This window comes from Artemia franciscana, chromosome 10 (genome assembly GCF_032884065.1).
Source record: "Artemia franciscana chromosome 10, ASM3288406v1, whole genome shotgun sequence".
In the NCBI taxonomy this organism is placed as follows: domain Eukaryota; kingdom Metazoa; phylum Arthropoda; class Branchiopoda; order Anostraca; family Artemiidae; genus Artemia; species Artemia franciscana.
The window spans coordinates 6,492,521-6,636,699 of NC_088872.1; the positions used below are offsets into that span (position 1 = coordinate 6,492,521).

The 144,179-nt window shown below is 34.8% G+C and overlaps 2 protein-coding genes across 4 annotated transcripts in view; one reads left to right on the forward strand and one right to left on the reverse strand.

Moving 5' to 3' along the window:
* Positions 1 to 10,453: 10,453 nt before the first annotated feature.
* LOC136031710 (double-strand-break repair protein rad21 homolog) lies at positions 10,454 to 79,472 on the reverse strand. The gene is made up of 14 exons (XM_065711411.1): positions 79,204 to 79,472; positions 67,902 to 68,131; positions 60,110 to 60,396; positions 51,451 to 51,613; positions 47,871 to 48,184; positions 43,501 to 43,636; positions 39,636 to 39,769; positions 34,561 to 34,694; positions 30,930 to 31,310; positions 27,000 to 27,068; positions 21,110 to 21,301; positions 15,839 to 15,976; positions 13,647 to 13,805; positions 10,454 to 10,730 (listed from the first exon to the last, which is right to left on the reverse strand). The coding sequence occupies exons 1-14, from the start codon at positions 79,345 to 79,347 to the stop codon at positions 10,605 to 10,607; spliced, it is 2,607 nt and encodes an 868-aa protein (XP_065567483.1). The 5' UTR covers positions 79,348 to 79,472; the 3' UTR covers positions 10,454 to 10,604.
* A 7,142-nt stretch (positions 79,473 to 86,614) lies between these two features.
* LOC136031711 (katanin p60 ATPase-containing subunit A-like 1) overlaps positions 86,615 to 144,179 on the forward strand; it is a 63,567-nt gene continuing 6,002 nt past the window's right edge. The window contains exons 1-10 of one of the 3 annotated variants that reach the window (XM_065711413.1): positions 86,615 to 86,674; positions 92,835 to 93,026; positions 97,504 to 97,603; positions 101,772 to 101,877; positions 106,753 to 106,945; positions 107,948 to 108,044; positions 117,606 to 117,727; positions 121,409 to 121,588; positions 138,546 to 138,688; positions 144,109 to 144,179. The exon at positions 144,109 to 144,179 is cut by the window's right edge and continues 169 nt beyond it. In XM_065711413.1, coding sequence (XP_065567485.1) covers positions 92,850 to 93,026; positions 97,504 to 97,603; positions 101,772 to 101,877; positions 106,753 to 106,945; positions 107,948 to 108,044; positions 117,606 to 117,727; positions 121,409 to 121,588; positions 138,546 to 138,688; positions 144,109 to 144,179 — 1,189 coding nt within the window. In that variant the 5' untranslated portion in view covers positions 86,615 to 86,674; positions 92,835 to 92,849. Of the gene's footprint in view, positions 86,788 to 88,030; positions 88,192 to 92,834; positions 93,027 to 97,503; positions 97,604 to 101,771; positions 101,878 to 106,752; positions 106,946 to 107,947; positions 108,045 to 117,605; positions 117,728 to 121,408; positions 121,589 to 138,545; positions 138,689 to 144,108 lie in introns of those variants that run through there. The other 2 variants (XM_065711412.1, XM_065711414.1) reach the window with 2 other exon arrangements.

A 144,179-nucleotide genomic window follows, 5' to 3' on the forward strand; every position in this document is an offset into this window, starting at 1 on the left:
TACTATAAAATACCTTTATATTAGGCTACTTTTAAAGTACTAAATAGTAACTTTATGGTACCAAACAAGTTGTTTTCTTGGTAAAATTCCAGTTAATTGACTTCTTGCTATCTCAGAAATGGTTTAGGTTAGGAAAATGAAACTTTCAGGGATGAATCTACAGACTAAAGTATGTCCCAGGAAGTTATTTTGAAGCAACTACCATCACTCCTTCTCCCTCTAGAGGGCCCTGACCTTTGATGACCTTTAAAAATATGTGTGGTATAAAAGTTAAACCTTGCAAAATAGATCTTCTGCTTAATTGAAGTACAACAAAATTGTTTTCAGCTTCATACTTTGCTCAATCCCATTTTATAAGGTTTTAAAAATATGCAAATACATTTCCTAAATTTTGAAAAAAAACACATTGATATGGCTCAAAATTATATTCAAATAACAGGAATTGTGTTTTCAGAACTAAAGGCAGAGAAAAAGCAAGTAGTAACTGAAAATTTAGGTAAAATGTTGTTTTGTCAAAATTTCAATAGGTATAGACCTGTCATGTAGGCAAATTCAGGGCCCTGTAGAGGGAGAAGGAGTGGAGGTGGGTACTCTAAAATACCTTCCCGGGACATACTTTAGCCTGTACACCCATCCCTGAAAGTTTCATTTTCCTAACCTAAACCCTTTTCAAGATAGGAAGAAGTCAATTAACTAGAATTTTACCGTTTTTTTTTACTTTTTACTGTGATTTTCACTTTATTTGGAAAAATTGGCTTCAACTTTGCCCCCCCCCCCCTAGGGTTTTTACGAGATTACACCCCTGATCTTCGCTTGAAAAAACTAACCCTCCCAAATAGGTGAGGAGGGTGAAGATATGAGTAAGAATAAACCATGTTCGCTTTCAAATTTATTTTAGTTTTTCTTTATCTCTGAATTGGATAGATAAAATTTGAGGGTTGTGGCCCTAAATTGTACAAATACCCCATATTAGATGCCTCATAGATTCATTTTAATTAAAAAAGAAAAAGTAGACATGCTCCACCTAAAGTTACCAAAAGGTTGCATTTTGTGTTGGATTGACATCTTTATGAGAGAAAGGCCTAAAAGAGGGAAGAAGCAAACATTTTAAGTCTTGTCATATATTGTCCAAATTTTTGTCCCTTTGAGCATATATTTCTTCATTGTCTCCTTGAAAAAATAGCACGTTTCAATCATCGTATTCTGATCTGAAAGCTTAATTTAAATCCTTCTCAGTAGGCTGTACTTTGAATAGCCTCCCAAACTTATTTACCAGATAAAATATCAAAGATTATTCTCTTGTTTTGATTTGGAAGGTATCTCCTCAATCCGCAATACCCATTACAAGCTAAGCTTCTTGGGCTTCGTAATTACTTTACGTTTTGTAATTTTTTTTTTAGTATTAATAAATCGATTGATTTACCGTCCGATTCAACAATTAAATTTTTTGGCCCAAAAATGTATCGTAAAGAAAATCAGTTTGACTTAAGGATTTTGACAAAATTATGCAGCAGTTATTTGTATGCATCCACGTATGTAGCATTTACAGTATTTTAGTACTTAGCATTTTATGTTTTTATGTGTGTATACTAAAGTACGTGTTTGCGTGACGTTACATAAGAGAAACTGAGAAAGGCATCTAATACAATGCGACAGTAATCTAATGCGTATTAAAATCTAATGCGACAGTATGTAGTTATTTGAGAGATTCAAAAGCAATTTTGGAGGGTTTGGTAGAGTACGCATGCGTTTAGAGATGTTTGAGCAACCTTCTGCAAGAAAGGGTATAAGTCAGCCATGCGCGACAGAGTAGGTAGCACTCTAACTCCAAAATGTAACCCAGATTGTGGAGGACGGGTGACCTCTCGACTCTATCATTGTTACAGCGTTTCCAAGATTAGTCATTTGGGGGGAAAATCCTTCAAAAGGGCGTTTTTAGCCATTTTGGAGACTAGTCAAATTAGATGAAATGGAACATTCAAAATGTTTCCAGAGCCAAAACCATGTCCTGGAAAGATATAATGACACACCTATCTTTACCAGTGGCGTATTTAGAATTTTTCATGAGGGCGAGATGTGGCACCAGCAAAAAACTACTGCAAGTCCAAAAATTTACCAGCAACTAAGTACGCTACTGTCATATTCCCCTTTTTGAGCTTATTTATTACTATGCTACTAAAAAAGATAAAGCAATCAGTTCAATTAACAAAACTGAAGAGCTTTAATCTTGCTAATCCTTGAATCAGATACAAATCAATATAAACACTGTAAATACTTCTTATGTTTTTGATCCGTCCTGATTTCCATCCGAAGTCACTTAAAACATCGTAAATATCCAGTTTGACATTGCAATTAATAGACATGTATACAAGACCAGTCATGCTGCTCATACCTGTCGGATTTTGGAGGTTTATTTGAAGCTGCTTTAGCGTGCTAAATGAACGATCTACAGTCCTGTGGTGGCGCAGTGGGTTTGACCTTAGCTTGGTAATACGGGACCCAGAGATCAAATCATGCTACAGGAATGCACCGCAGGGCCGACGCAGGGACCCTGGTAGTCAAGAAGCGTCGTTAATCCGATACAATGAACGATCTACAGATACCGTGGTAACAGAATACAATATAAAATGAATGTACAGTTAGAAAAAAGCGGTTATTGTACCCATCAAGAGTTTTAGAAGCTTTATTAGGAAGATGAGACTCACTTATAGACCTCCATTTGGCTAGCCAGTTAGCTCAACTAGGAGGCTAGTCTCAGAGAAACAGAACTGCTTGTATTTTTACATCTTTGACACACCTCGACTAACACTGCATCAACAATACAATTAGGGAGCTGAAGATGAATTTAAAATGTTGTAGCTTGGTGGTTAGGAAATCTCATATCGATTTCTTCACATAGATACTTGAGATATGGGGAAAATACATAAGTTGGCTAGCTGGCATATCTAATAAGTTGGGTAGCTGGCTAATTGGCTTACTAATGCAAATTTTGTAGATAAAAAATGGCTCACATCTGGGTAAAGAACAATATATTCTTCTCCACTAAATGATTTTCACCATCGCTTGAGTCAATAAAAGAAGCTTTTTCTTTCATAAGGCAAAGCTTCAAAAAGTTTTAAAATCATTATTATACAATAAAATATACAACACTATTTATTACCTTTTATCATCACTGGAAAAAAGGTCAGAAGAAAAAAAAAAGAGCAGCTGATATCCAAATTGGAATAATATTAAATACACCTCATATACCTTTACATGAAAGAATCATGTAAGTGCATACCTTTAAGTAACATACCTTACTTACATTTAAAGTAAGATAAGTTGAAATGTAAGGTATAGGCTACTTATACCTTAAGGTATTCTTCAACTTATGCCTATGTTGAAATATAATGTACACCATTAGGATATAATGCAGCCAATCAGCTTACCTAATTCAAATATTTGGCTTACCTATACAAATCTTGTTGGAAATAAAAATCGGCATGAGCAGAACAGGTCAGTGTGCAACGGGACTATAATGCAGCTAGCCTTAGTTTATGCACCTAACCTCATAGTTTACTATGAGGATACAATACAGCCAATTAGCTTACCTAATTCAAATAATTGGCTTACCTTTTCAGATCTTGTTAGAAAAAAATTGACTTACTTGTACAAAGCTTGTTAAAAAAACGACTTCTGCAGATGAAATATGGGCAACCTCCATAACTTACAGCCCTTTCCCCAGGACCAAGGGGTATTGTCAGTCCTAGAAGCTTAGCAATTCAATCTTTGGACTGCATTGAACAAAATTACTATCTCAAAATTTTAATCGAATGGATTTGGGGAAAAAGGGCGTGAGAGGGGCGATGTTGCCCTCCGATCACTTTTAGCTCATAAAAATTCCTCTCCAAAAAAGTATTCTTGGCAATAACCTGAGTTAACAAAAGGACCTTTTCTTTCAAAAGAAAAACCCCAGATAATTTTAAATCATTTATTATACTATAAAATATACAACACTATTTATTACATAAATCGTCACTGGAAAGAGATTAAAAAACAGAATAACTGATATCCAAATTGCGACAATATTAAATACACCAGTCCGCCCAACAAAAAAGTAAAAAACAAAAGCAAAGTATACAAAGGAGGAAATGAGATAATAGTAAACTGACACCTGACTTTAGTAAAAACTCCCAGTATGAAGAGTAGCAAAAAAAGAGAAAAATCTAAAGGGAAACCCCCACAAGATAGAACTGGTATAATAATTGTCAAGTGCTTTTGCAATCAAAGGCACTTATTTTCCAGATACAACCCTAGTCCAAAGAATAGGAATAATATGCAATTGCCCACTCCCTAAGAAAAGAAGATTTCGCTAAAACCTTTAGCCAAGCAAATAATTGAACATAGAGGCCCACTAAGATTAGGAATAACAGAACATTTTCGTTTTTTTTTCATTCCTGTTTATACCTACGTAAAATAAGTGTATCTCTTTCAGGGCCATATCCAGGATTTTTGTTGGGGGGTACAAAAAATTCAAAAACGCATCAGAAATGTGTTTTAATGCATTTTAAATATGTTTTTACGAGTCGGGCAGACATTCCGGCGAAAGGGAGAAGGTTCAATCCCCCTAACCCCTCCGCTAAATACGGCCTTGCTCTCCTTTCATTTAATATTTTTAGTTGTTCCGTCTACACCCTAGCGAGGGGATAATGATTGCTATTATTGTAGGGTTAAAGAAAACTAAATTTTTGTATATTGACTAATGGTCTGCGTAGCGCAGGTACTGATCTCCTGATTGTCCCCTTTTGACTGGGAGCGTTATGTGTGGTTCGGGAGACATCATTCCGACACTTCCCATCTCACCAGATTTCTCCAATTACTCATTTAGAGGTGGGTCGACTCTGGCTGGGCTTGCAGAGCAACACTACCGATTCATGTTCCAAATCAAATAACCAGTGACTCCAGGATTCGAACTCCTGTACTCGCAGACAAAGGATTATAAGTCCAACGCGCTAACCACATGGTTAGGACGGCTTAGGTAGGGGTTTGATGGTTCGATAAAGCGTATTCAAATTATCTATAATCGACATTCTTTTTTATTAATTCATAACTAAATCTTTAAATAATTCTTTTCTGAAAGAACTAGGAAGAATAATTATTTACATTGTAATTAATGAAACAGCAGCAAATTTTAAAACTTCTCATCTGGAAACTCCTCAATATTTAAGCTACTAAATAATAAGGTAGTTATTGCAAATTATAAAATTTATAGCGCTAATCGTGTTCGAATATAAATCATGGATATTCCTTTTAGTTATTATTAATTAAAATTTCCACTACAAGATTTATTTTTTGAACTTGTGACATTTCCACAATTACCTTTAAAATTTAAAAGACTTATTACACCGCTTAGAACCAGACTTTCTCCCGTTTCAATATACTTTGCTCTATGCTCCTATGCCTAGGTCAGCCCCCCTCCCTGCACAAAGACATTCACTGGCTATGCACAGAGGTACTTAACATCTCGTCAGACTCGTGTCTTGATTTCTAAGGCTTAAAGAATATTCAAAATTGACTCTCGAAGTAGAAAAAAGATCATTCATTGGAAGTTCAGTCTGTTGACTTGCAACCATAATTACTTCAAAAATATATAATTAATAAAGTGCTTACTAAAATAGAGAGAAAGAGTTAAACTGAATCTTAGGCACGCACGAAATCCAATTACAAGTTTGTAACAAAAAAAAGAGAAAAAAAGCAAATAGTTCATTATTTCAAAATATACAAAATAATATAAACCAGAAAGGTTGCTTCGTTATATTTTGAAAAAAATCTCCTGCACAACCAATAGGAAGAGTAAAGCCCCAACCATAATTAGATTTTACTAACACTAAGATCTAACAAACGCTAATTTAAGCAACATGAAAAAATCTTCATAGAATTTTCCGACAGGGGAAAAACCCAGCGAAAAAATTTTAATTGACTTAAATTAGCGCTGGCTTAATCTTAGCATTAGTAAAATCTCATTGTGAACGAGCCTTAATTTTTGAAAAATAAACACATGTAAAACTTGGCGAATAATGATTTACGTAGTTACCACACAGCTAGATTTAACCTAATTGTAGCAATACATTATAGGGTTGACACAAGGACCTTAGAAGTCAAGAAGCATCTTTAATCTTATACAATACAAAACTCAAATTATGACTTGATAAGTGTATATTTTACTGCTGCATGCCTTTGATATCATGCTATTTCCAAAGTTTTTTTCTCTTCTGTATATACATTGGCTTTGAGACAAATTTCGAATGAATAGCGTGAGTTCATTCCTTGGGTTCCCATTGGTCGGCAAGGTAGCCAATTGTGTTCATTATGTTCACGAAGAATCATAATTTTTGTGTTTTCATTTACTTGTTGATTAGGGCGGATATTGGTTATACAGTTAGAATTTTCGCATCTTGGTTTGTTTGGCTCTGTTCTGATACCAGCAAAGGGCTCACATTGTTGAAATTATTTTGTTCACGCAGTAAAGACAGGATCAGGAAGTTGGATTGTTTAATACGTAGGGCCTGCGACAAAAGAATCTTAGTAGTATCCCCTGTCGGTAGCCCTGCTCTTAATATCCCAAGCTGAGGAATTTAATCAGTTTTGTTGTCTTTTCAGAATGATTCTATCGCCATCAATTGCTTAGCGATATGCCAATAGTCTGATTTCATCACTTTTCTCTCTGCGAGAACATAAAAGTTTCAAACAACAATACGCTGGTATTTTGAATTCTCGAATAACTTAGCAATTGCCAGAAATTTGAGAAGACGTAAAAAACCCAGGTGTTGGGTTCTTGAACTTTGGCAAGATTAGACTGTTCCAAAATAAAGCTTATTTCTTGTCAGCAATAAAGCTCAAACAGAAATAATAATACAGTACATTTTCTTACATAAAAAAATCTTTCCTCTGAGAAAAGCGACGTTCCCGTTTCTTTTTTACGAATACAAAAATTACTCAGAAGGATACAATGTTAGCAAAAACTCCATTTCATCAATCATAGACCATAATCAACACGTCAAAATAAAATAGCATCTAAGTAAATCATTTTTTTTTAAACAAAAGAAACTTTTCAGACAAACTACCAAAGGAGTCGATTTGATTGTAATTTGCTTTGAAATGTTATTGCGTGTAAGCATGGCCGTATCAAGGGAAAGTAGTTACTCATTTTACCCCCCCCCCCTAATTTTCTCCGACTTGTGCAAAAGTAAGAATAGACGTAAACAAGTTTTTGTGCAGACAAACCTTGATAATCACTATTTTTTTTGTACCCCCCTAAAAAAAAAATCCTGGATATGGCCCTACACCCAAGACACGGCTGGGGTGATAAAACTGCGCTCCAAAATATTTGGAAGGGAATACAGAAATAATTTTTATAGGTTGAATATATATATATATATATATATATATATATATATATATATATATATATATATATATATATATATATATATAATATAATATATATATATATATAATATATATATATATATATATATATATATATATATATATATATATATATATATATATATATATATATATATATATATATATATATATATTTAATTGCTTAACCCGATCTTGTGAATTAGACAAGAAAGTCACATGGCGATAGTAGTCGACTTAATTCCACCTATTTTGCCCCTCCCCAGCGTATAAAAAACAGCCAATCAGAGTCTCTAAAACATTTTTTGCCATCAAAGGAGCGCTGCCTATAATGAAACTACTTACAGAATTTCGATATTTCCTTCGATTAAAACTACGCAATGGAACATTATAAGATATTAATCAAATAGAAATGAAATATATTTGATAGAAAATGGCAAAAAATTAATTATATTGAAATATACAATTACAAAATAGCTATGGCTGTACTTTCCAAATAAGCTTTTTAATAATATAATAAATCGTATTTGCACACTGAGGCGGGGAGTATGCAACTGGTGGGTGATAAGCGGATTAATAATCTCGACTTTAATAATAATTATATCTTTAACTATTTAATTTAATTAAACAAAAGCAAGTAAAATTATTTAAATTTAATTTATTTAATTATTTGTTCAACTTATTTAACTTAGTTATCTAATAATAATCATATCGACTTTAATAATAAGTATCGATTTGACCCTTAGACGCTTCACAAATCTTGGCAACTTATTTACTTATTTAGCATTAAGCACCTGTTTGGACTAACCACTTGAATCGACACATTTCATGTTTTTCACTAAGGTGATAACTCGAGTTATCAGTTTGATAGCTCACAAAAGGAATAAATTTTAAATATTAAAGCAGACTTTAATTGTTTCAGACGTCCATCTTCCAACGGTTGAATAGCATCTTTCGAAAAACTGCTTTAAACTTGTTTAAAGAGGTGAGTGAAATGCGTTCAGAAAGCAAATTGCAACTCGAGTAAAATCCAATTATGTATGCATGTATTTCCTTTGTTTATTTTTATTTATTTATTTTTTTTTACAGGAAGGATGACTCGGTACTACTAATAAATATTTCCTGGTAGTCAAGTAAAATCTGTTAGTTAAAAAATTTCATCAAACCACCTAGAATAAAAAAAAACTAACTGTCTATTGTTCATCGTCTATTTGTAAGTTTATATCAATAATTGATTAAATTCTACCAGTAAGTAATATTTTGTCACTGATTTCGTCTTTGATACTACTTTGATTTTTTGATACTACTAATATATATTTCCTGGTAGTCAAGTAAAATCTATTAGTTAAAAAATTAGGTAAATCTTTCTTTCATCAAACCACCTTAAAAAAAAAAAAATTAACTGTCTATTGTTCATCGTCTATTTGTAAGTTTATGTCAATAATTGATGAAATTCTACCAGTAAGTAATTTTTTGTCACTGATTTCGTCTTTGATACTACTTTGATTTGTTGATACTACTAATATATATTTCCTGGTAGTCAAGTAAAAACTGTTAGTTAAAAAATTTCATCAAACCACCTTGAAAAAAAACTAACTGTCTATTGTTCATCGTCTATTTGTTAAGTTTCTGTCATTAATTGATAAATTCTACCAGTAAGTAATTTTTTAGTCACTGATTTCGTCTACAGTTTTAGTCGTTAATTTAGATTTTCAATTAATCTTTCATTACTTTTTTACTAGTTCTTACATATTATATTAAATTTGAGATATATTTTAATGGGCTAATGCCAAATATATTTTAACCAATATTATTTTAATCAGCAGCAAAAATCTAAATTATATCTGTCTTTCTTAATTTCAACTTTAGCAGCACTAAAAATGTGATTAGCATACTTGAAGATGGGGAAGAAAGGGATAAATATGAAGAAAGGGAAGAGAAAGGACAATCTGTTGAAACGTTTTTTTTTTAATTAAAAATTTTCAGTACAATCGATCCTTAAACTGTACAGCTAAGCGCCGAAACGTTAAAAGGATAAAAATAGGAAAGAAATATCAGTCAAAATTTAACTCGTTATTAATCAATAATCATGGATATATTTCACAAAAAAAGTGGATGAGGTTTTAAAATTATTAGGATTTAAAATAATAAAGATTCAAAAAACGCATTCTTCAAAATGTATGGAGAGGTGTAATTCTTTTTTTTTATTCTTTTTGATTGAAAAAAGAAAAAAGGATTTTCCAAAATATAGGAGAGGGTCTTCTGCTCCCTCCCCATTGTTGCCTCTGTATTTGTGAATGAATTAAGAAGAGTGTTATTTTTGAATTTTGAAATTTCTTTTTTTACGATTACAAACAGGATTTCCCTTTTAAGTTAAAACGTCCATGTAGCATCATAGGCTAACATTTTAGGCTTTTGGGATAATTGCTTCATTTTAAATGAGAGATAAAAATAACCGAGACTTGCCGAATGTATCTTGTACATATCCAGGTGCGCCAATTAGCCCCCACCCCTGATAAAGAAAAACTATTTTTTTTGGTATTTTTAGCGAAAAATCAGATAAAAGCATAGTAAAAAAAAAAAAAAAAAAAAAAAAAAAAAAAAGAACAGTGGCCTCCATCCATGTTTTTGTAAATTGGCACCCCTGTACGCTTCCCCATTTGACCTGTCCGGATGCCAAAAAGATTTGAAAGCAAAGAAAGAAATATATATATATATATATACATATATACATATATATATATATATATATATATATATATATATATATATATATATATATATATATATATATATATATATATATATATATATATATATATATATCAGCCGTGTTCTCATAGGCCACCAGGAATTCTAAAACAGTTGCTAGTAACACTCAGAATTGCGAAGAAATTCCTCGCAATCAATAATCGCCAATTTCACAAAATACATGCTGACAAGGTGCAATTAAACAAAAAGGAAATGGCAGATATAAAAAAATAAAACACTTAGACAAAACAAAGATAACAAAACTCACAAATCCTTCACAACGCCTTAACCACAATCACGAAAGTATTTATACAATTTTGTACATCATTTCTTATAAACAAGTCCAATTACTTCAGCACCCTGGCTCACTTTGTACTAGCTTTCAAATTTTTTTGCCAAGGGTAGGATTTAGTACAAAATATAAATAATTTGAAAATTATCCAGAATTATAACGTTGGATTCTCAAAATTAATGTTTCGACTTAATTCTATGGGTCCACACGATTCATCTTGTTTTATATTGATAATTTTTTGTTTCTTCAGAACAAGGAGAGTGTAGAACTTTTGGGCAACCTGAAACCAAAGAAAAATCGGATTAATAAGTTTTATTACCTCTTCTCGTGAAGTCTACTTTCTCATCTTTGTATGCGCGATATTCAAGGCCGTATCCATGGGGAGGGCTTGGGGGTTTAACCCCCCCCCCCGAAAAAAAAGGAAAAGCTCCGAACCAACATTACAAAAATACATAAACAAATGCGTTTTTTCGGGGGGGGGGGGAATTTGTTTTCTGTGGGGGGGGGAATTTAGATTTTGTTTTAATTTTTTTCTCAGCACCGAAGACGATTTAGCGGAGGTCCTTGTCGATATATCTGCTTATTTTCGGATCAGATTTTTCCACTGGCAAGACATTCCCTCGTTTTTTTCTGCTTATTTATTTTATTTTTCATTTATTATTTTTTCTTCTTCTTTACTTCATACGGTTTAATATCAAATTCATTTGAAAATCTAATTTCTTTGTTATTGTAAACTAGCATTAACACTATTCCATTGGATTTAACTTCACCAGAAATTAACTGGGACTGAAATGCTAACAAAACAAAACACTCTATTTAGCCCTCAAATGAATAGGTATAGAAGGTATTGTGACCTCGAATCACGGCCAAAAATTAAGTTAAAATCTAGATCCAGCAAAAATAGTTTAAATTCCTCTTCACTTTCTTTTTTGCGTAATATTCTCTTGCATAGGTGCAATATACTTCATTTGCTCAAAATTTACTCTTACTAATCATGACCTCACTCACCCTCGACTATTCTGTGGCTGAAGAATTTGATATAAAAGTCAGAGATAGGTCAGAGAGATTAGTCAGAAGATAGATATAAAAAGCGAAAAAAGAGCACTTACTCTTAGCCAGGACAAGAGAAGGTATTTTAACCCCTTACCTCCTATAAACAATTCAAAGCCCCCTTACATCACAAAAAAACATGACCTGTAAGTTTCATCTCGATCCGCCAGTTCTGAGACATAACAGGGTAGATTGGGTAGACCTAAACAAACGAGGTACACCAAATAATAAAACTTGTCACCTTTTAATGAAACCTGGCTCTATGCAAGTTCATTAATAAAATAAAATATCTTGATTTCCCTTAATGGATAAAATTAAATAAAAAAACAAGTTTTTTCAAGTGAAAGTAAGGAGCGACGTTAAAACTTAAAACGAACATAAATTATCCTGTATATCTAAGGGGCTGTCCCCTCCTCGACGCCTCGCTCTTTACGCTAAAGTTTGACTTTCTCACAACTCAAATTTTTAAAACAATAAAAGACTTTAGCGTAAAGAGCGAGGCGTCGAGGAGGGGACAACCCCTTTCATATACGTAATAATTTATGTTCGTTTTAGTTTTAATGCTACTCCATACTTCCAGTTGAAGAAACTTTTTTTATTTATTTTCTCTTTTTTTTGTTTAAATAATGCTAGAAAATCCTGTGTCCCCTTCATGGAAATTCTCTTCCCTCGCGATAAATTCCTCCATGGAAGATCCTCCCATGCAACCCCCTTCCCCGACCCCCCACCACGAAAAAATCCTCCTGAAGACGTCTGTACATTTCCCAATAACCATTAATATATGTAAACAATGGTCCAGTTTGTAACTTGCCTCCCTTCCCTGAGGACTGTGGGGGATTAAGTCGTCCCAAAAGACAAAGTTATTAGGTTTTTTGACTATGCTGAACGAAATGGCTATATCAAAACTTTGATCCGATGACTGGGAAAAATGAGCGAGGGAGAGAGCCTAGGTGCCCTCCAATTTCCTTGGTCACTTAAAAAGGGCACTAGAACTTTTAATTTCCGTTAGAATGAGCCTTCTCGCGACATTCTAGGACAACTGGGTCGATATGATCACCCCTGAAAAAAAAACGCATCCGTGACCTGTCTTCTGGCAAAACATACAAAATTCCACGTTTTTGTAGATAGGAGCTTGAAACTTCTACAATAGGGTTCTCTCATACACTGAATTTGACGGTGTGATTTTAGTTACTATTCTACAATTGCTAAGGGGTGTTTCTCCCTATTTTAAAAAAAGGAAATTTTTTCAGGCTCGTAACTTTTGACGGGTAAAACTAAACTTGATGAAGCTTATTTATTTAAAACCAGTATTAAAATGCTATTCTTTTGATGTGACTTTTAGTATTAAAATTCTGCTTTTTTAGATTTTTGGTTACTATTGAGCCGGGTCGCTCCTTACATCAGTTCGTTACCACGAACTGTTTGAAAAAGGTATACACTCTGGAAATTATCCATAACTTCAAAACGCCATATCATCACAGAAACATCAAACACCTGCATGACATCACGGCATCCAGCCGGACCTTAAAAACATTACCAATCATACGAAAGAGCCAAATATATTATTTAAAAGTTTCTTCACCTGTCAGAAAAATTACCCTTTATTTGCATATTAACATATGCCGATAATTCCAATTCCTATCAGTGAAAACCTTCCCAGAAATTCAAAATACATGCATAGGATGGGAATTCCCTAATTTACTGGTTTGTGCAAACACACATAATCAAAAAGAGTTATATTATATATATACCGGGAGCCCGACGGCTCCCGGTCTCGGTACGCGGCAAGCTTCTATATACGGATTTTCATTGTCGCTTGTCTTCTAACCGCTAACCGCTTTTACTATTGAGCCGCACCGCTCCTTTAAATTTTATTCCTATGTTTAAGGGGTCACTCCAAGCAAGCGAGAGTTCAAGGAGGGTGTTTTGTTATATCATTTTTTTCGTTTTCTTTTTTTTATTACCTTTTTTTAATAGCTTCAATATATAAGTAAAAAAAATAGGTAAGTAAGTAATCTAAATCGTCGTCTATATATATATATATATATATATATATATATATATATATATATATATATATATATATATATATATATATTTATATATATAACATGTATAAGCACTAATCAAGGTCAGCTATGGTTACCTGTTTCTTTGTATTTCGACGGACGAGTTCATTAAATCCGACCGACTCTTTCGTCTCTAATTTCGACTGAATGACATTATACATCATTGCTGCTCTCTTGTTAACCACTCGCTCCTCATACTGCTCATATGTCTCGTCTTCTTGTTGTTCCTCATCAGGCTGATAAAAAAAACGTAGATAAAAAAAAAACGTAGATAAAAAAAAACCAAAGAATATAAAGGTCAAGGAAATAGGGCTCAATTTTTGCTTTGTTTCATATTTAATGTACATTAAGCTGTTAATAGAAAAAGTATTTAATGGCTAGTCCAATTAGCATTAATAAAACCAATGTAAGGGACAATAGGTAGATAAATGAAACAGATAACAATAAAAACGTATGTAAGCCAAAGTATATAAAAAACTCAGAAATAATAAAACAAAACCAATCAAAGATAAGGCTTAAAAAAACATCAGGCTCACTAGGCTAAATGAAATGTATGCAAAGCAAAGTATACACAGAACTAAGAAAAAAATAAAGGGTATAGGCTTAAAAGAAAAATAAATATTTTAATATGTAAAAAAAAACATCAGGCTCACTAGGCTAAATGAAATGTATGCAAAGCAAAGTATACACAGAACTAAGAAAAAAATAAAGGGTATAGGCTTAAAAGAAAAATAAATATTTTAATATGTATTGAGCTGTTAATAGAAAAAGTATTGTATAGTACTTACTTTAAAAAAAAACTATAAAGAAAACACTTACTATAAAGAAAACCAGTGTAAAAAATAATAAAACAAAAGGTAGATAGTTAATCAGTGACTGAAGACCTAGTATTTCCCGCTACTAAATAAGAACACAGACAAAACAAAAAAGAAAATTAACACAGCAAAACAAATGTGAAATGCGCTGTTAAATTTCACTGATATTCCCTATCTCCATACGTTAAATTGCCAAAATCAAAATTTTATGCGCTTCCCGTTCTCTTTAGTTTGATTCAAAGTTAGATTCCACAGTTCTTCTGTTCCGTTTCTGTTCTGCCATTTCATGCAGAAAAGCACTGTAGCACCCTATGTGTGCCATATTTGACCTGACTTATCCCTCTTGCTCAGCAGGGTAGCCACCGTAGAGGGAACTGGTTGATAACGCCGACTGTCTTCTCCCTGCCATATTCCTGCTAAGTTTTTTCTTCCTATACCACAAAAAAGGGACAATTCATTGCTACCAGCGCGAAAAAGTAATTTTTCTTGCTGTTCAACTGGGACTGTGGAACTGAAATTTCCAATGTGGGGTTTTCGGTCTTGGCAATTCCAATGTTATTTTTGTTTCATTGTCACCTTGAAAATACGCAACCAAACCTGATAGTTAAATTAGACCGTGCTTTCCGTTCGCGAAAATTCAAACGCTAACAATATGTTGATTCCTAGAGATAACTACACCTTCAGATGTAAGCTCCATTTCCTTATACTGTTTCGGGTCACATATTTTTAGCCGATTTCTTTAAATTAGGCGTCTGCTACTACCAGAAACTGCCTAACTGCATATGAGCTCTTTTCACTAAAAACTGAATTTCCAACTTTTTCTTTTTCTTAAAACATATGCATATTTGTATAAGTCTCTTCTTAAATACTTCAAATATTCAGATTCGATTCCACTGTCCTTGGCTACGGCTGTAAAATTACCATAAAATAAAATCCGGTCAGTAAAATTGGCAAAATAAGGTCCCTAAGAGATATAAGATAAAATTGCTGTTTGGGAGTTGCCTTGCAGCTAGAAGACAAGTTGAGCAATTGAAAAAAGGTGTGGTTTAAAAACTTTTCATTCTTCTACTAGCTTAAAATTTCCCTCAGAAGAACCAATCAGGTGCAATTTAGCTTTTCGTTATTTACCAGACTTGAACCCCACCCCCATCCGAAGTTTCCGTCCAACTCGTAAAAATGTAACAAAAATGCATATAAACAATTTTTTTTTCACAGCAACTTTTTTTTTGTCATTCGTTTTTCCAGCTTTTAACGAAAATTTTCGAAGATTTTGACTTTCCTAGACTTAAACAGGTAATACCCTCTATATTGAAAACAAAATTCCACTATCACTGGATGATTCGAATCCATTGTCTTGGCACTTCAAAATACAATCCTAATCTCAGATGACTTATCAATTCGTAGGGGGATTTAAAAATCACCAAACACTGAAAGGAATCTTTCAAAAAACTTACAGGACCAACAGAAGGAGGACCGACAGAGGGTGGGCCAACTGAGGGAGGACCAAATTCTGTTTCATGCCAAGGTGTTCCTGGTGTCATAGGCGTCCGAGGTGGGGCACTAGGCGGTCTCACTTCTGGAGCTACCAATGTCTAAAAAGATTTAAATATTAACTTAGTGAAAAATTGACTAATTTAATACAATAAGTCAGATACCTTATTCCAAATCTTTCTAATAATTGCAATGTGTCTTTCAAAACCTTAAAAGAGTTAAGCTCCTTTTTCAATATTAGATGGTGCCCCGGCTGATAGGGTATGCTTATCCACAGACCAGAATGGATGACGATAATCTTGGCGTCATAGCAGTCTTTTCATTCTCAAATAAACTTTGGAACTTGTATTTGCTCCCTTATTGCTAGGGGTTTCAACTTATGAAAATGGAGGGGGGGGGGGAATGTGTCATCCCAAGTCTGGAGGAGGGCAATTTTGTTGTTTTTTATATTTTTAAAACGGATATACAAAGAAAACAATTCAAATGAAAAAACAAAACAAAAGGCATTTCTTAAAATCTAGGTGGAGGAGGGAGGGGACGAAAATCAAAGGGGGAAAATCTACCCAATCGATGCATCACGCCGTAAGATTGATGTGATGTGCAGCGATCTTAGAAACTTATTTTGTCTTTTTTCAACACCAACTCGTACCAACTTTTACTCCATCCACCACTTTCTAAAATTAAACTTGCTATCATTTTTAGCACATTTACAAAAATAAAACACAACTTAAGCATGGATACGGATCTTAAGCACAAAATTAGTTGGTGAAATAATGGTAACACAGATTTTAAACCTTAGGAAGCTTATACACCCTTTGCAGAGGACAGATTTCGCCTTATCCTTATTAATGTATAGGACTATATGTTGAGAAATATTTCGTTGAGAAAATACCACACCTTTCCCTCCTTCCAAACTAATAACCACTTTGAAACTGTAACCGGGAATTGCTTCAATGCCAAGATGAAGGAAAAAAAATAAATAGAAAGGAGTCCTACTTTCAAGCTATTACCCAAAAATTAAGGATTCTTAATACCATTATTTGCCAAATTAAGACACACGACTATACCCATCAAGACGAGACTTTAGTTGGTGGACAAAATAGCTTCGAAAAAAAAAAAAACATCTTTCAAAGGTTAGAGAAAACTATCTGGGCAGTAAAGTACTTCCAGATACTTCAAATGTGTTTGAAAACACCAAATTCAGTTCAGCTTTCAGTTTTGTGAGCGCTACCCAGTTTAGTGAGCACTACTCAGTTTAGTTAGTGCTACTCAGTTTGGTGGGTGCTACTCAGTTTGGTGGGTGCTACTCAGTTTAGTGAGCGCTACTCAGTGCAATGAGTGCTACTTAGTGAGTACTTCTTTCGGTTTCTTTATCAGACATTTGTGTTGAGTTACAGTTTTTGATCTATTCGGTATTTAAGGTAGTTTTGTGTAAATTGCCGCATTTCGGCTTTAAATACACGCCATTTTATTATAACCTAAGTTGAATATGGATATGCGACGGTTTAAACTTGTACAGTAATGGCAAGGGATGATTGCACAAAATCTTTGAGAGGAGAAAGGACTAGGAGTGGGAGGAACAGTGAGAAGGAGAGAGAGAGAATAGGAGGGAGAGAGGGGGGAATCAGAGGGGAAAGCGAAAGAGAGAGAGAGAGAGAGTGAAAGGTTTATTTAGACAACAATCGCAACTCAAATGGCTAATTTGATGTTAAAATATAAAACATGTTATTATGCACTATTATATATTGACGTAAAAAAAGGGACAAAGGAGTTCTGGTAGCGGTTTGTCCGAGCACGCTCAGGATAAAGTTTAAACTGTAAACTGTTAAAGACTGTCAAGGCTTCTGGTGGTATAATATCACGGTGAGTAGGGTTAGACAGCAGCATTTTGCCAAACCTCATTATAAGCTCACCCAAACAGAGTTCCAAACCTTGGAGTTCAAGGGTTGCTAGGGCATCGTGGTAGGAAATGTCTCGTTACTCAGGATGATCCTGGTTGCCCGTTTTTGGACTGACTCCAGTTCCTGCATTAGATAGGTGGTTCTCAATACTGACGGTCCCCAGACGGGACAGGTGTATTCAAGTATGGGGCGTACGTAGCACAGATATGCCCGAAGAAGATTGTGGGCGTTGCACCCGAAGCGACGCATTTTTGAAAGGGTTTGCAGAAATGCGTTTGCTTTACGGGTCACACTATTAATATGGGTAGTAAAGGTGCAATCATGTGAGAAAATAACACCTAGTATTTTCACCTCACTCACAACAGGGAAAGGAACTTCAGGGGGAAGAAGTCTCTCTTTAGCGGGTTCAGTCGCAGTATTTTCTGACTTAAGTATTTTCTGACTTAACAGAGTTAATAGTCATTTTCATATCAGAGCACTGTGAACTTAGTAGATCGAAAGTGGTTTCGGGGAATTGTTTGGTGGGGACATTGTCATGAAGAAGATAGGGGAGTAAGAGCGACAAATCGTCGACGAATTTGTATTTGTCGATATGTTCTACCAGCAAGTAGTTGTTGATGGCAAGAAATGTTATTCCTGCCAGTTTCGTCCCTTGCGGGGCACCACAGGTTATTTTACTCAATTCTGAGTTCGAGTCCTCTTCGTGTAGAGCAAATACTTTTTGCTGCCTTTCAGACAGAACATCGAGTACAATGGCTAGCGTTTGGCATTTAGCACCCATTCGTTTTAGGTTTTGGCAGACCACTAGGTGTGATAGGAGATCAAAAGCTTTGCCAAAGTCGATGGCTGCTAGGTCAAAAAAACAGCCTTGCTTTTCAAGCCATTTCAGGATTTGATCGTACATTCTGACTATGTAGATAGACGTCCAACATTTTGGGAGTCCACCATATTGGTATTTGTCGATAGTCTGTCTTACTTGCTCTAGTAGTCGCCGCAAGATGAACGATTCCGTCACTTTTGCTAGGCATGGCGTTAGGGAGATTGGTCTTAAATCATCACACGACTTGGGTGGATTCACTTTGGGAATTGCACGGATGTGGGCCTTTTTCCACGATCTAGGGAAGGTCCTAGATGCAAAGCACTGGTTTATAAGAACCAAGAGTGGTAGGGCTAGGAACAAAGCAAATTCACGTATAAACTTTGCAGGGATTTCGCCTGGGAAAGGAAATACGTTTGTGTTTACTTTCCTGATTTCACTATACACGTCAAACTCACTGAGCGCTATTGTGCCTTCGTTGGGCCAATCATCAAGAAGCGAGGCTTTCTCCTGGGGGGTAACGGCTGAAAAAGTGGTACAAATGGAAGTGAGATGCATCAACATCACTAGGCCCCAGTATTCGCCCATTATCGTCAGATATTTTGACACTGGTTTTCGAAACATTAACACTCATCGCTTTGACCGAGCAACGCCACTTTGCAGGCTCAATGTTGAGCAGGGGGTCAACTTTTTCACGACCATACTTGCGTTTTGCATTTCTGATCATATTAACTATTAGGTTTCTTTTGGTCGCTCCTTCATTTCCCTTGCCACTCGAGTAAAGGCGGCTGCGTTCACGAATCAGGGTCTTAAGAGTGGGCGTAATCCATGGCTTGTCGTATTCACTTTTAAACATTTTCTTAGTTGGAAATATCTCGAGGTACTTGGAGTACCGTTAAAACTTCTGGGAAGTCATATTCGCTATCCAGCGGCCATATTCACAAATTGCAGAGTCAGTTATTGGTCTAGTAGTGATCCGTGAGAGCTTGGGTTTTCTCACAGAACTTTTGGCTTTGAGAAATAGGGCGTAGTGATCAGACAAGCCAACTGGTCCAAGCGATGTCGGGGGGTGGTATAGGTCCTCAATATTTGTAAGAATCAGATCGAGGGTACTGCCAGACGAGTGAGTGGAAAAGTTCACAATCTGATTACGAGAAAGACTGGAGGCTAGCCAAGCTTTCTTTGTCTGGTTAAAATCACCAGCAATTATAAAAGCAGCACTGCTATATCGGCTTCTAAGTGTATCAATCGTTGTTTGGAGGTAGAAAACTAGGTCACGCCTGTTTTGTGCGCTTTCAGGGTAATATACAGATGCCGCTATCACGCATAAACTCATGATCTGGATTTGTGAGTTCAGATAGGAGTTTACACGAAATGTCTTTCCTCACGTAGATTCCCACATCACCACCGAGCCTGTTGTCACCTCAACTATTTCGAGTACTTAGAAATGAGTTGTATTCAGCAATCCGTCCTGCAGTCTTATCGAGGTTCCAAATTTCCGTCACAGTAGCAACAGCTATGTTGCTGCTACGGAGCTGGACTTCGAAGTCTTCCATCTTTTTAAAAAGGGATCGACAGTTAGCCAAGAGGAAATTAGGCATGGTGGGCCTATGGGACACTATCGGCTGAAGAACAGGCGGGCTGTCCTGGATGAGGCACAGGGGGGTTTGGTCAAATCTCTTCAGACTGGGTATTTTAGATGTTCTGGATATCTTGATTTTCACCAGGTTTCGCTCAAACGCTTGTTTTGAGGAATCACAATTCTCACGGTTTGTCATTAGTACGGAAATAGCACACCATGTACGCCTTCTCCTTTCATTTTTCCCTGCCCGGCATCCACATTTCCTTCGTGTCGGTTTGTTTCCATTGGTGGACGAAGCACCATCTGTGACTTCTCCCAGTGAGTGAAATGCACTTAACGTAGTCAAGATAGATAGCGCCAAAACAGTGGAAAGGAAACGCAACTTTATTAGGTCAGTTTTTGGTACAGCGACGGCTTCAGCAGGAGTGATTCTAGTACTCAAAAATAGAGCGGAAAAAGCTGCATAAGTCAATATCATTTTCACCATGAATAAACAAATTTCGCCCACAAATATAAAGCTAAACTGTGGTAAGATGTTTTGCTAGCCGGACGGCGCAAGTGACTACTACCAATGATCACAGAAAGAAATGATGGAAAGGGAAGAGATAGAGGATACTTCCATCAACAAAATTGTTAAAATAGAATTGATTACAGTTACATTTCTGTTATTTCTAGACAAGACTGTATTTCAATTCAGATGGCGCCTATTTGAGGTGACTGTTAAATAAACATGACTGAAAGGTAAAAAAAAAAAGCTTTTTAGAGGGCAGTATAAGCAATAAAAAAAAAAAAAAAAAAAAAAAAAAATCGACCTTTGATCATGCAAGTCCCGAGCTTGACAGCTCAGTCAAGTGATCATCCAGGCCCCTGTCCATCACCAAAAGCGATTCCAGCCCACCATTTAAATTCTGAATAAGAAAATTTTCTAGCTCACCTGGTCATATCCCATATTTTCCATTCCTTCCACGTAAGGAGGCTCCAGCTCTGGTCCTGGTACTGAAGGTGGTGGCGCCACTTCTGGTATCGGAGGTGGTTCTAGTAAACTTGGTAATTCTTCTTGAGGCACAGGTGAGGCCCGAAAAGGGGTAGGAACACCAGCAGAGGTGGCATAAGTAGTTTCTAGGGCCTGTATTTAGATCAAAAAATTTCATTGATATGGAAAAAATTAAACTTTAATTTGGTACAGTATATCATAAATTCAACAAAGAAGGTACGATATAGAATATATATATATATATATATATATATATATATATATATATATATATATATATATATATATATATATATAAAGAGTATACATAAAACAGAGCACCAAAGGCGCAATTATTGAGAAGGGGAGAAGAGAATGTTATCTCACCCCCTGAGAGATACAAAGTCGTGTCTGCTTCTTTTTAGTTATATTTAAGCATTTCCAAGTTTTGAAAAGAATCTGGATGCCTATTTAAACCAGAGTTTACTTTTATCGTAGGGGGGGAGGGGGGGCTCCATAGAAAGTACTTCACGTCTTGCACGTAAAAGTTCAAAGAATATCAACATTTATTTTATGTTTCACTATTAAAATAAATACTCGTTTTACATTATTTCAGTATTTTGTCAAAGTAGCATTATTGAAATAAAATAGTTGTTTGGTAGCAAAAAACACTACAACCCTCCTAAAAAAAAATCTTGCTAAATTGTTAACTATATAGTCGTAAAAGTTTATAAATAAGACAATATAAATAAAACTATTTAGTGGAAATAATTTTTTTTATTTGAAAAATGGGTAACGTACTTATAATATACTTCTTCAGAAAATGGAAGCTGGAGCAACACAATGACTGGAATAAAACGGAAAATATAGCAATTCAAATCATTCATAGCCTGTCAAAATACTTGTCAAATGAAGGAGTACAACATAAGAAAACAAGAGCCAAGAGCTCATATGGCACTTGTGACGAGGTCGGAACCTACAATTAAACTCGGTACTAGTTATCGACTTTGCTGTTCGTCTAGAAGCACTGAACTCACCAAAGCACTGGAAATCCCCCCCAACTCCCCCGAAGAGATCGGATCCGCTCCGGTTATGTCAATCATGTATCTAGAACTTGTGCTTATTCTTACCATCAAGTTTTATCCCGACCTCCCACTCTAAGCGTTTTCCAAGATTTCAGCTTCCCCCTCAACCCGCCCCCCCCCCCCCAATGTCCCCGGAACCGATCCAAATTGAAAATGAAGCATCTGAAACAAAGATGTTTCTATATATCGAGTTTCATGAAGATCCGATCACCAATTCGTCAGATAAACATACATCAATTTTCACGATTTACCTTCCTCCAGCCCTCCCCAACAGATAGTCAAATAGGGGAAACGACTATTATCAAGTCAATTTATGCAGGTCCCTGAAACGCCTACCAATTTTCAGCGTCCTAGCACGTCCAGAAGCACCAAACTCGCCAAAGCACTGGACCCCCTCAACTCCCCCAAAGAGAGCGGAAACGGACCGGTTATTTCAATCACATATCTAGGACTCGTGCTTATTCTTCCCACCAAGTTTCATCTCAATCTCTCCACTCTAAGTGTTTTCCAAGATTTCCGGTTTCCCCCTCCAATTCCCCAATGTCACCGTATCCGGTCGGGATTTAAATAAGAGCTCTGATACACGAGGTCCTTCCAAATATCAAATTTCATTAAGATCCGATCACCCGTTCGAAAGGTAAAATACCTCATTTTTTCTAATTTTTCCGAATTAATCGTCCCTCCACTACGCTCGCTCGCTCCCCCTCCAGATGGTCGAATCGGGGAAGCGACTATTTCTAATTTAACCTGGTCCCTGATACGTCTGTCAACTTTCATAGTCCTAGCTTATCTGGAAGTGCCCGAACTAGCGAAACCAGGACCGACGGACAGACCGACCGACGGACCGAACGACAGACAGACCGACGGACAGAAATTGCGGTCGCTATATGTCACTTGGTAAATACCAAGTGCCATAAAAACGAAAAAGAAATAAACGAAAAGTTATATACTGAAAACAAAACAAGCAATCTTTACACTCACAGGAACAGAGAAGACCACTCATGTACTAGCAAAAATTTGAAAATTTCCACTCTTTTATCAAAAACTGTAGCTAGAAAATTGAGTCCGAATTTTTGGAAAAAAAGGAACCGATCCAAGGGGATATATACATAAGGTATCTATCAAACCTAAAATAAATCCAATGAACAAGTTGTTTTTTTTTTGTTTTTGAGGCAATAAGATTCTGGCAGAAGCTCTAAAGAAAGGGGTTGACTCCTCAGTTAGTGCCAAACCCTTGCGACATGGGATAGAAAGAGGTGACGAAACATCATTAAAAATTAGAAAAAAAAGTTTAAAAAAATGACAAGCCGTAGCTAAAGATTGATTCCCAGCTAAGAAAAGATTGAGGCAAAAAGATTCTGGCAGAAGCTCTAAAGAAAGGGGTTGACTCCTCAGTTAGTGGTCGGATAACAAGGGAAGTGATCTAACTATGGGCAGTTAAAATAGCACTTTCTCTTCTCTTTTTATTGACAGCGTTACTAGCTTCTGAAAAGCACTCTTCATTTATTTAAGCTGACTTGATTGAACTATACTCAAAACCCCTCAGACTGGAGATAATAATAAAAATAATAGTAATAATATATAATAATAAAATAATCAAAAAGTCTACAAATAATGATTTACCTCAATTGGCTCATTGTGTTGCCTTGATAAATAAATTGAAATCTATCTTTACTTGGATTTACCATTAGCCAAGAGCGTATCCAGGATTTTTGTTCGAGGAAGGGAGGGGGGCTTTATCATAAAATTAAAAAAAAAAACAAGTTTTTTTTAACTGCAAGTAAGGAGCGACATTAGAACTTAAAACGAACAGAAATTGTTCCGTATATGAAAGGGGTTGTCCCCTCCTCAACGCCCCGCTCTCTACGCTGAAGTTTGACTCTTTGTCACAACTCTACTTTTTAAAACAACAAAGAACTTTAGCGTAAAGAGCGAGGCGTTGAGGAAGGGACAACCCCTTTCATATTGACTTGAAATGAAAATTGACTTGAAATGCACCAGTGTCCAAATCTGGCTTCTACAGAAACCGAAGAAATTTCATCAAGAGATTTTTCTGACAATTTGACAAAAAATGAAAAAACAAATATGAAATCAATGGACTGTGCTGATAAGATAACACTTCCCCTCAGTTAGTTCAAAGACCTCAAAGTTAGAAGACCTCAAGTTAGGTGAAGATTAAGATTTACATTTGAAAGAAAAACCATACTATTGTGCTATAAGCTTTATAAAATTTACTTCGGAGACTGCAACGGCTAAACATACAAAAAGTCACAATGACGAGAATCCTTGTCAACACAAATTATGTAAGACTTCAAAGACTGCAACGGCTAAACGTAAAAAGTCACAATGACGAGAATTCTTGTCAACACAAAATATGTAAGAATTCGGAGACTGCAATGGCTAAACATACAAAAAGTCACAATGACAAGAATCCTTGTCAATACAAAATATGTAAGACTTCGGAGACTGCAATGGCTAAACATACAAAAAGTCACAATGACGAGAATCCTTGTCAATGCAAAATATGTAAGACGATTTTTACTCAAAAGTCAAAACTCATTGACGATGCACCTGAAGATACATACTGGTGAAAAACCATTCAATATCATGAGAAGAATCTTCGAGGAAGATTTCCTTATCCTTTTACTTCCCAATAATTTACTTCGGTAATTCTATTGCACGTAAATACATAGATAACATATTAAATCGTCAACATAGCAATAGTAGACTTTAACGAGCCGCCCACACGATTAACGCAGCCATAGTAGACTTTAACGAACCACCCATACGTTTAACGTAGCCACAGTAGACTTTAACGAGCCGCTCATACGTTTAACGTAGCCACAGTAGGCTTTAACGAACCGCCCTATAACTCACAGAAAACCGTCGACTGGGAATTTATTACGAAGCATTGACCAAAAACCTCGAATATGATTACCAGTCACAAAGTTGTATTAATATCATAGGTTATATATTCAATATTATGAGATGCTTCAGAAAAACGGTAGTCTTTTTTTCTTTCTTGAAGCAACTGTTGTAACATCATAAATTAGGTCCTGCCCATTGCTAAATTATGTGAATTTGAATATTTATTTCAATAATTTTATCCAAATGTTATGAACTCAAAAGTAGTTTATGCACCTATTTAGTATTTAATACACTGAGAATGAGTTAATTTTATTTTTATATGATTATATATTATTATTGATTATACATTATACTAGCTGTTGGGGTGGCGCCTTGCGCCACCCCAACATCTAGTTGGTGGGGGCGCTTCGCGCCCCCAAGCCCCCCCCCCCCCGCGCGGGTAAGTCGTTATGCGCCATTGTAGTTGTGTCCCTGTGTCCCACCTGTAAATACAGATAGATATATATATGTTTTTAACTACGTAAAACTTGCGAATATACAACATTCTTCGATGTCCCATTGTCTGTGGATATAAAAAGATTGTCAGGTTTACCGACTCTTGAACATGCAACATGAAATTGTCCATGGGAAAAACAATCCGTATTCAGATCTATACCCCATTATTCTAATGAATGCCCTTTAGCTTTGTTGATGGTGATTGCTAATCGAACATTCTCTGTGTCCCCGTCGTCATTTATATATCCCCCTGTGCCCCCGGCATCCCTGTTGTATTTGTTGTGTCCCTGTGTCCCGGTCGTCATTTATATTCCCTGTGTCCCGGTCGTCATTTGTGTCCTGGTGTCCCGGTCTGTAATTAAAGCCAAGGTTCGAATCTGGAACCTCTCGGACCTAGAACCTGGAACATAACGCTTTACCAACTCAGCTACTTCGGCTTGAATACATTCGTTTTTGAATTGGTATATGATGAAATAATTCAGACGTCATATGCGGACAGACAGACAGACAGACACACAAACAAACAACTTATTTATTTATATATATATATATATATATATATATATATATATATATATATATATATATATATATATATATATATATATATATATATATATATATATATATATATATATATATATATAGGAATACAGAATCCTCAAACAGAATAAGAAGGGAATTTTTGGACTGGTCAGTTGGAAATTCCAAGAATAAAAAGCAGTAGTCCTTTTGGGATCTTCTTGTTAATGGAGCATTTCTAAAATTGTTATGAATCAGCAGCTTGATTACTCCGACAATTTCTGTCAAAAAAATAAAAAAAATAAAAAAATAAGCTTTTGATAAATTTCCTTTTTTAATACAAATTAACTATATTGTCAAACTATTTTTCCGATAATAAAATTAGTTTCAGCATTGAAACATAAATTTCCCCAAATTCATTTACAACAAGCCCATAGCAACAATATCAAATTACGATATATTTCTTTTACAGTCTCCTATTTAGTTAAATTTGCTTATAAGTGTTTACCCTCTAAAATAGATTTTTTCACTTGAAAGCAAAATCAGGGCCGAGGGAAACGAAACCTTAGCCAAACAACTCAAGATAATTCTCTCTAACTTAAACTCCAAACTTCGCTTCAGCTCAAAGTATAGGTTCTGGCTTAAGAACAAGCATACCATCCTTTTAGTCCAAGACAAAAAATTATAAGCTGCTCTTTTTCGTTGCTTCTTTTTGTCATACACATTAATATTGGCCGGGGGTCTACACTCTCCGTAAAAACCGCAGAGGTTAGGCACCCACAACATTCTTGCAATAAACTTAAAAATGTAGCTAAAGAGAAAAAACGAGGTAACTAGTGTGTTGCTCCCGCAACACCATCAAATAAAAGCAATTGACTTACGTGTCCATTCATAAGTGGTGGAGGTATAGCCGAAGGGGGCCTTACAACAGGACCTTCATCACGCAGCGTCTGAAAAATGAAATTAAGTTATGACCTATTCTATTGTTAACAGTGGGACATTTTTCACGATATTCATGCAAAGACTTCTGGATAGTCAGAAACGTCACATGCAAAGAAAAAAAAGACCAACTGAAAGAGGTAATGAATAATTTTTTGCATTTTCTTGATTTTGCAAGAAAACCAATTGCTAAAATTCGGGATCAAAAGAAATACAACTATCCATATTCAGGTCAGCAGCAAAAAATAACATATATACATATAAAAAAAGGTAAAGGATACGGCATTAGACTTTAAAGTCCCTACCAGTGGTGCTGATCTCCGTTTCTTGGCCCTTCAGCCAGGAAGTGCAATGGGGGGTTGGGGCTCAGCCATCCTGTGCTTTCGTACACCCTTCCTGTTTACCTTCCCCAGATTTCTCCAGGTACCCATTTAGAGCTGGGTCGACTCTGGCTAAGCTTACAGAGTCACGCCACTGACCCCCGCCCTCAACTGACGAATTGGGTACACTGGGATTCGAACCGAACCCGCTTCCTCTCAGACAAGGGATCCCGAATCCAGCGCACCAATCCACTAGGCCAGGACGGAAATATATATGTATATATATATATATATATATATATATATATATATATATATATATATAATATATACATATATATATATATATATATATATATATATATATATATATATATATATATATATATATGTATATATATATATATATATATGTATATATATATATATATATATATATATATATATATATATATATATATATATATATATATATATATATATATATATATATATATATATATATATATAAATATATATATGTATATATATATATATATATATATATATATATATATATATATAATATATATATATATATAATATATATATATATATATATATATATATATATATATATATATATATATATATATATATATATATATATATACATATATATATATAAATATATATTATATATATATATATATATATATATATATATATATATATATATATATATATATATATATATATATATATATAAATATATATATATATATATACATATATATATATATATATATATATATATATATATATATATATATATATATATATATATATATATATATATATATATATATATATATATATATATATATATATATATATATATATATATATATATATATATATATATATATATATATATATATATATATATATATATATATATATATATATATATATACTAGCTGTTGGGGCGGGGCTTCGCGCCACCCCAACACCTAGTTGGTGGGGGCGCTTCGCATCCCCCCAAGCCCCCCCGCGCGCGTAAGTCGTTACGCGCCATATTAGTTACGCGCCATTGTAGTTGTGTCCGTGAATATATATATATATATATATATATATATATATATATATATATATATATATATATATATATATATATATATATATATATATATATATATATATATATACATATATATATATATATATATATACATATAACTACGTAAAACATGCAAATATACAACATTCTTTGCTGTCCCATTGTCTGTCCACATAAATAGATTGTCAGGTTTACCAACTCTTGAACATGCAACATAATAATTGTCCATGGGAAAACAATCCGTATTCAGATCTATACCGCATTTTTCTAACGATTGCTCTTGAGCTTTGTTGATGGTGATTGCTAATCGAACATTCCCTGTGTCCCCGTCGTCATTTATATATCCCCCTGCGCCCCCGGCGTCCCCGTTGTAGTTGTGTCCCTGTGTCCTGGTCGTCATTTATATTCCCTGCGTCCCGGTTGTCATTTGTGTCCCGTTATCTCAGTCTGTAATCTCTCTTTGAGTGTCCCGGTCGTCATTTATATTCCCTCTGTCCCGGTCTGTAATTTCTCTTTGAGTGTCCCGGTCGTCATTTATATTCCCTGTGTCCGGTCGTCATTTGTGTCCCGGTGTTCCGGTCTGTAGTGTCATCTTATAATGACGTCATATACAAAGCCTTATATACTTATAATGACGTCAAATGCAAACCCACAAACAAACAAACATGCATATATACAACTTATTTTTATATATATAGATACAGTTTCTTCTTTAGTTTTTTTTTCTTTTTTAGTTTTTTCTTTTTTTTAGTTTCTTTTTTTTATTGATTTGTTTTCTTACATTTGTCAATGTTCATTCTAACATTGACACTTGGAAAAATCTTTACGTGCCAAGCATGCTAAAGCTCCAACAATTTATATTAAACCTCAAAATTTGGGGTATCTGTTTTAAGGTTTTCGAATTACTTTAATCTATTGTCAAAATATATTGAAATATTTGTGCAATCCCCAGTTTTTTTTAGTTTTTTCTTTTTTTTTTTAGTTTTTTTTTCTTTTTAGTTTTTTATCTTTTTTATTTTCTTACGTTTTTTCTTTTTTTAATTTTTAATTTTTTTTTAGTCTTTCCTTTTTAGTTTTTTACCATTTTTCTTTTTTCGAATTACTTTAATCTCTTGTCAAAATATTTCGAAATATTTATGCAATTTCCAGTTTTTACATTCTAGTTTGTTTTCTTTTATATATATAGAAGATATAATCTGGCGTAACAGACAAAGTGTAACAGACAGACAACTTATTTTTATATATATAGATATATATATATATATATATATATATATATATATATATATATATATATATATATATATATATATATATATATATATATATATATATATATATATATATTTTATATATATTATTTTATTTTATATATAAAATAATATATATAAAATATATATATCTATATATATAAAAATAAGCTGTTTGTGTGTCTGTTGACTGACGTCATGTTTGTGTGTCGACTGATGTCATATTTGTCGACTGACGCCATTATAAGGATTGAGCTGTATGTCGTCAAGAAGTTGTTTGTCGACTGACGTCATGTTTGACGAAATTACAGACCGGGACACAAATGACGACCGGGACACTCAAAGAGAAATTACAGACTGGGACACAGGGACACAACTACAACGGGGACGCCGGGGATCCGATTACTACTTTATAAACCCCAAGCAGCAGACTAATAGCAATTCAAAATTAGAAAATAGCATACAAAACTTGCAGAGGAAGTAGAAATCATGAAAAAAAAAATTACAAAATAAATACGAAGAAAACGAAAAAGTTTGTAAAAAAAAGAAAGAAAAAAAAGCTTTGACTAAAAAAAAACTACCCTTTGATTTTCCTGTACCTATGGAAGCTGGTATGGGACAATCAAAGCTGACAAAGAAATTTTAACCACATTGTCAATATCACAGTTCTTCTGAATGTTCACTGTTAGAGTATATGCAAAAAAGCATATGTTAAAGCATGAAGTATGCAACAATTAAATACAAGTTAAAGTTACTCCTTACTTTTAGTTGAAAATCTTTTTTATTTATTTAATTACGTTTCATAAAACGGTATAAGAACAGGATACTTTGGCTAACGCAAAAAAAAAGTCAATATTTCAACGCTTTCTGTCTGGTGTTTCATGGACAGCAAAGCTTTTTAAAGAGACAAACATTTTTTCAAAGGTAGAGAAAAAAAAATCTGTAGAGTAAAGTGAAAGTACATGAAAATGAAACAAATTAAAACAATCACAAAAAAATACATAAAGCAATAGCCTAATTAAGAAAAACAAAATAGGAACTCCTAGCATTCAGCTCTGTCGAGCAATACAGAGTTCGACTGGCATTACTGGTTGGACGGGCATTAATATCGATATTTTAAACACAGTTATCAAAGACAGTAGTGCAAAGAGTAGATTTTTAGTAAATAATCTCTCAGTGACAATAAATAAGCCTATTACTCACTTGTGGAGTTGGAAGAGCTGTAGCCTCCAAATTTCCTTCAGTTTGATACACTGGTGTCGCTGGCGGCATCAATAGTGGTTGTTCTGGTGCCACATAGGCTGGAGTTGAAGAAACAAATGGAGGTACTTCAGACACATGCTGTGGGGTGAGAGGTGGTAAAACTGGCTGCGGAGTGGAAGGAGCTACCAAAGGAGGCTGTGGCGTCAATGGCGCTAGTGGTGGCACTGGTGTCACAGACGGAGGTATAGCTTGAGGCACAGGACTTGGGGCTGGTGGCACCTGTACAGCCTGAGGGCTTGGTGCAAGGAGTCGTTGATATTCTAATTCTCGCCTTGTGTTGAAATCCATTTCTTCCATCGCTTTTGCCTGAGCCTTAGCTTGCTAAACAAAAAGAAAACAAAAGTAGAAAATAGAATCTTCTGGTTCAAGCTTCTGGTTCATATATATATATATATATATATATATATATATATATATATATATATATATATATATATATATATATATATATATATATATATATATATATATATATATATATATATATTAAACAAAGTGATACTAAATTAAAAAAAAAGAATATAACATGAAAACAAGAGCTAACAGCTCATATGGCACTTGTGACGAGGCAAGAAGAGCTAAGAGCCAAGAGCTCATATGGTATGAGCTCTAACAAAATTCTTAGAACCAATAGATTGATTTAAAAGGAAAACCAGAGGCTTAATATCGGTCAGGATTTAAAATAAGAGCTCTGAGTCACGATGTCATTCTAAATATCAAAATTCATTAAGATCCGATCACCAACTCGTAAGTTATAAATACCTATTTTTTTCTAATTTTTCCTCTCCCTTTAGCCCCCCAGATGGTCGAATCTGGGAAAACGACTTTATCAAGTCAATTTGTGCAGCTCCCTGACACGCCTACCAATTTTCATCGTCCTAGCACGTCCAGAAGCAAACTCGCCAAATCACTGAACCCCTCCCTCAAACTCCCACAAAGAGAGCGAATCCAGTACGGTTACGTCAATCACGTATCAAGGACATTTGCTTATTCTATCCACCAAGCTTCATCCCGATTCCTCTACTCCAAGTGTTTCCCAAGATTTCCCCCTCCAACTCCCCCCAATGTCAAAAGCTCTGGTCGGGATTTGAAATAAGAGCTCTGAAACATGAATTCCTTCTAAATACCAAATTTCAAATTTCATCCGGTCACCTATTCGTAAAATAAAAATACCCGAATTTTCACGTTTTCCAAGAATTCCAGTTTCCCCGTCCAACTCCCCCCAATGTCACAGGATCTGGTCAGAATTTAAAATTAGAGCTTTAAAGCACAAGATCCTTCTAAATATCAAATTTCATTAAGATCTGGTCACCCTTTCGTAAGTTACAAATACCTCAATTTTCAAAATTACCCCCCCCCCCCAAATCCACCAAAGAGAGCAGATCTGGTCCGGTTATGTCAGTAACGTATCTTAGACAGGTTTTTATTCTTCCCATCCAGTTTCATCCTGATGTCTCCGCTTTAAGTATTTTCTAAGATTTCTGCCCCCCCCCATGACGCTGGATCCGGTTGAGATTTAAAATAAGAGATCTGAGTTACGAGATCCTTCTAGATATAAAGTTTCATGAAGATCCGATCACTCCTTCGTAAGTTAAAAATACGTCATTTTTTTCTAATTTTTAAGAATTAATAGATTCTTAGATCCCAATAGAGCGGATCCGTTCCAATTATGTAAATCACGTATCTAAGACTTCTGCTTATTTTTCCCACCAAGTTTCATCCCGATTCCTCCAATCTAAGCGTTTTCCATGATTTTAGGTTCCCCCACCCCAAACTCCCCCCAATGTCACCAGATCCGATCGGGATTTAAAATAAGAGCTTTGAGACACGATATTCTTCTAAATATCAAATTTCATTGAGATCCGATCACCCGTTCATAAGTTAAAAGTACCTCATTTTTTCTAATTTTTCAGAATTACCCCCCCCCCAAATACCCCAAAGAGAGCAGATCCGTTCCGGTTATGTCAATTATGTATCTAGGACTTGTGCTTATTTTTCCCACCAAGTTTCATCCCGATCCCTCCACTCTAAGTGTTTTCCGAGATTTCAGGTTTCCCCCTCCCAACTCTCCCCAATGTCACCAGATCCGGTCGGGACGTAAAATAAGAGCTCTGAGACACGATATCCTTCTAAATATCAAATTTCATTGAGATCCGATCACCCGTTCGTAAGTTAAAAATACCTCATTTTTTTCTAATTTTTCAGAATTAACCCCCTCCCCCCAACTACCCCAAAGAGAGCGGATCCGTTCCGGTTATGTCAATCATGTATCTAGGACTTGTGTTTATTTTTCTCACCAAGTTTCATCCCGATCCCTCCACTCTAAGTGTTTTCCAAGATTTTAGGTTTCCCCCTCCCAAATCCCCCCCAATGTCACCAGATCCGGTCGGGATTTAAAATAACAGCTCTGAGACACGATGTCCTTCCAAACATCAAATTTCATTAAGATCTGATCAACCGTTGATAAGTTAAAAACACTTCAATTTTTCTTTTTTTTTTCAAATTAACAGGCCCCCACTCCCCCCCCCCTCCCCCAGATGGTCGAATCGGGAAAACGATTTCTAATTTAATCTGGTCCAGTTCCTGATACGCCTGCCAAATTTCATCGTCCTAGCTTACCTGTAAGTGCCTAAAGTAGCAAAGCCGGAACCGACAGACTGACAGACAGACCGTTAGACCGACAGAATTTGCGATTGCTATATGTCACTTGATTAATACCAAGTGCCATAAAAACACATATAAAATAATGCAATACAACTTTTAACTAGCTTTTCTACCAAAATGATACTTGATGAAATTTTACAAAATTTCAATCAAATAAAAATTGGATTAAAGTGAAATTAAACTGAAAAAGGGAAACATTTTATTTAAACTTCACAACGAATCAGCAATTATGTAGTTCATTATTTTAAAAATGAAGTTAGTTCAAAGATAAACTATAAAATTAATATTAATACCTATGACCGGGCTAAGGCTTTACGAATAATTTTGTCTAGGGTGAGGGCGAAGCTATGAGCGGTATATTTTTGGTATTCCACGGTGGGATTGTTACTCCTACTTCGCCCCTCTTCTGTAGCTGTCCCTGGTCATAGCCAGGAGCAAGGATTTTTATCTGTATCGTCGTCACCTAAACCACCTCATTGTGACTGGTAGCTAGACGAAAAGATAAAAAAAATTACATGCCCGATTCGTACCATTGAGATTTCAGATTCTACAAGTTTGAAATTATATTTTTCTGTGTTTTTTCCGTAATGAGCTTAAAATTCGGTTCTGTCATTCGCTTCGGGGCATAGGGTTATCATCATTTTTAACTATAAAAACTTTCCTAGTTACTGTATATTATTTGATGATTACTTTAAAGGATGAACCAAAACTTTTGTTCAAAAACCTCATTTCTAAAGCTTTGAAAATTATAAGTAAACGAAATGAAAAATAACAAAACCAAATTTCCAGCTTCCATTTTAAAGAAAAAAAGCAAAATAAGACTAAATGAAAAATAACAAGAAAGCAAATAACAGAGAAAGAGAGAACGACGAAAAAAAGAGACAAATAGCATGAAAAAAGAGTCTACCTTTTCCTCGTCCGTTTCTGGAAAAGCACGTTTTCTCCCTCGTTTGCCTTTGATCTTTTCTGGTGGTTCCATTGGCTCCAAAGTAGGCGGAGGTCTGTTTAACCAGTCCAAAACCTCTCTTTCATGCAACTGACCTGAAATTTTGATTATCATTGTTAAATTACCATAAGATAATACACCAGCTACTACGCATTTATAATATTTTTTATCATAGTTATATATAATATTATATTATGCATAATATAAATATAAATATTATAAATAAATATTATGTAATTTTTTATAGTTTATTATTATATATTCTAGTTATTCTATTAAAATATTTTTTTCTTCTTCTTGTTTAATTACCTGAAGCCACTACAGTACCGTCTCCACGAAATTTTGGGGATTGCGGCACCTGTGATCGAATCCCAGGTTCCGTATACTATGCCCACTCTGTCACTGCACTAGAGATGTAGAAAATTCAAAATTTCCATTCTTAAACACCATCGCCATCTATTTTTTATTGTTTTGAAATAGATGTCCCTATATACGACCTGCTACCACCAAAAAACTGGTGGAAACTTAACGTATTTGGTGGTAGCTAATACAAAAATAATAATGCTGGGCCGGTAACAGGTATTATAGTTAAATTACTTTAAAACATATTCTATAGTTAAAAGAAAATAAATAATTTAGTAAGCAAAGATATACTAAACTCGAAACTTAGGTTTCCGCAATAGAAAAATAACAACAAATAACGGAAAAAAGAGCCTTGGGTCCTGGGGATTAACACATTTTAAGTACGTTATATTATCGTTTTACGAATTTTTGTTACGTTACAGACTTTATTTCCTGAAGTTATAATAGACAATGATTTAAAGAAAGGAAAATTAGATTGACAATTTATTAGTTGGACAGCTAACCATTTACATGTTTCACATTAACTTCTCTCTATTTCACGAAATGGCAAAATAACTTGTAAAGATAAAAAGCCCTTTTAGTTTATTTGATGAGTCATGTGAAGATAGGCCAGTAAATCGCACGATTATTAAGATACATCTTCCCGATTTCGTGACAACCCCACAGGTGTAATTTAGACCAAAACGACATGATACTTATATTATTGGATTCACCACTTTGCCATCTACAACTCTCTTCCCCCCCCCCAGATCCAAAATTTCTAGCCACTTATTATTTATATATAGTTTTTCTATTATTATCTCCCTCCCCCAAATTATTTGTATTATTATCCTATCTATCACCGAGCCAGAATTTTGACATTATTTTTCTTTTCCTTTGAATATGATCTAGACTTATTTAAAAATAGGAAAGCTTTCATATTTTCACATTTTTTGGCAATTTTCAACTTATTTTTCAATCTAAAAAAATTGCAATAAAAAACTGTATTTTGGTAGGTAATAAGCTGAATCTCAGCCAGCGAAATATTGCAGACTTATGTTGAAACATTAAAACCGCAGAGGTGTGGAAAAATAGCATAGAAAGAACTGTAAACTTGAAAAGAAGAAAACTACATTTGAAGTATTTCATATATGAACATAAATAAATATTTAATATTATTGAAAATAGGATTATAGAAAATTTTATAAAATCCTATTAAAATATTAAATTTGTATATTGTATAAACTTTATTTTTTATAGAAAGGATTTTTTCATTTTATATTTTTAATCTATTATTATTTACATTTTATATTTTTCATATTTTTATTAATATTTCAATTTTTTTTATTTTACATATTATATTATTTTATATAAGTTTATTCAAGTATTATATTTTTTCTATTACAAAATGTTATAGAAAATACTTCTATATTATAAAATACAGATAATATTATAAACTTGCTTGAAAATTCATATATTTTCGCATGTTTTCAGAGCATCTAAAAAAATTTTAAGAATCTAAGTTTTTTAATCTAAAAGTTTTTTAGTCTAAAACACTCATAATTCTTTTTTCATATCCATAAATAAATAGGAATACAACCCCTGGAGCACGAGGAGGAGGAGGGATTAAAAACTAATTAAAAGATAAAAGAAAAGCACGTGGACCTGGGGCCCTATAGTAGCGTGGAAAGTTTATATACGGATAAGATTAAGGAGCTGGAGAATTTAGCTTAAGTAACTGGGGCCTTAATAGTAGCAGTAACAGAGGGTCATAGGCAAAACCTGGATCTACTCAGTTTGTCCAGTTCTATTAAAATGATAAAGTTACGCCCAGATGACCACAGGCTTGAAAAAAAAATCTTGCAATTTATATTAACAAGAAAATTCTTGCTTTTCAGATAGAGGTACCTGTGTTGAATGATTATGAAGAGATTCTTTGGGTATTTGCAAAACCCAAATGCCTGCCCTCTCATTATAATGGTATTGCTGTTTGTGTTTTTTATTATTCGCCAGGACAAGATGTCAGCTCTCAAAAAGCTTCCCGGGAAAACTTCAATTAAGCGCCGATTATGTACAGGGTAAATACCCCACGGGTGGTATGCTCCTTCTTGATGACGCTAACGAACTACAACTTCAGTCTTTGGAAGCAGGATTAGGTCTAAAGCAGTTAGTTAATTGCCCAACAAAAGAAGGTGATACGGGTCTGGACTGCATAGCTACTTACATGTCTCGATTCTATAGGAAATCCTCCCCAGGCCCCCCAATAGGAGAAAGCTACCACTTGACCCTTGAGCTATACCCTATAAGCAAAGTCCGGGTCACGTACACTTCAGGAAGAACTACAAGTCGGCCAATCACAAATGGTGGATTGTTTGGTTTCGGCAATTGGCTCACGACTGAAAACCAGACGGCACAATTTCTATGGCTAATGCTGATGAAATGGCCACTATTTTTTCAAGAAAAACTACTCGGCAAGTACCATCTCTATTTTCCAGAAAAAGTTAACAAATATTTTTCAGCGGATCGTCCATACGTTACAAAAGAAATCAAAGCACTAAGCAGGAAAACGAGACATTTTTTCGGAAAAAAAAAAACAAAGAAGCGAATACCCTGAAGAATATAATCAGAGGAATGACCCGCCAGGCAGCAGCAGTGTACAACCAAAAGGAAGTATCTCATTTATTGGATTCTAAGCCTGGACAGTGGTACATAGAATAAAGCAAATGACAGATAAAACGCAGACTGGACTGGATTTTGGCTATGATAAGCCGGACAAAGAAACTACAGATCGCCTAAACACTGACCTGGCAGTGATTGTTGTCACTTCCATCACTAAACTCGGAGGATTTTCCACATCCATCTCCAGATTTTACGATTTCCCAGTCATCACATAATCCCTCAAATTGACGTGAAATTGTCACCTCAAATAATCACCTCAAATTGACGAAACTGACGAGGACCAGTATTACACCACTCGATATTCCTGTTGACCTCACTAAGGCCTTTCCTGAATTTTCAAGGGCTCTGCTAACTTTAATATTCAACAAGGTTACAATGTCAGGCCAGCATCCGTAAAGTTGAAAAAAGGGATTCGTAACCTCTATCCCTAAAAAAGGAGCACCCCCACCTATATAAAAGGAGCCGATTCCTCCACTCTAAGCGTTTTCCAAGATTTCTGTTTCCCTCCTCCAACCCCCTTTGTCCCCGGATCCAATTCGAGTCAAAAATGGAGCATCCGAGACATAAGATCCTTCTATATATCAAGTTTCATTAAGATCCGATCACCTATTCGTAAGATAAAAATACCCCAATTTTCACGTTTTCCAAGAATTCCGGTTTTCCCCTCCAACTCCTCCCAATGTCACATGATCTGGTCGGAATTTAAGAGCTTTAAAGCACAAGATCCTTCTAAATATCAAATTTCATTGAGATCTGATCACCCGTTCGTAAGTTACAAATACCTAATTTTTCCGAATTACCCCCCCCCCCCCGACTCCACCAAAGAGAGCAGATCCGGTCTGGTTATGTCAGTCACGTATCTTAGACCTGCTTTTATTCTTCACTTCCTGATCCCTCCGCTTTAAGTAGTATCCTGTTTAAGTTTTATCCTGATCTCTCCGCTTTAAGTATTTTCTAATACTTCCGCCCGCCCCCCAACTGGCCTCCCCAATGACGCTGGATCCGGTTGAGATTTAAAATAAGAGATCTGAGTTACAAGGTCCTTCTAAATATGAAATTTCTTGAAGATCCGATCACTCCTTCATAAGTTAAAAATACGTCATTTTTTCTAATTTTTCAGAATTAACCCCCCCCCCCCCCAATTCCCCCAAATAGAGCGGATTCGTTCCAATTATGTCAATCACGTATCTAAGACTTCTGCTTATTTTTCCCATCAAGTTTCACCAACCCCTCCACTCTAAGCGTTTTCCATGATTTTAGGTTCCTCCCCCCCAAACTCCCCCCAATGTCACCAGATCCGGTCGGGATTTAAAATATAAGAGCTTTGAGACACGATATCCTTCTAAATGTCAAATTTCATTGAGATCCGATCACCCGTTCGTCAGTTAAAAGTACCTCATTTTTTCCTCTTTTTCCGAATTAACCGGCCAGAAGAACCACCTGCAAAGGATCCAATACCGAGCTCTTCTGGTAGTTTATAAATCTCCTTAAGTCCCTTATTGCTACCTTTTGAAACAATTCTCCCTTACAACTCTTTCGACACGCCGTGATGAATTGTGTATTGAATTTGGTGTCGGTATTTTGGCAAATCCGCAGCTTCGTGAAATCCTCCCCCATGAGCATTTCCCTTCGTGCCAGCAGCTCCCGCGAAAAGTAGCTCAACCAGTACCAAAAATTCAGCCTGTACCACCAGCATGGCATATGCGTGACGCAAGTAGTTTAGCTCCCTCGTTCGTCAAGATTTTTAATACTGCGCTCATCCGTCAATTATTGTACATATTTATTTTCTTTGGTTCATTATTCTTTTAATTCGTTTTTTTTTATGGCAGGATTTTCGCAGGCAATTCCCACTCTTCCCTTATATGCAGGTATGCCTAAGACACCATAATGCATGCCTAAAGAATATCTGAGACACCCTAAGGTATGCCTAAGACACAAAAGATTCATCCAGGTTTGGAACACTTGATACATGAAAAATCTATTTGTAAGTATGGAAGACCAATCAAAGGAATTACCAAAATCCTCAATGTCCGCATATTGTGCCGTTAGATGCCTCGAATGAAGTCTAGATAGACGCTTCGCTGGTAGGCTTCTTCCTGGTAAAGCGAACAGTTTTTCAACACCGCCGGTTTCCTTCCAATGCATCAGCCTGAAACATTACAACAAGATTTTTTTTTAATAAAAAGGTTCCACGCCGTGAGTATTACAGATTCGGTGCTATTTGATGAAGTATGAAAATTGGACACAATTTGGAAAAGTAGAACTCGGACATGAAAAAAAAATAGTTCATTAAAACCCTTTCATATCAAAGTGTTCACCTCACGTTCCGAATAAATACTGCCTCTTAAAGTACCAAGAACAGTAAAACAAAATCCGAAGTCGTTGGGAATTAACAGATTGTTAATGTTTGAATCTTTACGCGCTAACGATCTTGTCAAATTTAACTAATTAGTTTCGCTTATTAATTTCCAAAATTCAACATATGATCGTTGACGGAAATGTGGTGCTGCTCTAGAGACTTCACAATTTTGAACAAGAGCCAAGGGCTCATATGGTACTTGTGACGAAGTCGGAACCTAAAATTAGACTCGGTACCAGAGTTATCGACTTTGCTGTTCGTCCAGAAATACTGAACTCACCAACGCAACAGAAATCTCCCCCCAACTCCCCCAAAGAGATTGGATCCGGTCCGATTATGTCAATCACTTATCTAGAACTTGTGTTTATTCTTCCCATCAAATTTCATCCCGATCTCCCCGTTCTAAGTGCTTTCCAAGATTTCTGGTTTCTAAGAATTCCGCTTCCTCGCTTCACCTAAAAGTCCCTGGATCCGATCTGAATTGGAAACGGAGTATCTGAGACATTAGATCTTTCTATATATCAGGTTTCACTGAGATCCAATCACCCAATCGTAAGATAAACATACATCAATTTTCACGGTTCCCCCTCCTCCCAGGCCCCCTCAGGTGGCCTAATCGGAGAAACGACTGTTATCAAGTCAATTTGTGCAGGTCCCTGACACGCCTACCAATTTTCTCGTCCTAGCACGTTCAGAAGCACCGAACTCGCCAAAGCATTGGAAATCCCCACCTCCCACAAAGAGATCGGATACGGGCAGGTTATTCCAATCACGTATCTAGGACTAGTGCTTATTCTTCCCACCCAGTTTCATCCCAATCTCTCCACCCTAAGCGTTTCCCAAGATTTCCGGTTTCTCCCTCCAAGTCCCCTTAAAGTCACCAGATCCGGTCGGATTGAAAATAAGAGCTCTGAGACACGAGGTCCTTCTAAATATCAAATTTCATTAAGATCTGATCACCCGTTCGTAAGTTAAAAATACCTCATTTGTTAAATTTTTCCGAATTAACCGTCCCTCCACTCCCCCTTAGATGGTCGAATCGGGAAGCGACTATTTCATATTTAATGTGGTCCGGTCCCTGATACGCCTACCAACTTTCAGCGATCGCTATATCGATCACGTATCTAGTTTCACATCTTCTTCATGTAAAAACTGAAGAAGTCCAGGATACGAACCGAGAACCTCTCTCACCCAAACCGAGAATCATACCACTAGAACAACGAGACACATAAGAACAACAATAATTTATTTTATCGTAAACAAAAATTCTTCTCAACTATCTCGTTCACTTGCCCCCCCCCCCAGATAGTCGAATCGGAGAAGCGACTATTTCTAATTTAATCTGGTCTGGTCCCTGTTACGCCTGTCAACTTTCATCGTCCTAGCTTATCTGGAAGTGCCCGAACTAGCAAAACCGGGATCGACAGACAGACCTAAGGACAGAAATTGCGATCGCTATGTGTCACTTGGAAAATACCAAGTGCCATAAAAAATTGAAAAAGAAATCTTAAAAAAAAGGTCTAAGATGGATCCAATGAGTCAAAAATGCTTTTATTTTGATGTCCTTGGCACTTTAAGTCAACATTTCACACGTTCAACAAGAGAAAAGAAAATGCTTTTTGCCCAGATTTCTTAAATATTTTTTTCTCGATAAAAAAAAGAAAAGAAATTCGCTATGCAAAAAGAGATCAAACCCAATTCTAGCATCTAAAACCTCGAACGAGCTACAAAAGGAAATATTAATTACAGCTTCATTGTTCTTGAATATGTGGCCTATTTCAAGACTTATTTGGTATACATCTATGAGCAATATAACAAGGGCAATTACTCTGTACTTTTTGCCCCCCCCCCCCACTGGATTTTGAAACAATAATTTTTTGGGAATTTTTAATGGAATAAGATTGACACCTAGATTTTTAATTTTTTGTATCAAAAAATCGGATAAAACCTTTCCCCCTCCCCTATATTTCCACGAATCGGAACCTCAGACTAGGCTGCATGTCAAAATAACACTAAAATTTATCAATGTTATTTCAAGGTGCATTAAAATATTGACTAGTAAATAGAAAATTTACTATCGAGTGACTCCTCTTAAAAATAAAAAGAAGGAAGTCAAGATTACCGCTTAAATTGGTTACTTTAATTTATATTTTATTTCCAAACTTATGTTTTAGAGGGTCTGTTACTTTTTACTGTGTATTCTTCTTCGAAATACTTTTGTCTTTGGTGAATATTATTTTACTGAATAAAAGAAAAAGAAGCGTGCAAAGCTTTGTTAACCTTTGAAGTAAGTGATTTTAAATAACAGTTTTTTCTTGTTTTTTTTTTACAATTGGGTAAAAAAAACATAGAACTCTCCATCTAATATTAACAAAAAAAAACTGCATATAATATTAACAATATCAAAATAGGTCCCGAGGCATACTAGCATGTTTGCGACGACCCAAAAAAAGGGACACTTCAACTACTAATACACTTCCTCGGAAAAACTCTCGACTCCTCCTCCCCTCCCTCACCTCTACAAAACAAATTATTATCATTATCATGATTATTATTGATAATAATAATTATTATTATTATTGATAATAATAAATTATTATTATCAAACCAAGTGAACTAAAGATTCATCTAATCGAGGCAGAATATCAAGAAATATGCTATTTCTAAACGTTATGGTTTGATTTCTTAGTTGTAAAACACTCCAATTTCTGACCCAAGTTTCAAAGTCAGATCAAGCCCGTGTAAACATAACACCCAATTATGCTAATTATGGGATTTAGTTATTTTACAACTAAAAATCAAAACAAAAACAACCTAAATTCTGATTGAAACACCGTATAAATTCACCTTCGAATCTTTATTTACTTTTAGAATAAAAAAAAAATCTTACTGTGTATATCAACACACTGAGAAAATCTTATTCAAGAATATCAATAACTCTATTTTGCTACTGCTAAGAGTTACAAGATAATGAACCTTTACTAAGAATCTTAGAGCTGAAATTTTGAATAGAATTAGAAAAAAAATCTTTTAAAAAACATCACTATAAATTTTGATTGCTTATTTGCAATAGAATGGCTAAGAGTGAAAAAATTCATTTAAAAAAATCACTTAATTTAAATCAAGCTATTAAAAAGGGATCTAAATGAAAGCTTAATTAAAAAATTGGATTTTAATTTTCCCTAGAAAAGATTCGAGTTGTCAAAATAGCAAGTCTACCAATTTTTACCTTTTTGTAGGAGGAGCCAAATCCAGGGTTGTCACTATATCACTAGTATCTGATAGTTGGAAATTTTTATTGTCTTTTGATTTCCGGGAAAAAATCTCATGGAAACGGGGATTTCTGGAGTGATCGAAAAAACTATTCGAGCTTAATCGTTTTTCAAAAATTCACTTTAAAAATCGCTTAATTTAAATCAAGATATAAAAAGGAATTTAAATGATAGCTTAATTAAAACATTGGATTATAATTTTCCCTAGAAAGTTTGAGTTGTCAAAATAGGAAGTCAACCAATATTTACCTTTTTGTAGGAGGAGCCAAATCCAGGGTTGTCACTATATCACTAGTATCTGATAGTTGAGCTTTCATCTCGTCTCCCGATATGTTCTTAACCTCGTCTACAATAAGTTTCCTCTTTCTTTTAGCTCTCTGCATGCCTAAAAACATAAATCTGATGTACATAATCCATATGAAAAAGTGAACATAGAACGAAAGGGTTATTTCTTTTTCTTGAAAATGAGAAAGAATGGTATAGGAGCTATACCCCCTCGCCCTACTTGAACTGGCAGTCCCATTATTTAGTTAGTAGCCCTCAATTAGTTAGAAGTTTCCCTCAACATATTCATTTTCCTATAAATTCTAAAGAATCCCTGTCTTTAAAATTTTTGTGAAAAAATCGATACCTTATTAGTTGGATTTTTTGGCAGGGTGGGAAAAAAAATAAACATTTTATTTGATAATTCGAATAAGAAGTGCCATAAAACCCGGGGAGATTTAGGATTTTGAGGGGGCTGATATTAATTTGACCTCATCTACAGGAGTTTCCTCTTTGGTTTAGTTCTTTGCACGCCTAAAATAGAATTGGTGTATTTAACACTATGAAATGGTGTGCCTAAATCAGAGGGATATATCTCACACTCTTTATTGTGAATAAGAATCTTGTTGTAGGTAAAAGCCCCCCAAAAAACTGGCAGTGTCAGTATTACATAAGAAATACAAGTTCCCCTCTACATTTTCACTTGCCCGCGAATTTCGAACACTCCATATCAGGAAAGTCGTAGGAAAACGGATGCCTAAGTAGTTAAAATTTAGAATTCCATAAAGTATATAATATTCTGTAATAAAAAATAATTAGTAATAACTAAACATTACAATTATTATAAGTAGTCATTAGAATTCCAGTAGCTGATTTTCCTCTTGAAATTGAGACACAATCTTGTAACAGACATCAGGCCCAGCCCCAGTAGAGCTGGCAGTCTCATAACTTAATAGAGCGGCCTAAGATATAGAAGTTACTTACTTACTTGTACTCGTGGTGGGAGTCAGGTGATTCCGCCTCGCTCTGCATCCAGGATCCTTGTGACCTCTTTGGACGAGGTTTCACGATCTGCTGTCAATTGCTCTACGAACGGGAGCCACTGAACCGACCATCTATGTCCAAATATCTTGAAGCCACCAATGGGATCCAAGTCGGACTTGATCAGGGTCCAGTTCTTCTTTTGCCCTCCTTGATGCCTCTTAGGTCTCCGAGAGTGATGATCCTTGATCTCCAAGAGTCGTAGGGCTCAACTAGAAGGGTTCGACGAGGCAGGCATTCTGGTGGCCTCTGCAGGACGTGAACCAGCCATTCTAAGCGGCACTTTTTGACGGTGGTAGCGATATCTTTTCTAATCTTGCAGAGTTGGTGAATATCGGAGTTAGATATACGATCATGCCGGCGAATTCTAAATATTTGGCGTAAGCATCCATGTTCGAAGGTAGCTAGTGCTCTCTCGTGTTGAAGCTTCAAGAACCAGGTTTCGCATCCATAGAGTAGGATAGTCCGGACCATGGCCAAACCATCGTACTCCATGGATGCGAAACTTGGTCGGACCGAACTATCCATGGCCGAAGATATAGGAGTTCCCCTCCAAATAACCATTTTCTGACGAGTTTCAAAAACACCATATCAAAAACAAATTTTTGAGAAAAACGGATGCCTTAGTAGTTAGATCTCGAGTTCCATCACCTTCAGTAGTTGATTTTTCACTGCTCATGAATGTGAGTGTTTTTAGTTGTAGTGTTCGTTTTGTTTATTTTTGTGGACGCGTATGTGTGTCTCCCGCTCAAGTTTTTCATTGTGTTAAATTTTTTTTTCATAATCCTTTTATTGCATTCTGTATGCATAGAGGGTTTGAATAGATAGTTATTATTAAACGAGAGAAAGGTTGAGATGGCAAGGACATGTATTGCGGATAAAGGATGACAGATTGCCAAAGATCGTCTTCTTTGGTCATCCATCTAAGGCCAAACGAAAATCAAATCGTTCCCGAGTGGGATGGGAGAATGTCGTAAGAAATGATTTAAATGAAATTTGAACTTCTTGAGAGTGTGTAAAGAGCGAAGCTTTGAATAGATTAGAAGGAAGGAGGAGCGTGTGCAGTTGCGTTGGCATCGGGTGGCTTGATGTTGCAGCGAGTAGTTTGTAAAAATAGAAGCATTAAATCTCACGTACTCTTTAACAGACCGTATATCAGACAAAAGTCGATCCTTCTTACTAGGCCTATAATGAAAGAAAGGTTTAAGTGGCTAGGCCACATTTCACAGATGAAGGATGACAGACTGTTGAAAATTGTGGTTTTGGCCATTTGTCTGGGGCCAAACGAAAAGAAGGTCGTCTCTCCATGATTAAGTCAGGACAAACCTTCTTAATAATAAAGTTGAAAAGCAAATTTAACCTCACATCACAAGTCTAAAGTTAGAATATGACCCTGGCGAGGTTCCAACTCCTGTGATCTGTGGCAATTTTCCTATAACAAAAATCGGAAGCATTAACCTCCCAATAAAGTCTATTAGATTATTAATCAAGCAATAAAAAAATTATTTTGTGAATTAAAGACAATCTAATAACATTAATTGAAAGAAGAGAATACTACCATGACAAGTTTCCAGCACTTGCGATTTATGCCGAATAAATAAACAGCAAAAACAGAAAGCAAATTAAATTAGCTATTATTACTCACTACTTTTCGTCAAAAACTTGCAATATTCCCCATCCCCATCTGAAAATAAAAAGATAGTGGCTAGAAAATCCAGTTTTATGATTTTAAGATAGATGAAATGCTCGTAGCCCCTCCCCTTCCCCCCTGCGTTTAATCCTATGGAAATCTATGTACCAAACGCAAAAACCTGCCCCATTCATCTTCTTCTTTAGAATAGAGAAATATTCTGTAAGTAATCTACACTAAGATTTACTCGCTTTCCAGCATTTCACAGCCCTCTGATTGCCGTTCTTTAAGCTTACAGATTATGTCTTATTGGAATCCAATCGGATGACGGATACCGGAAGGTCCTGCATCCAGAAGATTCTTTTCTTTTTTATTTAGCTACAACTTGACGTCGGTCAGCCATAAGCATAAACATCTTGAGATGGGGTGAATATGGAAGCTCTTACAGATTGGGATGATGAAGAAGCGTCTACAGCTGTGTTGGCCTCAGGAGGTTTGGTGCTGCATTCAGTAGTTAGCAGTAGTAGTAGTAGCAGTGTTTCTACTTAATACCTCCCCCCTAAAATTGTTTCTTTAGTTTCCCAGCATTTCTTAGCTCTCTGACTGTCTTTTTATTTTGTAAGTTTACATGTTGCATCTTATTGGAAAACTAATCTTCTGCATCAAGTAAGACGTTAACAGTGTTGTTAAATCAGCAACTCAGTATTTTTTTATTTCTGAGAACACACAAAAAAAAGACATTTAATGGAAGATTCTGAGAATAAGGTGGATACTACCAAATGCAACTTTGGATGGATACCATAAATCCAAAAAATCACCTGCAGAGGAATAAGTTGGATTCTGGAAGTCCCTATAGCCAAAAGATTTTTGTTTTTCAGCTACAACTTGACATCAGTCAGTAAGGATATTAAGTGTCAACGTCTTGAATCAAGTGCACAAGCACTAGCAAAATATAAACAAAATGCCCCAATAATTACTTGGTTATTAGAAAACTTCAATGTAGCCCCATCGGTAAAATTATAGCAGTTTATATAACTGGCTTTCCTATAAAGTGAATGCTTTTTTTATGTTCTTTACGAATATAATAGTCGCTTCTACTGTAAATTCAAATTTAAGCACTTTTTAACCTAACCAAATTACAGCAGTTCATATAATTAGCTTTCCTATAAAGTGCATATACCACTTGATGGTTTCTTTTATGTTCTTTACAGATATAACAATCGCTTCTACCGTAAATTCAAATTTAAGCCATTTTAACATTAACTAATCTTATTATAAAATAATTTTAGCACTGAGAAAATGTAGCATTTTTTTCTCTCCAAAATTACAAAAAGATAGCGCTGAGAAAACATAGTATTATTTTATGGAAAACTAGCGATAAGCGATGAGTCATATTTTAATTGAAAATTCCCGATTTTTAAGAGCTCAAAAAGTACTTAAATTTAAATTTACGGTAGAAGCGATTATTATATTCGTAAAGAACATAAAAAGAGGCATCGACTGGTATATTCAATTTATAGGAAAGCCAGTTATATGAACTGCTATAATTTTACCGCCCCATCCCCCAGGTGTTCTGTGCAAGAGTTACTAATCAATAAAAGGAGCTCAGCTTGCAGATCAAAATTTGCGTTTTAATTTTAACATTTTTGGATTTAACTTAAAAAAGAATCAAATTGTTAGTTACCTCTCAAAGCAGAAGCGTCCACTGGTGCCAGAGCAAAACTTTCTTCTTCATTTTGTAGCAACGTTGTCTGCTCAGCTGCAACCAAAATACTTGGAGCTGGGGTTGGTGCTTGTGGAAGAGGTGTGGGTTCTCTCAGCTCAGGAGCAGGTGTTTCTGGTGCTGGCTCAACTTCCATTGGGAGAGGGGCCTCTGGAGCAACGGGTTCTTCAATTGGAACGGAAGGAGGTGGGGGCATTTCTTCTGGAACAGGCTCTGGTGCTGCCAATGCAATAGGCGGCGGGACTGCTGAAGGCGCTCGAGACGACGTTGGAGTGCTAGAACAAATACGTTCTATGTTATGAAAATAAGTGAAGAGCAAATCCCTAAAGCATGGTATGGTATGTTTTATTTGGCAAAAGAAAATACACTGCTACAAAAAAATGACAAAACAACGAAGAACGAAGAAAAAGAATTCAGAAACAAAAACCAAACGAGGGTGATTTTCAACCAGTTAGTAAGACGAAAAGCTAAACCGGATATTTCGACGAATATCTTCGCCAAGCCATCCTCAGTGCAAATTTTTTTTAATTTTTTTAGTTCTTTTTTTTCTTTTACTAAGGACTTTTATTTAGCGGAAATCACCCTCCTTTGATTTTTGTTCCTTAACAATTTTTTTTTTATTCTTCGTTATTTTATCGAATGTCATACTTTGCCGGTGTAGTCTCACCATATTTATTGCTCTACAAATCTAGCAGTTGAATGAAGAAAAACTTAGCTGAATTGAAGATTGTAATTTACCAAATCACTTTTTGTTAATATTCATAAATACTCTGAAAGCTTCAGAAAAAAAAAAGATCTAACTCCTTCCTTAAACAAATCCTAGTTCTAAACATTCCTGTCACGAAGCTGATTTTCTTCTGACAGAGAAGAATAAATTCCAGGAATGCTGCAAGAGGAAGCACCATCAACACCTATAGTAAAGAGCCATGTGTCTCAAATACATTTTTTTTCCCGGCCACTCTGTATGGAAGAGTTTTTTTTTTTTTTTTAACTTAGAAGGGAGCTCATTCATTTCAAAACTGAAATCCCTTATGCCATTTTTACAAGCCGATGGTGATCAAAGGGCAACCGTCATTTTTCCGTGCCCTTTTCTGTATCCCGCCTCCCCTCCGTAGCCCTCATGGCACCAGAGGGGTACATACCTCTTATCGAAAATTTTAGGCAGCTGTTTGTCCAGGAAAGTCAAAAAGTCTATATAGTAGGCGTCTGGGGTCGCCATCATCCATGCAGCCCCAGTAACAATGCCTCCAAATTACTTAAACTACACATTGTTCACAAATGATTCTTAGTAGAAAAGGCCGCCATACTTGGCCTTGGTTGTCCTGTGGTGTGGGGAGGGGACCTCTGACTTAAGGAAAGGCCAAAGAAGAAGAGTCTAAATATTTTGGTCTTCAATCTGTTCAGATATTTGACACTGCAAGTCCCAGTTTTAAGCTTGAATTTTTATGACTTTATTTCACCCGTCTCTTAACTTTTCTTTCAAAAACTCCTTTTTTGAAAAGCCTCGTCTTTTTGTATTTATTTATTTGACAGAATTGAAAAGCTACCATTTAGTTAAGTTGCTAATCTAAAGTAAATTTTAGAGGCCATACAGAACTATCTTGCAAAATTTAAAAGAAATGAAGAAAGTGTTTTTAAGGTCAAACTAATTAATATGCTCAAAAGAAGAAAATAAAAGATTTTTATTGTTTTAATAAATGATTTGATTTTATAATCGTCAATAATTACTACAAAACTGAGTCAACTGTATTTATGGATACAAACGTTAACTCTGCTACAACACCAATGATACTAGATATTGGACACCTTACTCAAGAGAAGCAGTGCCGGGTGTTCAATGACAAGGAGAAAGAGTTAATTAAAATTTTATATCTTTCAGATTCTGCTACTACTACTACTAACAACTCACCGTAGCACCAAGCCGCCCGAGGCCAACACAGCAACACAGGATACTTCTCCATCCCAATCTGTTCAAAGCCTCCTTCTTTACACCCTCCCAGGAAGTTCCCATTTCCTTTAAATCTTTGTTTATGACATCCCCCCACCCCAAAAGAGGACGACCTGCTTTCCATTTAGCCCTAGACGATTGGCCGAAAAGGACGATCTTCGGCAATCTGTCATCTTTCAACCACTGAATGTGCCCTAACCGTGTTAACCCTTCTTTTAAATAGCCCTAGAAACGGGACCAAACAACACTTTTCGTACAGCCTAATGTTTGAAATACGGTCAGTCAGTCGGGTACCCAAAACAAACCATAGGCAATTTCTCTGGAAAATATCTAGCAAATCTTTATCAACTTTTCGGATTGCCCATGCTTCTGAGTCACATTTGACCACTGTCATCACTATAGCTTCCAATATTCTAATCTTGGTTTGAGACTTATCTTCCTATTCTTCCAAACTTTTTTTAACTGTGAAAAAACACCCTGAGCCTTGGCTATTCTACTTTAAACATTTTCATTCCTTCCATCGTCTTTACTAATAATACTACCAAGGCAAGTGAAGCTGTTCACCTGATCAATCTTTTCGTTACCCAACATCACCTTTTAATCTTCACTTATCCCTAGCTTTAGTGACTTAATCTTCTTAACATTAATTTTGACACCTATTTCAGCACCCTGAACTCCCAAAACCTCTAAGAGTTCATTCATTTTGCTCACACTTTCATCTAAAATGCTTAAATCACCAGCATAATTTAAGTCCAGGAGAGTTTTTCCTCCCCATTTGATTCCGTGGTCTCCCATTGCCTTTCCCATGCTCCTTAAGAAGAAACATACCAAAACGATCCACATAAAGGGGGATACAACACAACCCTGCTTAACTCCTGATTTAATATGAAAACAGCTCCATACCTCATTTTCTACCTTAACCGCAGCAGTGTTATTCTCATACATAGCAATGATCACTTTAATGTATTTGTCTGGTATTCCATACAAGGATAAGACCTTCACTAAAGCTCAACAGAATCGAACACTCATGCAATTTATTATCATACAATTTAGATTTTAAAAATAGACTATACATGAAAAAACAATTTATTTAATTTAATTTTAAAATAAATTATCCGGTCTATGATTAATATTTTAACAAAAATAACCTTTATATAATAGCAGTGTTATGCATAAACTAATTAGCTTATCTTTAGATCCAATACTATACATGCAAAAATTAAATCACGTGGCCAGCAACCAATTCACCCTTATGACAATGGCCCTTTCCGAAAAAGGTTCGCCGTGCCTGTCCTAAACGTTTCCTGTGGGAACTAACCCATTTAGCATACTGGAACTGGGCCAAAGCTCAAAATTATAAGTACCCCCCCTCTATAAAAATAATATTATCGAGGGGCGAAAATCATTGACTGTTTCCAAATAATATAATTTGCAATCTTGGAGTCCTCAAAAGTTGCTAAATTTACCCGTAAATCATTTATATTAAAATATATAAGTTCATACAACACAAAATGAGAAGTAGGCCAACATTTTCATGGTCTTTGTACACAAACAAGGGACTATAGTCCCCCAGGATCTGTTGTCTTCACTTACCTAACAGCAGGAGACGGAGGACCGCCAAAATCAAAATCTTCCTCTTCTTCTTCCATAGCCACGGGAGAAGGTCGACGAGGAGAAGGCTCTGGTTCAGCAAGGGGTGGCGGAGCAGGAGCTTCACTGAACAAAGCATCAGGGCCTTCGTCAAATAAACCTCCAGCTGTAATTATATATATTTATTGATAAGAGAAAAAAAAAAGTTTTTTACAAAAAAAATTATTGTAGATTATATTGTGCACTAACAATCTCATACTGTGTTTACACATTATGTAAATCCGAGCAGATTGTAAAAACCGAGCGGATTTTCTGACCAAATTTTTGCTTGAAAATTTTTCTACTCGTCCGCTCGGATTTGCTAAATCTGATTTTGAGCATAGTTTTCAAAAATTAATAATATGAGTGTCAATCAGAAAGTTTTGGATAAACCCAGACCCTGTTTTTCCGTCTTCTACGTCTTATGACAATCAGTGCGATAGCCAAATTCGCAAGTATTTTTCTCCGGGATTCTATTCTCATATTTCGCACTTTTTTTTACAATTTGAATTACGCGCCATAAATGCTGCATTTGATTGATTATAATTTGTCAAATCGTTCGAAAAGGACCAAGCGGAATCCCGGTTGGATTTACGCAATGTGTAGACACCATCAGACTTTCAACCGCAATGGGGTTAACATATTCAAGTTCGAAAATACTGCCATGTTGTGGAGTTTATTTCATGCACTGAAATTGTCAATCAAAATTGATTGTATGCCACTTAAGTTGCACCCTTCTTACAAAAGAAATAAGTTTTTTTGAAAACTATGGATGTTGTAATTATTTTACAAACTAAACATACAATATTACGAAGATGTAACAATATTAATAATTTATTTTTAACCCACATCGCATACAAAGATGCAACTTGTGGGGTATAACAAAAAAAGAAGAAAATACACTGCAAACATAAAAAACTTAAAAAAATTTGAAGAGCAGAGTAAATAAAGAAAACAAACAACATTCAAGACACCGAAACACAAGAAAATGAAACCATTTACGAAGAAAGGTGACTAAGACAGTTGAACGAACCAAGACTTAATGGAGCCTCATTTAATAATTAAGAACATAACAATTGAAATGTTTGAATAATATCTAAATATGTCGAAATTAATATTACTCTTTCCGAAAAATTAAGAAACATACAAGCAGAGATTTAATATACCGTTAATAGATAACATTTATCAAGAATACTGTCTTGTATTATCCGTGAATACTATCCGTGGAGACATGCATTCACAAATAGGGGAATTCCTCCATATTAGTTCTAAGGAACAGTTATCTCAGAGCCAAAGTTATCAGTCACAGTATAACAGTATAGAACCACAGTATAGCAGAGAACAGTTATATGAAAGTTTGAGAGCCTTAAAAGACTCTGAAACTCGCATCCCTATATAAAACTTTGGATATTTACACCTATTCCTTGGAAATTAAAAAGAATAGGAAGAATTTGCTTGAATAGAGCAGAGGCATGGATGATGAACTAAATTATGCTTGTCTGAAACTCCTCAGAACGAGATATTTCGAAGTTTCCTAGTGGATCATGACAGATACGTGAATAGTGACGGGGCGGGCAGTGTGGGGCCTATGGCGGTTTAATATAAGAATATGGGGTACTATAAACCACAAACGCCATTTACAATGTAGCGTGTGGCGATTTTACGAACAAGGTAACGAAATGTTGGATACCTGCTATTATTAATTGGTAATGTAATAGGATTGAAGGTGAGATTTATTAATTAGAAACAATTGATCAACACTTTTTGTTGTCAAAAAATTATTTAGTCAAAATCCAAAGAAAATCTTATCTGGTCCCCCTTCTATATCCTGCTTTATTTGCTCTCATAAGTATTTCCAAATATCTGGAAAGACAAGTATGTGCTAACACAACCATATATCATGTTGGATCGAAAAATCCAAATGGCAGGAATTTACAAAGATAATATACGAATCTTCACCAGGCTCAACAATATTAACGATCTTAAAGCTAGAGCTGTAATGTTCTGTGTAAGGAAAAACATCTATTTTTCCTAATGAAAGAGAACACCCCTTAACAATTTCCAATGAGTGTATAAACCATCACTATTTACAGGCAAGAACGAAGGAATGTTGAAACAAGAAAGCTTCTTTTGTTCCCAAGGTCTGAAGAGGAGGAAAAAAATGACTAGTCACAAGCATCAGTTTGACAGAAAGTAAAAAGTATTTTCTTGAATTTTTCTTGAAGAAAAGTATTTTCTTGCAATGGGAGGTTGGGAGCCAACCATCCCGTGCTTTTGCACGGTGCTTGTTGCCGATAGTACGGCATCACGGAGCAGTGTCATGTAAATAAAAGTTGATGTCTTTGGGGTATCCTTCCTAACGAAATGGGGTAAACAATTTTGTGAAATGTCTCGTAACCAAAGTTTGCTTCTTTTTTTTTCACAGTGATAGCCTTCCGCAGATTTCTCCAGGTACCCATTTAGAGCTTATTCGACTCTGGCTGAGCTTACAGAGTCACGCCACTGACCCCCGTCCCAAACTAAATAATCGGGTACACTAGGATTCGAACCTTCGCCCTCTTAGACATTTATTGGCATCCATGCCGAATTCAAAATTTGTTTTTATTTTATACATTTATTCGGTTTTAACAAAATGCTTCCAAATCTATATATTCTTCTACCCATTTTTATTCTTTCACGCATTTTTAGCAAGCTTTTCTAAATCAAGGATAACTGATAAAACTTTTTTCTCTTTTTTTAAGTGAAAATATAAAAAAGAGGTATTTTTCAAAATCTAAGAGAGGCTCAAACGTATATAAAAGCTTCTTTTCTGCATTTCAAAATCTAGGGGTGAGGGTGTTTGTTTAGTTTTTTCTTCTTCTCTTTTAAATGAGATTATAAAAAGTTAGTTTTCAAAATCTAATGCAGGTTCCAGTATAGACAAAAGCCAATTAGCACCTCTGATGTTTTTCGTTGTTTGTTTTTATGGCACTTGGTATTAACCAAGTGACATATAGCAGTCGCCAATTCTGTCGGTCTGTCTGTCGGTCCCGGTTTTGCTACTTTAGGCACTTCCAGGTAGGCTAGGACGATGAAATTTCGCAAGCGTATCAGGGACCGGACCAGATTAAATTAGAAATAGTCGTTTTCCCGATTTGACCATCTGGGGGGATTGGGGGCCCGGTTAATTCGCAATAAATAGAAAAAATGAAGTATTTTTAACTTATCAGCGGGTGATTGGATCTTAATGAAATTTGATGTTTGGAATGATATTGTGTCTCAAAGCTCTTATTTTAAATCCCGACCGGATCTGATGACATTGGGGGGAGTTGGAGGGGGAAAACCTAAAGTCCCGGTTTTGCTACTTTAGGCACTTCCAGGTAAGCTAGGACGATGAAATTTGGCAAGCGTATCAGGGACCGGACCAGATTAAATTAGAAATAGTCGTTTTCCCGATTTGACTATCTGGGGGGGAGTAGGGGCCGGTTAATTCGGAAAAAATAGAAAAAATGAAGTATTTTTAACTTATGAGCGGGTGATTGGATCTTAATGAAATTTGATGTTTGGAATGATATTGTGTCTCAGAGCTCTTATTTTAAATCCCGACTGGGTCTGATGACATTGGGGGGAGTTGGAGGGGGGAAACCTAAAATCTTGGAAAACACTTAGAGTAGAGGGATCGGGATGAAACTTGATGGGAAAAATAAGCGCAAGTCCCAGATACATGATTGACATAATCGGAACTGATTTGCTCTCTTTGGGGTAGTTGGGGGGGGGAGTAATTCTTAAAAATTAGAAAAATGAGGTATTTTCAACTTACGAACGGGTGATCGGATCTCAATGAAATTTGATGTTTAGAAGGATATCATGTCTTAGAGCTCTTATTTTAAATTCCGACCGGATCTGGTGATGGGGGTGGGGAGTTGGGAGGGGGAAACCTAAAACTTTGAAAACACTTAGAGTGGAGGGATCGGGATGAAACATGGTGGGAAAAATAAACACAAGTCCTAGATAGATGATTGACATAAACGGAACGGATCCGCTCTCTTTTGGGTAGTTGGGGGGGGGGGGGGTATTTCTGAAAAAATAAAAAAATGAGGTATTTTTAACTTACGAACGGGTGATCGGATCTCAATGAAATTTGATATTTAGAAGGATATCGTGGCTCAGAGCTCTTATTTTAAACCCGACCGGATCTGGTGACATTGGGGGGGGGGGGGGTTGGGAGGGAGAAACCTAAAAATTGGAAAACACTTAGAGTGGAGGGATCGGGATGAAACTTGGTGGGGAAAAAACACGAGTCCTAGATACATGATTGACATAACCAGAACGGATCCGCTCTCTTTGGGGTAGTTGGGGGGGTGGGGAGACCTAAAATGATGGGAAACGCTTAGATTGGAGGGATTGGGATGAAACTTGGTTAGAAAAATAAGCAGAAGTCTTGCATACGTGATTTACAAAATTGGAACGGATCCGCTCAATTGCGGGGGGGGGGGGGGGAATTCTGAAAAATAAGAAAAATGACGTATTTTTAACTTACGAAGGAGTGATCGGATCTTCTTCATATTTAGAAGGACCTCGGAACTCCTATATCTTATGTTAAATCTCAACCGGATCAAGCGTAATTGGGGGGGGGGGGGGCAGTTGGGGGGACCGGAAATCTTAGAAAATACTTAAAGCGGTGAGATCAGGATGAAACTGGATGGGAAGAATAGAAACATGTCTAAGATACGTGACTGACATAACTGGACCGGATCTGCTCTCTTTGGTGGAATTGGGGGGGGGGGGGGGGTAATTTTGAAAATTGAGGTATTTGTAACTTACGAAAGGGTGACCAGATCTTAATGAAATTTGATATTTAGAAGGATATTGTGCTTTAAAGTTCTAATTTCAAATTCCGACCAGATCCTGTGACATTCGGGGGAGTTGGAGGGGGAACCGGAATTCTTGGAAAACATGAAAATTGGAGTATTTATATTTTACGAATAGATGATCGGATCGTAATGAAATTTGATTTTTAGAAGGAATTCATGTCTCAGAGCTCTTATTTCAAATCCCGACCAGATCTTTTGACATTGTGGGGATTTGGAGGGGGAAATCTTGGAAAAACACTTGGAGTGTAGGAATCGGGACGAAGCTTGGTGAATAGAATAAACAAATGTCCTTGATACGTGATTGACAGAATCGTACTGGATTCGCTCTCTTTGGGGGAGTTGGGGGGAGGGGTTCAGTGATTTGGCGAGTTCGGCGCTTCTGGACGTACTAGGGGGATGAAAATTGGTAGGCGTGTCAGGGAGCTGCACAATTTGACTTGATAAAGTCGTTTTCCCAGATTCGACCATCTGGGGGGCAAAAGGGAGAGGAGAAATTAGAAAAAATTAGGTATTTATAACTTACGAGTGGGTGATCGGATCTTAATGAATTTTGATATTTAGAAGGACTTTGTGACTCAGAGCTCTTATTTTAAATCTTGACCGGCATTAAGCCTCTTATTTTCCTTTTTAAATCAATCTATTAATTCATAGAATTTTGTTAGAGCTCATACCATATGATCTCTTGGCTCTTAGCTCTTCTCGCCTCGTCACAAGTGCCATATGAGCTCTTAGCTCTTGTTTTTAGGGCAAATCGACTATTTCTAAAGGATATAGCTATTTCTAAATGATAAAATATTCTCATCGGATACAACTTTTGACTGAGGAAACCTTTTGTATAAAAAAGTGAATAAGTCGTTTCCTTTTTTCAAGATGCGCTGTTCATTAAGTCTATGGTAGGTCCTATCCCATTCTTCCTTAGCACCCTGGTCAAAACAGAACGGTATGTTTTTTTGGTTGATTGTTCTTGTAGCCCAAATTTGCTATTTTTAAAGGATGAAAAACTCTCGTTTGATAGAACTTTTGACTAAGGTAACATTTTTAATAAATAAGTGATTAAGTTACTTCCTTTTGTTAAGATACACTGTCGATTAATCTATGGTAGGTCCATATCAAGGACAAGTTTTTACTTGTCCTTGATATGGACAATCAAGGGCAAAGTTTGCCCATATCAAGGGCAAGTTTTACTGAAATAGCTTGACAGTGCGTAAATTTTAAGGAATTTAATCAAATAAATTCGAATTCATTTAAAACATGTTAAAAATAATTTCTTAAATAAAACTGAAAAACTTAATGTAAGATAAAACTGACTAATACAAGTTCCAACTTTCATGCAAAAAATGAGTTTCTTTTCCATATTTTAAGCGATTTTCTTAAAAAAAAACCATTGTCCTTGACACCCCTGATAAAAAAAAAAGAATGGCATGTTTTGTTTTTTTGCCCGAATTGGCTACTTCTGAAGGATGAAAAACTCTCATTTGATACAACTTTTGACAGGAAGCCTTTTGAATAAATACGTGATTATATCGTTTCCTTTTGTTAAGATGCGGTGTCCTTAGGTCTATGGTAGGCCCTACACCTTTCTTCCTTGATATCCCTGATCAAAAACAGAATGACATATTTTTTTTGTTTTTTCTTTTAGTTTTTTAGCCAAAATTGGCCATTTCTAACGGATAAAAAACCTCGTTTGATACAACTCTTGATTAAGGAAGCCTTTTTAATAAATAAGTGATTAAGCTATTTCCTTTTGTCAAGAAAGCCCCATTCTTCCTTGAAACATAATATCAAAAATAGAATGGCTTGTTTTTTTTGTTTTAAGCCCAAATTGGATATTTCTAAAGGATGGAAAATCTCACTTGATAGAACTTTTAACTAAGGAAACATTTTTAATAAATAAGTGATTAAGTCGTTTTCTTTTGTTAAGATGCGCTATCGTTTAAGTCTATGGTAGATCCTATCCCATTTTTCCTTGACATCCCTAATCAAAAACAGAATGGAATGTTTTTTTTTTTTCTTTTTTTTTTGCCGAAATTGGCTATTTCTAAAGGATGAAAAACTCTCATTTGACACAACTTTTGACTAAACCTTTTTAGTAAATAAGTAATTAAGTCATGATTCTTAATGTTAGCCAACTTAATGATTATCAACTTGCTATTTTTGTATTTCAGAGTATTCATATTTTGTCCCCCGAAAGATATCGTCAAATTTTTAAAAAGAATTCTTCGTATCAGAGTTATGAGACTACATATGACTGATTTGGTATACGAGTGTGACAGCTCTCAGAGGGCAAGTTTCAGTTCCAAGTTCGCTGGACCATTAGTATGGAATTCTTTACCAATGAGTATAAGGTTATCAGAAAATGTCAGCCAGTTTAAGAGTAGACTGAAAAACTATAAAAGTAGACTGAAACACCTTCTGAGAAGAGATTAAGTAAATGATTGAAATAGGATGGCTTATTGTGTTGTTTTTTTTTAAGTAGGGTGTTTTCTTTTTCTCTCTTTCTTCTTCTTTATTTTCCTCTTTTTTTCACACTCTTTTGTCTCATTTATTTTTTTTTGTTAATGAAGTTGGTATTGTTGTTCGTTGAATCAGCCACTACTAACAAGTCTTTGACTTTCTAAAGTGAATGATGTTGTTTTGTTTGTGATGTTCTTTTTGTTGTAAGTGGTTGGTTCTTTTGTATACTGATGATATGTATAACAAAAATGTATCTCTCTCAAAAAGTCGTTTCTTTTTGTTAAGATGCGCTGTCCTATAAGTTTATGGTAGGTCCTATCCCATTCTTCCTTGACATCCCTAATCAAAAACAGAATGGCATGTTGTTTTGTTTTTTTTTTTTTTTTTTTTTTTTTTTTTTTTTTTTTTTTTTTTTTTAAGCCCAAATTGACTATTTCTAAAGGATGAATAACTCTCATTTAATACTACTTCTGACAAAGGAAATCTTTTTCATGAATAAGTGATTAAGTCACTTGCTTTTGTCAAGATACGCTGTCATTCAAATCTTTGGTAGGTTCTATCCCATTCTTCCTTGACACCACGATCAAAAACAGAATAGCATGTTTTTTTTTTTTTTTTTTTTTTTTTTTTTTTTTTTTTTTTTTTTTTTTTTTTTTTTTTTAGCACAAATTGGCTATTTCAAAATCTAGGGTATTATCCTGACAAACAGTAATTTTCCAGAAATTGTTCCTACCAAAAATATTTCTTTTCCATCTATTAGTTATTTTTCATAGAAAAGCCAACATTAATTTATTACTTTGGTCACTTTTTACTTGCTTTTGTTTGTTTGTTTTTTTTTTGTTTTTTTTTTTCAACTGCATCGAAAATTTGACAGGCATCAAACACAAATACATTGCTTGTCAAAGAAAATGGCTCCCATGGAGGAATTAACTCTTATCCCCAAGATTAGGATAAGAACTTGGAAAAATCTTTATTTTAATATCCTCTTATTTTTTTTAAACCTTAAAAAAAAAGTTTTTAAAGCAATCTTTTTTGTAGCAACAGAATTTTTTTTCATGTAAGCTTTTTCACCTTTTAATATTTAACTTTTATCTTTTAATTTAACTTTTCAAAGTTCTATCTCTTCATTTAACTTTTTATATCCTCACCCTTTTTTAAATTTCAATTTTGATCGATTCTTTTGGAAAAATTTTTATAGAGGAGCATTTATACATGCAGCATACACTCATGCAATGGAGATATTGAGTCATTAAAACTGTGAGTCCTGGACCTGAAGTTATCACTTTAGCCCCTACGAAGAGATGATAATTACTCACACATTAAATTTTGTCCAAGCTGCCCACCAAAACCATCATCTTTCAAAGGCGCGTCAATTTCCATTGTTGTCGAGTGCCTAACAAATCTGCCATCTCGCGTCATGTCTGAAAAACTTTCCCCAAACATATAACTTCCATTATCTCCATCTCTCATTATTTCGGCAGTATCAAATCCAATATCACCAAAAGCTTCGGGTACAAATCGCATCCCATAATCTTCTCGCATTGTAATGTCCTCAGTTCTGGTTTGATTTAGAGCAAACTGAGCTTGAATGTCAACACCGTCACTAAAAATAGGAGCAATGTTCATATATCACACGGACAGGAACCACTTTAGTTGTGATAATGAAAGTCAGTTTAGTTGTTTTGTCAGGTAATTATCAAATTAAAGAACTTCATGACGCTTCATCAATTACAAAGAAGTTTTTTTCAGCCTTTATTTAGTTGCTTTGTCAGGCAACTTACTGAGTTGAAGAACTTCAACTTAATGACCTTTATGAGGCTTTACCAATTTCTAAGGAATTTTTCCAGCATTTTTTCATATGCAACAGCTTAGATGCCAGTTTATCCAGAAGTTTTTCCTACATTTTTTTTTTCTCAGCAACAGCTTAGTTATCAGTTACCAGTTTAGTTGACAAAATAAAAGTAAGTTTAGTAGCTTTGTCATGCAACTTATTAAGTAGAGTGACTGCAACTAAATGTACTTCAAGAAGCTTTATCTATTATTAAGTAGTTTTTCCAGCTTTTTCTACGAAACATTTTAACTGCCAGTTACCAGTTTAGCTTATCAAGAAGTTTTTCCAGCATGTTTTATCCTAAAGAACAGCTTAGTTAATAGTTACCAGATTAGTTGTCAAAATAAAAGTAAGTTTAGTTGCTTTGTCAAACAACTTATGAAGTTGGAGAATTCTTTATTAAGACGTTTTCCAGCTTTTTTTTCTACACAATGTCTAAGTTGTCAGTTACCAGTTTAGTTTACGAAGACGTCTTTCCAGCATTTCTTTTCCTAAACAACAGCTCAGTTGCCAGTTACCAGTTTAGTTGCCAAAATAAAAGTAAGTTTAATTACTTTATCAGGCAACTTATTAAGTTGAAGAACAGTTTAATGAACTTCTTGACAATTATCTATTATTGAGACGTTTTCCCAACGCTTAGTTGTCAGTTACCAGTTTAGTTTACAAAGAACCAGCATTTTTTTTAAACAACAGCTTAGTTGCCAATTACCAGTTTAGTTGCCAAAATAACAGTAAATTTAGCTGCTTTGTCAGGCACCTTATTAGGTTAAAAAGCTTCAACTTAATAAACTTCATGACGCTTTATCTATTATTAAGAAGTTTTTCCAGTTTTTTTCTACGCAACGCCCTAGTTCACAGTTGAGTTTACAAAGAAGTTTTTCCAGCATTCCCCTCCCCTCCCTAAAAAATAGCTTAGTTGCCAAAATAAACGTAAGTTTAATTGCTTCGTCAGGCAATACCTTGAGTTGCAGAACTTCAACTTAGTGAACTTCATCTTTTATCAAGAAATTTTTTCCAGATGTTTTTTCTCCATACACAACAGCAATAGCCACGTAAATGGAGATAAATTGTCTCAACTTAAGAATCAGAGAAATATTCAACGGAGAATCTAAAATGAGACAAAGTTGCTTAAAATGAATTGTAGAGCTTTTCTTACTATTTAGAGCCATGCCATTTAAGGAGCGTCAATCGCCTGCCTGAAATATATATAATTTTCTAGGTTGGTATATTCAAAGTTTATTCCTGATATTAAAAAGAGCACGAAAAAATTGTGGGCCGAAATTTCCAATCAGATTTTTTTTTTTTTTTTTTTTTTTTATAAACATGTTTTTTTTTTTTACACCGATACTACACGGTATATATAGTTCATAAAAATCGTAAATTCTCATAGTTTCCATAGCATGACCATTTGTGATGAGTTGTGCATTTTTTTTAACTTTAGTGGACCATAAGTGACAATATCTGGGCAGGCCCAAGGACTGCCCTGGGCCCTGGATCATATAAGATCATATAATAAATACTCCAGTGTCGACGCAGCCCCCCATGGCCTGGGGGCAGGCATTGTAAGTTATGTCCTGGGGGCCTTTATGGTTCTTATGGAAGGAATGCTATTATAAACTTCAGAGAGGGCTCATTTGATTGGAAATTGAAAGTTATAGTTCACTTTTTAAGAGTTAACAGAGACCGGAGGGTAGCCAGCTAACCCACGCCCTTTTTTTCCCAAATGCATCCGATGGAAATTTTGAGATAGCCATTTTGTTGAAAATAGCGCCAAAATCTTGTAACAAAACTCTGGGTCAACACAACGCCTGCTCTTGGGCCCTGGGGGGTTGTGTCGACCCCAGGGTTTTCGTTAAATGATTTCTGAACTTTTTTTTTTAATAATGGCTAACTTGAAGTTCTTATCGGAAGAGTTTGAGGGAAAAAGGGCGTGGAGGGTAGGGGACTAGTTGCCCTCCGATCTCTTTTGACTCTTAAAAAGTCAAGTACAAATTTCAATTTCCAATCAAATGAGCCCTATCTGAAGTTTATACGAGCATCCCTTCCATAAGAACCATATTTACCCCCAGGGCATAACTTACGACGACGGCTCCCAGGGTCTGAGGGGCTGTGTCGACATCGGAGTTTTTGTTATATGATTTTTCAACTATTTTTAACAAAAAAGCTATCTCAAAATTTCTATCGGTTGCATTTGGGAAAAAAAGGGCGTGATTTGGCTGGTTACCCTCCGGTCTCTTTTGACACTTAAAAAGTGAATTATAACTTTCAATCTCCAATCAAATGAGCCCTCTCTGAAGTTTATACAAGCATTCCTTCCATAAGAACCATAAAGGCCCCCAGGACATAACTTACAACGCCTGCCCCCAGGCCATGGGGGGCTGCGTCGACACTGGAGGATTTATTATATGATCTTATATGATCCAGGGCCCAGGGCAAGCGTTGCAAGTTATGCTCTGCGGGCATATATGGTTCTTATGGAAGGGATACTCATATAAACTTCGAAGAGGTTGATTGGAAATTGAAAGTTCTAGTTCACTTTTTAAGAGTCAATAGAAATCGGGGGGTAACCAGTCCCCCCTCCTCACGACTTTTCCCCCCAAACCCATCCAATCGGCTTTTTGACATAGCCATTTAAAAAAAAAATAGTTCAAATGTCCGATAACAAAAACCCCAGTGTCAACACTATCCCCCAGGGTCCAGGGGCAGGTGTTATAAGTTATACCCTAGGAGCATATATGGTTCTTATTGAAGGGATGCTTGTATTAACTTCAGAGAGGATTTTCAAACAGTTCGTGGTAACGAGCTGTACTAAGGAGCGACCCGGCTCAATAGTAACCAAAACTCTAAAAAATAGAATTTTGATATCAATAGCTACATCAAAAGACTCGCATTTTAATGCTGATTTTAAATATATAAGTTTCATCAAGTTTAGTCTTGCCAATCAAAAGTTACGAGCCTGAGAGCAATGAGAAAAAATTGCGTTTTTTTAGAAAATAGGAGGAAACACCCCCTAAAAGTCATAGAATCTTAACGAAAATCACACCATCAGATTCAGCGTATCAGAGAACCATACTGTAGAAGTTTCAAGCTCCTATCTACAAAAATATGGAATTTTGTATTTTTTGCCACGCTAATTATTTTCCCAAAGTCAACGGATCAAAATTCTGAGATAGCCATTTTATTCAGCGTAGTCGAAAAACCTTATAACTATGTCTTTGGGGACGACTTACTCCCCCACAGTCCCCGTGGGAGGGGAAACAAGTTACAAACTTTGACCAGTGCTTACATATAGTAATGGTTATTGGTAAGTGTACAGGCGTTTTCAGGAGGATTTTTTTGGTTGGGGGGAGGGGTTGAAAAGAGGGGGATATGCTGGGGGGAACTTTCCATCGAGAATTTGTCATGGGAGAAGACAATTTCCATGAAGGAAGCGCAGGATTTACTAGCATTATTTAAAAAAACATTAAAAAAACAAATATGAAAAAGTTTTTTTCAGCTGGAAGTAAGGAAAAGCATTAAAACTTAAAACAAACAGAAATTATTACCCATATGAGGGGCTCACCTCCTCCTAATACCTCGCTCTTTACGCTAAAGTATTTTTAGTAATTTCAACTGTTTATTCTACGGCTTTTGTGATTCAGGGGTCATTCTTAATGAATTGGGACAAAATTTAAGCTTTAGTGTAAAGAGCAAGGTACTGACGAGGGGGAGAACCCCCTCATATATGTAATAAAAACATGAGAATACAAATGTTCTTTACGTAAGCTAATTTATATGTTACGTAAATCTTTTACTAATAAAAAGATTCGTAAAAAATTAAAAGTTCTAGTTGCCTTTTTAATTAACCAAAAAATCGGAGGGCAACTAGGCTTCCTCCCCCGCTCTTTTTTTTCTCAAAATCATTCGATCAAATTATGAGAAAGCCATTTAGCCAAAAAAAAAAAAAAAATGCAAATTTCGTTTTAATTATTCCTCTGCGGAGAGCCAAAATCAAAACATGCATTGATTCAAAAACGTTCAGAAATTAAATAAAAAAAAACAAGTTTTTTTTAACTGAAAGTAAGGAGCGACATTAAAACTAAAACGAACAGAAATTACTTCGTACATGAAAGAGGCTGCTTCCTCATCAACGCCCCGCTCTTTATGCTAAAGTTTTTTACTGTTTTAAAAAGAAGAATTGAGAGAAAGAGTCAAACTTTAGCGTAAAGAGCGGGGCGTTGATGAGGAAGCAGCCTCTTTCATATACGAAGTAATTTCTGTTCGTTTTAAGTTTTAATGTCGCTCCTTACTTTCAGTTAAAAAAACTTATTTTTTTTTATTTAATTTAATTAAAAATGAAAGTTCTAGTCCACTTTTTAAGATTGAAAAGAGATCCGAAGGCAACTAGCCCCCACGCCCTTTTTCCCCAAACCAATCCAATAAAAATTTTGAGATAGCTATTTTGTTAAAAATAGTTCAACAGTAGTGATCCGATGGGGACTAGCCCCCTTCCACCTAACCTTCTTTTCCCCAAATGCGTCTAATCGATTTTTTTTGTATGGTCATTTTGTTAAGAATAGACCAAAGATAATATAACAAGAACTCCAGGTATAAAACAACCCCTCCCCCAGAATCCAAGGGCAAGTGGTGTGAAATGTGTCCCGGGCGCATATACGGTTTTCATGGAAGGGATGTTCGTATAAATTTCGGAGGGGGCTTATTCAATTCTAAATAAGGATTTCTAGTGCCCTTCTCAAATGTTCTCCAATCAAAATTTGGAGATATTTATTTTGTTCAAAATAGTTTAATGGTCAAATAACAAAACTTCAGGGTCGACACATCCCCTCAGAGCCCAGGGCAAGCACTGTAGTGCAAGGGCTGTAAGTTGTGTTATTGTTATAACACAACTGTTATAACAGTTGTGTTATTGTTATAACACAACTGTTATAACAGTTGTGTTATTGTTATAACACAACTGTTATAACAGTTGTGTTATTGTTATAAGGGCTGTATAGTTGCTTATTGTTAAAGTTGTGCAAGTTGCTTATTGTTACTTTGGCACTTTGTTTACTTTGATACCTTGTTAACTTTGATCCTTTCTTTACTTTGGTACTTTGATATTGTTTATTTGATACTAGTTTTGATTCTTTGATGGAAGTTTGATGAAGCTGAAAAAAATCTTATTTTGAAATAAGGAGGCTTTTAAAAACTTGAAACTTTTTGCAATCAAAAAACGTACAAAAATTAATCAAAAATCTTGCCGAAAGTTGTTTTCCTCAGTTCTTTCCAAAAGGATTGGGGTTATGTACTTCTAATGAATTGTGTCTTCACCATAAACAAGAGTATGGCTACTGCCTGTTTCCCTAACCATAAAAGTATCATTCTCTTACTTAAATAGCCAATTCTCTTACATAAAATGATCATTCTCTTACTTAAGTGGCTACAAAGTTCTACAAAATTAGTTTTTTTTTTTATTATAATAATTGGGAGAACAGAATTCAAACACAAGCGAAAACTGGAGCAAGGATTGGTTGTGAGACCGCGGTTGTTTTAAGGGAGTAGGAGTTATGTACTTCTACTGAGCGGTGTCTTTACTACAAACAAAAGTATGGCTACTGCCCGTTCCTCTAACGGTAAAAGTATATGGCCTACTGCTTATTTGGCGCTTTATTAAAGTAATTATATTACAAATATTTCCTTTTGTTCTTATTACAACATTGAAAATAAAATGCAAATTCCTGTGAAACCAGAGAAGGATTTACCAATAGGCCCACTAGGCCCTGCGGCTTACATTATTCCCAAAGTTTTGTAGATTTTCCCGAAAATTTTGCAAAAACAGAGCGGCTAAAACGCTTGGGCCTAGAGGCGTCAAAGCTTTAAATACGGCCTAGGTGAAACAAAATCTTGAGCTGCTCAGCTTTCAGCAATTAATATTATTATATATCCAATATTCAGTTTGATTTATTAGTTCTTACCAAAACTTATTCCAAAGAATATTTTGAAATAGGGAATTTTGAAAAACTTGAAACTTTGGCAATCAAAAACGAACAGAAATTAATTACCGAAAACGACGGTTTCTAAGAAAAGTAAAGGTCATATTCAACTTAAGTTCAGAAGAAATAAAAACCTGCAATAACTAAAACTCGAAACAACCAGAAATTAAAATTGAAGAATAAATGAAACCCAAAACGAACAGAAATTAAATAAACAATCATAAAAAAAAAACGTATGCAAGCATAAAATAAATGCATAAATAAATCTCAAAGCGAATAATTTTCTTAAGTTGAATTTGCAAATCAAGCTTACGATAGTTGCACTCCCACCTCGTTTGACTCTCAACACCTAAACTTTCAATTTCCAATCAAATGAGCCATATCTGAAGTTTATTCCAGCATCCCTTCCATAAGAACCATATACACCCCCAGGGCATAGCTTACAAAGCCTACCCCAGGCCCTGGGGGGTTTTGTCGACCCCAGAGATTACGTTATATGATTTTTGAACTATTAAAAAAATGTCTATCTCAAAGTTGCTTTTGGATGGGTTTGAGGAAAAAAGAGCAAAGAGGGGGGGATTAGTTGCCCTTAGATCTCTTTTGACTCCTAAAAAGTGAACTAGAACTGTCAATTTCCAATCAAATGAACCATCTCTGAGATATATGAAAGCATTCCTTCCATAAGAACCGTATGTACCCCCAGGTCATAACTTACAATGTCTGTCCAGGGACCCTGAGGGGTTGTGTTGATACCAGAGTTTTTGTCATATGATCTTTGAACTATTTTTAACAAGATGGCTATCCCAAATTTTGTATTGGATGCATTTGGGAAAAAGGGCAGGGGGGCTAGTTGCCCTCTGGTCACTTTTGACTCTTAAAGAGGGGCATTAGAATTTCCGATTTCCAATCGAATGAACTCCATCTGAAGTTTAAGCGGCGACAACTTCCATATGAAGTGCCTCTGGGAGAAATATAATAAATAATAAAACATTTGAGCCATATGGCCTTTACATTAGGCAATGCTAAAGCGTTGCCTTTGATTGTAGCCTAATGGTATTCGAAACATCAAATGAATATTCAGAGAAACCTGTTAGAAGCCAAGGAGTCTATTGTAGATTCCAGGTGCTGTTTTTCAAGAAGGAGAAGTTCTGAAAAAAAATCTATAAAAATAGTGGCTAAACAGAAAAAGATAGGAAACAGGCTAAATAGTCTAGACCAAAATTTGCTGAAATAGAAGAAGAAGAAGGGATAGTATTGAAAAATCTTGGAATAGCAAGTAGAAAAGTAGTATTGAAAGATACATACTTGAAGTCTGTAACAGCTGTGTCAAAGTCTTGGAAAACATCTGGCAGTGTAATAGCATTAATAGCTGCTTCTCTGTTTTCCTCTGGTAGGTCCACCATTCCAGGCCTAAAGGCCATCTTGATTTTAACAAAGGCTTCATTGCAGTCTGCCAAAAGGTATTTGGCTTTCCTTGAATAAATTCTAACAACACCCAAAAGCAGATGTCCTGATGTTCTCAGTGCTATTTTTACCTGAAAAATAAATTCAGCATAAAACACAATTTGAAGCAAGTTACATCATAAAGAACAAATTTTGAAAATAAATTCCTTTTGGACAAAACATGGAATCATATTGCAAGCAGTTGCAAGGTCTCACAGCTAGTTTTGATTTGGTGAATAAACATACTAGTTCCTGCTTAAAATTTGTCTTCTCATGGAAATTACACACTCAACTCCTTGCTCTATGTTCTGTGCACAAGCCTTTTAAAATACATAACAAATGCTTTGGCACCGTCATTAACGTGGTTTCCAATGTTATAAAATGTTAGAATTATTCTTTTTATTTTCGCTGATCATTCTATTTACAAACAAAATGGATTTTATGTGAAGGCACATTACAGTCCAATTTTAGATACACAATGTCATTCCAGGCTGAACACTTCCCCTCAAAACTGTTTTCTTCACGAATGTGTCAGCCTGCAAAGGATTAGCGAATGCTTTGGTAATGTTTTTTCAAGTCCTTAAGGTGGTTTTCATTATTATAAGAAACGGGATCCTTGAATTGTTAGTTTTAATATTGTCAGTCATTCTATTTATAAATGAACAGATTTGATATTATGTTTAATTTCAGAAGCACAAAGTCATTCAAGGCAGAGTACTTTGCTTTCAAAACCGTTTTCTTCACTAATGCTTAAGCCTTCAAGAGCAATAAAAGCTTCTTAGCTCAGATGTCTCTGGAACAAGCTCCTTGCTTTGTAAATATTTAAAACTACTCTTTTGCAGCCTTTACCTAGACTTACAGCTTTACACTCCCAGATTTTGCTAGACTTTTTTGACAAAGAGGGGCACACTCTGTCAAAAAATGACCAGATTGAATTTTCTGCTGCTGGTAAAAGTAGATTGCTTTAATTTCAATATCTTCTTCTAGAATAATAGCTGAGTATACTGTGCCATCTAGTTGGTTTTGAAAAGGGTCCAATTTATTGTCTTGATGATGAATCAATCTCATCATTGGGGGGAACAAGAATGTATTTTCCAGCATTAATTTCAATAAGGGCAGCACTATGGTCAGTCTGAAGATCTAGGTCAGGAGAAATTTAAAATTCAGACTAAGGCAATGTTGGACCGCTCTACAGACCAATTGTTGATGTAGTATTATTCCTAAGTTGACTGAGCTCCCACACATCTGATAAAAATTTCCAATCTTGGGACCCACCTTCTCGCTGTCTTAGAGAAGAGGTAGTAAATGTTATTCTTCACAACTAGATGAGCCCACCAACATGCAAGGCCTATCTTAACTCCTTATTTTTGCGTGTTATATATGGCAAGCCAATAAGTCATGGAACTGCTAAGGTAATTTTCAATACAATTGATTCCCATATAAAAGAAAAGGCTTTAGAGTGGAAGAACTGTGGTGGTTTATACAGATAGTGCAGGGGCTATGTGAGGGGAAAATAGCAGTGTGGTTACAAAATACAATACAAAATGGAAATACAATGCACTTATTCCCTCTCAAAAGGCTCCATGGCCAGGGATACTGACACAATTACATGCATTACAGTAAACACAAGTACTGACACAATTAGTGGGTAGTAAAGTTACAATTTACTTGGAAGAAATAACCGAATATATTAACCATCAACCAGACAATGAATTCATTCTCAAGTTCACTTATTTGGCTGATATGTTTTTCTAAATTAAACAAACTCAATTTGTAATTGGAAGATGCGAATGGATATGACATTTCTGCAGTTCACAATAAAACTTGAGCATTCATGAAAAAAGCTTATGCTATGGAAAAGCTGCATTGATAATTACAAGTATGACCTTTTTAAAGAAACTTAAACTTAAAGAAACTTAAAGAAAATAGCAGTGTGGTTACAAAATACAATACAAAATGGAAATACAGTGCACTTATTCCCCCTCAAAAGGCTCCATGGCCAGGGATACTGACACAATTACATGCATTACAGTAAACACAAGTACTGACACAATTAGTGGGTAGTAAAGTTACAATTTACTTGGAAGAAATAACCGAATATATTCACCATCAACCAGACAATGAATTCATTCTCAAGTTCACTTATTTGGCTGATATGTTTTTCTAAATTAAACAAACTCAATTTGTAATTGGAAGATGCGAATGGATATGACATTTCTGCAGTTCACAATAAAACTTGAGCATTCATGAAAAAAGCTTATGCTATGGAAAAGCTGCATTGATAATTACAAGTATGACCTTTTTAAAGAAACTTAAACTTAAAGAAACTTAAAGAAAATAGCAGTGTGGTTACAAAATACAATACAAAATGGAAATACAGTGCACTTATTCCCCCTCAAAAGGCTCCATGGCCAGGGATACTGACACAATTACATGCATTACAGTAAACACAAGTACTGACACAATTAGTGGATAATAAAGTTACAATTTACTTGGAAGAAATAACCGAATATATTCACCATCTACCAGACAATGAATTCATTCCACTTATTTGGCTAATATTTTTTTTCTAAATTAAACAAACTAAATTTGTAATAGCAACATTCGAATGGATATGACATTTTTGCAGTTCACAATAAAACTTGAGCATTCATGAAAAAAGCTTATGCTATGGAAAAGCTGCATTGATAATTACAAGTATGACTGTTTTGAAGCACTTGAAACTTCATTATTAAAAACCAAGTGTAGCCTAAGATGAAAATACTGTCTGAAATTTCCAGTCATTTATAATTGTTAAAAAAACAATTTTTACAACTACTTCGGGGAAGAGGTAAAGTTTGATTCAGCAATGTTGGATTCCAAAAGTTGATTTTGAATTAAACAAAATTTATGCAATAATTTTATTGAATAAAATAAAATACAATTCTCAGGTCACCTTATGCAACTTAAGAATTATATTTATTCTTATATTATAATTATAAATTAAAATTACATTATAATTATGAATTATACTTATAAATCATAATGTCCAGCCATTTATCAAGTTAAAAATTAATTTTCGCGATTACTTTGGGGAAGAGATGAAAAATTTTTATTCAGTAATGTTGGATTCCAAAAATTGACTTTCAATTAAACAAAATTTATGCAATAATTTTATTGAATAAAATCAAATACAATTCTCAGGTCACATTATGGAAGTTAAGAATTATATTTATTCTTATATTATAATTATAATTTATAATTCTTCCATTATAAATAAATTATAATTTCCAGCCAATTATTTTTGTTAAAAAATAATGTTTACAACTACTTTGGGGAAGAGATGAAAAAGTTTGATTTAGCAATGCTGGATTCCAAAAAGTGAGTTTGAATTAAACAAAATTTATGAAGTAATTGTATTGAATAAAATCAAATACAATTCTCAGGTCACTTTATGCAACTTAAGAATTATATTTACTCTTATATTATAATTAAATAAAAAAAAACAAGTTTTTTTAACTGAAAGTAAGGAGCGACATTAAAACTTAAAACGAACAGAAATTACTCCGTATATGACAGGGGCTGTTCCCTCTTCAACGCCCCGCTCTTTACGCTAAAGTTGGACTATTATTTTCAACTCTACTTTTTAAAACAGTAAAAAAAAACTTTAGCGAAAAAGCGGGGCGTTGAGGAGGTGTAGTTATCTAAGCAATAAAAAATTATTTAGAGTTATGTTTCTTATTTAACAGTCTTTCACTCATACTAGTTGCACTTGTAAGAAAAAAATTTTTCACTTCAATTCAAACAAACAAGTTCAACTGTTCACCACTATGGAATCCAAGCATTACCAATATTAATGCTCACAGCCCACACAATATTCACTTGCAACCCATAGTTTGGGAACCAATGCTGTAGCGAGTGGGGAGAGTGAGGGTTAGAACTATGAAACTGTTCAAGGTGAGAATAAATTCTTCTATGGTTCTCACCAGCAATGTTTGATTCCAAACATTGATTTTCAATTAAACAAAATTTATGCAATAATTTTATTGAATAAAATCAGATACAATTCTCAGTTCATCTTATGCAGCTTAAGAATTATAGTTAGAACTCATATTTTAATTTTTATGTCAAAAGCCTGAAAACTGGGATAATATTTATCTTAAACAATAATAAACTTTAGCACTAAAAAAACATTTTTTCTTTTACTTCCCACAAAGAAGTTCTTTCAAAGAGAAGTAAAGAATAAATGAAACCCAAAACAAACATAAATTAAAATGAATGCTCATGTCAAATTATAAATACCAGTACTCATATATTTTAAACATCTTTTGAAATTTGTAATATTGAAAAATAAAAAATAAAATTGCTGTTAAATAAAACCTTGAACTTCTGAGATTTCCAAGAATTATCCCAATTATTGTAAACATTCAGTCTATTTTCAAAAGTTTTTTCGAGTCATCTTAATTATCATAATGATTATTTATTTTAATTTTTGTTGTTCTGAGTTTCATTTATTGTTCAATATTAATTTCAGGTTTTGTTTTTTAAGTACCAAGGTCATTAAAAAAAATATGATTCCTTAAACTGGTTAAGTGGAAAAGTACAAAGTCATTAAAATATTATTAACTCAAAATACTTTCGAAATTTCAAAATATTACTTTCATGGCTTATTCTTTACATATTCCCACTGGCCTATATTTTTTCAATAGCTCAATTGAACTCATCAGTTATCATTCTATTTATTATCGTATTGCTTGATGGTCAAATGCAAATAAATTTGGTATTACAACTAGAGAGTTTTCACTATTATTGCATATTGCAAAACAAAAAAGTTTTCATTTTAATGAAGTTTTGAATATTGAACTTTTAATATTGAAGTTTACTTTCTTTGAACAACTTTTTTATGGGAAGTTTTTTTTCTAATTAATACAATAGAAAACAACAAGAAAAGTTTCTACTTGTTTCTTTTTATGATTCAAGTCTTAAAACAATGGGGAGATTTTATACAAAAAAAAATCTTAGTAACTACATAACAACCAATAGAAAATCCTGGTTTTCAGGTATGAATAGACTCAAGATAAAGCCAGGTGAAAAGTTTAAATATTAATGACCTTGGTATTTTAAGTTTTAATTATTATAGACTGTTACTTCAGACCACCTGAAGTTTTAATAAGGTTTACTTTCTCTGAAATATTTTTTATGGGAGCTTTTCTTAATCAATACAGTAGAAAAGCATGCCCCAAAATACAAGATGAATGGCTACAAACAAAATGTAAAAACATAGAGTAGATCATAAAACATAGAGTTGTAAAAACAAGTAGATCTGTATTTTAGGAATGAAGAGAATGGTTTCCAAGGTTTTTGTGATTCTAAGTTTGTAGTAGTTCGTTTGTGTACTGAAAACTGGGCCCTTTTCCAGTTAATTGGACATCTACTTTATATGTTCTGAACCAATTTATTAATAGCTGAATTACAATAAAGAAATTTTCCTTTCAGACAAAAATAATTGGAAATGGAAAAGCTTGAAGATCTCATTTTTTTGTGCCATGGGTCTCCAGAACCTTTTGTACTTTAGGGCTCCCTTGACCCAGGTACTACTACCCCCTGGGGATAGGTGGGTCATTTTTACTTGATATCTTAACTATTCCTAGTGAAATAGCAATCTAACAATGTTGGTCTGATGCAGCAAAACTCACAGTGGTGCCCAAGGGAAAATTTTCTACAACCATCTTTTCTACTGAAAGTAATGAGGGGGACAATATTTGGGAGACTTTTTAATACTTACTTAGGTAAGCCTAGTGTATTGTCATTGATCATTTTTGATCTAATAATCTTGAATTTCCCCAACTCTGTCACCAAGGCCTTGGTTTGGGACTAAATCTGATGGGTAAATATTTAGATGATGAAGAGTTGACCTACAATTTATTACAGAACAGAAAACAACAAGTACAAATCTATAGGGATAACGCTACCTCCATTTTAAATGTCAGCAATGTTCAAAGTAGAATCCCTCAGCAAACAGTCTAAAGAGTCTGGCCTTTGTCAAATTGTAGTTGTTCAATATTGAGAAACATAAAACATTACACTTAGGTAAAAGAACAAGATGCAGCAGCACTACATAATATCTTGCCTATTGCTTCACTAAATTTAATTTCTATCAATCTTATAAAACCATATGACCTTGTTAACCACAAGAGAAACTTGTTACTAAGCTCAATATTAAATCTTTCCTGGTAAAATTGGTTGGCTTCTTCTTATCAAATAGATCACAAGTAGTCAAATATTTATTCTAATATCTTGTTGAAATATTGAGTCATTGTTCTAATCCTATCCCTGTCCACAATGTAGTACCCTGAGATACTTGCCTAGGTCCCCTCCTGTTTTCAGTTATGGTTAACAGCCTTGACGAAGAATTTCCTGACAGATGAAAATTTACTCAGTCGTGACTGACCAGTTGCTGAAAACTACAACAGAAATTTAATGAGCAATCCTATCAAAATCCTCAATGACATTGTGCATGGTCCTGTTGACTTAAGACATGAGAGTATATTGTTCTAAATCCATGATAATACCAATTTGTTCTCCAAAAACCCTACCCAGTTCTCTTGATTTTATTCCTCCTGAAATATTTGTATCCTCCTTTAAATTACTTGGCATCACAGCCACTTCTAATTTTAACTACCTTCTTAAGCTCATAAGCAAATTTGGTACCCTTTCCATTCTTCAAGGATTTATACTTCCTTTCTCTGCCATCATCTTGATAGTGTGGCACCATGGCATCTGCCAAGAAGATAAAGATAAAATCAGAGAAAATAAAATTAGATAAAATTCAATCCATCCAAAAAGGGTCCTGCAAATACTTCTCAAATACTTCTCAAAGAAGGTATTTCTTTTGAGAAGGTATTCATGGAACTTCTCAAAGAATTTCCATGCTTCTTCTTTAGAAAAAAGCCTAGGTTAGAAATGCTTGAGTACAAAAAAGTTATAATGTGCCTCTGTTTGTCAAAAAATCCAATGAAAACCCCTTACACAGAAAATTTTTTGCAAAAGACACTCCCCACCCACCCAGATTCTGACTGTCTTGCACTCCTTCTTAGCCCATTCATACATTGACCATGTTTACTACTTTACCCCCAGATATGGCAAAACTTTTGTCCCTTATTTTACAGAACAAATGAACCAAAATCTTAATAGTTTCTCTCTTTGTATCAGAAGCAATGCTATAGCATTGCCTATAATAAAGGCCATATGACTCCAATGTTTTATTTTTTCCCCAGAGGCACTTCATATGGAAGGGGTGGTTGTATAAACTTCAGAGGGGGCTCAGTTGATTGAAAATTTGGGGTTCTAGTGCCCCTTTTAAGAGTCAAAAGTGATCTGAGTACAACTAACCCCAATGTCCTTTTCCCCCAATTTATCTAATAAAAATTTTGAGATAGCCATTTTATTAAAAAGTTCAAGGACCAAATAAAAAAAAAAACTCCAGGGTCAACACAACCCCCCAGGGCCCCAAGGGCAAGTGTTGTAAGTTATTCCCTGGGGGCATACGTGGCTTTTATGGAAGGGATGATTGTATAAACTTTAGCAGGGGCTAATTCAATTGGGAATTGGAAGTACTAGTGTCTTTTACAAGAGTCTAAAGTTATTGGAGGCCAACTAGCCTTCCCCCAAGGCCTGTTTTTACTCAAATGCATCAGCTCAAAAATCTGAAATAGCCATTTCGTTTAAAGATGAAATAACAAAGCCCTGGGATCACCATAGTCCCCCAGAGTCAAGGGGCAAGTGTTGAAAATTATGCCTTCAGGGCAAGTAAGGTTTTTATGTAAAGGGTGGTTGTAAAAACTTTGAAGGGACTCATTTGACTGAAAATTGAAAGCTATAGTTCCTTTTTAAGAGTCAAAAGTCATTGGGAGGGGGGCATCCCCCACACACCTTCTTTTCTCCAAATACATCCAATCAATATTTTGAGATAGTCATTTTGTTCAAAATAGTCTGAAGATCAGATAACAGAAACTTCAGTGTCAACATAACCCCCCAGAGTCAGGGAGAAGAGTTGTAACTTATACCCAAAGGGCATACATGGTTTTTAAGGAAGGAAAAAGTGGTAGTATTAACTTTGGAGGGGACTCAAATGACTGGAAATTGAGCATCCTAGTTCCATTTTTAAGAGCCAAAAGTGATTGGATGGCAACTAGCCTCCCCCCTCCCACTAATCCTGTTTTCCCCAAATGCATCCAATCAAACTGAGAAGGTTTCAGCAATTAATATTATTATATATCTACTATTCAGTTAAATTTTATTGGTCCTTTCCAAGACAGTGCAAGAAAAACACAGTTTCACTACAAACAAGAGTTTGGTTACAAACAAGAATTAGGACAAAATTCAAACTTTAGTAAAAAGAGCAAGGTGTTGAGGGGGAGCAGCCCCCATCATATATGCAATAATTTCTGTTTATTTTAAGTTTCAATACTGCTGCTTACTTCAGTTGAAAAAAACTTGTTTTTTATTTAATTTCTGATTGCTTTTCAAAGTAATGCCAGGAAATCTGGCTCCACCTCCATGGAAAATCCCTCCTCCCCACAGACATATTCTCTAGACAATTCAATCCTGGTGAAAATTTATCATCAAACAGAAAGCAAGACACAAGAAGAATTTTGTATAGGAATTTTGGCAAATTCTCCCTGAAAAATACTCCTAGCAGAAAGTTCCTCCCCCAAACCAAAAAATGAATGTGTACTTCCCAATAATAAATACTATATGTAAACAATGGGCAAATTTTATAACTTAAAAAATTTTTCCCAGGGCCTGTGATGGGGCATCATATTTCCAAAGGCAATGTTATTCAGCCTTTCAACTATGCAGAACAAAATGGCTATCTCAAAATTTTGATCAGATGATTCTGGGAAAACAGGGCATGGGAGCACCCTCCCATGCTCTATTTTAGTTCCATGTCCTAGTTTCCCTCCAATCTTTTTGGTCAGTTAAAAAGGGCACAAGAACTTTTTTATTTCTGTTCAAAAAAGCTCTATTCAGATATTCCGGGACCACTGGGTCAATACAATCCCCCCTGGGAGAAAAAACCAAACAAAGACAAACAAGCATCTATAACCTTTCTTCTGGCAAAAAGTACAAAATTCCATACTTTTGTAGATAGGAGCCAGAAACCTCTACAGTAGGGTTCTTTAATGTGCTGAATCTGACAGTGTTGTTTCATTAAGATTCTGTAACTTTTAGGGGAGATGTGCTCTTAATACTGAAGTTGTTTAGTACTTTTAAAAAAAGCTGTTTATTGTTCTAATGAAACAAACCTTGTGTTTTGACAAAATTCCAACTTTTTTATAAAGAGCAAGGTGTTGAGGGGGAGCAACCCCCCCCCCTGTTATATGTAATAATTTCTGTTCAGTTTAAGTTTTAATATTGTCAGAAATGCACTCTTTTTTTTACCTCAAGGGGGATGTGGAAGAGTGAAAATCACTTTTTTGGGGTCAGTTTTCATTAACTTTAAATATCAGTAGTTGGCAACTTCATCAGAATTACAATTAACCCAAGAAATGGGGTAGTCAATTTGCACTTTTTGTTTCAAGTGCATTCTTTTTTTGTGCCTCAGAGATGTTGTGCAAGTAGCAGCAGCCATGTGTATGCAAAATTAACGACTTCCATTCTTTCTGGATGTTGGCAGTTGGCAACACTGCTGTGACAGGAGGGGGGTTGGCATGAAAAACCATTGTTTAAAAAAAATAAAACACACACACAAAATGACAACTAGACACATGAATGGGATGCTCCTGCTCATCTTACACCAGCCTAGTGGCTAAAGGTTTACCTTGACCACTGAATGGCATGATTAAAAGCAATTTTTTCCTTTAGATGAGCTGTCCAACTGCAATTTTACATATTTTCATAACTCAACAAGGCTTCTTCCTAAGATGGGCTACCATGGGAAGTCTACCATGTAAAATTCTACATAATACACAGGCCTAGCCTAACTTCTAGGCTAAGCCTAGTCTAAAAAATAAGCCTAACTGATATATTCAAAAATTTTAGGACTAGAGAAAGCAATTTCTTTCTGCATAGTACAGATATTTTAAAAATAGGTCAAAAATGCTATCAAATTCTGAAAACAACTCTAGAAATTCTTAAAATACTTACTTAGGCCTATATTATTCCTAATAGCCTAGCACTTCTTTACTTTACCCTTAAGTGTGCAAACATACAGGCTAGCTCAAATTATATTTTACATAAGCCTAAGCATTTTTCTGCTTCTTGATTGTTTCTTTTCTTGTTTCAGTTTCATTTTTTTTGTTTCTTTATTGTTTCAGTTTCATTTTTCTGTTTCTTTATTTAAACAGATTTAACAGTAAAAAAGAAATAGAAAAATGCCTGAAATGTATATATCAGGAATTTAGGCTATACATTTGCACAATGAGGGGGGGGGAGTCAATGACAGTGCTTTTGAGAATGATTTAGGTAACTGTAAGTATTTTATTGAGGCCTAAGTACAAAGTTGTTTTCAAAACATTAGTCTTTTTTTCTCAAAGCCCTAAATGTACGTCATTACCAAACCCAAAAACCAGTCCAAATCAGCTAGACTAGGGCCTAACCATTTTGAGAAATCCATAAGTCACTATATTGATATTTCCTTGAAAATATTGAAGGTAGTCTAGTAAGCAAAGCCTAGTGGTTATGGGGTAATTGTATCATCTACCTTAAGCCTATTCCTTAGGAATTACTCATGAAATGACCAACATAAAATCTGTGGCCATAGGCTTGTACAAATATTTAAACAGGCTATGTAGGCTAATATAATCTGTAAATTGTTTGTTGTTCACATTATTGACTTAAAAATAAAATAAACATATCATCTGATGCTTTTTTAAGCTCATTACAAATATAATAGTTGCTTTTGTTGCAAATTCAAATTTGAGCCCTTTTAAAGTTCTTGAAAATGACCAAAATATTTCTAGTTTTTGGGTAGGCTATAAGAAAGGCTTAACACATTGGTTTCAAACTGAAAACAAACAACCTGACCTAACCTTTGAAACAAACAAAATTTGGGATAGAAGCAATTATTATATTAGTAAAGAGCTTAAAAATGTATGAAGTGGTATGTTCACTTTATTTGTAAGTTGATAATATAAACAAATAAAACTATTCCATATACTGCAATAAAAATAGATGTTTATACCTTGTGTTCCAAAATCCCTTCAACAGATTTTCCAATATCAGTTTCAAAAACATGTGCTTTAGTAAGTTTCCTATCCCAATGGGCTGCCAACCAGATTCTAGCCAAAGGGCCTTTCTTTGCAAGAACAAAATGTGCATAGAACATTGCTTAACAAGTTTTTATTTCACACTTTCACCATCAGGATTAACAAATTTTCTTCACTTCAGATCAAAATCCCCGCCAAAAAATTTGTTTACAAGATTTTGAGCGCCATGTATGTGCTGTTGTGTAGTAATATTTCCATAATACGCAATTATAGACAACTTATGGGTCATCCATAATATAGACAAGGGCCAGGGCCAGCATGCGATCACTTGTTGTAGAAATGTCGTACATTACCTTAAATATGGAGCAGTTCATATAATTGACCTACAAATAATTGGAACATACCACTCAGTGCCTTTTTTGTTCTCTTTCTGAATATAACAATCGCTTTTCTCGCAAATTTAATTTGAAGCTGTATTTGGACCCTTGAAAATGATAATTTAACTTTATGATGTTTATAATACTTATTGTTTGGCTATCTACTTTTTTATTCTTTTGACATGCCTTATTCTAGGTCTTCGTATGTTTCTCGGTTGAATCTGGTCAACAAGACATGCATCGATTATTTTTTGTTTCTTGCATGCCTTGTCCTATAAGATAACTTTGAAGACCACACTGCCTTTCCATGACGAAATTTTTCTTGTCCTATAAAATAAAAATTAAAATACAACTTTTCTTATTTACTCTTTCATAGCTTCATTCCACTAGTTCTGTTCTTAGCGATTCATAGTCTAATCCCAGATTTTCAATGAATTTCACCATTCTGATTGAAATCTGTACCTCAAAATTTTGACACATTGCCCTAATGAGTCCCAGGTTTTGGAAGAATTTCAATGAAATAATTCTTTGATGCGTTAAAGCTGCTAAATATCAATGCATGGAAAGATTTTTAGCCAGAAAAACTTTGCCGTGCTTTTAAAATGCAATATAGTTTCCCCTTAAAATATATCAATTTGAATGAAAATTACACTATCTAATTTTTACATACTATTAAACTTAAAATTAAGATTTTGTTTCAATCATCGGTGATCAAATCAGACCAGTGACCTTACTTTTTGGGGATAGCCTCTTTCGAACTGACATTGCAAGTTTTAGCATTTCTTTATGAGAGAAAAATCGAATAGAAACTAAAGCCGCAGAACTATTTTTATCCCATGGCGTCCATTGTGTCTCAATAGGGCAATGTGCAAAAGATTTGGGATACAGATCTTAATCAGAATGGTGAAATATAGACAAATATGCTTCCAGGAAAAAACGAAGTTCTGAATGGAATTTGTCATTGTTAATAAAAGGAAAGTTATATAACTTGACTAATGTTTTCAAATTAAGCTAGATAAAGAAATTTTTGGATGGACCTTTTGGATGGGTCTGACCATCATATTCAAAACAAACAGAAACTGATTTTAAAAGGTTTTATTTTAAATTAAATTATGAATTAAATAGCTTTGATAAAAGTCAACACAAAAGGGAATAAGCCTTTTTTATTAACCGGACTACTGCTTTTATAAATACTTGCTCTTTGTGCTAAAGTATGGTCAAAACGTTTTTTCTTCCATTCTATCGTAATTTCTGTTAACTGCTAGTTCAATGTAGCGTAAAAAACGCTACGCTGCTTATACGTGATAATACCAATTCATTTGGAATTTTGATGTCACTCTTTAATTTTTAAATTTGGCTCAATCATTTTATTAATTTCACTAAAAGAACGGAGAAGTTGTATTGTTCAAAAAGTCCACATACCACTAGTAAAAATTCAAAAATTAACGGTTATGTTTTTTGCAGTTGGAGGTGCTAAAAAAAATGAACACTTTCTGTCTATGAATAAAATTTAAATTGCCTAGCAACCACATAATACTTTGATTAAAATCCCTCAGTCACAAGCAGGGCTCTAATCTAGCTTAAGTAAAGAGTCATGTGCTTTCAACTTTTTTATGTTATTCTATATTAATTTTCTCTTCGACCAATTTTTGTCGAAGTAAGTGCTTATTTCGTAAGAAATTGAAAGCTCTAGCACCCTTATTAAGAACCAAAAGGAATTGGAGGGCAACCAGTCCCCCCTTGTCTTGTTTAGGTCTTCCCTTGTAACCTCCCATAAATAAGATAAATTCTCAAAAGTTAAATATAGGTTTTATGTTTCCGTGATTGTGGAATCAGGGAAAAATGGATTAGACATTTTAAGATGAAAGTGAGGAGGATCTAGAGGGAGCCAAGAAGTGAACCAAAAAATTCTGTATGCCTAATCGGTTTGAATCTCAAAAAAATAAGTTCATGAGTCAAGAAAAATCTAACGTAGATAAAGAACAGCTCTGGGCCACGTCCTTCCTCAAAAAGAATTAGGGTCCAAAAAGGAGTAAAAAAAAATATTTCCCTGATTGGCTCGCACCTTATATCACTAAGTCTATAGGATATTGGGACCCCAATACATACTGAATAATAGAAAAAAGGGTGGCATCTTTCAAAACTGGGTCTATCAAAGGGCTGGGTAAGGAAAACACAATTCGTTCTTTCCACTTATCATAGAAAAGGGTTGCCTGAAAACTTCGAATGGTGCTCATTTGATTGGGGGATAAAAGTTCTAGCACCTATTTTAAGGGCGAAAATCCACGGGAGGCCTCCCAACCTCCGCCCCTTACTTTTTTGTAGCACCCATGACAAAGGATCAAAATTTTGAGGTATTATTTTTGTACAAAGACGCTGAATGGTGCAAAGTGTATGAATTAGAATACAAAATTACCCCCACAGCTACAAGGACGATTATCCTTAGTTGTGTGAATTATTCATTGTTCACACATATATCTTGGCAAAAGAGATAGCCAAGTTTGATTTCGGTTGTTGGATCAGTTAAAAGCTTTGACAGATAGCTATCTAGGTTAATTTGTCAAACCCACGGGAACGACATTTATACTTAAGTAAATCAAAAGACACTATATACGGTTTTGTTTTCATTTTATTTGTAATATCTCTGAAATTGCTTTGGAGATCAAGTGTAAGCTTTCAGGATGTGTTCGGGGGAAGGCAGAGGCCAAGCGAATCTTTAGTTTCAGTTTGGGGAAGGAGGAAGAGGCAGATCTAAAATACTATGCTTAAAAATGTCAGTAAAGTGTTTATTTTGAAATAGTTTCTGTTTGGTATTTATATCATTATTATTTATGTCATTATAGAGAATAAAGAAAAAGAAACTAGAATGTCATTCAGGTATAAAAAAAATAGAGATTGATTCTTAGAATAGATGAATTTTTTACTTTTACTATTTCATACGATATTTTTGTGCCAACATCTTTTATTCAGACGCTATATTGTTCAAAAGTCTAGAAAACTAATTACTTCACCATAGACCGCTGAAGTTCATTTCTCAGAATTGAGAACCAAGCAATGATTCTCAGAAGGAAAGAAAACTTTTGAAAAAAAAAACAAAAAATAACCCCTCTCTGTCATCAGCGCACATCAACAGTCGAGACTATTCAGCATCTCCTGTTTGAGTACCCAAAGTCAGCAACAATCTCCTCCGAGCTTTAAAGAACCACGAAGAAATTGGGATTCCAGGAAGATATTAAGCTGTTGGAAGAAGCAGACCTCCCAGCCCAGGAAGAGAGATGGATCATTAACTTCTCCCAAAGTCTCAATATTTTCTAAAAGATGTCCTAAAAATGGTGATAAGAAGGTTCGGTAAGCAGAAGAGAGGTTCTGTCACAAGAGCCATAGAGGCCAAGTATTTACTCGGCCTCTATGCCGAGTATTTACTCTTAACTTGCAAGGAAAGGTAGGACTCTATGCTTCCCTTGTTTGGCCCTTATGAAAAAGCCCAATTAGTTTTCTTTCTCCCTTGGAAAAATAAAATTCAATGCCATGGAGGAGAATCAACCAACTTTGAAGCCACAAGAACCCAGAGCGATAGAATCCAAGTTCTTTCTAATGAAGAAGAAGAAGAAATCGTTAAATAGCTACTACGTTGATGATTTAATACACTAATTGTTATTTTGTAAAGCAATTAGTTCAAAGCAATCCGTTTAGCTCGCTCGAGCAAAAATTTTCAGTAGGTAAATCAATGGCCAGGTTACCAACTGATTTTCGAAACGATTGAAAAGAATGAATTTAAAAAAGAGCCTAGATAAAATTACTGGCCAGCAATTGGAAACAACTTTTCTAAGCCATACTATGGATGGAAAGACGGAACAACGGTTTTCCCATGTATAACTAAATATCAGAACAGATACTATAGCACTATACTTGTAATAATACATAGGAATAGAGTAATGTTGACAAATTTTTTGAATCAATTTTTTTCATTCAAATTGACAGATTCTGTTGGACAAGCATGGTGTTAAAATTATTAAAGGCTACAGACCATGTGTAAATATCGACTGTTTTATCTATAGGTCTGACAAGTAGTTTTCCTCTGTCGTCCTTTTTTCAACTAAAAATGCTTGCTAATATTTGTATGTCAACCTTTGAGGACATAAATTGTAAAACAAAAATCGTACGCTATATTATACCTAAAATTGGGTCATTCTGATTCGCTCCTTTGTTGGTCTTTGAATATTGTGCTTCAAATTCCCTAACAATGATTCAGTTTGGTAAAAAAAATAGTTTAGGAGAGTGCGCTGTGCTAACGTTCGGTGTCTACAGAGGTATTAAAAAATAGTTATACCAACAAAACCGCGAGAAAATGATTTTTAACAAACCACGGGAAAACAGGGTTTGTATTTATGAGATTCATTTGGCATTTTGTCCGTAAATTGCCAAATGGGAAAGTTTGTCACGTTCTATGCAGCAGAGACAAAAGGTACATAATACAGTTTTCTTACGGCCTGTGTTACAATGTTAAAGAAAGACATCGAATATTAAGCGTGCCTGGAAGCTATTCATAATGAAGGTAATTTCTTAAGTCACATTGGCCTGCCATAACATAAAGAAAGAAAACGATAAAATAAGGTTTTTAAAGGCCAAATGAAAATACTGAAGAACACACAGAAAGCGAATATTTCGAGAGAACAACCACCTCTCTTCTTCAGCGTGAACAAAGAAATATGATCACGGAAAAAGCAAAAAACCAAACAACAAACAAGGAAAGTACAACAGAACCAAAGAAAAACTCCAAAAATTAGATAACAGACAAAAAATAAAAAGAATTATTATCAAATACCTAACAACAATAAAATCAAATACCAACTAAAAGGTATTTGATTTTAATTCTATTGATTTTTGGTCTTTTATTTAATTTTTTGGCACTTTGTTGTACTTTCCGCGTTTGTTATTTGGTTTTTGCATTTTCCTTGATCATATTATTTTGTTCGCGCTGATGAAGAGAGGTGATTATTCTCTCAAAATATGCGCTTTCTGTACATTTTTTGTATGAACTGCGGATCTTCATGTTAAAACAACTGGCTAGATCCAATAGATAGTACAGCGCTGTCTATTAATTGTTGAGGGGATAGGCCAGAACCAATGCATACTATCCAACCAGAATAAATTAAACTTGAAGAGTAAAATCTCTATTCCCTTTAAGAATGTAGACGGCCAAATATTTGCCAACGATATTGTCTCATGGGCAAAAGGGAGAACCCCAGAAGAAGCTCAGAAAATAATGAAGATTTCCGTCATAGAGGCAGTTAATTGGGCAAAATTAAATAAAATGCTGTTTTCAAATAAAACTGCAGCTACGATTTTTAATGCAAATAGAAGAAATGATCTTCAGTGACTAGAGATTGATGTGGATAGCTTACATATCCCATTGGTGAACCATACCAGATATTAAGGAGTGTCAATTGATCTGAAACTCAACACGAAGCTGCATATCAATAATATTTTAAGGGAAACTAGCAATATTATTAATCTATTGAATGTGTTTAGATGGCAAAAACCGGTGAGCTGACAGATCAATATTGAAACTTTTTTATACAGCTGCAATACGGTCAAAAATAGAGTAAGCGGCTCCATTGATGGCAGAAATGTGTGACAATAATTATTACCAACTAGAAAAAATACAAAACCAAGCCTTAAGAATAATTACAGGCGGAATGAGAACAACACCAATACCAGCCTTGAGGATGGAAACAGGAATAATGTCACTTAAAGGAAGAATTCAACAACTTGCAATAAAATACATTTTGAAAATATCAGACGAAGTTAACCACCCTAACCAAAAAATAATCCAACTACACACTTCGGAAGCTTGGAAGTTTATTCCATGGAATTATGCTAAGCCACTGGTCCCTGCTGTGGCCAATATTATTAGCAAATTAGGAATTGACGAAGATCTCATACACATAAGACTAGAATCTCCAGAAATAAATTTCAAAGATGTTATTATCAATATAAATACTTATCCAGTTTGCAAGAAAGAAGACTCATTGCAGGTTAAAAGAAATTGTTTGCTCAACACATTAAGTGAAAAATATCCATCTTTTCAACAATATTACACAGATGGATCGAAAATAGGAGAGAAAGTGGGATATTCTGTATTATCAAAAGAAAGAGGCATAACAATAACAGGAAGACTTGAAGAAGGAGTGTTGGTTTTTGATGCAGAAATGACAGCATTAGAAAAAGCGTTAAGAATGATTCATGGAGAATGCCCGCAAAATAGCAAAACAGTAGAACTTTCAGATAGCAGGTCGGCGATTGCAGCAATAAAAGGAAATAGTCATAAATCTGTAATGGGAATCTACGAAGAATTTAAAAAATGTCAAGAAAAAGTTATAACAGTTGGATTAATATGGTGTCCAAGCCATTGTGACATAGATGGAAATAAAAAAGCGGACAAACTAGCAAAGGAGGCTACCTTGCTAGGCTCAATAAGTTCAGAGTGCACGAATTTCTATTCAAAATATCGAAGGATTACCTGGCTATTAAAGAAATCAGAAATAACTCGGAACCTTGAAAAATCTAGTAATCGTTATGTAGAATATTTTAAAGGAAAGACTCCAAATAAAAATTATATACCAATTACACGAAAAGCAGCAAACATTATATTTCGATTAAGAACCCAACATGCCGCGACAAAAGAACACTTGAAGAAATTAAATTTAAGTGAAACAAATATGTGTGATTGTGCAAGTGATATACAGTCCATTCGACACCTATTGGAAGAGTGCCATATCACAGGAAACCTAAGGTCTGCAGTGAAACGAATATGCGACTCTTTGAACTTCAGTTATGGTGAAGTCCCTATACTATTTCCCCCACAAAGTACAAGCCACTATGCCACTCTTATTAATAGAATAGGAAATGTACTTTCAGCTTCAAACCTTGGATGAATTTAGTTAGGATTTAAGTGGAATAAATAAAGAAATTGCATGGAGATTATGCACTTACGTCTCCAGAAAACCAATCAAGAAGAAGAAGAAGAAGAAAATCTCTGTTTCCCCGAAGAGTGGATTGTTTCACTGTTAGATTTGCCTATGTTTTCTATAGATGTCAGAAAAGGGGATGGGAGGGGGCTTGTCTTCAAGGATTAATTAATATAGAAGAATACAAATTGCTATTGAAAATTTTATTTAGGTAAAATTCAAGCTTACCTCTTTGATCAGAATCATGGTAAATGTTTGGTTTCATCACAAGGGCTCTAAACTGGAAACTATGCTGCAAAGCAGCTTAGGCCTACTTTCCAGTTTAGAGAACTTAGAAATGCCAATTCTAGACGTGTATCCATTTCTTGTTGACCCTCCTCCTCCATGGGGCAAACTAAAAATGCATAAAGTAGACTTGCTTACAGGTAACATTACCTATAGAGCAAAACATATTAGTCTATGAGCCCTGCAGGTAGTGGGGCAAGGTCTGTATTCTATATTTATTTAATAAATCTTGTTGAGTTTTTTTTTAGTTTTATCACTCTGTTGAATAAATATAGAATACAGACCTTGTCTTCCTGCCCACAGGGCTCATGGACTAATGTGCTTTGGTCTATAGGTAATGTTATGCATAAGCAAGCCCACTTTACACATTTTTAGTCTCATCAGAGAGTGATTTTAAAAGGTAAAATTCTAGTTAATTGACTTCTTGCTATCACAGAAAGGGTTTAGGTTAGGAAAATGAAACTCTCAGGGATGAATCTAAAGACTGAAGTACATCCCAGCAAGGTATTTTAAAGTACCTACCTCCACTCCTTCTCCCTCTTGAGTGCCCTGACCTTTGATGACCTTTAAAAATATGTGTGTTATAAAAGTGAGACCTTGCAAAATAGATCTTCTGCTTAATTGAAGTACAGCAAAATTGTTTTCAGCTTCATAACTTTGCTCAATCCATTTTATAAGGCTTTAAAGATATGCAAATACATTTCCTAAATTAAAAAAAAAAAAAAAACATTGATAGGGCTCAAAATTCTACTAAAATAACAGGAATTGCATTTTCAGAACTAAAGGCAGAGAAAAAGCAATTAGTAACTGAAAATTAAGGTAAAATTTTGTTTTGTGAAAATATCAATAGGTATAGACCTGTCATGTAGGCAAATTTCAGGATCCTCTAGAGGGAGAAGGAGTAGAGATGGGTACTTTAAAATACCTTCCCAGGATGTACTTTAGCCTGTAGATCCATCCCTGAAAGTTTCATTTTCCTAACCTAAACCCTTTCTGAGATAGCAAGAAGTCAATTAACTAGAATTTTACCTTTTAAAAACCTAATAGAATGATGCACTTCTCTAATAATGACAAAGAAACAATATGTGCTCATCAGAATCTTGCTAATGCAGTAATACACACTTTAGACAGCTTTTGGCAAAATTAAACGTTTACCAAGAATCACATCCAAATCCTAATTTAACATTTGTTTGCATCAGAAATAAGCTTTAGTTCCACCTCCCTAATGTGCAAATATATACCCTGAATTGGTATATATAGGGGTAGAGGTAAAGTTTCTGACACAAATGAATGTTAAATTTGGATTCAGGTCATAATTCTGACTTTAGAGGTAAGCTTATTTCTTAGCTAGGCTACCTAAATTAATGTATGTGCCACCTAAGTTAATATAGTGACAAGTTTAAGTTAACATGTATTTATTTCAAATTCAATGCAAATTAACAGCAAACCATTGAGCATTTTATTTACTAGTTCATCAATAGGCTATGTCTTATAATGACTATTAAAAAAAAAGATATTTTCAATGAGTGATGAGTGAAATGTGAAAAATATAAGTGTTAATGCATTAATACTCATTAATTATCATGAATAGAGTCATTTGCCTTCAATTTTCTAAATTTGATGATGATTATTTAGAAGTTATTTTACTAAATATAATAGCTAACCTTATTCACACATATTATATATGAAATTTAACATTTGGTTGATCCAACTGTTAATTTCTATTTATTATGTTTATTGCAACAAACTTGAAAGCTTACCATATTTGGTATTAATAAATAAATAAATAAAATTTGCTCTCATCTGGAGCAAAAAATTAACAGTCCTATTATTAACTTTTTATTGCACCTAGAACACACTCCTGCAGGGAAAAGGTTAGCCCTTGAAAATAATTTTCTAAGCTCCAATTTAGAATGAAGGATCATTCTTGAAGGTTCTATTCACTATTCACCTAGCATTACAACTTTCCATGATAAGAAAAGATGCAGGGAAAAAGTTAGCCCTTGAAAATAATTTTCTAAGCTCTAATTTAGACTGAAGGATCATTCTTGAAGGTTTTTTTTCACTATTCACCCTGCATTATAACTTTCCATGATAAGAGAAAGGCTGCTGTACTAGAATTTTATAGATATACAAATAAATCCACAATTGTTATGACAATACCAAACTTATTGTCAGCTCTAATTCCACCTCAGGGCATGATCCATATTCTTAACAAAATTAAGTATGATCTGTTATTGATATTTTATTTGCATTTTGCAGATGACAGTGATAGGCTCCTTTTAAAAAGTTAAATACTGTTGTTTTGAGTTTAGTCATCTATTCTTAAAACTTCAGACTTTAATTAAAATATGTTTATTTTTCTTGTTTTTATATCAGGAGAAAGTCAGTCTTATACAAATATTTTGCTCAAATTCTGAATTACTCCCTCATATTCAGGTACAGTTTGAATTAATCTGTATGACAAGAGCATTCTCTATTATGCAGATGATTTGCTGGTGTTTAATTTGCAACCTTTTATTTTTGCAAGGAAATATTGAATATATGCTAAAAGGACAAAGAAGTGTTGGCCTCAGTGTTAACTGTCAGAAGATTGAGTTCCTGGAGTCCACTGTCTTGGCATCTAAAGATATAAGCAAATTAAAGTATGTTTTGGTAAAAAAAAATTGGATTGTCCCAGGCATGTGCATACAGAAGGCGGGCAACTGCCTCCCCCCCTAGAACTTCAAGTTTACACTAGAAATGGCTGAAAAGCAGATGGTTGAAAAAACAGTTGAAAAGGTAGATTGTTGAACAAGCTGGCAATAAACTACTGGAATAACAGAATAAAAGTCAAACAAGAAGCAATCACCCATAATGTCTTGGAAAATTTTAGCTGTAATCCAAGAAGTTGTATGCTGAAGATTATTGAGGACTTATGATTTTTGGTGATTACTTGTTACCTTAAATTGCATTATCCAGCAAAATAAGGATTAAATCCTGTAGAATTGCTGGTTAGTGATGATGATGGTTGGATGTCTCAATGGCATCCCACTCAGTTTGTCATTGCTTTGATGACCATTCTCCATCAACGGCTCTTTTGAAGGCAGCAGTGCTGGGGGTAGTGACTGCTTTTTTGGTGAGAGAATTCCACAAACTCACTATTCTGTAAGTGAAGAAGTTATTGCATAGTCTAGTGACAGCTCTCTTCTGATACAGTTTCCAACTATGTCCCCTAATTCTGGCAGACTGGTCAAGTTGAAATAGCTTATTTAGTGGAGGATTATAATTCAGGAGCTTATGCGTCATAATAATATCACCCCTTTTATGTCTGTAGACAAGAGTGGGGAGTTTCAGCCTCTTCAGACATGATGAGTGGTTTAAGTATTTGCATCCCTCAATTGCTTTGGTAGCCTGTCTCTGAACTGTTTCTAACTTCTGCTGGTCACCTTTGTTAAGGTATTCATAAAGATTTCATAAGTATGATTGAACTTGCTTGCAATATAAGGTTTTGTGAACTGCCAATATAACTTCAGCTTCCCCGTTGCCCTTCATCATAGAATCAGCTTCCCCCCTAGACAAGAAGCTATGAAGGCCCATGGTCCCAAGTAATTCATTGGAGTAATTTAAAATATTATTTAGAATATTACATGTACCAATCAGGTTACATTAGAAATTTTTACAATGAGTATACATGTTAGGTATAAATAACCCACATTAAAAAAAATATGCCCTGAATAGAAAGATCTTGGCGAAATTTTATGCAGCTTTAGCCCTTTCCCACCTTCTTTACCTATTACCTTTATGGGTTGGTTAATATAAACTGATAGATCCCAACATCACTCTATTTATTGCAAATACTAAATAAGCCTAAACAAGACTTAGCAGCCTCCTTATTCATCATGAGCCCGACTCCCTGTCTATGTGCCCCATCCTTCCTGACTGAGTAAATAAGTTCTACATCATACAATTTCATGCTTCCTACCAGTGGGATATGAGTTTCTGAAACTCCTAATTAGTCCAGTTTGAATCATCTGAATTTGTCAGTCAAAATGTCAATGTGATAGTCCTTTTTTAATGTTGTAACACTCCAAATTCCAATTTTCATGTTAAATAATTGAAATTATTTTGGCCTCGGGAAACCCCCCTCCCCTAGAACTTCAAGTTTACACTAGAAATGGCTGAAAAGCAGATGGTTGAAAAAACAGTTGAGAAAGGTAGATTGTTGAACAAGCTGGAAATAAACTGCTGGAATAACAGAATAAAAGTCTGTTGACTGAGTAAATAAGTTCTATATCGCATAATTTCATGCTTCCTACCAGTGGGATATGAATTTTTGAAACTCCTAATTAGTCTAGTACAAATCGTCTGAATTTGTCAGTCAAAATTTCAATATGATAGTCCTTTCTTAATGCTGTAACACTCCAAATTCCAATTTTCATGTTAAATAATTGAAGTTATTTTGGCCTCAGGAAAACCAATGATCTTGGATACCAGTACAGGATGTGGATAAACATATATTCTCAAGTCTACACTAAAGTGCTTAAGCCTTATATAAGTTTATTTAGCTTGTATAAAATGTTTATACAAAAACGATTAAAAATTACTATGAATGAAGAATTTAAACAGCAAAGCAGATTTTTTAAAATAAAAGAGGCAACATTTTTTTTAGTAATAAAAATTTAAAGAGAGGTATTTTTCTAGGAGGCAAATGCCCTCTTCTGTTTCCTCCAGTTGAGGCCCCTTGGTATCTGCATTTAAAACCATGCTTTATGTATGTAAGTTCTAGTTTGGACAGTGCTTAATAAGTCCAGTCCAACTGGGGCAAGTTGTAATCCAGGAAGCACTGCTTTTCAACATTTTCTCTTTTTGGAGACCTTCATTTGTCATCATAAAAGTTCTCAATTGTGCTGAAAACATTTGCTTCAGACGTAAGAGGGCAGACAGCACAGATGCTTCTGAACAAGTTGTACCAGCCTGATGCTTCCAATGTTTGAGTTTGGGTTTGTTCTTGTAGCCACCTTTCAGTGTTACTGAGTGCCTCTTGATGTAAGAGTCAATGCTTTTATCTGGGATCCAGGAGACAAGCAAGAACAACTTCTTTGGCTTTACATTTTTGACCTCACAATACATGTCGAACACCTGCAACAGGAGTGTATTAACAGCAAAAAGTCTACCTTGACTTCATTTGACTCACCTCTGCTGCTCTCTCCATCATAGTCAGATGTAGTTGATGGCTTCACCCTGAAGGACTGGACAAGCAAAAATTACCCAAGAAAACTTGGCACAATCTTCTGCATAAGTTGCATATAGAAAATCAGCCCATGTCCAATGTTTTGTTTTTTTTTTGATAAAAACAGACCCCTATATCGGCTGGTCGATAAATCGGTGGAGCCCTGATGTGTATTTATAATATGTCAAACCAATTATCCTTTTCAAATCAGAAAACCCCTTCTCCCAGAAAAGGCAATTTAAATAAGTAAGTAATATGACAGCCCTAGACCCTTAAGGTCCAAACTGCCAGTGCTGATCTCTGTTTCATGGTGCCTCAGCCAGGAAGTGCAATGGGGGGTTGGGGGTCAGCTATACTGTGCTATCTTACCTGTACCTGTAGAATTTTGTGTATGTCCATTTACAAGATATCAAAACCTAATTCTTCTTTAAACATTACCTTATTTTAATATATATTAAATTCTACTAAGATCTGAAGGCTTACTTTCATCTCTTTTCTTTAATTTTGTAGTGATTTTGGAGGACTTTCCGCTAGATTCAGGTTTTGCATCTAGTTTCCATGAAGCTCTAGGTTTAGTACATAGGCACAACCCTTAGAGAGAGGGACATGATAACATTTTTCCCAGCATGGGTGGTTAAAACCGGAAATAGAGCTCTTTTTAATTGTCTTAGGGGAGTGGGTCCTTCAGACCAATCCTGGGAGCAAGATTCCTTTACTTCTTGCATTCGGTTTATGTACCATATACTTTTTATCTTTTCTAGGACACAAGTAATAAAATGAACGATTCAGTTGTATCTTATCGTGAAATCTGTGACAATGTGAAAATGGCCAGAGAAGCGGCAATATTGGGAAGCTATGATAGCTCTACTGCATATTATCAAGGAGTTATTTTACAAATATCCAGACTTATATCTTGTTCAACCGACCCAGTTAAGAGGTCCAAGTGGACTGAAGTAAGTAGATCTTGGAAAATGCAATATGTAAAAATACCAATAATAGATACAAGTCGTTTAAACATGGGCTCTTAGCTCAGAAAACAAAACAACAGTAGACCTATAGTAACAACCATAGTTTGCCTAATGGATAGATAGATAGATAGATACATGTTTATTTACAACAAGTATTAAACCATTTAAACAAACAGCGCAAATGCCTAATGGCATACATGGAGGGTGATAATTGCTCCCTTATTCCAGACTTTTAAAAATGCATAAAATAAGTCTTATTTCTTCTATATAGTTATATAGTATCATTCGTTGAATCTGCTTTCTAGTCTGTCCACTGAGCATGACATTTTTGCTGTTCCTGCTACACCGACTGGTGGACGTCCCTCCGGTGGTTTAGCTACTATTTTACCCAAGTCTCTTGATGCAGCTATTCTAGCAATTGATACAAATTTTTTAGCTTGTAGTTTTTCAAACGTAGTTTTAATTAATTGTTATTTTCCGACTGATTACCATGATGATATTTCTTTTGATGCGTTTACTCAATGCTGTTTTAATCTTAGTCGTTTTGTCTCTAGTTTACAGTCAAATTTGCGTACTTATATTTTAGGTGATTTTAACTGTGATCCAAATATAGCAAATGAAAGGGGTACAATTTTATCTTCTTGTCTTCCTAATTTTTCTGTTTTACCGAAGTCCCAGGATTTTACTTATATTCATTGGAGTGGTAGTACAACTAATATTGATCATGTTTTTTCTTCTAACCCAAGTGATCCTTTGCCTGTGGTTACTGTAATCGAAGATTTCCCCGTTAGTGACCACATGCCGCTTCAGTTCCTTATACCCCCTTTGGATTCTCGTCCTTCCCCAGTTCGTTTTTCTGGTAATAAGCTTCCTAAATTTTTTGATCGGGTTGATTGGAATCCAAATTTTAGACCGCTTTACCAAGAAAGAGTTGGGACTTTAATTGATAAAGTCTATATCCCTGATAGTTTGGATTCAATGGATAGTAATCCCTCTTTGACTATTAATTTTCTTTATTTTGAATTAATCCATTGCTTAAAGTATGGTGCTGCGGCAGTTTTTCCTACTAATAGGATAAGATTGGGCGCGCAGAAACCTTTTTGGAGCCTCAATCCTTTTTTGGTAAATTCTAATAAGGCGGCTAAACAAGCGTATTGGGAATGGCGGGCCCTCGGTAAGCCAAGAGACTCGCATCCAGTTTTTTTGCTAATGAAAAAGAGAAAGGCTGAATTCCAAGCAGAGGTCCGTCGTCATAATAACCTGATCATAGAAGAAGCTTCTTCAAACATTGATAACGACAAGGACAAAAATCTCCTTTGGAATATTCTCCGAGGCAATAGGCGGATTAACATGCCTGATACTAATTCCACACCATCGCTAAAAGAGTGGGAAAATTATTTTTCTAAGTTGTCGACTTCGTACGATTCTAACAGTGTTGTGTTGCAATTAGATGAAAGGTTGAAGAATTTTTCAACTGATTACAGGATTTCTGAGGATATGTTACGTGGAGCAATCAAAACGTTAAAGGCGCAGTCGGCTAAGGATCATGATGGCTTATTTGCTAATCACCTCAAACTTGCTCCTTCTTCATTTCTTATTGCTCTACTGGCATTTTTCAACCTTTTACTTACTACTGGTTTAGTACCATCGTCATTCTATATTGGCATAGTTACGCCTATTCCTAAGAGCGGGAAAAAAGACTTGTCATCTTGTAGCTCCTGGAGGCCAATTACTAGGGGTTCTATGATTGGGAAAGTGTTTGAGTTGTGTTTGAAGGATCTTCTTGAAATTCTTGACACTGGTTCTAATCAAGTTGGTTTCAAGAGAGGTTTGGGATGTGACCATGCCCATGCATCTTTCAGCAAAGTTATTGAAGAAGCGAGGATCTCTGGTCAACCGCTATACGCCCTCTTGATTGATATCAAAGGGGCCTTTGATAACATTTCTCATGCATCCGCTCTGCTCACTTTAATCCATGCTGGATTGCCCCTAGCTGTCATACGAGTCCTTCGCTCTTGGTATTCTGGTTTAAAGATCCGTATCTGTCCGAGTTCGTCTTCATCTCAGTCCAAATTAATTCAAGTGGGTAGAGGAATTAGACAAGGAGGAATTATTTCTCCTTATATATTCAATTCTTGTTTAGCTACTGCCCTTAATTCTCTTTCCTGCTCGTTTGTTTCATTATCTCGAAATCTGTCTTACATTGCATATGCTGATGACATTATCCTTCTAAGCCGGTCCAAGTCTAGTCTTGTTTCTAATTTTAATATTTTAATTAATTGTTTAAAAGGTTTGGGCCTTTCTATCAGTTTTGAAAAATGTCAATTTTTTGTTGTAAATTGTTTAGAGGATAATGTCAGGGCGACTCTCGATTGCGGCAATGGTGTTATTTTTCAGTCGTCGCCAATAGTCACTTATTTGGGATTACCTTATGCTGCTTCGAAAAGAGATTTCAAACCAGTCCTGGTTCAGCATGTTCAGATGAAACTACGCAAGGCATTTGGTCTTTTAATTCGTTTTCGGGGTCTTTACCGTCGGGACGTCCTTGGTCGTATGTATAGCGCTGTTGCTCTGCCTCACGTATTGTTCCCGTCCCTCCTCTTCCGAAATTTCAGACCTTCTGATCTTTCGCCCATTAAAGTTGCTTATTTTAAATTTTGTAAATTTTTACTTGGTTTCCCCCTTTCTTTTAGTAACACTGAGATTGTTTTAAAGCTTAATGTGAAGGATCCTGTAGTCTGTATAAAGAAAAAATATAAAACATTTGAAGATAGGGCGAAAATTAGCCTTTTAGGCCACAATTTATTTCCGTTTTTTAGTAACAGTTCTGGCTCTTCATGATTTATAGGCTAATCTATTTAGCAAGTGTTTTTTTTTTTTTTTTTTTTTTTTTTTTTTTTTTTTTTTTTTTTTTTTTTTTTTTTTTATGTGTTCGATCAATATTTGATACGTTTTGATTGTAAGTGTTATCAGTTGTTTTTTCTTTATATTATATTGTAGCGTACTCCTCATTTTTTGAGGGAAATAAAGAAAATAAAATAAAATAATAATAGGTAATTATAACTAGCAAGCATAAACTTGTCACCTGTGATTTGTTTCCCTGTTTTCAAATATGCAAACTTGCAAAGCCTTTACACAACTATTTTACTAAATTAGGTGTTCTGGCAATCTTAAAATTTAAAGCACATAATGTCAGAGCCGTATAAGTGACATGTCATTTTATGATATGTACTATATATGGCAATTTTTAAAGAAACTTCTGACAATTTTTAGAATTTTTTTTTTTTTTGAAACAGATAATCATTCCTGTTATTGATATATGGACGTCCCCAACAATTCACCCTTTTTATGTCGACAATAAATGTTCCTTTGTTAGATTAATTTCTCTTAATTTTTGCTAGAAACATGACATCTATCAGAAGACACTAGGGTCTTTTTTATTTAATCCTCAGTATGTTTATTTTGGTTCTTGCATGTATTTTTATGAGGACGCCGCAAATAGAATTGCCAGCACATCGAATTTTGGCAAATGTGCCAGTCATTTCCCTGCTATTGGCAATGTTCATATTGTCATACAATATTGAAAGCTATTGACAATATTCATTCTCATTGCACCTCTCATTACTGCAAACAAAATTGCCATCACAGCCAATTTGGCATGTATGCCAGTCGCTTCCCAGCTATTGACAATATTCATGTTGTCATACAATATTGACAGCAGTTGACAATATTCATTATCAATGTACCTCTCATCACCTAGTAATAAAACGCAAAACCTGCCTTGTTTAGGATATAAGAATAACAATTTGTATGCTTTATTTCTGGAAATAGTGAAATCAGCTTTTTTGCCTTAAAGAAATTTTGTTGGCAAGGACATATCTAGCATTTTTTATTCAGGAGGTGGGTGGAGGGTACAAAAACAAAGCATACACGATGCATCAACAATTTGTCTAGATGCGGTTTTCTTACTGTTTTACGAATCAACAAAAAATCGGGGTGGGCTTCATACCCAGTACCCTTCATCCCTCCTGGGTATGTTGCTTGTCGAATTATATGATTAGGAAAGCTTATCAAGGTACCTGAAGACCAGACTAATGACCTCTGTCATTTTTTTGCATTAAAAGTACAGTTTTGTAAATTCATTATGTGCAGCAATTCATAATTAGTTCTATTAAGTATTTCAAAACGTTTTTCTGTCATTAATATGGATAATCCAAACTGTATTGCATCTTTGAAGCTTTAGCTGCTATTGTGAGGTTGTGTAGTATTTTTGGAAAATGGGAACAGGGGACAAACGAAAAACTGAACATACTTATTTAGCCAATACTCTAGTCATTCCTGTACAGTTTGTCCACGAGAAATCCATTCTTGAGCTTCTAAATATAGCTCTGCAAACATTTGGAATCTAGCAATAAGGTTTTTAGGTTTGAACAAACTGGACTAAAGGCTAAAATGATTTCAGGCTCAGCAGAAGCTTGCCATTGAGTTGGATCAAGTCAAACAACTTCAAAATACGTTGAACTCCTTAAGATCTGATTTAGAAAGAGAGACTAATACTTCAGGTAAGACTTTATTGCTTCTAAATTTTAATATTTGAGGGGCATAAAACTATTTTTAAAAGTCGTGAACTGGGCTGGCCTGTTTTAAGGCTCATACAATCTTTAATGGTGTCATGTGGTGTATATTTAAAACCAGGTAAAAAGCTAATCTTCAGCTACTGAAGATATACCTTATACTGAAATTACATAATTTTTTGGAATCAGGAATACATATTAGCTTTTGATAAGCTGGTGAAGGTCTATACATTTGATAGCCAAAATAGATTTTTTTTTTTTTAATTATGAGGTGCAAAGATATGTTTGCCAATTGAGGCATGGAAGGTTCATAATCTGGTCTGTTTTAAACCTAAAAAGCGTATTTTAATTGTGAAAAAATCTATTAGTGAAGACGCGACAATGTATGCCAGATCTTGAGTGAAGCCTTTACCTCAAGGAGGTCTGATGAAGCACAAACATTGAAGACCACACCTGTCAATTTTGACTATGTTTTGTTAAACAATTGCCGCCAGCTGACGAAGAGATTTTGATATTCCTGTCACCCTTCTCCCCCAGAGCTTAGGTCAGGTACAGACTGCAAAAGACACAGCTAAGAGCCTCACTCTTAAGTCGTATCAAGATTTGTTCGGCATCCTACTTCTCGTTCTGGCAGATGAACAAATGGAATATCTTCCTCCTCTTCCATAGAGGGTGAATTGATCCTGGATTAAAAAAAAGTATAACTAGGTATAATAAAGGTATAAATAAGGTATAATAGGGCATTTACTGTTACCCTTGACTAAGCTTGGATGAGACTCACTAACGTTTTTGGTAAGTAACTTGGTAACTGGCACTCACAACTCGTTGTAGTAGATATGATTAATTAGTTTAAGAATTTTTGCCCTAATTACCAGCATAGGTAAGGCTGGCTTTATACCTGGAAAGGCACAAATTGGACACTACATCTTACTACCCAACATGTTTTATTTATGCCTGGTTTTCGTTTCTAGTAGATGTCACGATACAAAGAATGAAACAGCCCCCTCTCCCGCGAAGGTAGGCTTAATTTTGACACCCAAAATAGGAAAACCAGGGCATTTTACCCAGATACCCAGAAAACAACACGTTGTTAGCACTTGAATTTTATAGACGAATAGCATTGTCAAATTCTCTTTAATGTTGCCATGTTGAATCTAGAAATAAATAAGCAAAACTAATTAGTAAAATTTAACAGCACTGTTTGTCAGTAAGAATTCAAGCAATAACAATCTGTTGATTCTCAAAGACAAATACACCTTCAAAGGAAAGCTACGGCATCTTCAGCTGTTTGATGTCAGCTGTTTTTAGCTTAATTTCTACTGTTTTTTTTTTTTCACTTACATTCTTTAGAATTCTGCGCCCGCCGCCACCTGAAGCCACATAGCTGCAGATGGGGATCTTTTCATTAAAATTAAATTTCTGACTTTTTCTTAATTTTTAATGTGTATATTCCTTTGTAAGTCTTTACTTCGCCAAATCAAAAAATAAGATTTCGTTTCACTATCCTTGATAAATTAAAGTTAATGTGGTTGTTATTACAGTATGATAATAACTTAAATTAAAAAAAAACAGCTAAACCTGAAAAATCTGAAGTTAATTATCCTCCAAAAAACTTGCTCTATGCCCCTTTAAGGCTTGGACCCTAAGGATTTCACCCCACTCCCAGCATTCGGTCACGCCTAAAAACTGCGATTTTGTGTGTTTTTTTAGTTGTTTTAAAACTGTGAAGCTGGTAGAACAGCATCAGATTTGTGTCAATGTTGCCACGTTGGACCGTAAAAACAAATAAGCAAAAGTAATTATTTATATTTGATTACGGTTTTTTGTCCGAAAAAGTTAAAAAAAAAGAAAAAAATATGCCCGGTGTACGAAACTGACACAAAGTTCATCGAAATTACTGTAATGAGCATTAACAGCAAAAAATTTGCAGTAAAACACTGCTCGAATTCAGTGTTTACAATTTTTTCTTGCTTTTCATTCATTTAATAAGTTCTGGCAAAAATTGGTACAGATGTTCCTCATCAGGTTGGTGGCAAACCAAAAAGAAATACCGCTGATTAATCTGTATGAGTTTTCGTGTTAGGACTAGTCCTCGAAACCGCGCCGAATTTTAATTCTGCGCTGATTGACATAAATATGCGTGGCAACACGGCGTTGCCGGCACGCCATGATAATGTTTTAATTTCAAAAAGTAAAGCTGTATCAGTTCTTATCGGAATTCCTTCTTCTTTCTAAGCTAGAGTTCTTGGCCTTCACAATTCCTTTTCAGCTTCATTATCATGACCAATTCTCGCACAAAATAAGGACGAAACATCAAGCCTAACTTCTCCCATACATTCTTTCAGTCCGAATGATTGACTCTTGAGACCTTAAACTGTATGAGAATTCAGTTGATCCAACAAAATAGAAATTCAAAATAAAGTTCGTTGCACCATATCTCCATGGCTCTTTTATGAACCGTCAAGGGAATGTGATGGCTATATCTCATTCTATGTCTGGATTTCTTTGTCTTGTAACTGACATCTACCTCTTTGATTACCCAATACCCATGTGGGCAATTCCCTGAGGTCCCTTCCTTCATTTGTCACTATTCGTAACGCTTATTTTTATGTGGAGGATTGCTAGCCCAACCGACCCTAGGCCTGGAAACTGATTAGAGCTTAATTCAGCAAGATACTGAGTAATGAGAAATGATACTGAGTAATGAGTAATGAGAAGCTGCTGCAGCTCACCAAGCAGTCTCAGTTTTTATCCAAGCAGCTGAGCGTACCTTGCGATGGTTCCGAAACCTACTTCGAGTACCCCTGCACTTACCCGTAAAGATGATCTTTGACTTTGACCCTACGCACGGTTGGAAGTGACCCCGCGGCCGACCACCTGTCCGAGTTCCTGGCGATGGCAAACATCAGACCAAGTGAAGCACAAACACTTGCACTGGACCGAAGCGGATGGAGGAGGCAGACGTCACTCTACGCCGAGCAGCGCACGGTAGGAGACCTAAATTAGGTTAAGTCTTCCTTCATTCAAATGTTCGTAAAAACCATGTTTATGTCCACATTACTATTGTTTTTCCTTCAATGACATCGTAAAGAAAACTGGGTGTCACATTTTACAATCCGGCGTACAATTTCTCTCCTTTCTTATTTTTCTGTTGTTTTTGCTTTATTGCGCCAGAATGGAATAATCAAGGCACTTAATTAGAAATAAAAACTCAAACGCTTCCTCTTAAAATTTTGACTAGCTTGTAGTTGCGATTCATAAAAATAAATCGGTTTGAATGGTGTGGATTCAACATTGAACGATTAGCAGTAACTACTTGTCCTGTGCCACTGAAAACTCCTTCTTCTGCCGCACTTGTTGGCAATGACAGAACTTCTCTTGCCAAATCAATCTATCCATGGCAGCTGAGTCGAAGATCTTTTCGAACAGCAATTGTTGGATTGATTGCATCAACCAGGGCAGGAAGATATAAATCTACTTGACGGCGAATCACGTTATTACTCTCATCCTGTTTTGTACCATCGCTGAACTTATCTATCATCTTATACAGCTGCTTTATGTTCTTTGATATGGGATCATGAGGACATATATATTGCTGCTGCTCTTTTCAGAAAATCCACTAGCCACATTCAAATGACTGGTTGGGATAGATGATCCACTAACAGCAACAAAGATTGTAACCACCTTTTTGCCCTCTTTACGGGTGTTTTCCTCCTCGTATGAAAGAATTCCTGTCACATTAGCACGTTCCTTACACCTGAAGTATTGATTGGACAAAGTTGGCCCATGGGCGATAGATTAAAATTATTATGTCTGTCTGCAACTCTAGCATCTTGACCATTTTGAACAAAAGCTCACATTTTGTCATTGGACAATCAAAAACAAAGGAAGTTGTTACCCATTGTTTGTTTTGGGAAGATTTCTCAGGTAGTTACTATGGGAAGTTGATCACAGTTGAAAAACACTTTACTGGGTGGTAGTTTCGCAGCTTCTGTGTATTTCAAAGATTTTTTTTTGAAAATGAGAACAAAATATTCCGCAATGGGGATATAAGGGAGTAAAACACTTAGATCTCAACATAAAAATTATTTTATGTTTGACCATGGTTAATTAAGAAAAATTCAGTTTTCTTAATGCAAATCAACTCTCTTTTTAGCTGTAGCTGGTGCTGGCGGATGTTCTTTTGAAGTCGATGACAGTCCATGGGCAAGTCCTTCTCGAGATCCTGATGTCTGGCCTTCACCGAAATGCGCAGATCATAGGTAAGACCCATTTAGTTCAACAGTAGGGAGGGAGGAGGCTCTTAATATAGTTTTACCAGTATTTCGAGTATTAAGGAGGCTCTTAATATAGTTGTTACCAGCACTGAGGAGGCTCTTAATATAGTTTTACCAGTATTTGGAGTCTTGTTAATAGTAGGTGTATGGGCATATTAAAGATGAATGTAAAGATAGGAAAACACCAATCTCTCTTTATTAATTAAAAAGAAGAAGTAATTTTCTATAGAACAGAAAAAAATGGTAAAAGAAGCAAAATTCGTTAATTATACTATATGATTCTTTGGAATGCTATTTTTTGGTTTTTGAATTAGATACGCAGAGCCACTCAAGGGGGGGGGACCTGGTCGGCTACCTCAAGCTTCGCAGCCCGGGGGCTTCCCACTTTGATTAGGCTTTATGCTTATATTTGAGTCGGGAGGGGGGGGGGGGGCTGTAAATAATTTTCCCCGGGCACCACTAACCCTAGGTAGATAATCGAAGGATGGATACTTAAGGACCATTCGTAGCATACAGGTTAAAGCTCATATTTTATAAGATGAACACCTTTGAGGGTGCTTTATGATGCCATATTACAGGAAGGATACTTTTTAACCATTGTTAGCAGACAGGTTAAAGCTTATATTTAATAAGAGCAGTCTTTGAGGGGGCTTTATAATGGCATATTATAGGAAGGATACTTTTTAACCATTGTTTGCAGACAGGTTAAAGCTCATATTTAATAAGAGCAGTCTTTAAGGGGGCTTTATAATGGCATATTACAGGAAGGATACTTTTAACCATTGGTAGCGAACAGGTTAAAGCGCATATACCACGTTCGAAGTATTATTTGAAAGCAAACGAATACATCCGATTTCTGATTCAGTATGACTTGTTGTTCATGCTGAAAAAATTGACAAATTTTAGCTGCTGTAAGACAAAAAGGGCTGTGTGAAACGAACGATATTTATAGCCCATCCCCTTAAACTCGTATCGATTAGAATCAATTAACCAAATCAATTAGTAAATCAGTTCGATCCCCGCTGTAGCAAGGTTGGGTGACAAGCTTGCTACTTGCCCCTGTAAAAAACACTCAGCAACTGAAGCGTCGACTCGACATCCTATGCGCCAGCAATAGCTCAGGAGGATCTTTATCGGTCTTTTTAACTCTGGGTTGATTGGATCAATCTGATTTGTTTGACCTTATTAATTTTTTAAATACTAGAATAAAAGGGAGAGCAAAAATTTTAATTTTCGTTCAACGGAAGCTTCGACTCGACATCCTATGCACCAGCAATGGTTCAGGAGGATCTTCGTCGGTCTTCTTAACTCTGGGTTGATTGGATCAATCTGCTTTGTTGGACCTTAATAATTTCTTAAATATTTGGAAGTTTCTTTTTCTTTTTTTTTTACGTATTATATTTATTCTAGTCATTTGTAAGGATTGTTTGAAACGGGAGTTCTTGAATGAAATACATTTTCCCTTTTATGTGTCAAAAAGTCTTTCTTGTATAAGGAACTGGTGATCAATATTAGTTGAAAAACTGGAAAAGTACTTTTTTTAACCCTCCCTTATAATTTGTCTTTTTTTAAAATAACCCTTCTTGAATTGCCGCAACTGATTCTGCCTTTAGTTTCTTAAGAAATTGTCTCTATTTACCGCCAAATATGTCTTGTATACTACATTTACTGCTAATAACTCAAAGCAGCACCAAGCCGCCTGAGGCGAACACTCTTCCTCCATGCACATTCTTCCTCCATCCCAACCCGTTTAAACGCTCCCTCTTTACACCCTCAGAAGAAATTCCAAATCCCTTAAATCTTTCCTTACGACATCCGTGAAAGAGTGAATATTGTAGTCGCAAACATTCTACTGATTTTAAATTTGCTTTTAGTTAATAGTGGAGCATAATCATAAATGTATATTTTTAGCTTAAGCCCAAGCTTGGACACAAGGATCTTAAAGTTAGAACCAAGCATCGAAGTTATAGACAGAGGCAATGATGGACAGATTTAAGTGTTGTGAAGGAGAATAATTGTATCTAAATGAACTAGGCCATAAGAGTAACCTTTGCTTAAGTCTTAAATGTCGAAAAAAGAGTTCTTCGAGATTGCAGTCAGCTAATCCCAAGTAGCTGACCTTTATCTAAAACCATCTAAATCGTGTTTAAAACTTGGTTTTTATTAGTGTCTTAAATTGTTCATGTTTACGAAAGATACATTTTAATTAAAATATTTTTCCTATATTAGCTACTATTCGAGTAATGGGGGTTTTACCAATCAAAGATGAGGTAAGACAATATGCTTTATACAGCTCCATCTTTAAGTCTTTTGTAGGAGTAATTATTTCCTTGGTAGCAGCCTTATTTGCATTGCTAGTTTGACCTTACTGTGACTATGACACTTTGGCTAGCTGTCAAAAAAAAAAAAAAAAAAAAAAAAAATGCAGGGCAAAGCCATCTGAGCAGGGTTGCCACCCGGTGAAAAAAAAATTACTAGATTCTTGAAAAAAAATCAGTAAATCAGCATATAAATCGCTAGTTTATTGACTAGAAATGACTAGAATTATAATACTCTTTGTCTTTGCAAATAATAATTGTATTGTTTCTTTACCATGTTCTATACATGCGCATCTGCAGGAAGGGGGTAAAATTACCCCCCTCCCCTAGATGTGGGAAAATGCCTTTAGTTTGATGTTTTATTCTTTCTCAAGCGAAAATTACCCTTGGAATTTGAGAAATGCCTTTTTGCACCTTTATTCGGATAATAGAACAAAGTCCTTGGTTCCTCCCTGTATTTCCCGAATTGGTACCCTTGGCTTATACCTTGATCACTAAATAGGTTATCTGTGATCTAACCGAAATATTTGCTTTTTCTTTTTAATTTTTTTCCTTGTCGATCCAAAACTCCTGTCTTTTCCCGAAAAATATAGAAACCTTTTTTTTTTTTTTTTACTCTAGTTGAGCTAGTATAATTGCTGGGACACCGGCTACAATTTTGAAAATGGCTTTTTATATTTTCATGGAAAGAATGTGTCCCACTCTTTTCCATTCAAATTTCTCTCCACACAAATTTCGATAAGCATCGGTCTTATTGCTTCTTTAAAAAAAGAGTTATTTGATGATTATACGGAACACACCCAAGAAGTAAAGTTATGTTAATCCTAATGATATATGCCAAAATATGATGAAAATATAATAATTTAGTTTATATAATATCATAATTTGGGCTATATATTTGCACATTAAGTGGGTCTGGGGATAAAGTAACCTAAACTAACATTACCCCCCCCCCCCCCCTAATGTGCAAATATGTAGCCCAAGTTATTCAAGTTCGTGCATTCTTTCACCTGTTAGTTGTCATTGTGGCTATGAAACTGGCCATTGGGACTAGTAGCCGTCCGATCCTTTTGTTCGAATGAAAGGGGCACCCAAAATTTTATTTTTTGTTCAAATAAGCCCTCTCCCGATGTTCTAGAACCGTTGGTTGGATGCGGTCGGCCCTGGGAAAAACAAATTAATACGCATCCGGGATTTTTCTTCTGGTAAATAATGCAAAAATCAACACTTTTGCTGATGGAAGCTTTGAACCTCTACAGTAGGATTTTCTAATACGCCAAATCTGGTGGTTTGATTTTAATTAAAATTCTTTGACTTTTAGTGGGTGTTTCCTCCCTCTTTCAAAAATCAGCCAAATTTTAAAAGTTTCTTAGCCTTTTATGGATAAAACTAAGTTTAATGAATACTATATATTGAGAATCAACATAATAAGCCGATTATATATCGACTGATATCAAAATTCAGTTTCTTGAGTTTCGGTTACTATTGAGCCTTGCATCTCAACTATTTGATATTTTAGCACATAAATTCAAAAAATTAAAGAATAGGACGTCATCTGCGCTTATTAGGTTTTTCAATTACAAATAAAATAATTTGGAGAATTATTAGAGTTTTGATTAGATATTAGAAGTAAAAATTAAAATCATTAGACAATTCGCGGAGTAGATACCCCCCCCCCTTCTCCCAACCGACTTCAATCATTAAGCTACAATCGATTCTATCTATCTTGTTATATTACGAATCCTATTAAAAAGCACCAAGTCCTATTTTCTCTTTCAATGATTCCCTTTTTTAATTAGGAAAAAATTATATTTAATGTATACCTATCTTCTTATTTTTCAATTACTCCATTTCTGCTCTATTTGCAGATGTAGATGGTGCATTCATATCCACCATTCACTCTACTTTGAAAGGTTTTAACAGAAGAAAATCTAATTTAGAACTGATAACAGAGAAAAAAAAAACACCTATAAATATGAAGACAAAAATTTTACCTGAGCAAATGTTGTAAAATAAGAAGTATAGAACAATTTCGCAATTTTGCGTTTAACTAGGTTCACCTATTATCTTGATGATAACGCTGTGGGGTCTATATCTGATATGAACATACGGTGGGAAATTGGAAGTTTCAGAGGCGGTATATTTGCATAAATGCTAATCTGGAACATATTAGGAACTGTAGTGAATCACTTTTTTTTTATTAATTAGTTTCTTGTATGATTTGTTTGATTGAATCGTGAGTCTGCGCGCTATATCGTGAAAAATCACTAGATTTAGGAAAAAATCACTAGTTTTAGAACAAAAATCACTATAAATCACTAGCTAGAAGAAAATCACTAGGCCACATAAAAAATTACTAGAAATAGTGAGAATCACTAGGGGTGGCAACCCTGCACCTGAGACGGACCCGGCAGCGCTAAGCTGTGTCTGGTTCTTGGCTATACTGATTTTAATGGATACTACTCCTTGAGTGCCTTGTGACAGACAGGTTTAAACATAAATCCTTGGAGTTTTATGTGGGTTTCGCATTCTTTTTTTTCAGGTCAGGCCCTCCTCCACGTCCTCCTGGACGCCCTGCTAAAAGAGGTGGGGCTAGTTCAAAGCCACCAACAAGAGGGGCTAAATCTGCCAGTAGCAGTAGTTCAAGAAAAGCTCCAACACCTTTAGAAAAGAAGCCAGCTGTCCCCAGTGCAGATGGAAAAGGACCGAAAAGAGAAGTGAAAAAAGACGATAAGGTAAGGAAGATGGAGCTAGTTGAAAGTGGCAAGACGTATAACTAAAAGGACGCACTAAAAAGCTAGACAGCTTGCAAAAATGAGGTAGGGCTAACTTAAAAGAATCCAAAGGAATACGCTAAAACAGCCGCTGGTAATAGTCCAGGGAAAACGCCAAGACTTTCAAAAGTAAGAAATGTTTACAAGTGCAGATGGCTAAAGATCGAAAAGAGAAGCGAAAAAGGACGATAATATAAAATAAACTAGATAGGGGCAATAGTTAAAAAGACAGGCGATGAAGCCCAACGGCTAATAAACATAAAGAGCTAAAAGAGGCTAAGCCAATTCGAAGCCATGAGCAAGAATTTTTAGATATAAAAGGATATAAAATAAGTCCTAAAGTTTTCTTTTAACTTCAGGGTAAAAACGAAAAGAAAAAAGCCCATATACTGCTGCATAGTTGCTCTCTTTCCAGATTAGAAAGATAATTCAATGTTAGTAAAGTGTGTAGGATCATCGAAATGAAGTCCTGAAAGATTCGGAAATTTTGGTCAAAACAAAGAAACAAAAGGCAATATTTTGCGTACTTCGTTGCTCTCTTTCTAATTTAAAAAGACGATTATAAAATAAAATATTTGCAAAGTAAGCACGAAAATATGAATTAAGTCATGTAATTTCTTTTGACTTCACTGTAAGAGACGAAAGAAAAAAGGCATGCTACTCCCATTTAGTTGCTCTCTTTCTAATTTAGAAAGATAATTTAAAGGATATTAAAATGAGCAGAAAGACAGAAATAAGTCCTGCAATTCTCAAAGACTTCCGGCTCACAACTGAAAGAAAAACTGGCAATATGCTTATTTCCAAGCTGCTCCCTTTCTAATTTTTCGAAAGTTTCAAAAAGAAATTAAGTCCCTGAATGAAGTGAATCAGTTTATTAGGATGTTTTATTTTTATTTGGTGATGCTCTAAGTTCTTAGTTGATGTCTTGGCAGTCTAAAATTATTTGACGTTTTTTTTTTTTAGGCACCAAAGGAGGAAAAAACGGAGGAGGAAAACAGTGACTCTGGAGAGAAAAAGTTCGATCCATCAGGCTACGACAGGGAGTTAGTCGATTTAATTGGTGAGTTGTTAGTTTAATTGGTGAGTTTGTGTGGTGGGTTGTATGATACTTAATATACACGATGACTTAAAAGCTGCTATACTCTTGTAACAAACGCTGGATAACATGTTATCTTGTATTGAGGTTGGCTGCCAGCTATTCAAGTCAATTGGTTGATTTGATGGAATGGGGAATGGAAATTTTTCAGGTGTTGTCATACACGAAATACCTAATAAGGTATATTTTTTGCGTAATTTTTAACATTTTAGTTAAGTCGACTGTTCTCTACCTAATTTAGAAAGATAATTTCAAGGTTAGTAAAATGAACAGGATGATAAAATTTAAGTCCTAAAAGATTCAGAAACTTCTGGACAAAAATCACGTAGTTGGTTGATTTCTAATTTAGTAAGCCGGTCTCGAATAAGAGAGTAAATTGCCAAATCGCCAAAAGCTGATAATTGCCAAATTACCATACACAAATTACCGAATAAGTTTTGTTTTTGCGTAATTTTTAATATTTTTGGAAAGGGATTCGAATCTGGAAATCTAGGAACTACAGAACTGTCCTCTTTGCTGGTATCTTCCCGTAGGTCCAGCTTGATACATATGTCTAATTTTCCCAAAGTTGTGACCTATCTAGATCGCTCTTATAGGTCAATGTTAGTATGCCAATTTCAGCCACTGCGATATAATAATCCAACAATTGTACGAAAGTTTAATGCTATTAGGTATAAGATAAAAATTTCTCGTTGCTATAGAAGGGAGTCTTTTTTTTTTTTTATTTCGAGCCGTTTCAACTTTTTTTCCATCTCTTTCATCTTGTTGATCTTATACTTAACATCTTGTTGAAAGCTGCTACTTACAAAATTATCATACACAAATTACCGAATAAGGTTTGTTCTTGCGCAATTTTCAACTTTCAATCCTTCCCCCAAAATTTTCAACACAGCTACACACCCTCCCAATCCATCTTATTCTATTCAAAGCTCCCCTTTTTACACTCTCTGGAAGTTCCCATTTCCCTTAAAGCTTTCTTTATGGCATCATTCCACTCCAACCGCGGACGACCTGCTTTCCGTTTAGCCCTAGGCGGTTGGCCGAAAAATTAGCTTTACAAATCTCAGGAATAGCTCAGGGATAGATATTTTTGTTCCGTATATAAATTACTATAAAAAAGCCGAAGTAAAGCTTATTGCCTATCATTATATACCAGAACTCCAGTGTCAAGGCCCTGGGATTTCTTCAAAGCTTTACAGGTCTGTAAGCTGGAAACCAGGCGCAACAAAGGCCCCTCTAGACAGAAAATTTAAAATCTGAAGAACAGAAGATTTTGGGGGAATTTTCAACATTATTGGGGAAGGATTTGAATATTGAACCTGTACTGATACCCCGGGTACTGGTACCTGAACACATGTGACCAATTTGTAATTTTTGCTATAACTGAAATATTTTGATTAGGAACTATATCTGTCAAAATATACAAATTGATCTTTTTGGCAGTACTGGAGCTAATTTACTTGCCTTTGCTTTGTTTATTAATCTAAGCTTTCATTTTATTTATTACGGATACATTTTTTAAATATGCTTCTCATTAAAAACTAGTCTTACAGTAGTTTGTTGGTCTTACTAAGTGAAATCAATTTGTATTTTTTTTTTTAATATATCTGAAAGCTTATTTACTGAAATTGACTTTTTGTTGTCTCATTAAAAACTCTCATTAAAAACTAGAAATTCTCATTAAAAACAAAAATTCTCATTAAAAACTATGCTTCTCATTAAAAACTAGTCTTACAGTAGTTTGTTGGTCTTACTAAGTGAAATCAAATTTTTTTTTTTTAATATATCTGAAAGCTTATTTACTGAAATTGACTTTTTGTTGTCTCATTAAAAACTCTCATTAAAAACTAGAAATTCTCATTAAAAACTAAAATTCTCATTAAAAACTATGCTTCTCATTAAAAACTAGTCTTACAGTAGTTTGTTGGTCTTACTAAGTGAAATCAATTTTTTTTTTTTTAATATATCTGAAAGCTTATTTATTGAAATTGACTTTTTGTTGTCTCATTAAAAACTCTCATTAAAAACTAGAAATTCTCATTAAAAACTAAAATTCTCATTAAAAACTATGCTTCTCATTAAAAACTAGTCTTACAGTAGTTTGTTGGTCTTACTAAGTGAAATCAATTTGTATTTTTTTTTTAATATATCTGAAAGCTTATTTACTGAAATTGACTTTTTGTTGTCTCATTAAAAACTCTCATTAAAAACTAGAAATTCTCATTAAAAACTAAAATTCTCATTAAAAACTATGCTTCTCATTAAAAACTAGTCTTACAGTAGTTTGTTGGTCTTACTAAGTGAAATCAATTTGTATTTTTTTTTTTTTAATATATCTGAAAGCTTATTTACTGAAATTGACTTTCTGTTGTCTCATTAAAAACTCTCATTAAAAACTAGAAATTCTCATTAAAAACTAAAATTCTCATTAAAAACTATGCTTCTCATTAAAAACTAGTCTTACAGTAGTTTGTTGGTCTTACTAAGTGAAATCAATTTGTATTTTTTTTTTAATATATCTGAAAGCTTATTTACTGAAATTGACTTTTTGTTGTCTCATTAAAAACTCTCATTAAAAACTAGAAATTCTCATTAAAAACTAAAATTCTCATTAAAAACTATGCTTCTCATTAAAAACTAGTCTTACAGTAGTTTGTTGGTCTTACTAAGTGAAATCAATTTTTTTTTTTTTTTTTTTAATATATCTGAAAGCTTATTTACTGAAATTGACTTTTTGTTGTCTCATTAAAAACTCTCATTAAAAACTAGAAATTCTCATTAAAAACTAAAATTCTCATTAAAAACTATGCTTCTCATTAAAAACTAGTCTTACAGTAGTTTGTTGGTCTTACTAAGTGAAATCAATTTTTTTTTTTTTTTTAATATATCTGAAAGCTTATTTACTGAAATTGACTTTTTGTTGTCTCATTAAAAACTCTCATTAAAAACTAGAAATTCTCATTAAAAACTAAAATTCTCATTAAAAACTATGCTTCTCATTAAAAACTAGTCTTACAGTAGTTTGTTGGTCTTACTAAGTGAAATCATTTTTTTTTTTTTTTTTTATATATCTGAAAGCCTATTTACTGAAATTGACTTTTTGTTGTGAAATTTGTCTTATTGAAAGTTACACTCTTCACAAAAGGAATTAATAACCCTTCAGTTATTTATAGTGTCTTGGAGATGTCTTGCATATCTATTAAGATATCGATTACAGGTTTGAATGTACCATTACTAAATATTTATTCTTTAAAGCAAACCTAGTATGTTGTTTGACTGGCATTTTTTGTTCGTTAAACCCAGAAGTATCCTGATTTTGTGTTAAGGGGATTCCTCACTGCGTATGTAGTTGTATATGCTAAATGTTAACGTTATGTTACGTAAATGGTCAACACTTAAACGATTTCGTGAATTGTGAGCACTAGTTGGTGCACACCATGCACGGCACGGGGCCTTTCATATGCGGTGCTAAGATTTGTGATGGGATAGAAATGTAGAATGCGGGTGCTCCAGGAAGAATCGCTCCATAATACTAGAAGGAGGAAGAGTAGGTGACCTCTCGAGTTAAATCGCTTTTTAGTGTCATCTGTGGTTTGATTAAATGAATTATATAGAAAAAATGCATAATATGTATGAAAGGGATCTCACACTGCGTATGTATTTGTCTATGTTAAATGGTTACGCTGTGCTACTTAAGTGTTTAACACTTAAAAGAGTCCTTCCGCACTGCGATTTCCTAGAAATTCATAAAACCATTATGACCAGTGTTGCCACCGTTTCGGAAGAAAAAGTACCGCAAAACGCTCTAAAATTGTACCACTTATCAAAAAATTGTACCATATCTATTTTTTTTTTCGTGTTGTGCTACGGGCAAGACAAAAATATTTTTTTTCGCTTCGCACAACACCTGGACGGTCGGAAAATTACATTACAATAATGAGAACAAAGTATCAGATATCTTCTTTCAAAGATATTTGGGAGACCTCCTTTTCCCTGCAGAAACCATTTTGGTGTCACTCCTCCAAATATCTGCTCACCTATATATAAAAACTACGATTCCCTCCGCTCGCTGTGTCCTGATGTCCAGTCAAATCTTATTGTATCACATTCTGTAAAATGTACCAGGAAATTTGTGATTGTACCAGAAAGTTCCTTTTGGGGTGAAATGTACCAAAATGGTACAATTGTACCGCTGTTGGCAACCCTGATTATGACCGTTGTCTAAAATCGTATAAACAAACTATTAAAAATTAAAAATGCGGAACAGATTTGAAGTTCAAGCTCTGATTAAGCTCTGAATAAGCAAACTATTCAAAAATAAAAATGCGGAACAGAGTTGAGGTTCAAGCTCTGATTAAGTGTTAAAGGCTTTTTAAGAAAAGTTACTAATTTACTTTAGAAACTTATCAAGTTCTCATCCAGATATTTCATTTTGTTGACGCCATGGACTTTTGGCTATTGAATTTTCCACTGCGTTACCTATACAACGTAATGTAAATTTTAAGAAGAACTAGAGTCTACTTCAGTGGCGGCCCCCCCTCCTTCCTGTTTCCCAAAAATTTCCAAGCCAAATTTTAACAAAATTTCCATTTATTAACAAAATTCGAACACAAAATATCACGAAAAATAAATTGAAATTGATAAAATTTGGTCTACTTACTTTTTTTTTCAAGGAATGGTGATATGGTAAAAATGAAAATTACGGATTCAAGTTGCCTATACTTACTGTCACCAGCGCTATCTACTTTATTTTAACAAAGGTGAAATTATTAACTAGAAATTTTTCGCCCCTAAAGTTTCTGCGCCTGGGGCATGCGCCTCTCTGTCCTCATAAAGCCGCCTCTCGTCTACTTTGTACTCTCCACATTGCGGACAAAATTTGCACTGTAAGATTATACAAAATATAGTAAAGATTTAAGTTATGCTGGTGTGAAAGGTTTTACGGCGTAGTGTAAAAAAACATAATTTGGAGAATCCCTGACTCTATTTTCATCCTAGATTACAGCCTTGTCTGGATTAAACGTTTTGTTAAAAATATTTTCTATAACCTTATTTTTGTATTTTGCTTCGTGTTTTCTTCTTTGATGTACTTATTGAATTCGAAAGATAAGTACTCTTATAAGTGCTTTAATTGTGCCACTAGTTGTAGTTGGCACAACGTTCTGATTGGGGGAAAGCTTATTGGGACAGGAAGAGCGGCAGTTTTGTTGTTGTTGTTTCATTATTAATTATTACTGATTATTATTCATTAATAGTAATAACAGTATTGATTATTATTCATTAATAATAATAACAGTAACAATTAATATTAATTAGAAGGATAAATGCTTTAATTATGCCACTGGTTGGCACAGGGCTCTAGTTGGGAGAGAACTTCCTGGAATAAGAAGAGCGACAATTCTTTGTTGTGGTTTTATTAGTAGCATATCCATTATTTACTATCAAACAGTTAGTCGTAACGAATTAAAGCACTTTACAATTAAAGGCACAATTAAAGCACTTGTAAGAGCACTTATCTTTCTGTAAGTAAGGAGCGACCCGGCTCAATAGTAACCAAAATTCTAAAAGACTGGAATTTTGATACAAATAGATACGTTAAAAGAATTGGATTTTCACGCTGATTTTAAATATATAAGTTTCGTCAAGTTTAGTCATACTCATCAAAAGTTACGAGCCCGAGAAAATTTGCCTTATTTTCAAAAAAAGGGGAAAACACCCCCTAAAAGTCATAGAATCTTAATGAAAATCACACCATCAGATTCAGCGTATTCGAGAACCCTGTTGTAGAAGTTTCAAACTTCCATCTGCAAAAATGTGGAATTTGGTATTTTTGGCCAGAAGAAAGATCATGGATGCGTGTTTATTTGTTGTTTTTGTTGTATTTTTTCCCAGGGGCTATTGTATCGACCCAGTGGTACTAGAATTTCGCGAGAGGTCTCATTCAAATGGAAGTTAAAAGCGGCTAAAGTATTTTTAGTTATTTCAAAAGATCTAATTATTCTAATTAAACGGCTTTTGTGATTGAGAGGTCATTCTTAAAGAATTGGAACAGAATTCGAAATCAGAATTATTTAACAAAATTCGAACTTTAGCGTAAAGAGCGAGGTATTGATGAGGGGGCGAATACCCTCATATTACGTATATGAGGAAGTTCGCACCTTCTTCAATACTTTGCTCTTTACGCTAAAGTTCGAATTTTGTTAAATAATGGCCGATGTAAGCAATAATTTGTTTATGTTGTTTTTTGGCCAATATTAGCATTTAATTTTATCTTAAGCAGCTTCATAACTATGATTTTTATGTGATAATTAACTAAAGATATTGTTTGTCTTCGGCTTGTAGTTGTCATTAAATAAAAAAAAACAAGTTTTTTCCAACTGAAAGTAAGGAATAACACAAAAACAAATTATTATATATGTCTTTTAAAGATCTTTTCTTTCATTCATTTTAGTCATTTGAGAATTACCCAACTTGTGACTTCCATTTTCATAAAAATAGTTTCGACCTCTTTGGTCGTTCTGTTACTATGCCTTACAAAATTATTTCTGCAAATATCGCTAATTTATGTTACGTGGGAGAATATTTCCATGGAGAAATTTCTCGGGAGGGGGGGGGAAGGGAATTTTCCATGGAGCGGAAGCTGGATTTCCCGGCATTATTTAAAAAACAATCAGCAATTAAATAAAAAACAAGTTTTTTTCTTCTGAAAGTAAGAAGCAGCATCAAGACTTAAAACGAACAGGAAATATTACGTCTATGAGGGGGGTTGCCTCTCCTCAATAGCTTGCTCTTATGCTAAAATTTCTTTATTAACATTTAAAAGAGGTTATTATTCTAATTAAATAGCCTTTGTGATTCAGGAGTCGTTCTTAAACAACTTGAACAGAAATCAAACTTAGGTTAGTATAAGGTTATTATTAGCTAAAAAAAAGTAAAGGTTATTATTAGCTAAAAAAGTAAAATCAATGTGCAAATTTCGTTTTAATTATTCATATACGGCGAGACAAAATTAAAACCTACATTAATTCAAAAACGTTCAGAAATTAAAGAAAAAAAAAATTTTAACTGAAAGTAAGAAGCGTTTATTATAAACATGCATTAATTCAAAAACGTTCAGAAATTAAATAAAAAAAAAGTTTTTTTAACTGAAAGTAAGAAGTTTTTATTGTTTTAAAAGTAGAACTCTGAGAAAGAGTCAACCTTTAGCGTAAAGAGCGGGGCGTTGAGGAAGGGACAGCCCCTTTCATATACGGAATAATTTCTGTTCATTTTAAGTTTTAATGTCGCTCATTACTTTCAGTTAAAAAAAGCTTGTTTTTTAATTAATATTCAAAGGAAGATTTGTTGATGTATTTCTACTTATTTTATTTGTGTATATTTTATTAAACTGGTGTGTTGATAATGGTAGGTGAAAGATAAAGATGGAATAAGACAATAAAGCGGTAGATTGGAAAATGTTGGCGTTGCCGAGTGAAGGAGCAATTGCAAGGGTGTTTTCAGTTAACACTATAATTAAAAGAAATGAAAAAAAAAAGCTTGTAAAAATGATGCAATTTAGATAGGATGTACGGCCACACCCAACATATTCATCAGATTCAAACGGCTTATTCAAACCAGACTGAAATCATAAAATTTTCGAGTGGAGGAGGAGTTGCAAGGGTGTTTTCAGTTAATTCTATAATTAAAAGAAATGAAAAACAAGACTGAAATCATAAAATTTTCGTTTTGTAGCACTTAAGTTTACAAAATGGACCATTTCTTACAAAATGTAAACAGTTTGATTTTTAGGCTAATAGCAATTAATGTTAGTTAAGAAATGGGACCTATAGTGAAGTAAAATTACGGTGTGCAATGTTAAATACATAAACCCAAACTTAAAAGAGAAAAATTATCATAAGTAGGTATAGTATTACCCCCCCCCCGAAAAAAAACAAAAAAAAACAAGTAGACCATAGTGTCAATCATGCTTTATTGGAACCTAAATGTTACTGATTAAGTTCAATATTTCGTTTCGCCATTTGGTTGTTCTTAACATTTGAAAGGAATGAATTTAATAGAAAGACAGCTGTGACAAAAAATATAAATCCTTTAAAACATTTATACAAATGTCAACAATGTCTAATATCTTCAAAACATTTTTTTTTTTTAATAAAAAAGACATGCTCTAAAGTTATCTTCAGTAAAGTGTAAATAATGCGCTTTTTGGATACAAAGGAAGAAATCGGAGGCCGCTGTAAAAAATGTAGGCCACATATTATTTTGGTTTAGGATAATCGCATCGCAATTTTAGTGCCGAACGTAGTTCATGACGTCAAAACCCATAAATACCAACTTTAGTGGAAATAAATCTCCAAGTGTGAAATTTCTTGGCCTTCCCAACATTCTGATTAAAATCGTTGTCTCTGAATTTCGGTTCGGTGGCATTTGTGGCTGAGGGTATGGCTGGGAGCACTAATGGTGTTTGTTGGTCGCTGGTTGCCTTCTAACACATTTTAGCCTTTAGGAAACATGCATTCTAGAAATTTATATTTGTGATCGAATTTGCGCTCCGTCAAGTTTCTATGACTGTCCGTTCTATTTGATGAGGTCAGGGATGGTGGGGGACTTTAAAAAAAAAGCTGTAAGACGTATTGCTCTTTACTAGGTTAATGCTACTACGTCGAATTTTATAAAAACATGTTTTTGATACCAGGCACAAGAACATATTGTATAATATGCAAGGTGTCACCTCTTTTGACGAATTCATACCTGTTCCCTCTTCCATTGTGAAAGGAATTCCTACGATTCTTCGTACCAGTCTGTATATATTCTTTAGCATGGTTACATTATCGATTTTTGATTCACCGAGTCAGTTATATTACATAGTTAATTTAGTAAAAAAAAATAAATAAATAAAGAGGGAAGGAAGAAAAGTCCAAATGCTTCATTTTGTGTAAGTTTCTGTTTTGGAATTGTTATTTCGTCGCATTCTCACCTAATATGACATTTTCAAACTTCAGAAATATTGCCAAAATCGTTGTTAAGCTGTTCTCAAAGGGAAGATCAGCAGGGCGATGTGTGTTCAATCCTACGGATTTACATTGTCCCGCTGATCCTCCTTTAGACAAAAGAAGGTAACTATGGTAATTAAAGGAGGTAATTTTCGGTAATTACGATTAACAATTAAAAGAGGCGTGATAGCGACACTATAACTTACTACTAATTTACTACATTTTACTTATACCTTACTGCTTTATACACCTTTACTCTGTACCACTTTACTACTTTATCTTATACCTGATGTACTTATATACCTTTGCTACTTATTCTGTTTTATAATTATTCCTTGTATACTTATACACCTGATGCCTTATATACCTTTGTATTTATACCTAATACTTACACGTTACTTCTTTATATATCTTACTTACTATTATATACATTTATCCCTTACGTTTTCTCCTATGCGTGGGGTTAGTTACGGCATTTACTACTTTTTGTCTGTTTCAAATTCGCTAAAATGTTTATTTATTTGTTTTTTTACAGAGCGAGATATAGTTCAAAGTGATCCCAATGTAAAGTGGGACGACATTGCTGACCTGTTACAAGCTAAAAGACTCTTAGAAGAGGCTGTAGTCTTGCCCATGGTTATTCCAGATTTCTTTAAGGCAAGCGTTTGGTTTTTATTTTGTTTTAAAAAGATCACTGCCATAATTTTTGAACTTATGCTGGCGTTCTGGATAGGTCTTGGACCATGTTTTATAAAGTGCTCGGTATTTGTAAAAATAGCGGGAAGCCAGTTGAGAGCTAGCTAATAACTTTCCATAGTCCACTAATGTGAAGATTAAGTCATTAAGGATAGTTTGGTGTTCTTCTTGAGCAACAGAACTATTAAACCGGAAAAGCTAAAAAAGTGATGGCATGGCGTGAAGATGAAGGATAGGAGGTTGTCAACAACTTAGCTGGTTTCGAGCAATAAGCAAGAAGATAATCTGAAATAAGGATGGAAGAGTCCACAAAAAATGTTGAGAGGTGGTGAACAGTTCATTGGAGAGGTTAATGGGGGGGGGGGGGGCTGAAAAGCAGCAAAGGGCTCAGGCCAACAGTGAGATGCTAGCAGCTTTGGTCTAAGTCATTACAGAGGAGCAAGGACTTGCATTAACTTTTGTTGCTCTGGACGCACACAAGACGTCAGTGAATAGCCTCCAGTTGGCAATATTGAACCTAAGATTTGGCCCAAACTACGACAAGGCTTGAACGGTAGCCTATCTACGTATCGCTGTAAAAAAGCCAACTGAAATGTCGATAAATCTTTCATGCCCTATGCGCCAACAGTGGCTCTTGAGGATCTTTATCCTGTTTTTAATCTATGGCTATGGCTGTCATGGATGTTAATGTCTATGGCTGTTAATCTGTGGCTATGGCTGAACTGACGCCTTATGGCTGAAATTTTTTTTTTGGGGGGGTCTACAGGGCTAGCAATACTCATGATATAAAGATATTCTTGATGATTATTCATGAGTATATGTATTCTTCTCAACCATATGACATGGTTGAAACTTGAAGAGGATTAAAGAGGGTATTGTTTTTTTCGCAAAATAGAAGCTTTAGTAGAAGCGAAAAATTGTATTTGCCTTTGAGTCTCAAAATGAGTAAAACCCCAAATGCGACGTCTGCAATTTTCCAAATCGACTCTTCTACCCTAGGCTTTTCTAATTATAGACAGAAATATAATATATCGAACAAACTATGTAACAGGTTAGAGTACAGCCCCATCCCTCTTGAAACAAGCGATAAATAGATAAAAAGGTTTCCACGATACTTCCTGTAATTGTTTTTTATTGTCCTTTTTTCTATTGTTTTATTTTTATTCTAATTTTTTACTTTTTTCAGTAATTTTTTTTATAGTCCTTTCATTTTTTAGTTATTTTTTTTTACCCTTGGTTTTGTTTTTACATTTTCCTACTGTTTAATTTATTTTATTTTTAATTTATTTTATTATTTTATGGCTTATATTTTTGTTAGTATTTTTTTTATAATCTTGCTAATTTTTTTAGTTATTTTCGATAATCCTACCTGTCCAGGTTTCTTATAGATTTTCTGTCTCGTTGTCTATAGATTCTCTACGTATTGTCCCTAATTCTTGTGCTTCTTCTTCCAAAGATCCTTAAGGGTCCAGGAACGAATGTAAATTGAAAATGGATGTAACATATTGAAGTAGTGCAATTGGGTCCTTTTCAGTCCTAGACCTGTAAAGAAACAACTAGTATTTGAAAGTGTACTAGGGCTTTCATTTTAATTAATTTACGATCATTTAATATTCACAATAAAAGAAAACTTGATAATTCGGTTTTCTTGGCTTTGAAGATTGTCAAATAATTTGAATATGTGTGACTGTAACTATATACTATGAATCCAAGAATATATCTAATTGACTTCTGTAGAATATAGACATCTAAGGCCTACTCAGAAGACAGAATCTTGTCAATAAACCGAAAAATTACAATTTGAGTAATTGGATTGATTTGACCTATTTTCTAATTATGTTTCAGTTTTAACCCTAGTTACAGGAAAATCGAATATAAGCTTGCCTGTCACACATGTCTGCTATCTTAAATTAAAGGAAATTCAAGGATTTACCCCTCCTCTAGGAAATCCCCCCGGGAATTTCTCCCTTGCGGATTGCATACTCTGCAAGGAAAATTCCCCCTCGAAAGTTCTCACCCGCGAAAAATTCCCCCTGTGCAAAAATAACGATTGCGATCTTAAATTTAAGAGTATTTGAAAAATTCTCCTTGAAAATTATCCCCATTGACAATCTTCCTCCAAGGAAATCTCTCCCCCTGACAATGCCCCTTCATTAGTGAGTCGTTTCCATAAATCGAAATTACGGTAATGCGTCGATTAGGATGCAAAAATAGATTAATAAGAACATATACTTTTTTTTTCAAACATCATGCTTTTCACAGTAGAGTTAATCCCAGGCTGAATAAGTTGTCTTTTTACATATGCCCTAAGATATTTTCTGTTAGATCTTTCAGTTTTTCGCCGTCATTCATTAAATTAAACACATTTTCATTTATGCATCAATATATATGACATTATTAACCCTCTTTTTTCTATCATTTCCAATATAAATTCTACTTTTTCTCTTTTTCTACTACTTTTCAACTTTGCTCCGTTTAAAGATTATGATTTTTTTTTAGTATTTTGACCGTGTTACCACGTTGAATTGCAAAACTTGAAAACAAATTAATTGAAATAGAGATTACATAAAGAGAATACGTTATATGTGGTATAATGGATATGATATATGGTATAATGTATATAAAAAAATGTTAATTAGTTAAATAAACAAATTAGTTACATTGAACAGTGAGTTAAAATCCACTTTTCGTCCATAGAAATTTAAACATTAACAATATGTTGATTCCCAAAGACAACCACACCTTCAAACTAAAGGCACACTTTCTTAAGCTGTTTGGTGCTTAAGATTCTTAAGCTGCTTAAGTCTTTAGCTCAAAGACAACCACATCTTCAAAGAAAAGGTACACCTTCTTAAGCTGTTTGGTGCTTAAGAGTCTTAAGATGCTTCAGTCTTTAGCTAAAAGATAACCACACCTTCAGAAGAAAAGTACACATTCTTACGATGTTTGGTGCTTAGGAGTCTTAAGGTGCTTTGAGTCTTTAGCTCAAAGACAACCAAACCTTCAAAGGAAAGGTACACCTTCTTAAGCTGTTTGGTGCTTAAGAGTCTTAAGATGCTTCAGTCTTTAGCTCAAAGAAAACCACACATTCAAAAGAAAAGTACACCTTCTTACGATGTTTGGTGCTTAGGAGTCTTAAGGTGCTTTGAGTCTTTAGCTCAAAGACAACCAAACCTACAAAGGAAAGGTACACCTTCTTAAGCTGTTTGATGCTTAAGAGTCAGAAGGTGCTTAAGTTTTTAGCTCAAAGACAACCACAGCTCCAAAGGAAAGGTACACCTTCTTAAGCTGTTTAGTGCTTACGAGTCTTAAGGTGCTTAAAGAAAAAGACAACCACTCTTTCAGAGGAAAGGTACACCTTCTTAAGTTGTTGGTACCACACATTTTCAATTTATTTTCCAACCACGCATTTTTATTTTATTATTGGCGTCCGCTGCAACTAAAAACTGCATTACTATTTATGAAGTTCTTTCTCATTAGGATTTGAGTTCCTGATTTTTTTTTTCTAGTATAGTTTCCCCTTAACCAATTCAAATAATCTGAGTTCATTTTCACTGTCTAGAGTACTTCAAAGGTATCCCCTTAATGTTTGTGCAGGTATGAAAATGTACCCTAAATTGATAATTTTATATACTTTTCTAGGGTATTCGTCGAGCATGGAAAGGAATATTAATGGTCGGACCTCCTGGAACAGGGAAAACTATGCTAGCCAAAGCCGTTGCAACTGAATGTAAAACAACGTTTTTTAATGTTTCATCTTCGACACTGACTTCCAAATACAGAGGAGAATCTGAAAAACTCGTTCGGCTCCTGTTCGAAATGGTAAGTGTGTCTGCAATGTAACAAAAGCTTTGTGTCAGGTGGCCATGGCCGCTGAATATAAAAGAACATTTAAGTGTTTTATGTTTGCCGCCGACGTGAAAATATAGAGAAGAATCTTGAAAACTTGTTCGGCTCCTGTTCAAAATGGTAAGTTTTTCTGCAGAATATAACGAAAGCTTTGTGTCAGGTGGCCATGGCCACTGAATATAAAAGAACAAATGTTTTATGTGTGTTGCCGACGTGAAAATATAGAGAAGAATTTGAAAAACTCGTTCGACTCCTGATGGGAATGATAAGTTTTTATTGCAACGATATAAAGAGGGATTTCAGTCAGTTGACCGTGGCCACTGAATGTAAAATAACGTTGTTTAAAGTTTCATCTTCGAGACTTACCGTCCAACATAGAGAAAACTCCAAAGAACTTGTTCGACTCCTATTCGAAATGGTAAGCTTATCTACAACAATGTAACGAAGGATTTTTTATTAGGTATCAGGATCTTTTCCGACAGACCTGAAATAACAAAAGTGTAGTTTAGCGCTATAATTTTGAAGACTTTCCTGGGGCTTCTTCGGACTAATCCAATGACTAGTATGTTCTAAGGACTATAAGTGCTAAATAACAATATATAGGGCCCGTAGATCGGTAACGTCGTCTTTTAACCTGCATAAATATTTGAATGTCGAAATTAGACGATATTTGTTCAAAACATGTCAAAAAAGAAAAATAGTGTATACTTACTGGTACTTGTAACACTCCAAGCCAACGTTAGGCTTACTGTGGTATCCAAAATTTGTTGGAGTGTATCTTTCAAGCTCATTATAGTAATGACTGAAGTCTTGACTGATTTTTGATGTACGTAGGGTATTGAAGTTTAGCGTTCCGTCAATGAAAATCACTGCCAAGTAGTGTTTTAATTTGATTATTTTGATTATTTTAATTTGATTTATTTTGATTATTTTAATTATATTAATTTGATATGAGTCATTAATATTCATAAAAATGCAATACTTGCATATAATTTAGTATGAATTTTTTTTTCGTTTGTTTGTAAAGAATCTTGGGGTAAATTTTACACCCGGGAAACCTTTTATTACAAGGTGCATCGTTTCGGGCAGATAAATTGGTTACGTAAGGACCTTAGTGTTTATCAATTTAATATTTATGTTAGTGTAACTGTATGAAAACATTGAGGCCACATGGATCCTCAATTGAGAGGTCAAGCTACGAAACATAAAGAGAACATAAAGTTCATTATAAAGATTTTTATAGAAGTGAAGCATATGTCTTTGACCTTTGAAGTCTTATGTATTAGAGCCTTATTGTGGTAAAACATTTGGTATTTTGAATTGGTATTACAAATAAATTTGAAAGATTTGACGCCATACCCATGAGGGTTACGGATTTGAGTGCCCTAAATACGAAACATAAAGCCTGCACTTTACAGCCATCTAAGTGTAAAAAGAACAACCTACAAAATTGAGAGTTCCTCCCCACCTTGACCGGATCAAAAGGTATGGAAGTGACGATATTTGAAATTAGTTCCAAAAAATGACTTTTTATAATTGAGTCACCCTTTTTCTCCAAATAAATTATGGGAGGACCAAGTTGAAAATCTCTTTTGGGCTGATTAACTGTTAATAATTACTTGAATTTTCTCAAGCCACTCAGGGAGAACATGGTTTTAGCCAATTTATATGCTGTTTAAAACACTTCAAAACTACCTTTGATATAAAAGATTTCGAAAATGTTTGAACCGAAGGCTTGCATGCATTGCATTTCTCATTAGAAGTAAGCCAAAATCCTCAAAAAATATTTTGAACCAACCGAAAGGCAGCATGAAGCAATCGATTTTACTTATTAAAAATTTAAAATATTGTACACCGCATTGAATATACCGTATTGACCACCTTACACCGGTGGTCACCGTAAACCGTAGTACTGTACTGAAATGGTGTACATCATTTTAAATTTCCGAAGTCAGTATATCATTTAAGGTTAAATTCAGACTGATTCAAACTAAACTTATAGTAGAATGCATTACCGTCAACAGATATACAGCTTATTTTCAAAGTTGGGACCGACAAATCTGAGGAAAACCAAGATTTAGAGTTGCCAGTAGAGCAAAGGACTTTTATAAAATTCTTGAAATACTAACTAGGGATCAGTATAATTTTAAATCTGTGACCACAGTCTAGATATATAACAGTAGCAAAAATTTTCTTCAGAAAGACACAGATCAAAGCGAACGAATACAGAAAAGCCGTCTCTGTCACAGCAATAGGTTTCCCATAAGCCTGTTGTAATGTCGGCTAAACATATTTAATTGCGCGCGTGCTAAGGCGGAGTCAAGAAGAAAGGTCTCGACTGATGTGTGCTAAAAAAATGTTAATGGAAAAAAATATTATCGATGGTGCGCCTTCAATCGATCGGCGTTTGTTCTATTTTTAGAGTTTTTTGGGGCTACTTTTAAAAAGTTTTGGAAACTTAATCGGTATCAGTTTTTATTGAAATTTGGTCCACAATTCCTTTTTAGCTTCATTACCATAACCAAATCTCGGACAAAATAAGGACGAGACATCATCTTAAATTTCCAAAAACATTCTTTTGATCCAAATGATCGACAGCGAGACCTTAAACTGCCTGATAATTGAATGAATCTGACAAAATAGGTAATTTAAAATTTAATTCAAATTAAGCTCTAAAACTTGAATTAAACAAATTTACTTGCACCATAAATCCATGCCTAATTTATGAAACATCAATGGAGTCGGATGTATTTATCTTACTTTATGTCCAAATTTCCTGGTCCTTTGACTACCCTACCCCTAAACCCCTCTCTCTCTCCACGCTACAGAAGCAATTATTTCTCATTGCTTCAAGATTGAATCCTTTCAATTAAGAACACTGCATATATAAATTTATAGAGTATAATCAAACTCAGTAGTTTTGGCTACTACATTATCGGCGCGTACAAACAGCTTCTCCCATTTGACCTGCCGTCAGCGGTCCAGTGTATACCCTGGAACATGTATTTTGGCAGAAAATTTGTCAAAATGTCTTTGAAACCAACTCGAGACTTCGAAACCAACTTGTAATTTCTGAAACGTCTAATAACAACATTACTCTGCTAATTACCGATTTTAATATACATACTGGAATAATTAATTAGAAATTAGATTCTTTAAAAGTATGTGTTACAAAGGTGAAACCAGGTTTCTTGTTCAAGAGAAATCTGACTTATCGACCCGTGAAAAAATCCTAATGTCGCTACTGTTTCTATGTTCTCCGGAGCACTTTCATCTCAGTCTGGCTTTGTCTAATGGTTGAGATAGGGAATGATTGTACTGTCTAAATGTGTATACAGTGCTTAAGAATGATAAAATAAAAGTTTAAAATTAAATATCTTAGCCAACTCCTTTGAGAATGAAAAAGCTTATTTTTCTCCTTCTCATCTCAGCAATTAAGGTACTTTGGTCATGGACGTACTTGAATATGGCGTGTAAGCATATTGAACGATCAAAGTTTATATATTTGTTATGTTTTTACGAGTTGGGCACATTATCCTTCGAGGATGGGTTCAAATCCTGAATTCCCCCTCCCCTGGATAAGGCCATGTCCGTATGAAAGGTATGAATAAAAAACAAAGAAAGGCTTTTTAGGAAAAAAGAGGAAAGGTTGAGTAGACCACTCCTCTGCCTTTCCATCGTGTTAAAAATAAGAACATAATTATACTGGGAATATGATATTATAATTATAATATGAATCAGTAAATATATGTGGCAAATATATGTAACAAGAATATAAATATATGAGGCAATATTCACTGTACTGAAAGCTTTTGAGAAATTACGGTAAAGAACTGGAAATGTCATACGAAATAAAATAACTAAGGAAAACTATTTTGAAAATGCTTTGTTGGATATTACCGTGTTCACCAAGGAATATAGGATTTGATATTTGATTCTTTTTTTTGGATAGCCAATTTACTGAAATTTAACATGTAGTTTTTTAAGAACAATTCGTTCCCAGATGTAAGAAGAAAAAGAAGCAACATTTTGTAAAGAAAAGCTTATATATAAAAAAAGGCAATATCTTATAAAGGAAAACATCCTTTATTATTTATATTATTAAATGTATTATTAATTTTTTTAATTTTGGCTTTAAGTTTCAGAATTTAATTTGAATTAAGTTTAAAATTCCCTGTTTTGTCAATTCTCAGGCAGTTTAGGAGCCAGAACTAAAAATTCAAAAGACTTAGCTAGAAATAAACTTAAAAAATAACCTTGTTTACACGGCTAGGAGCCACGAAACGCATATCAGCAACAATCAGTCCTGCACCACTGAAAACCCTTTCTGCTGCGGTACTTGTTGCCGGCAACAATAGAACTTTTCTTGCCAAAGCTGCAATCCATGACAGCTGAATAAAATATATATCAGAAGGCAATGGTCGGATTGATTGCATCAACTAGGACAGGATCATTTTATCTCCTGGCATGGGCTGCCAAGGCCAGATATAAATCAACTTTACGCCAAGTCACATCATCCTTTTGATCCTGTTCTGCATCGTCGCTCTCACACATTTATCTGATCAAGCAGCCTTCCTTTTTTTTATGTATGATCATGAGGAAATTTAGAGTGTCTGCTCTTCTGAGAAAATCCACGAACCATATTCACACAACTGATTGTGGGTAGCAGATCCACTGACAGCACCAGAGATTATAGCCTCCTCCTTCAAAATTTTTGAGTGCCGTCTCCTCTTTGTACAAAAAGGATTTCATCTGTACTAAAATGCTCACCACAAGTAGAAGTGGAGGGACTTTGAGTGTTGATTGGACAAATTCTGCTCATAGGAGATGTGATAAAGTAGATTATGTCAGTCTCTAGCACTAGAGTCTTAACCATTTTGAACAAGAATTCCCTTCTTGTCAGTGAACCACGAGGAATGTTCAGATGCACATCAGTTTCATTAATCTTGAATGTTTCGAGATCCAAAAGTGCAGCTATCACCATGGGATGGGAAGCGAAAGTCAAACTTGTTTCTCATCTTTTCTTTCAGAAGGAAAATACAGCTTCTCTTATTTGGTTGCTCAAGGTGACCTTTTAGGAGGCCCCAAAAGAGCAGAACAACATTTAGGGTGGAAAAGAATTCTCCCTCAATAGCCTCGACGGTAGTAGAAAAATTTGATAGTATAGAGCAAAGGTCACGCATCAGTTAATATTCCTCATCATCCAGAGCAAGGCCAGATTACCCAATTTTACACAAAACACTTGCCAGAGGGCCTTTGCATTATACTATATGTTGCATTCCATCTTGTGGGCAAATTCTGTTTTAGGGACCTGTATTGTTCATATCTTGGTAACATAGATGATAACAGATGATCAGCAACCTGCACAATGTGCAACTGAGCATCAGCATCAAGAACATATTCTGAATCACAAAATTTTTTAAGGAATTCATTTCAATCTTAAATTTGAATTTTTGTGAGAAGGTTGTTAGTAAGACAAAGAATTTTTTCATATAAAATTAGTTCTTCCACTTTGTACATGCTTCCATGTATATATGTAAAAAAAGCCTGTACACATGTAAAAATCTTGTTCTAAGGCTTTTGTATAATAGCTGCTTTTTTTGGATATTGTAAAGCATTTATAAATAAGGAAATCGAGGAATATCATGCTAGTCGAAACTATCTTAAATAGAAAATATTTCATAGCGAAGAGGACAGAAACAAATGAATGATAATCTAAAGTCCATAGTTAACGAGTAGATTCAAAAACATTTTTGAGAGGATCCAAAATTTTTGCATATACCATTAAATATTAGGTTTTGCATCATATTTGCTTCTCAATAGTCTCAGAAAAAAATTCGACGCTTCGAATTTCCGATGGAGCACCGCCGCCAACCGTATCAGCAGTGGCGACGGCGCGCTGAAGCCTTTTCGGTGGCGGTGCGCTGAAAGTTTTAAGCGGCACGCCGCCGGTTTTCGGTTTGGCTTCTTGGAGTAATGTATACTCTGTATGAACCGTCTTAATCCAAAATTCTAAACCACAATCTTGCTTACAGTTAAAATGAAATGAAAATACAGACAAACGGATATAATTTTTAACTAGGACAATAAATAAAAATCAAACAGTTCGTGGTAACGAACTGTAGTAAGGAGCGACTCGGCTCAATAGTAACCAAAACTCTAAAAAATGGAGTTTTGATACCAATAGCTACATCAAAAGAATCGCATTTTAATGCTGATTTTAAATATATAAGTTTTATCAAGTTTAATCTTACCCATCAAAAGTTACGAGCCTGAGAAAATTTGCCTTATTTAGAAAATAGGGGGAAGCACCCCCTAAAAGTCATACGATCTTAATGAAAATCATACCATCAGATTCAGTGTATCAGAGAACCCTATTGTAGAAGTTTCAAGCTCCTATCTATGTAAATATGGAATTTTGTGTTTTTTGCCATAAGGCAGATCACGGATGCGTGTTTATTTGTTTGTTTGTTTTTTTCCCAGGGGTCATCGTATCGACCCAGTGGTCCTAGAATCTTGCGAGAGGGCTCAGTCTAATGGAAATGAAAAGTTCTAGTGCCCTTTTTAAGTGATCAAAAAAATTGGAGGGCACCTAGGCCCCCTCCTACGCTAATTATTTTCCCAAAGTCAACGGATAAAAATTCTGAGATAGCCATTTTATTCAGCATTGTGGAAAAACCTTATAACTATGTCTTTGGGGACGACTTACTCCCCCACAGTCCCCGAGGGAGGGGCTACAAGTTACAAACTTTGACCAGTGCTTGCATATAGTAATGGTTATTAGGAAGTGCACAGACGTTTTCAGGGGGATTTTTTGGTTGGGGGAGGGGTTGACAAGAGGGGGATACGTTGGGGGAACTTTCCATTGAGGAATTTGTCATGGGGGAAGAAAATTTCCATGAAGGGAGTGCAGGATTTTCTAGCATTATTTAAAAAAAATGAAAAAATAAATATGAAAAGTTTTTTCAGCTGGAAGTAAGGAGCAGCATTAAAGCTTCAAACGAACAGAAATTATTACGCATATGAGGGGCTCACCTCCTCCTAATACCCCGCTCTTAACGCTAAATTATTTTTAGTGATTTCAACTATTTATTCTACGGCTTTTGTGATTCAGGGGTCATTCTTAATGAATTGGGACAAAGTTTAATCTTTAATGTAAAGAGCGAGGCACTGACGAGGGGGTGAACCCCTCATATGTGTAATAAAAACATGAGATTACAAAAGTGCGTTACGTAAGCTAATTTATAAGTTACGTTTATCTTTTACTAATAAAAACATTCGTAAAAATTAAAAGTTGTAGTTGCCTTTTTAAGTAACCAAAAAATCGCAGGGCAACTAGGCTTCCTCCACCGTTCCCTTTTTTCTCAAAATCATTCGATCAAAAATCATTCGAGAAAGCCATTAAGCCAAAAAAAAACTTGCGGAACTCTCTTCTGCGGAGAGCCAAAATCAAAACATGCATTGATTCAAAACGTTCAGAAATTAAATAAAAAAACATTTTTTTTAGCTGAAAGTAAGGAACGACATTAAAACTTAAAACGAACAGAAATTACTTCGTATATGAAAGGGGCTGCTTCCTCATCAACGCCCCGCTCTTTACGCTATAGTTTTTTACTGTTTTAAAAAGCAGAATTGAAAAAAATTGAATTGAAAAAAAAAGAATTGAAAAAAAAGAATACTGTTTTGAAAAGCAAAAAGTTTTTTAAATCTCCATTTAAAAAAAATTTATTTATTTTGAGTGTAATTTAACTGCTTCTCGAACAACCTGTTTTATGCCTAAGTAATTGAGAATAAGGAAGGTTTCTTCAACAAGTATTTTATGGCTGGGGTTATCAAAAACACGGTTGCTTAAACCAGGATGGAGATAAATATTAGTACTAATAGAATGTAGAGATTTGGTTAGGTCATCTTTGTGCTGTTGTATGCGTTTCTCTAAATTCTGATGAGTTCCACCAAAATAGTAATTGCCTCAGTAACATGATTTTGGAAAAGTCCCTCTTCGGCGAATAATTGAGGTTTTGTCTTTATCAGAATTTAGGAAGTTCATGATTTTGAAATTATTAGTAAATAAGATTATTAAGATTAGTTAAGATTATTTTGTGTGCAAACTTTTTTTTTTAAATCTGTAGTGACTTTTGGGATATATGGAAGATAGATTATATTTGAGGGCTTATCTGAAGCCTCAAATGGTAAAAGACCTTTCATTTTAAGGGAGTGTCTTTTTAGTCTACGGCTAATTGTATTATTAATTAGGACAGTGGGATACCCGCTTCCAAAAAGTATGTCTCTGATAAAGTGTAGTTCATCTGTGATTTGAAATTCAGAGCAAATGTTTATGATACGGTCGACGAGAGAAGTTACAACAGCTCTGTTAACTTGTGGGATGTGATTTAATTTAAAACAGAAATATCTTTGTTTTGTGTTGGTTTCTGTAAATAGTAAATCCAGTTGATCAATGCTATGAATAATTAATACATCTAGAAACGGTAATTTATTTCCAATTTCAATTTCTATGGTAAACTGTAAATTTCAAGCATATGTATTAAGGTGATCTAAAAAGCCCCCAAGTTCATTTTCTCCATAAATTCAAAGTGATATTACGCCTTCTATGTAATGTTCCCAATTGATATGTTTCAAACAATATGAATTTAAAGCCCAATTTTCGAGGATTTCTACATAAATATTCACCAGTAATCCAGATAGAGGTGCCCCCATTAGTAAAGCCTTCATTTGCTGATAAAAGAAATACGGAATGACAGATTGCCGGAATGACAGATTCCTTTTCGGCCAACTGTCTAGGGCTAAACGAAAAGCATGCCGTTCTCGTGTGGGGTGGGAAGATGTCATAAATAAAGATTTAAGGGGATTCTCCCGTTTATCAAAATGAAGCAAAAAAATTGACATTAAACACAAAATATCAAATTAAGAAAAAATCGATATAAGAAAATAGGTTTACCTCCTATTAAATTTATTTGAATTTCTCTCTCTTGCATTATGGAAGTCTAATCATAATCATAACGCTTCCAATAAAAATTTAAGATTACCTTATCTTTTTTTAATGTTTTCGCTTTTATAACTTTAATAAATCAAATATTATTAACATTTCAAGGAGTAAATATCAGCATATGTAGGCTACATTAAACTGACAATGCACATTCATTTCTATTTTTCCCTGTAAAGTGCGTAGAATTCGTAGGGGTTTTGAGTCCTATTCGAAACCCCTATCAGAAGTGATAATGAGCATAAATTAAGTCAAATAATTTTCCAAGCGTAAAATTATCACAGATCATTATGAGTAAATAAATGAAACTCAAATCGACCAAATATTACCATAAATAGCCGAGTCAAACTCAAAACGAGCAGAAATTAACATAAACAGGGCTGAAAACCCCATCACTTCTCAAGACCAGAACATGATTTGCGCTTTATTGAAAACTCGCATTTTTTTACTTTCATAAATAAAAAGTTATCAAAACTTTAAGGAATAAATATCAATATGTGTCAATTGAACTGATAATCCACGGTCATTTTTTTTTTCATTAAAGCGCAAATTCTGTTCTGGTTTTTAGAAGGTATGGGGGCTCCTTGAGCCCCCTCCGAAGATCATAACCAAACAAGCACGAAATGGTATCAGAATATATACGAAGAAGGAAGGGGAAAGGAGTCCCCTCCTCGCAGATTGGTCCATGGATTTCTCCCTTGAGGAATTAAAAAGCGCTGGTCAATTCTTTTTTATACTCCTTTGACAGCCTCCCCGGTACCCTCTCAAATGATCAGACCGGTGTGCGTCTATGTAGATGTTATTATTCAAAAATTAATGTTTCCTAAAACATTTATACCAAAACAGTACGAATATATCTTGACGTAAAAAGTGCTATTCAAAAAGTGAAATGCCTCCATGGGAGAACCCCTTTGCTAAATTTTTCCGGACTAATCAAACAGTTCGTGGTAACGAACTGTAGTAAGGAGCGACCCGGCTAAATAGTAACCGAAACTCTAAAAAATAAAATTTTGATACCAATAGTTACACCAAAAGAATTGTATTTTAATGCTGATTTTAAATATATAAGTTTCATCAAGATCAGTCCCACCCATCAAAAGTTAAGAGCCTGAGAAAATTTGCCTCATTGTAGAAAAATAGGGTAAACGCCCTCTAAATGTAATACAATCTTAACGAAAATCACACCATCAGATTCAGCGTATCAGAGAACCTTATTGTAGAAGTTTCAAGCTCCGATCTACAAAAATGTGGAATTTCGCATTTTTTGCCAGAAGACAGATCACGGATGTGTGTTAATTTGTTTTTTGTTGTTTTTTTTTCCCAGGGGTGATCGTATCGACTGACTGTTCCTAGAATGTCGCGAGATGGCTCATTCTAACGGAAATTAAAAGTTCTAGTGCCCCTTTTGAGTGACCAAAAATTGGAGGGCACCTAGGCCCCCTCCCACGCTCATTTGTTCCCAAAAGTCACCGGATCAAAATTCTGAGGTAGCCATTTTATTCACCATAGTCGAAAAACCTAATAACTATGTCTTTAATTTGTTTATTACTCCCCCGCAGTCCCCGTTGGAGGGGCTGCAAGTTAAAAACTTCGACCTGTGTTTACATATAGTAATGGTTACTGGGAAGTGTACAGACGTTTTCAGTTTTTTTTTGGTTTAGGGGGGAGATTTGAGGAGGGGGTTGGTTTGTGGGAGGATATTTCCATGGAGGAACTTCTCATAGAAAAGAAAATTTCAATGAAGGGGGCGTAGGATTTTCTAGCGTTATTTGAAAAAACAACGAAAGAGTAAATATGAATAGTTTTTTCTACTGAAAGTAAGGAGCAGCATTAAAACTTAAAACGAACAAAAATTATTAGGCATATGAGGAGTTTACCTCCTCGTAATACCTCACTCTTTACGCTAAAGTATTTTTAGTAATTTCAACAATTTATTCTACGGCCTTTGTGATTCAGAGGTTATTCTTAAGGAATTGGGACAAAATGTAAGCTTTAGTGTAAAGAGCGAGGTATCGACGAGGGTTTAACCCCCTCATATACGCAATTAAAACATACGAATATAGAAGTTCGTTACGTAAGTTAATTCGTAAGTTACGTTTATTTTTTTACCAATGAAAATGTTCGTAAAAAATTAAAAGTTCTAGTTGCCTTTTTAAGTAATCAAAAAAATTAGAGGGAAACTAGGCCTCCTCCCTCGCTCCTATTTTCTCAAAATCTTCCGATTAATTAATATGCAAATTTCGTTTTAATTATTTATGTGCGGAGAGCCAAGATCAAAACATGCATTAATTCAAAAACGTGCAGAAATTAACTAAAAAAAATAAGTTTTTTTAAATGAAAGTAAGGAGCAACATTAAAACTTAAAACGAACAGAAATTACTCCGTATATGAAAGGGGATTTTCCTCCTCAACGTCCCGCTCTTTACGCTAAAGTTTCTTACTGTTTTAAAAAGTGAAGTTAAGAGAAAGAGTCAAACTTTAGCGTAAAGAGCGGGACATTGAGGAGGAAAAGCCCCTTTCATATACGGAGTATTTTCTGTTCGTTTTAAGTTTTAATGTTGCTCCTTGATTTCATTTAAAAAAAAAACTTGTTTTTTTAGTTACTTAGATACAGGATATGCACTCGCCAACTAGATTTTTCCGTTTGAAGAGCAGGTTTCTTCAAACATTCGAAAAGCAAATAATTTTTCTTGTCACATTGCCTTTCTGTTTATAATTAAAATGAAATCAAAAGATATAATAATGGGCAGTTTCAGTGGCGGCCTTATTGTGGCGGTCTTTTGCAAATTCGGAAACTTAATAATTTTAACATGATTGTTCGGATTCACCATAAAAAGTCTATTGTTTTGATACCCACATTGCTACCAATTACATTTGTAAGGATTTCGTTTACTGTTGATACTGTGATGCAAAAGGTGGCTGTATCTTTATCAAGACTAGACCTACTTTGCCTGAGCAACGTGAAGTGTTGCGGCAACCTTTGCCCGGTTTCGCCGAATAAAGTGTTGCGAGAGCAACACTTTGGTTTTGTTTCTTTGCTATCGGTTAAACGCTGAAGTTGTCAGTCTATCGAAGCTTTTAAAGCGTGATGTTCAAAGAAGAACGCGATCAGTAATCACACGATCAAAGGCTATTCCTCAGCGTTGAAAAAACAACAATAACAAAAGAATATCGAAAGAAGGGACTAAATTGACTTTGCAGCCAGTTGAACTTTATCCTTTTCAATCGTAGACATCGTGACGGATCAAGACTTGGAACAATACCTTATATAATCTAGTTGGTATTATAAAGCTATCCGTAACTTTTCAGGATCAAAATACCATAGATGACACTATTAATTATTACGAAACTGCCTCGTTGTTTTACGTTATCGTTTGTACCCGTTGCGTAAACACTTAATTCTAGGTTACAGTGAGTATGGGTAGGCTACACCAACTAGCAAAAGTTACAAGCCCCTCTTCACTAAAGATGATTGTAGCCTAACAGACGATTATTACTTACAAGTCCCCTACATGTCTTACCACTGGAACCAATTCGGTCTTATCATCAAATACACTGGAAACAAATAATAGGTACACCAAATAGCAAAATTTGCAAACCCCTCACTGCCGAAGATGATTATGAGCTAACAGCTGACCTTTCCTTACAAGTCCCCTACATGTCTCAAAATTTGTATTGGCTTATTTTTGGTTTTAGTGTGTACCCTACTACTGAAGTTGTCGACCCCTTGAAACTTTCAAACTAGTATATCTCATGAAGGAATTTTTGTATTAAAAAATGGATTACATATACTTAAATAAGCTCATCAAGAGTTATCCATTGCCCTCGAAAAAAAAAATTCTATCTGTCTTAGTTCAAAAGTTGATTTTTTTGCCGTAGGCCAACTTTCTAACGTCACCACTTAGAAAGGAGCAAAGGATAAGCTCCAGTTTCTTTAGCAATGACAAAACTTTTGAAATTTAAGAGGTACATCTGATAACATTTCTCTACCTCAATCCCAAGTCCGAAAAAACAAATGATAAACCCAGCAAAAATCACGGCAGCACTTTCGGACCCGTGGGAAAATGCCGCTTTTTTGCTTCTGTAAATTTTTCTATTTATCACTCAAAGAAGATATATTGGCTGTGGAGCCGAGTAACTGCCGCATATATTTAACATTTATAAATTTTAGTTCATCTTCAATTTGAAAGTGGTGCCTGCCTGCTTGCCTGCTATAACGGAGCTTTCCACTCGAAAGCTGAAACATGGTTTGATGAAACGAAAGCTTGGCTGCATAACTTCAGATATTCCTCTCTGACATAGGCTACATAACTCCACTTCACTTCGCACACCATAGGCTCTGGCTCGTGGACAAGCAAATACCATCCTTTTTGGCCCCAGGCAAGAGTTCTGCGGAGCTTTCCAAAATGTAATGCCATATTCATCAATCCGGCCTGAGGTCCACACTATCCATAAAAACCGCACAGGTTAGACCCTTACCAGTTTCCAGGAAGAATAAGCCGACGTTGACGGCATAGGAAAAAAAAACCGGGACAAAACCAAAGTGTTGCTCTCGCAGCACAAATACTGTTGCCGTGACTTGGGCAAATACATTGATAATAATTGCTGCCCGCATCCCCCCAAGCATTCGCAAAAGTATCTTTGGCTGTTTGGATTGCCAGATAGATTTTCTGAAGCCGAAACCGCAAAGCCGCGACCTAAGCTGTCAGTTTTCTTCCGTATACGTATTACGTTGTTTCACCCACAAACTGAAACTGAACTGAAACGGAAAACTGAAACGCCAAAATCAAAATTCAAGAAAACCAATCAACACTATCTAATATTACCTAGCAACATCCCGAAGCTACTGAAAATACTTAAATAAAAAGCTACACTTTTTATTGTAATTGGCTGGGTTTTCTTTATTAAACTTAGGCTGATATGTAAAAATAAAGTTGAATTGTTGAAAAAATAAAGTAGAAAAATCGTGTAGAGTCAGAAAGAAACAAAGATTTAAAATTGATTCGAAAAGTAAAAAATTAGTCGAAATTAATAGTAGGCTCATTTCCTTACGACAAGAGGGATTGAACCTGACTGCCTGCGATAAGCGGACACGCTCTCATCTACTGCGCTATCGTAAGGTATTGAAAGGTTAAATTTTGTCTTATAGTTTACTCACATTCTTTTCACGGAAGAGTTATAATAGTTAATACGACTTCTTTGTTTAGCTATCAGCAGACTTGAGGTTTTATTTATATCGATTGGTAGTTCAAAACATGAAAAGCTAATATCACGATATGGCACAGATAACAAATGGCGAAAAAGATGAATGAAATCAAAAATGTATAGTGATATACTATCGTTGCAATTTCGTCTCAGTACCACTCTGTTCTCGCAAATCTGGGATATACTAGGGCAAAATGCTTAATTAAATGATTCTTTATTTAATTGTTTCCATAGACAGTAGGAGTCAATGGTTAATTAGAAATAAATACAAACAACAAGTAGAAACAGCAGGGTTTTTTTTTTCTTAAGACAGTGGAACGTTATCCGTAAATGAATATTTCGATCCTAAATCCAAGGGCAGTCCTCAGCAAAACAAATGAAAATATAAAAGAAACTTGCGTTAAAATACGACCATTAAAACTGATTTTTATTTTAAAAATAGTCCTAGCCTCCATACTTCAGGGAAATTCAACCAGAAGTGGTACATCAAGTGATGGGACAAAAAACAATTCATTCGAGTGAAATAAAAATAATTAAAAGCACGCTTTCAATGCTGATCTTACCCTTTTGGCAGCTAGCCTCAAAGATCTTTCTGTAACAGGTGCAGCGGTATTGTCTACTAGCTTTTTTAATCATTTTTAATTAGATTTGTGTATAAAGCATTTAGTGAGTACTCCTCCTAATCTCCATTAAAAAAAATATTTATTTTGAGTGTAATTTAACTGCTTCTCGAACAACCTGTTTTATATCGAACAACCTGGTTATCAAAAACACGGTTGCTTAAAGTAGGATGAAGATAAATATTAATGTAGAGATTTGGTTAATTCTTCGTGCTGTTGTATGCGTTTCTCGAAATTCTTATGAGTTCCACCAAAATAGTAATTGCATCAGTAACATGGTATTGGAAAAGCCTTTCTTCGGCGAATAATTGAGGTTTTGTCTTTATCAGTATTTAGGAAGTTCATGATTTTGAAATTATAAGTAAATAAGATTATTAAGATTAGTTAAGATTATTTTGTGTGCAAACTTTTTTTAAATTTTGTAGTGACTTTTGGGATATATGGAAGATAGATTATATTTGAGGGCTTATCTGAAGCCTCAAATGGTAAAAGACCTTTCATTTTAAGGGAGTGTCTTTTTAGTCTACGGCTAATTGTATTATTAATTAGGACAGTGGGATATCCGCTTCCAAAAAGTATGTGTCTGATTAAGTGTAGTTCATCTGTGATTTGAAATTCAGAGCAAATGTTTATGGCACGATCGACGAAAGTTAGAACAGCACGAAGTTACATCAGTTCTGTTAAATTTAAATTAAATGTTTTAAATTAAAACAAAGATATCTTTTTTTGTGTTGGTTTCGGTAAATAGTAAAGTCTAGTTTATCAGTACTATAAATAATTAACAGATCTAGAAACGGTAATTTATTTGCAATTTCAATTTTTATGGTAAACTGTAAATTTAAATCATATGTATTAAGGTGTATATTAAGGCATAATCATATCTAAAAAGCCCCCAAGTTCATTTTTCTCCATAAATTCAAAGGGATATTACGTCATCCAGGTAATGTCCCCAATTGATATGTTTCAAACAATATGAATTTAAAGCCCAATTTTCGAGGATTTCTACCTAAATATTCACCAGTAATCCAGATAGAGGTGCCCCCATTAGAAAAGCCTTCATTTGCTGATAAAAGAATTACGGAATGACAGATTGCCGGAATGACAGATTCCTTTTCGGCCAACTGTCTAGGGCTAAACGGAAAGCAGGTCGTTCTCGTCTGGGGTGGGAGGATGTCATAAATAAAGATTTAAGGGAATTCTCCCGTTTATCAAAATGAAGTAAAAAAAAATGACATTAAACGCAAAATATCAAATTAAAAAAAAATGGATATAAGAAAATAGGTTTACCTGGTATTAAATTTATTTGAATTTTCCTCTCTTGCATTATGGAAGTCTAATCATAATCATAACGCTTCCAAAAAATCGCAGATAGCTTTAAAATCGTAGTAACAGCATACCTGAATACAACGGTGAGGGAGGAGGCCTGAAATTTGTGTATATGTGTTTGAGCTCGATCTGCCTGAAATCTTTGTACTTTATCTCTCTTTCTTTCTTTATGTCTTCAAAGAAACTTTTATGCCGATTTAGTCCCTCTGAAGCTTTCTTTAGTAAATAGAAAGTTCTAGTTTAGACTGTAAGTCCTGATAAAAAGTACAAAAACCTTAAGTTGAATTAATACATCCTTGTATTTCATTGTATTATAGGAGGGGCAGGATCCCCTCTAAAATAATGTGGCTTACTTTTTTTTATGTTTGTAGCCCGATCTGCGTCAGTTCTTTTTTCTTTTTCCCCTCTTTTGCCTTCCAAGTCCATTAAGGCTCAGTTTGTTTCTCATAAGGTTTATAATAAGTTTTGTTTTATAATAAAGTTTTATTGCTAATGTTTTTTTTTTCAAAAAGCCCTAACAAAACACCTTGAAGTCGTATTAAAACATTGCTGTTTATATCAGGAGGGATTTAAAAGGTAAGAAATAGCACAGGTACCCTCATAAAAATTAAAAACTAACCACAAAATTTTTTTTTTTCGTATTTTGAGAACCCACACGCACGCACTCTAAAGAAAGAATTTCCTGGTTCTAGTATTTCGCAACCTAACATCCCCCTTTTTCAGGCATTGTCTTCAGTTTTAAATCGCCCATTTCCTAATCAAACCTTTCCATTTTTAGGCAAGATTCTATGCACCTAGTACCATCTTCATTGATGAAATTGATTCAATATGTTCTCGACGAGGTTCAGAAAGTGAACATGAAGCTTCCAGACGTGTGAAATCGGAGCTTCTTGTCCAAATGGATGGAATTGCCTCCAGCAGGTACGCGGTTTTAAACTGTTACTATGATACTGGTAAATCCTGGGAACCCTCCTTTTCATCGTTTTTATTGATCGAGTGAAGCATTACCTGTCGGAGGCTGGTGTCATCCTGTTTGCAGATGACACTTTGCTTTTTTTAGCTGCACCTTCGCTTGATGTTTTGTATAATAAAATTTATAATGCAGTCTCTGAGTTTCCAACTTTTTCTCAACAAAATTTGTTAACCCTAAACTTTTCTAAAACTGTTTTCATGATATTTTCTAGACTTTTGTCAAGTACTGGAAATGATCAAATCGCGGTTCGAGGAAATGTGATAAAAAAGTATGTGGTTTTAAACTGTTACTATGATACTGGTTTCTGACTTTGATAAAATGAAAGCCGTGTTTCTTCCTTGATTCTTTCTTGACCAGTTCCAGCGAGTCAGTTAATATAATCAACTTGATTAATCAGTCAATCAATTAGTCAATTAGCTAATCAGTAAATTAGTCTGTGCAGTAAATTCTCAAATTAAAAAATTAATATAATTCAATGAATAAATTCAGGTAATCAACAAATTATTCTATCATATTTTCCAGTTCTAGCAATGATCAGAATTTGTCGAGTGTTGAATTAATTAATCCACTTGATTAACCAGTCAATCATTTAGTCAATTAATCGATTAGTCTATTCGTGAGTTAAGCAAATTGCTTTTTTAATCAGTTGATTCAGAAACTCATTCAAGGAGATAGGAAGCATGAAATTATGTTATATAGAATTTATTTACTCAGGTAGGAAGGATGGAGCACATAGACAGGTAGTTGGGTTCATGATGAATAAGGAAGCCGCTAAGTTTTGGTTAGGCTGGACAGGTATTCAATAATAGAATACTAATCGCTCATTTTATGGATAAAAAGCGCAGGTTATCAGTTATAGTAGCATATGCCCCCCGCAGGACCGACTGACGGAGACAGTGTTGACTTTTTGACTTAAAGTTACAGGTGCAAATAGGCAGGTTCCCAGGTAAAAAATATAGTGTTTTTATTAGGAGATTTTAACGGCAAAGGCAGGTAGAAATAGGGATTGATGGTATTCAAGCGTGGTAAGTTTGATGTAGGAAAAGAAAACAGCAATGGCTACAGACTTTTGAAATTTTTTAAGTATAACAATCTAGTTATAATCAATGCAGTAATTGGTCATAAAATGCCCCATAAGTTAACATTTTATTCACGTGATGATAAGACAGCTAACCTTATTGATTATGTTATTGTGAACCGAAGACTGGCTTGATCAATACAAGATGAAAACAAAGGGTTTTCATCCCTTAAAAAAAGGCAAGCGAATATTTTGGTTTAAAAAAAGAAGAAGAGTAAAAAAAAAGAAAAAAAAAGAATAGTCGAGGGAATATTTTGCTTTGAAAAAAAGAAGAAGAGTAAAAAAAAAAAGAAGAGTCAAGGGAGCTTTAAAAAAGAAGAAGAGTAAAAAAAAGGAAAAAAAAAGAAGAGTCAAGGGAATATTTTGCTTTAAAATAAGAAGAAGAGTAAAAAAAAGAAAAAAAAAGAAAAGTCAAGGGAATATTTGGCTTTAAAAAAAGAGGAAGAATAGAAAAAAAAAGAAGAGTCGAGGGAATATTAGTCCTCAATGTTGAAAAGGGAGATAATTCAAATTATAATAATTAAAAAAATGTAATATCAAAAGTGAATAAAAGGAAAAATCAAATCAAAAGACACAAAGTATTCGAAAGTATTATTAATAGAATATTAGTTGTTCATTTTATGACCAAAAAGTGTAGGACATGGTATCAGTCATTGTAGTACATGCCCCTGAAGACCAACTGATTGGGATAGACGTGACTCAGATAAATTTTACATACGGCTAGAGTAACAAATAGAAAGGGTCCCAGGTAGAAATAGGGTATTTTTATTAAGGGATTTTAATGCCCGGGTCGGTAGAACCAAGGACAGATGGTATCCAAGCCTAAGTAAATTTGGTGTAGAAAAAGAAAACAGTAATGGTTACAGAGTTCTACAGTATTGTAGGTACAACAATCTAGCTATAATTAATACAGTGTTTAAGTCATAAAATAGCCAACAAAAGTTAACATGGCATTCACATGATGGTAAAACAACTAACCTTATTGATAATCTTAATGTCAACTGAAGACTGGCAAAATCAATACAAGATACTAGGGTATATAGGAGTGCCATTATTGATGTTAAAAGTGAAGATAACCATCTAGTATTGTCTAGGGTTGATTTAAAGCTGAAATTTCGGAAAGGTAACTACCTCCCGGGAAGTTTTGATGTTGGTAGGCTCCAGGATGAGAATTTGAGAGAAACTTTCCAGGAAGAGTTGAATAGTAAACCCCTCCCCCACCCCCTGGGAAGTTATTATATTAGCAGACTGCAGGATGAGAATTTGAGAGAAACATTCCAGGAGCAGTTGAAAGCTAAACTGGAAAGCTTAAAGTTGGACGATGTAGAGGTAGACGATGGATGGACTAATTTTAGGAAAATGATTTGTGAAGTTGTTGATGGTGTCTTAGGAAAGAAAGTTAGGACAAAATTGATGAGGATCTGGAAGATACTGCTAGATGGCATAATAGTAAAATATTGTACTGGCTTATTAATAAATTAAGAGGAAGTAGTCAATTTGGACTTGTCTCAGTTAAAGATAGGAACGGGGTCGCAATTAGTGATAAGTAAAGAGGTAAAGAGACTAAGAGAGATGTGCAGAACATTTTGAGAATGTGCTAAACCGAGGTTGAGTTGCAAGAAAAGATATAGAGGAAAATAAAAAAGTGTGTGGTATTTTCAGTATGAAGAAAGATTTATTTTGTGAGGAAGAATTAGTGACAGTACTAAAAGAATAAAAAACAATAGGATCCCAGGTGCTGAGAGTGTAGTAAAGGAGTTTCTTAGAGATGGTGGCTCTGAGGTTGGAAATAAGTTACTGAAGATTATGAATATGATTTTTGAAAAAGGGAAGTGTCTAACGATTTTAGGAAAACCGTGATTAAACCACTGAATAAGAAAGTTAACAAGAGTGAGTGTCATAACTATTGAGGCATTAGTCTGGTCTCTGTAGGTGGGAAAATACTTAGTAATATGGTACTTTTTAGACAGAGAGATGCTGCAGACAAAGTTTTAAGAGAAGAACGGTGTGGTTTTAGAAAAAGTAGTCGACCAAATTTTCACTCTTCTGAGGTCAGGAAGAAGTTATTGACGATTATAAATGTAACTTGAAAAAGGGAAATATCTAGCTATTTTAGGAAAACCCTAATTAAAACACAGTCTAAGAAAGCTCGACTGAAATCCACTCGACTGATCAATTAATACAAGTCAGTAAACAAATGAAGTCAATTATTCAATTATGGTTTCTAATTCCGGTGATAATCCAAGCAAGATTGTAATGCTCCAGACAGTGAGCAATTTCCTTTGGGGTGTACCTAAAACTGGAAAAGGTCCCTAACAGCCCCCAAAGAAGCTCCCAAGTTCCTAAAAACCCCTTTTTCAAGGTTAAGCCATGTCAGTACTTAAACTAAAAAGTCTTTTAGTGTGCGACCATTAGTAATCTGAATACTGCAGAATAATTTCAAGGCTACAGCATCCAAGTCTTATTGATAGGGATTGGCGAAGAGATTTGATGTCCTTGGCCTCTTGAAGTCACTTAGGCCTCTGCGCTTTTCTTTTATGTCAGTATTACCGGAAATGTGACATTTTTTCTCAGTTCGCTCTTAATGGATTCACATATTCACCGAAAAGCCATTAATGTCTAACCCTTGCGTACCTAATCCTTATGTCCTTAATGCAGTGGTAGCTGCAACCTAGTAAAGAACACCGGGCCGTAGTAATCAAAAATTAAAAAGATGTTTAAAAAAATTAATAAATTAATGCTCCAAAAGAAACTCAACCAAAAGAAATTAAGGAGTGGTAGTAGTTATTCACTTTTAACTCAAAATTAATTTGCAGTCTCGAAATTTTATTTCTGAATCAAATAAAAAACACGCCTGAAACTTATAGAAAATGAAACTTTATGAAACTTAATGAAATTAAAACTCAATGAAAATTATAGAAAATGTAACTTATAGCTACATCTCCGAATCATTAAAATGACACCATCGTTTTCCATTTTTTCATCCCAAAGCCCTTAGGTTTCTATACTAATGTACTGCCTCATGGCATATTGCTCTGGGCCTAGACTGCATAGTGTGAGGTGTCAAGTTTTGCACTCGAACTTGCTCTATAAATGGTGTCAAAGCAAGCAGAACATGGGTGGGCTATTTTCTTCAGCACTAAAGTACTCTTCCCATCATCAATCAAAATAACAAATGTGAAAAAAGAATGTTGCTTTAAGTTGTGAAAGTTATTTTGACAACCAGAAAGAGCTAAAGTGAAGAAGAACGTTGGAAGCTTGCAGAAAAGGCAAGAAAATAAAAGTAGATGGTTGCTGAACAGCAAGCAAAGAATAGAGGCTCTTGAAAAGTCATTACAAGAAAAAAATACGTCATTGGGTGCAAGGAGCAAGCTACTGGCAAACTTTTTGAAGAAGCTAGAGATTGGCTTAAAATTGACATTGAAAAGATGAAATGTAGCACGCCCAAGTCGTGTAAATCACTTTTATTGCACACCGAACAGAAAAAGGAATCAGCAGCTTTTAAAATTGATTCATGTCATTCATGAATCAATGACATTTTCTGGTCGAATCATCTTGATATCACACATGTCAATGTGTGATCACACATGTCACACATCACACAGAAAAAGGAATCAGCAGCTTTTGAAAATAATCAGGAAATCATTAATCAATGACATTTTCTGGTCGAATCATCTTGACATCACACATGTCTTTCCAGAAGATGATGACGCTACATTGTCGACCTTCCTGGTTTCAAACTTATGGGAGGTCGGTTTGAACATCAAGTATTATGTTAAGTGTGTTATTTATACGGGAAACAACAGGTAGATCAGGTTCCTTTGGTCCTTTTTTGTGTGTAAAGAATGTCTCTAAAAGTTTATTTTTTCGCCCAAAAAGTCCCCATTTTTGACCCCTTGAACCTGTAGTATGCCAATAAATAAGTAATTAGTCAATCAGTCAATTAAACAATCGATTCGATTGTAGTACCTTTGAATAGCTATTGTTTATTCGCCTACATTAATTGACCAATAGACTAATTCAGTGATTTGATTGATTGAACCATTAATGATTGATCAATGTAGTAATTGTAATAGTTTGGATTGTTTTATTGACCATTAACGAATTCTAGACTTTATAATGACTCACTGGAACGAATCTGTTCAATCAGTTAATCAATTAATCAATCAATTATTCAATCCAATTAATGAGTTCAGTAAATTATCGCATTAATCTAGTAATACCGGTCAATAAACAAGTTGAATTAATATGTTAATCAATTAATTATTCGGTTGCGGTTTCCAATTCCAGTGATGATGCAAGCAAGGTTGTAATGGTTTTGGCAGCGACCAATTTTCCATGGGATGTAGACGAAGCTCTAA

Excerpts from the sequence above, each read along its gene's own strand:
- LOC136031710 (XM_065711411.1), bottom strand. The coding sequence starts at position 79,347 with ATGTTCTATGCACATTTTGTTCTTGCAAAGAAAGGCCCTTTGGCTAGA. Across the intron at positions 51,614-60,109 it reads GCTTGGACAAAATTTAATGT|CTGGAGGTTTATTTGACGAA; the intron begins GTGAGTAATTAT and ends ATATAATTACAG. Across the intron at positions 43,637-47,870 it reads GGACGCTTCTGCTTTGAGAG|GCATGCAGAGAGCTAAAAGA; the intron begins GTAACTAACAAT and ends TTATGTTTTTAG.